The sequence below is a fragment of the Mustela lutreola genome, chromosome 5 (assembly GCF_030435805.1).
Source record: "Mustela lutreola isolate mMusLut2 chromosome 5, mMusLut2.pri, whole genome shotgun sequence".
In the NCBI taxonomy this organism is placed as follows: Eukaryota; Metazoa; Chordata; class Mammalia; order Carnivora; family Mustelidae; genus Mustela; species Mustela lutreola.
Window position 1 is genome coordinate 156,761,930 of NC_081294.1, and position 139,415 is coordinate 156,901,344.

The window sequence follows — 139,415 nt, forward strand, 5'->3', positions numbered from 1 at the left end:
GGTAAGCAGGATAGCCTGCCGTGGCGCGAACAGCAGGCCGGTGGCAAGACAAGTGTCACCCGCTCCCTGTACGGAGAGAGGGAAGCTTGGTGCAAAGGAGACGAGGGGATAAGAAGGGCAGGGGCGCGTGCTCCACTCTAAGGAAGGGGTCTGGGCAGAGGCAGGCAGAAGGAGACAGCATCTCCTTGACCACCTGTCCCAAGGACAGCCTTGTGCTTGCCACCAGGTGCCGTACTTGGAACTCACAGAAACAACCCAATGGAGAAAGGGGCAGTCAGATGCTGTCTTCCACCAAAATGTGGCAGCGTTGTCGGTGGCAGGGGTGTGCCAGGGAAGGAGTGGAGACAGTCCCCCACAGTACGCCATCCCAGTGCACGGACCGTGTACAGGGATCCTGTGGCCTCCTCTCTCCTGTGGTGAAGACACTGGCCTAGGCCCAGAGTCTGCCTGAGCGCGGGAGCAAAAGGAAAAGCCTTACCTACGCCAGGAGATGGTAAAAGGCATAGAGTGCCATGCTAGGCCACGCAGGCTGCTGCAGGGTGGTGACTGTGTCTGCTTAGTTAGGCTTAGCAAGGTGAACCTCGGGCGTGAATTTGGAGCCCGGGAACGCAAGGCCCAAGAGGCACCAGCTCTCCCGCGGCTGTACCACTCTGCCGCGACAGAACGAAAGAAAAGGCCTTGCTGAGAAAGCAGTAGCGAAGTGCGGTTCGCGCCGAGCTGAAAACATCTGCGACAGCACAGCTGTCGCTGGGAAATCAGAGTCGGTTCTGTGGGCTGCTCTCGTTGCTTGCCTTAGCCTAGTATTCGCAGCACGATGGGAGAAACCCGCATAGAGCGAAAGACACTTTGCCGGGGCCTCCCCTATGGGAAAGCACAGCATTCTTTGGGAAATCAGAGTCGGGTCTGTGGGATGCTGCCTGCTGCTTGCCGGAGCCAGTCTCCACCGCGCGGTGTAATAAACCCGCATGGAGCGAAATCCTCTTGGCCTGGGCATCCCCTCTGCCTGAGAGAGAAGCGCAGTGGCGCCTGTGGAAAGATTTTTAAGGAAAGGGACATGTCTGTCACTGCAGAGCGACGGAAGCCTGGCTGCTAAAGAGACCAGAGGGCACGATTAGGGCAGGGGAAAGGGCTCCACTCTGAGGAAGGAGTCTGGGCAGAAAGCATGCCTGTCCTGAGCCTTTGGGCCCAAGGAGACAGCAGCTCCTTGGTCACCTGTCCGTGGTGGAGACACGGGCTTGCCACCAGGCGCCTACCCTGAACTCAAGAAACAACGCCCAGAAAGAACTCGCCATCAGATGCCGTCTTCCTCAAGGATGTGGAAGCTTGGAGCAGGCACGGGGTTTAAGGGGAAGGAGTGGGGACAGTCCCCCCCCCCAAAGCTCCCTATTCAGTGCACGGGCGGTGTGCAGGGATCCTGTCACCTCTCCTTTCCTGTGGGGAAAGCACTGGCCTAGTCCGTGAATCTGCCTGAGCGCCAGAGTAAAAGGCCAAGCGATGCCTACACCGGGAGATGGTAGTGTGCCTAGAGTGCAATCCTTGGCTACGCACGCTACTGCAGGGTTGTGGCTATGTCTGCTTAGTTCGGCCTGGCAGGGTGAACCCAGGATGCTAACATGGAGCCCAGGAAAGCAAGGCCCAAGAGGCACCAGCTCTCCAGCAGCTCTTCTTCCCTGACGCGACTGAAGCCTTGCTGAGGAAGCAGCGGCGAAGTGCTGTTCACTCCAAGCCAAAGCCTCTGCGAAAGCACAGCATGCGCTGAGAAATGTTCTGCGGGCTGCTGATGCTTGCCTGAGGCCAGTCTCACGGTGGGAGAACCCCGGCATACAGCGAAAGCCTCTTTGCCTGGGCATCTCCCCTGGGAAAATGTGGCATTCGTTGGGAAATCAGAGTTGGGTTTGGGGATGCTGCTTCTGCTTGCCTGAGCTAATCTCCGCAGCACGATGGAAGATAACCGCATGGAGCGTAATACTCTTTGCCCTAGCATCCCCTCTGCCTGAGAGAGAAGCATGGTTGCACACGTCTGTCACCGTGCTCCCCAGGATCAAGTGTGGGAAGACGCAGCACGCCGGCCCCGGGGAAGAGAAGGAGCCTTTGGCCTTGGGGTCGGGTAACGCTCGGGAAGCAGGATGGCCTGCCGTGGAATGAACAGCAGGCCGGTGGCAAGACAAGTGTCACCCGCTCCCTGTGCGGAGAGATGGTAACCTGGCTGCTAAGGAGACTTGAGGGGACGACTAGGGCAGGGGCGCATGCACCACTCTGAGGAAGGAGTCTGGGCAGAAAGCAGGCCTGTCCTGTGCCTCTGCTCACAAGGGGACAGCATCTCCTTGCCACCTGTCCCAAGGGCAGGCTTGGGCTTGCCACCAGGTGCCAAACCCGGAATTCGCAGAAACAACCCCATGGAGAAACGGGCAGTCAGATGCCGTCTTCCACAAAGATGTGGCAGGGGGTGTGCCGTGGAAAGAGTGGAGACACTCCCCTACAGTTCCCCATCCCAGTTCACGGGCCGTGTGCAGGGATCCTGTCGCCTCCTATCTCCTGAGGTGAAGGCACTGGCCTAGGCCCAGAGTCTGCCTGAGAAAAGGCAAAGCCTTACCTATGCCAAGAGATGGTAATAGGCATAGAGTGCCATGCTAGGACACGCACGCTGATTCAGGGTTGTGACTGTGTCTGCTTAGTTCGGCTTAACAAGATGAAACCCAGGCGCGAACTTGGAGCAGGGGAAAGCAAGGCCCAAGAGGAACCAGCTCTCCTCCTACCGCGACAGAGCGAACGACCAAAGCCTTGCTGAGGAAGCAGCAGCGACGTGCGGATTGTGCCAAGCTGAAAACCTCTGCGAAAGCATAGAAGTCGCTGGGAAATCAGAGTCGGTTCTGTGGGCTGCTTTTGTTGCTTGCCTTAGCCTAGTATACGCAGCACGATGGGAGAAACCCGCATAGAGGGAAAGCCTCTTTGCCGGGGCATCGCCGCTGGCAAAGCACAGCATTCTTTGGGAAATCAGAGGCGGGGAAGAGAAGGAGCCGTTGGCCTTGGGGTCGGGAAAGGCGAAAAGCCTCTTTGCCTGGGCTTCTCCCCTAGGAAAGCACACATTCGTTGGGAAATCAGAGTTCGTTTGGGAACGCTGCTGCTGCTTGCCTAAGATAGTCTCCGCAGCACGGTGGAATATACCCGCATGGAGCGAAATTCTCTTTGCCCTAGAATCCCCTCTACCTGAGAGAGAAGCATGGTTGCACACGTCTGTCACCACGCTCCCCAGGAGCAAGTGTGGGGTAGGCGCAGCACGCCGCCCCCAGGGAAGAGAAGGAGCCGTTGGCTTTGGGGTCGGGAATCGCTCGGTAAGCAGGATAGCCTGCCGTGGCGCGAACAGCAGGCCGGTGGCAAGTGTCACCCGCTCCCTGTACGGAGAGATGGAAGCTTGGTGCAAAGGAGACGAGGGGATAAGAAGGGCAGGGGCGCGTGCTCCACTCTAAGGAAGGAGTCTGGGCAGAGGCAGGCAGAAGGAGACAGCATCTCCTTGACCACCTGTCCCAAGGACAGCCTTGTGCTTGCCACCAGGTGCCGTACTCGGAACTCACAGAAACAACCCAATGGAGAAAGGGGCAGTCAGATGCTGTCTTCCACCAAAATGTGGCAGCGTTGTCGGTGGCAGGGGTGTGCCAGGGAAGGAGTGGAGACAGTCCCCCACAGTACCCCATCCCAGTGCACGGACCGTGTACAGGGATCCTGTGGCCTCCTCTCTCCTGTGGTGAAGACACTGGCCTAGGCCCAGAGTCTGCCTGAGCGCGGGAGCAAAAGGAAAAGCCTTACCTACGCCAGGAGATGGTAAAAGGCATAGAGTGCCATGCTAGGCCACGCAGGCTGCTGCAGGGTGGTGACTGTGTCTGCTTAGTTAGGCTTAGCAAGGTGAACCTCGGGCGTGAATTTGGAGCCCGGGAACGCAAGGCCCAAGAGGCACCAGCTCTCCCGCGGCTGTACCACTCTGCCGCGACAGAACGAAAGAAAAGGCCTTGCTGAGAAAGCAGTAGCGAAGTGCGGTTCGCGCCGAGCTGAAAACATCTGCGACAGCACAGCTGTCGCTGGGAAATCAGAGACGGTTCTGTGGGCTGCTCTCGTTGCTTGCCTTAGCCTAGCATTCGCAGCACGATGGGAGAAACCCGCATAGAGCGAAAGACTCTTTGCCGGGCGCTCCCCTATGGGAAAGCACAGCATTCTTTGGGAAATCAGAGTCGGGTCTGTGGGATGCTGCCTGCTGCTTGCCGGAGCCAGTCTCCACCGCGCGGTGTAATAAACCCGCATGGAGCGAAATCCTCTTGGCCTGGGCATCCCCTCTGCCTGAGAGAGAAGCGCAGTGGCGCCTGTGGAAAGATTTTTAAGGAAAGGGACATGTCTGTCACTGCAGAGCGACGGAAGCCTGGCTGCTAAAGAGACCAGAGGGCACGATTAGGGCAGGGGAAAGGGCTCCACTCTGAGGAAGGAGTCTGGGCAGAAAGCATGCCTGTCCTGAGCCTTTGGGCCCAAGGAGACAGCAGCTCCTTGGTCACCTGTCCGTGGTGGAGACACGGGCTTGCCACCAGGCGCCTACCCTGAACTCGAGAAACAACGCCCAGAAAGAACTCGCCATCAGATGCCGTCTTCCTCCAGGATGTGGAAGCTTGGAGGAGGCACGGGGTTTAAGGGGAAAGAGTGGGGACAGTCCCCCCCCCCAAAAGCTCCCTATTCAGTGCACGGGCGGTGTGCAGGGATCCTGTCACCTCTCCTTTCCTGTGGGGAAAGCACTGGCCTAGTCCGTGAATCTGCCTGAGCGCCAGAGTAAAAGGCCAAGCGATGCCTTCACCGGGAGATGGTAGTGTGCCTAGAGTGCAATCCATGGCTACGCACGCTACTGCTGGGTTGTGGCTATGTCTGCTTAGTTCGGCCTGGCAGGGTGAACCCAGGACGCTAACATGGAGCCCAGGAAAGCAAGGCCCAAGAGGCACCAGCTCTCCAGCAGCTCTTCTTGCCTGACGCGACTGAAGTCTTGCTGAGGAAGCAGCGGCGAAGTGCTGTTCACTCCAAGCCAAAGCCTCTGCGAAAGCACAGCATGCGCTGAGAAATGTTCTGCGGGCTGCTGATGCTTGCCTGAGGCCAGTCTCACGGTGGGAGAAACCCGGCATACAGCGAAAGCCTCTTTGCCTGGGCATCTCCCCTGGGAAAGTGTGGCATTCGTTGGGAAATCAGAGTTGGGTTTGGGGATGCTGCTTCTGCTTGCCTGAGCTAGTCTCCGCAGCACGGTGGAAGATAACCGCATGGAGCGAAATACTCTTTGCCCTAGCATCCCCTCTGCCTGAGAGAGAAGCATGGTTGCACACGTCTGTCACCGTGCTCCCCAGGATCAAGTGTGGGAAGACGCAGCACGCCGGCCCCGGGGAAGAGAAGGAGCCTTTGGCCTTGGGGTCGGGAAACGCTCGGGAAGCAGGATAGCCTGCCGTGGAATGAACAGCAGGCCGGTGGCAAGACAAGTGTCACCCGCTCCCTGTGCGGAGAGATGGTAACCTGGCTGCTAAGGAGACTTGAGGGGACGACTAGGGCAGGGGCGCATGCACCACTCTGAGGAAGGAGTCTGGGCAGAAAGCAGGCCTGTCCTGTGCCTCTGCTCACAAGGGGACAGCATCTCCTTGCCACCTGTCCCAAGGGCAGGCTTGGTCTTGCCACCAGGTGCCAAACCCGGAATTCGCAGAAACAACCCCATGGAGAAACGGGCAGTCAGATGCCGTCTTCCACAAAGATGTGGCCGGGGGTGTGCCGGGGAAAGAGTGGAGACACTCCCCTACAGTTCCCCATCCCAGTTCACGGGCCATGTGCAGGGATCCTGTCGCCTCCTATCTCCTGAGGTGAAGGCACTGGCCTAGGCCCAGAGTCTGCCTGAGAAAAGGCAAAGCCTTACCTATGCCAAGAGATGGTAATAGGCATAGAGTGCCATGCTAGGACACGCACGCTGCTTCAGGGTTGTGACTGTGTCTGCTTAGTTCGGCTTAACAAGATGAACCCCAGGCGCGAACTTGGAGCAGGGGAAAGCAAGGCCCAAGAGGAACCAGCTCTCCTCCTACCGCGACAGAGCGAACGACCAAAGCCTTGCTGAGGAAGCAGCAGCGACGTGCGGTTTGTGCCAAGCTGAAAACCTCTGCAAAAGCATAGAAGTCGCTGGGAAATCAGAGTCGGTTCTGTGGGCTGCTTTTGTTGCTTGCCTTAGCCTAGTATTCGCAGCACGATGGGAGAAACCCGCATAGAGGGAAAGCCTCTTTGCCGGGGCATCGCCGCTGGCAAAGCACAGCATTCTTTGGGAAATCAGAGGCGGGGAAGAGAAGGAGCCGTTGGCCTTGGGGTCGGGAAAGGCGAAAAGCCTCTTTGCCTGGGCTTCTCCCCTAGGAAAGCACAGCATTCGTTGGGAAATCAGAGTTCGTTTGGGAACGCTGCTGCTGCTTGCCTAAGATAGTCTCCGCAGCACGGTGGAATATACCCGCATGGAGCGAAATTCTCTTTGCCCTAGAATCCCCTCTGCCTGAGAGAGAAGCATGGTTGCACACGTCTGTCACCGTGCTCCCCAGGAGCAAGTGTGGGGTAGGCGCAGCACGCCGCCCCCAGGGAAGAGAAGGAGCCGTTGGCTTTGGGGTCGGGAATCGCTCGGTAAGCAGGATAGCCTGCCGTGGCGCGAACAGCAGGCCGGTGGCAAGACAAGTGTCACCCGCTCCCTGTACGGAGAGAGGGAAGCTTGGTGCAAAGGAGACGAGGGGATAAGAAGGGCAGGGGCGCGTGCTCCACTCTAAGGAAGGGGTCTGGGCAGAGGCAGGCAGAAGGAGACAGCATCTCCTTGACCACCTGTCCCAAGGACAGCCTTGTGCTTGCCACCAGGTGCCGTACTTGGAACTCACAGAAACAACCCAATGGAGAAAGGGGCAGTCAGATGCTGTCTTCCACCAAAATGTGGCAGCGTTGTCGGTGGCAGGGGTGTGCCAGGGAAGGAGTGGAGACAGTCCCCCACAGTACGCCATCCCAGTGCACGGACCGTGTACAGGGATCCTGTGGCCTCCTCTCTCCTGTGGTGAAGACACTGGCCTAGGCCCAGAGTCTGCCTGAGCGCGGGAGCAAAAGGAAAAGCCTTACCTACGCCAGGAGATGGTAAAAGGCATAGAGTGCCATGCTAGGCCACGCAGGCTGCTGCAGGGTGGTGACTGTGTCTGCTTAGTTAGGCTTAGCAAGGTGAACCTCGGGCGTGAATTTGGAGCCCGGGAACGCAAGGCCCAAGAGGCACCAGCTCTCCCGCGGCTGTACCACTCTGCCGCGACAGAACGAAAGAAAAGGCCTTGCTGAGAAAGCAGTAGCGAAGTGCGGTTCGCGCCGAGCTGAAAACATCTGCGACAGCACAGCTGTCGCTGGGAAATCAGAGTCGGTTCTGTGGGCTGCTCTCGTTGCTTGCCTTAGCCTAGTATTCGCAGCACGATGGGAGAAACCCGCATAGAGCGAAAGACACTTTGCCGGGGCCTCCCCTATGGGAAAGCACAGCATTCTTTGGGAAATCAGAGTCGGGTCTGTGGGATGCTGCCTGCTGCTTGCCGGAGCCAGTCTTCACCGCGCGGTGTAATAAACCCGCATGGAGCGAAATCCTCTTGGCCTGGGCATCCCCTCTGCCTGAGAGAGAAGCGCAGTGGCGCCTGTGGAAAGATTTTTAAGGAAAGGGACATGTCTGTCACTGCAGAGCGACGGAAGCCTGGCTGCTAAAGAGACCAGAGGGCACGATTAGGGCAGGGGAAAGGGCTCCACTCTGAGGAAGGAGTCTGGGCAGAAAGCATGCCTGTCCTGAGCCTTTGGGCCCAAGGAGACAGCAGCTCCTTGGTCACCTGTCCGTGGTGGAGACACGGGCTTGCCACCAGGCGCCTACCCTGAACTCGAGAAACAACGCCCAGAAAGAACTCGCCATCAGATGCCGTCTTCCTCAAGGATGTGGAAGCTTGGAGCAGGCACGGGGTTTAAGGGGAAGGAGTGGGGACAGTCCCCCCCCCCAAAGCTCCCTATTCAGTGCACGGGCGGTGTGCAGGGATCCTGTCACCTCTCCTTTCCTGTGGGGAAAGCACTGGCCTAGTCCGTGAATCTGCCTGAGCGCCAGAGTAAAAGGCCAAGCGATGCCTACACCGGGAGATGGTAGTGTGCCTAGAGTGCAATCCTTGGCTACGCACGCTACTGCAGGGTTGTGGCTATGTCTGCTTAGTTCGGCCTGGCAGGGTGAACCCAGGATGCTAACATGGAGCCCAGGAAAGCAAGGCCCAAGAGGCACCAGCTCTCCAGCAGCTCTTCTTCCCTGACGCGACTGAAGCCTTGCTGAGGAAGCAGCGGCGAAGTGCTGTTCACTCCAAGCCAAAGCCTCTGCGAAAGCACAGCATGCGCTGAGAAATGTTCTGCGGGCTGCTGATGCTTGCCTGAGGCCAGTCTCACGGTGGGAGAACCCCGGCATACAGCGAAAGCCTCTTTGCCTGGGCATCTCCCCTGGGAAAATGTGGCATTCGTTGGGAAATCAGAGTTGGGTTTGGGGATGCTGCTTCTGCTTGCCTGAGCTAATCTCCGCAGCACGATGGAAGATAACCGCATGGAGCGTAATACTCTTTGCCCTAGCATCCCCTCTGCCTGAGAGAGAAGCATGGTTGCACACGTCTGTCACCGTGCTCCCCAGGATCAAGTGTGGGAAGACGCAGCACGCCGGCCCCGGGGAAGAGAAGGAGCCTTTGGCCTTGGGGTCGGGTAACGCTCGGGAAGCAGGATGGCCTGCCGTGGAATGAACAGCAGGCCGGTGGCAAGACAAGTGTCACCCGCTCCCTGTGCGGAGAGATGGTAACCTGGCTGCTAAGGAGACTTGAGGGGACGACTAGGGCAGGGGCGCATGCACCACTCTGAGGAAGGAGTCTGGGCAGAAAGCAGGCCTGTCCTGTGCCTCTGCTCACAAGGGGACAGCATCTCCTTGCCACCTGTCCCAAGGGCAGGCTTGGGCTTGCCACCAGGTGCCAAACCCGGAATTCGCAGAAACAACCCCATGGAGAAACGGGCAGTCAGATGCCGTCTTCCACAAAGATGTGGCAGGGGGTGTGCCGTGGAAAGAGTGGAGACACTCCCCTACAGTTCCCCATCCCAGTTCACGGGCCGTGTACAGGGATCCTGTCGCCTCCTATCTCCTGAGGTGAAGGCACTGGCCTAGGCCCAGAGTCTGCCTGAGAAAAGGCAAAGCCTTACCTATGCCAAGAGATGGTAATAGGCATAGAGTGCCATGCTAGGACACGCACGCTGATTCAGGGTTGTGACTGTGTCTGCTTAGTTCGGCTTAACAAGATGAAACCCAGGCGCGAACTTGGAGCAGGGGAAAGCAAGGCCCAAGAGGAACCAGCTCTCCTCCTACCGCGACAGAGCGAACGACCAAAGCCTTGCTGAGGAAGCAGCAGCGACGTGCGGATTGTGCCAAGCTGAAAACCTCTGCGAAAGCATAGAAGTCGCTGGGAAATCAGAGTCGGTTCTGTGGGCTGCTTTTGTTGCTTGCCTTAGCCTAGTATACGCAGCACGATGGGAGAAACCCGCATAGAGGGAAAGCCTCTTTGCCGGGGCATCGCCGCTGGCAAAGCACAGCATTCTTTGGGAAATCAGAGGCGGGGAAGAGAAGGAGCCGTTGGCCTTGGGGTCGGGAAAGGCGAAAAGCCTCTTTGCCTGGGCTTCTCCCCTAGGAAAGCACAGCATTCGTTGGGAAATCAGAGTTCGTTTGGGAACGCTGCTGCTGCTTGCCTAAGATAGTCTCCGCAGCACGGTGGAATATACCCGCATGGAGCGAAATTCTCTTTGCCCTAGAATCCCCTCTACCTGAGAGAGAAGCATGGTTGCACACGTCTGTCACCACGCTCCCCAGGAGCAAGTGTGGGGTAGGCGCAGCACGCCGCCCCCAGGGAAGAGAAGGAGCCGTTGGCTTTGGGGTCGGGAATCGCTCGGTAAGCAGGATAGCCTGCCGTGGCGCGAACAGCAGGCCGGTGGCAAGTGTCACCCGCTCCCTGTACGGAGAGATGGAAGCTTGGTGCAAAGGAGACGAGGGGATAAGAAGGGCAGGGGCGCGTGCTCCACTCTAAGGAAGGAGTCTGGGCAGAGGCAGGCAGAAGGAGACAGCATCTCCTTGACCACCTGTCCCAAGGACAGCCTTGTGCTTGCCACCAGGTGCCGTACTCGGAACTCACAGAAACAACCCAATGGAGAAAGGGGCAGTCAGATGCTGTCTTCCACCAAAATGTGGCAGCGTTGTCGGTGGCAGGGGTGTGCCAGGGAAGGAGTGGAGACAGTCCCCCACAGTACCCCATCCCAGTGCACGGACCGTGTACAGGGATCCTGTGGCCTCCTCTCTCCTGTGGTGAAGACACTGGCCTAGGCCCAGAGTCTGCCTGAGCGCGGGAGCAAAAGGAAAAGCCTTACCTACGCCAGGAGATGGTAAAAGGCATAGAGTGCCATGCTAGGCCACGCAGGCTGCTGCAGGGTGGTGACTGTGTCTGCTTAGTTAGGCTTAGCAAGGTGAACCTCGGGCGTGAATTTGGAGCCCGGGAACGCAAGGCCCAAGAGGCACCAGCTCTCCCGCGGCTGTACCACTCTGCCGCGACAGAACGAAAGAAAAGGCCTTGCTGAGAAAGCAGTAGCGAAGTGCGGTTCGCGCCGAGCTGAAAACATCTGCGACAGCACAGCTGTCGCTGGGAAATCAGAGACGGTTCTGTGGGCTGCTCTCGTTGCTTGCCTTAGCCTAGCATTCGCAGCACGATGGGAGAAACCCGCATAGAGCGAAAGACTCTTTGCCGGGCGCTCCCCTATGGGAAAGCACAGCATTCTTTGGGAAATCAGAGTCGGGTCTGTGGGATGCTGCCTGCTGCTTGCCGGAGCCAGTCTCCACCGCGCGGTGTAATAAACCCGCATGGAGCGAAATCCTCTTGGCCTGGGCATCCCCTCTGCCTGAGAGAGAAGCGCAGTGGCGCCTGTGGAAAGATTTTTAAGGAAAGGGACATGTCTGTCACTGCAGAGCGACGGAAGCCTGGCTGCTAAAGAGACCAGAGGGCACGATTAGGGCAGGGGAAAGGGCTCCACTCTGAGGAAGGAGTCTGGGCAGAAAGCATGCCTGTCCTGAGCCTTTGGGCCCAAGGAGACAGCAGCTCCTTGGTCACCTGTCCGTGGTGGAGACACGGGCTTGCCACCAGGCGCCTACCCTGAACTCGAGAAACAACGCCCAGAAAGAACTCGCCATCAGATGCCGTCTTCCTCCAGGATGTGGAAGCTTGGAGGAGGCACGGGGTTTAAGGGGAAAGAGTGGGGACAGTCCCCCCCCCCAAAAGCTCCCTATTCAGTGCACGGGCGGTGTGCAGGGATCCTGTCACCTCTCCTTTCCTGTGGGGAAAGCACTGGCCTAGTCCGTGAATCTGCCTGAGCGCCAGAGTAAAAGGCCAAGCGATGCCTTCACCGGGAGATGGTAGTGTGCCTAGAGTGCAATCCATGGCTACGCACGCTACTGCTGGGTTGTGGCTATGTCTGCTTAGTTCGGCCTGGCAGGGTGAACCCAGGACGCTAACATGGAGCCCAGGAAAGCAAGGCCCAAGAGGCACCAGCTCTCCAGCAGCTCTTCTTGCCTGACGCGACTGAAGTCTTGCTGAGGAAGCAGCGGCGAAGTGCTGTTCACTCCAAGCCAAAGCCTCTGCGAAAGCACAGCATGCGCTGAGAAATGTTCTGCGGGCTGCTGATGCTTGCCTGAGGCCAGTCTCACGGTGGGAGAAACCCGGCATACAGCGAAAGCCTCTTTGCCTGGGCATCTCCCCTGGGAAAGTGTGGCATTCGTTGGGAAATCAGAGTTGGGTTTGGGGATGCTGCTTCTGCTTGCCTGAGCTAGTCTCCGCAGCACGGTGGAAGATAACCGCATGGAGCGAAATACTCTTTGCCCTAGCATCCCCTCTGCCTGAGAGAGAAGCATGGTTGCACACGTCTGTCACCGTGCTCCCCAGGATCAAGTGTGGGAAGACGCAGCACGCCGGCCCCGGGGAAGAGAAGGAGCCTTTGGCCTTGGGGTCGGGAAACGCTCGGGAAGCAGGATAGCCTGCCGTGGAATGAACAGCAGGCCGGTGGCAAGACAAGTGTCACCCGCTCCCTGTGCGGAGAGATGGTAACCTGGCTGCTAAGGAGACTTGAGGGGACGACTAGGGCAGGGGCGCATGCACCACTCTGAGGAAGGAGTCTGGGCAGAAAGCAGGCCTGTCCTGTGCCTCTGCTCACAAGGGGACAGCATCTCCTTGCCACCTGTCCCAAGGGCAGGCTTGGTCTTGCCACCAGGTGCCAAACCCGGAATTCGCAGAAACAACCCCATGGAGAAACGGGCAGTCAGATGCCGTCTTCCACAAAGATGTGGCCGGGGGTGTGCCGGGGAAAGAGTGGAGACACTCCCCTACAGTTCCCCATCCCAGTTCACGGGCCATGTGCAGGGATCCTGTCGCCTCCTATCTCCTGAGGTGAAGGCACTGGCCTAGGCCCAGAGTCTGCCTGAGAAAAGGCAAAGCCTTACCTATGCCAAGAGATGGTAATAGGCATAGAGTGCCATGCTAGGACACGCACGCTGCTTCAGGGTTGTGACTGTGTCTGCTTAGTTCGGCTTAACAAGATGAACCCCAGGCGCGAACTTGGAGCAGGGGAAAGCAAGGCCCAAGAGGAACCAGCTCTCCTCCTACCGCGACAGAGCGAACGACCAAAGCCTTGCTGAGGAAGCAGCAGCGACGTGCGGTTTGTGCCAAGCTGAAAACCTCTGCAAAAGCATAGAAGTCGCTGGGAAATCAGAGTCGGTTCTGTGGGCTGCTTTTGTTGCTTGCCTTAGCCTAGTATTCGCAGCACGATGGGAGAAACCCGCATAGAGGGAAAGCCTCTTTGCCGGGGCATCGCCGCTGGCAAAGCACAGCATTCTTTGGGAAATCAGAGGCGAGGAAGAGAAGGAGCCGTTGGCCTTGGGGTCGGGAAAGGCGAAAAGCCTCTTTGCCTGGGCTTCTCCCCTAGGAAAGCACAGCATTCGTTGAGAAATCAGAGTTCGTTTGGGAACGCTGCTGCTGCTTGCCTAAGATAGTCTCCGCAGCACGGTGGAATATACCCGCATGGAGCGAAATTCTCTTTGCCCTAGAATCCCCTCTGCCTGAGAGAGAAGCATGGTTGCACACGTCTGTCACCGTGCTCCCCAGGAGCAAGTGTGGGGTAGGCGCAGCACGCCGCCCCCAGGGAAGAGAAGGAGCCGTTGGCTTTGGGGTCGGGAATCGCTCGGTAAGCAGGATAGCCTGCCGTGGCGCGAACAGCAGGCCGGTGGCAAGACAAGTGTCACCCGCTCCCTGTACGGAGAGAGGGAAGCTTGGTGCAAAGGAGACGAGGGGATAAGAAGGGCAGGGGCGCGTGCTCCACTCTAAGGAAGGGGTCTGGGCAGAGGCAGGCAGAAGGAGACAGCATCTCCTTGACCACCTGTCCCAAGGACAGCCTTGTGCTTGCCACCAGGTGCCGTACTTGGAACTCACAGAAACAACCCAATGGAGAAAGGGGCAGTCAGATGCTGTCTTCCACCAAAATGTGGCAGCGTTGTCGGTGGCAGGGGTGTGCCAGGGAAGGAGTGGAGACAGTCCCCCACAGTACGCCATCCCAGTGCACGGACCGTGTACAGGGATCCTGTGGCCTCCTCTCTCCTGTGGTGAAGACACTGGCCTAGGCCCAGAGTCTGCCTGAGCGCGGGAGCAAAAGGAAAAGCCTTACCTACGCCAGGAGATGGTAAAAGGCATAGAGTGCCATGCTAGGCCACGCAGGCTGCTGCAGGGTGGTGACTGTGTCTGCTTAGTTAGGCTTAGCAAGGTGAACCTCGGGCGTGAATTTGGAGCCCGGGAACGCAAGGCCCAAGAGGCACCAGCTCTCCCGCGGCTGTACCACTCTGCCGCGACAGAACGAAAGAAAAGGCCTTGCTGAGAAAGCAGTAGCGAAGTGCGGTTCGCGCCGAGCTGAAAACATCTGCGACAGCACAGCTGTCGCTGGGAAATCAGAGTCGGTTCTGTGGGCTGCTCTCGTTGCTTGCCTTAGCCTAGTATTCGCAGCACGATGGGAGAAACCCGCATAGAGCGAAAGACACTTTGCCGGGGCCTCCCCTATGGGAAAGCACAGCATTCTTTGGGAAATCAGAGTCGGGTCTGTGGGATGCTGCCTGCTGCTTGCCGGAGCCAGTCTCCACCGCGCGGTGTAATAAACCCGCATGGAGCGAAATCCTCTTGGCCTGGGCATCCCCTCTGCCTGAGAGAGAAGCGCAGTGGCGCCTGTGGAAAGATTTTTAAGGAAAGGGACATGTCTGTCACTGCAGAGCGACGGAAGCCTGGCTGCTAAAGAGACCAGAGGGCACGATTAGGGCAGGGGAAAGGGCTCCACTCTGAGGAAGGAGTCTGGGCAGAAAGCATGCCTGTCCTGAGCCTTTGGGCCCAAGGAGACAGCAGCTCCTTGGTCACCTGTCCGTGGTGGAGACACGGGCTTGCCACCAGGCGCCTACCCTGAACTCGAGAAACAACGCCCAGAAAGAACTCGCCATCAGATGCCGTCTTCCTCAAGGATGTGGAAGCTTGGAGCAGGCACGGGGTTTAAGGGGAAGGAGTGGGGACAGTCCCCCCCCCCAAAGCTCCCTATTCAGTGCACGGGCGGTGTGCAGGGATCCTGTCACCTCTCCTTTCCTGTGGGGAAAGCACTGGCCTAGTCCGTGAATCTGCCTGAGCGCCAGAGTAAAAGGCCAAGCGATGCCTACACCGGGAGATGGTAGTGTGCCTAGAGTGCAATCCTTGGCTACGCACGCTACTGCAGGGTTGTGGCTATGTCTGCTTAGTTCGGCCTGGCAGGGTGAACCCAGGATGCTAACATGGAGCCCAGGAAAGCAAGGCCCAAGAGGCACCAGCTCTCCAGCAGCTCTTCTTCCCTGACGCGACTGAAGCCTTGCTGAGGAAGCAGCGGCGAAGTGCTGTTCACTCCAAGCCAAAGCCTCTGCGAAAGCACAGCATGCGCTGAGAAATGTTCTGCGGGCTGCTGATGCTTGCCTGAGGCCAGTCTCACGGTGGGAGAACCCCGGCATACAGCGAAAGCCTCTTTGCCTGGGCATCTCCCCTGGGAAAATGTGGCATTCGTTGGGAAATCAGAGTTGGGTTTGGGGATGCTGCTTCTGCTTGCCTGAGCTAATCTCCGCAGCACGATGGAAGATAACCGCATGGAGCGTAATACTCTTTGCCCTAGCATCCCCTCTGCCTGAGAGAGAAGCATGGTTGCACACGTCTGTCACCGTGCTCCCCAGGATCAAGTGTGGGAAGACGCAGCACGCCGGCCCCGGGGAAGAGAAGGAGCCTTTGGCCTTGGGGTCGGGTAACGCTCGGGAAGCAGGATGGCCTGCCGTGGAATGAACAGCAGGCCGGTGGCAAGACAAGTGTCACCCGCTCCCTGTGCGGAGAGATGGTAACCTGGCTGCTAAGGAGACTTGAGGGGACGACTAGGGCAGGGGCGCATGCACCACTCTGAGGAAGGAGTCTGGGCAGAAAGCAGGCCTGTCCTGTGCCTCTGCTCACAAGGGGACAGCATCTCCTTGCCACCTGTCCCAAGGGCAGGCTTGGGCTTGCCACCAGGTGCCAAACCCGGAATTCGCAGAAACAACCCCATGGAGAAACGGGCAGTCAGATGCCGTCTTCCACAAAGATGTGGCAGGGGGTGTGCCGTGGAAAGAGTGGAGACACTCCCCTACAGTTCCCCATCCCAGTTCACGGGCCGTGTGCAGGGATCCTGTCGCCTCCTATCTCCTGAGGTGAAGGCACTGGCCTAGGCCCAGAGTCTGCCTGAGAAAAGGCAAAGCCTTACCTATGCCAAGAGATGGTAATAGGCATAGAGTGCCATGCTAGGACACGCACGCTGATTCAGGGTTGTGACTGTGTCTGCTTAGTTCGGCTTAACAAGATGAAACCCAGGCGCGAACTTGGAGCAGGGGAAAGCAAGGCCCAAGAGGAACCAGCTCTCCTCCTACCGCGACAGAGCGAACGACCAAAGCCTTGCTGAGGAAGCAGCAGCGACGTGCGGATTGTGCCAAGCTGAAAACCTCTGCGAAAGCATAGAAGTCGCTGGGAAATCAGAGTCGGTTCTGTGGGCTGCTTTTGTTGCTTGCCTTAGCCTAGTATACGCAGCACGATGGGAGAAACCCGCATAGAGGGAAAGCCTCTTTGCCGGGGCATCGCCGCTGGCAAAGCACAGCATTCTTTGGGAAATCAGAGGCGGGGAAGAGAAGGAGCCGTTGGCCTTGGGGTCGGGAAAGGCGAAAAGCCTCTTTGCCTGGGCTTCTCCCCTAGGAAAGCACAGCATTCGTTGGGAAATCAGAGTTCGTTTGGGAACGCTGCTGCTGCTTGCCTAAGATAGTCTCCGCAGCACGGTGGAATATACCGGCATAGAGCGAAATTCTCTTTGCCCTAGAATCCCCTCTGCTTGAGAGAGAAGCATGGTTGCACACGTCTGTCACCACGCTCCCCAGGAGCAAGTGTGGGGTAGGCGCAGCACGCCGCCCCCAGGGAAGAGAAGGAGCCGTTGGCTTTGGGGTCGGGAATCGCTCGGTAAGCAGGATAGCCTGCCGTGGCGCGAACAGCAGGCCGGTGGCAAGACAAGTGTCACCCGCTCCCTGTACGGAGAGATGGAAGCTTGGTGCAAAGGAGACGAGGGGATAAGAAGGGCAGGGGCGCGTGCTCCACTCTAAGGAAGGAGTCTGGGCAGAGGCAGGCAGAAGGAGACAGCATCTCCTTGACCACCTGTCCCAAGGACAGCCTTGTGCTTGCCACCAGGTGCCGTACTCGGAACTCACAGAAACAACCCAATGGAGAAAGGGGCAGTCAGATGCTGTCTTCCACCAAAATGTGGCAGCGTTGTCGGTGGCAGGGGTGTGCCAGGGAAGGAGTGGAGACAGTCCCCCACAGTACCCCATCCCAGTGCACGGACCGTGTACGGGGATCCTGTGGCCTCCTCTCTCCTGTGGTGAAGACACTGGCCTAGGCCCAGAGTCTGCCTGAGCGCGGGAGCAAAAGGAAAAGCCTTACCTACGCCAGGAGATGGTAAAAGGCATAGAGTGCCATGCTAGGTCACGCAGGCTGCTGCAGGGTGGTGACTGTGTCTGCTTAGTTAGGCTTAGCAAGGTGAACCTCGGGCGTGAATTTGGAGCCCGGGAACGCAAGGCCCAAGAGGCACCAGCTCTCCCGCGGCTGTACCACTCTGCCGCGACAGAACGAAAGAAAAGGCCTTGCTGAGAAAGCAGTAGCGAAGTGCGGTTCGCGCCGAGCTGAAAACATCTGCGACAGCACAGCTGTCGCTGGGAAACCAGAGTCGGTTCTGTGGGCTGCTCTCGTTGCTTGCCTTAGCCTAGTATTCGCAGCACGATGGGAGAAACCCGCATAGAGCGAAAGACTCTTTGCCGGGGCCTCCCCTATGGGAAAGCACAGCATTCTTTGGGAAATCAGAGTCGGGTCTGTGGGATGCTGCCTGCTGCTTGCCGGAGCCAGTCTCCACCGCGCGGTGTAATAAACCCGCATGGAGCGAAATCCTCTTGGACTGGGCATCCCCTCTGCCTGAGAGAGAAGCGCAGTGGCGCCTGTGGAAAGATTTTTAAGGAAAGGGACATGTCTGTCACTGCAGAGCGACGGAAGCCTGGCTGCTAAAGAGATCAGAGGGCACGATTAGGGCAGGGGAAAGGGCTCCACTCTGAGGAAGGAGTCTGGGCAGAAAGCATGCCTGTCCTGAGCCTTTGGGCCCAAGGAGACAGCAGCTCCTTGGTCACCTGTCCGTGGTGGAGACACGGGCTTGCCACCAGGCGCCTACCCTGAACTCGAGAAACAACGCCCAGAAAGAACTCGCCATCAGATGCCGTCTTCCTCCAGGATGTGGAAGCTTGGAGCAGGCACGGGGTTTAAGGGGAAGGAGTGGGGACAGTCCCCCCCCCCCAAAGCTCCATATTCAGTGCACGGGCGGTGTGCAGGGATCCTGTCACCTCTCCTTTCCTGTGGGGAAAGCACTGGCCTAGTCCGTGAATCTGCCTGAGCGCCAGAGTAAAAGGCCAAGCGATGTCTACACCGGGAGATGGTAGTGTGCCTAGAGTGCAATCCTTGGCTACGCACGCTACTGCAGGGTTGTGGCTACGTCTGCTTAGTTCGGCCTGGCAGGGTGAACCCAGGACGCTAACATGGAGCCCAGGAAAGCAAGGCCCAAGAGGCACCAGCTCTCCAGCAGCTCTTCTTGCGTGACGCAACTGAAGCCTTGCTGAGGAAGCAGCGGCGAAGTGCTGTTCACTCCAAGCCAAAGCCTCTGCGAAAGCACAGCATGCGCTGAGAAATGTTCTGCGGGCTGCTGATGCTTGCCTGAGGCCAGTCTCACGGTGGGAGAAACCCGGCATACAGCGAAAGCCTCTTTGACTGGGCATCTCCCCTGGGAAAGTGTGGCATTCGTTGGGAAATCAGAGTTGGGTTTGGGGATGCTGCTTCTGCTTGCCTGAGCTAGTCTCCGCAGCACGGTGGAAGACAACCGCATGGAGCGTAATACTCTTTGCCCTAGCATCCCCTCTGCCTGAGAGAGAAGCATGGTTGCACACGTCTGTCACCGTGCTCCCCAGGATCAAGTGTGGGAAGACGCAGCACGCCGGCCCCGGGGAAGAGAAGGAGCCTTTGGCCTTGGGGTCGGGAAACGCTCGGGAAGCAGGATAGCCTGCCGTGGAATGAACAGCAGGCCGGTGGCAAGACAAGTGTCACCCGCTCCCTGTGCGGAGAGATGGTAACCTGGCTGCTAAGGAGACTTGAGGGGACGACTAGGGCAGGGGCGCATGCACCACTCTGAGGAAGGAGTCTGGGCAGAAAGCAGGCCTGTCCTGTGCCTCTGCTCACAAGGGGACAGCATCTCCTTGCCACCTGTCCCAAGGGCAGGCTTGGGCTTGCCACCAGGTGCCAAACCCGGAATTCGCAGAAACAACCCCATGGAGAAACGGGCAGTCAGATGCCGTCTTCCACAAAGATGTGGCAGGGGGTGTGCCGGGGAAAGAGTGGAGACACTCCCCTACAGTTCCCCATCCCAGTTCACGGGCCGTGTGCAGGGATCCTGTCGCCTCCTATCTCCTGAGGTGAAGGCACTGGCCTAGGCCCAGAGTCTGCCTGAGAAAAGGCAAAGCCTTACCTATGCCAAGAGATGGTAATAGGCATAGAGTGCCATGCTAGGACACGCACGCTGCTTCAGGGTTGTGACTGTGTCTGCTTAGTTCGGCTTAACAAGATGAACCCCAGGCGCGAACTTGGAGCAGGGGAAAGCAAGGCCCAAGAGGAACCAGCTCTCCTCCTACCGCGACAGAGCGAACGACCAAAGCCTTGCTGAGGAAGCAGCAGCGACGTGCCGTTTGTGCCAAGCTGAAAACCTCTGCGAAAGCATAGAAGTCGCTGGGAAATCAGAGTCGGTTCTGTGGGCTGCTTTTGTTGCTTGCCTTAGCCTAGTATTCGCAGCACGATGGGAGAAACCCGCATAGAGGGAAAGCCTCTTTGCCGGGGCATCGCCGCTGGCAAAGCACAGCATTCTTTGGGAAATCAGAGGCGGGGAAGAGAAGGAGCCGTTGGCCTTGGGGTCGGGAAAGGCGAAAAGCCTCTTTGCCTGGGCTTCTCCCCTAGGAAAGCACAGCATTCGTTGGGAAATCAGAGTTCGTTTGGGAACGCTGCTGCTGCTTGCCTAAGATAGTCTCCGCAGCACGGTGGAATATACCCGCATGGAGCGAAATTCTCTTTGCCCTAGAATCCCCTCTGCCTGAGAGAGAAGCATGGTTGCACACGTCTGTCACCACGCTCCCCAGGAGCAAGTGTGGGGTAGGCGCAGCACTCCGCCCCCAGGGAAGAGAAGGAGCCGTTGGCTTTGGGGTCGGGAATCGCTCGGTAAGCAGGATAGCCTGCCGTGGCGCGAACAGCAGGCCGGTGGCAAGACAAGTGTCACCCGCTCCCTGTACGGAGAGATGGAAGCTTGGTGCAAAGGAGACGAGGGGATAAGAAGGGCAGGGGCGCGTGCTCCACTCTAAGGAAGGAGTCTGGGCAGAGGCAGGCAGAAGGAGACAGCATCTCCTTGACCACCTGTCCCAAGGACAGCCTTGTGCTTGCCACCAGGTGCCGTACTCGGAACTCACAGAAACAACCCAATGGAGAAAGGGGCAGTCAGATGCTGTCTTCCACCAAAATGTGGCAGCGTTGTCGGTGGCAGGGGTGTGCCAGGGAAGGAGTGGAGACAGTCCCCCACAGTACCCCATCCCAGTGCACGGACCGTGTACAGGGATCCTGTGGCCTCCTCTCTCCTGTGGTGAAGACACTGGCCTAGGCCCAGAGTCTGCCTGAGCGCGGGAGCAAAAGGAAAAGCCTTACCTACGCCAGGAGATGGTAAAAGGCATAGAGTGCCATGCTAGGCCACGCAGGCTGCTGCAGGGTGGTGACTGTGTCTGCTTAGTTAGGCTTAGCAAGGTGAACCTCGGGCGTGAATTTGGAGCCCGGGAACGCAAGGCCCAAGAGGCACCAGCTCTCCCGCGGCTGTACCACTCTGCCGCGACAGAACGAAAGAAAAGGCCTTGCTGAGAAAGCAGTAGCGAAGTGCGGTTCGCGCCGAGCTGAAAACATCTGCGACAGCACAGCTGTCGCTGGGAAATCAGAGTCGGTTCTGTGGGCTGCTCTCGTTGCTTGCCTTAGCCTAGTATTCGCAGCACGATGGGAGAAACCCGCATAGAGCGAAAGACTCTTTGCCGGGGCCTCCCCTATGGGAAAGCACAGCATTCTTTGGGAAATCAGAGTCGGGTCTGTGGGATGCTGCCTGCTGCTTGCCGGAGCCAGTCTCCACCGCGCGGTGTAATAAACCCGCATGGAGCGAAATCCTCTTGGCCTGGGCATCCCCTCTGCCTGAGAGAGAAGCGCAGTGGCGCCTGTGGAAAGATTTTTAAGGAAAGGGACATGTCTGTCACTGCAGAGCGACGGAAGCCTGGCTGCTAAAGAGACCAGAGGGCATGATTAGGGCAGGGGAAAGGGCTCCACTCTGAGGAAGGAGTCTGGGCAGAAAGCATGCCTGTCCTGAGCCTTTGGGCCCAAGGAGACAGCAGCTCCTTGGTCACCTGTCCGTGGTGGAGACACGGGCTTGCCACCAGGCGCCTACCCTGAACTCGAGAAACAACGCCCAGAAAGAACTCGCCATCAGATGCCGTCTTCCTCCAGGATGTGGAAGCTTGGAGCAGGCACGGGGTTTAAGGGGAAGGAGTGGGGACAGTCCCCCCCCCCAAAGCTCCCTATTCAGTGCACGGGCGGTGTGCAGGGATCCTGTCACCTCTCCTTTCCTGTGGGGAAAGCACTGGCCTAGTCCGTGAATCTGCCTGAGCGCCAGAGTAAAAGGCCAAGCGATGCCTACACCGGGAGATGGTAGTGTGCCTAGAGTGCAATCCTTGGCTACGCACGCTACTGCAGGGTTGTGGCTATGTCTGCTTAGTTCGACCTGGCAGGGTGAACCCAGGACGCTAACATGGAGCCCAGGAAAGCAAGGCCCAAGAGGCACCAGCTCTCCAGCAGCTCTTCTTGCCTGACGCGACTGAAGCCTTGCTGAGGAAGCAGCGGCGAAGTGCTGTTCACTTCAAGCCAAAGCCTCTGCGAAAGCACAGCATGCGCTGAGAAATGTTCTGCGGGCTGCTGATGCTTGCCTGAGGCCAGTCTCACGGTGGGAGAAACCCGGCATACAGCGAAAGCCTCTTTGCCTGGGCATCTCCCCTGGGAAAATGTGGCATTCGTTGGGAAATCAGTGTTGGGTTTGGGGATGCTGCTTCTGCTTGCCTGAGCTAATCTCCGCAGCACGGTGGAAGATAACCGCATGGAGCGTAATACTCTTTGCCCTAGCATCCCCTCTGCCTGAGAGAGAAGCATGGTTGCACACGTCTGTCACCGTGCTCCCCAGGAGCATGTGTGGGAAGACGCAGCACGCCGGCCCCGGGGAAGAGAAGGAGCCTTTGGCCTTGTGGTCGGGAAACGCTCGGGAAGCAGGATAGCCTGCCGTGGAATGAACAGCAGGCCGGTGGCAAGACAAGTGTCACCCGCTCCCTGTGCGGAGAGATGGTAACCTGGCTGATAAGGAGACTTGAGGGGATGACCAGGGCAGGGGCGCATGCACCACTCTGAGGAAGGAGTCTGGGCAGAAAGCAGGCCTGTCCTGTGCCTCTGCTCACAAGGGGACAGCATCTCCTTGCCACCTGTCCCAAGGGCAGGCTTGGGCTTGCCACCAGGTGCCAAACCCGGAATTCGCAGAAACAACCCCATGGAGAAACGGGCAGTCAGATGCCGTCTTCCACAAAGATGTGGCAGGGGGTGTGCCGGGGAAAGAGTGGAGACACTCCCCTACAGTTCCCCATCCCAGTTCACGGGCCGTGTGCAGGGATCCTGTCGCCTCCTATCTCCTGAGGTGAAGGCACTGGCCTAGGCCCAGAGTCTGCCTGAGAAAAGGCAAAGCCTTACCTATGCCAAGAGATGGTAATAGGCATAGAGTGCCATGCTAGGACACGCACGCTGCTTCAGGGTTGTGACTGTGTCTGCTTAGTTCGGCTTAACAAGATGAACCCCAGGCGCGAACTTGGAGCAGGGGAAAGCAAGGCCCAAGAGGAACCAGCTCTCCTCCTACCGCGACAGAGCGAACGACCAAAGCCTTGCTGAGGAAGCAGCAGCGACGTGCCGTTTGTGCCAAGCTGAAAACCTCTGCGAAAGCATAGAAGTCGCTGGGAAATCAGAGTCGGTTCTGTGGGCTGCTTTTGTTGCTTGCCTTAGCCTAGTATTCGCAGCACGATGGGAGAAACCCGCATAGAGGGAAAGCCTCTTTGCCGGGGCATCGCCGCTGGCAAAGCACAGCATTCTTTGGGAAATCAGAGGCGGGGAAGAGAAGGAGCCGTTGGCCTTGGGGTCGGGAAAGGCGAAAAGCCTCTTTGCCTGGGCTTCTCCCCTAGGAAAGCACAGCATTCGTTGGGAAATCAGAGTTCGTTTGGGAACGCTGCTGCTGCTTGCCTAAGATAGTCTCCGCAGCACGGTGGAATATACCCGCATGGAGCGAAATTCTCTTTGCCCTAGAATCCCCTCTGCCTGAGAGAGAAGCATGGTTGCACACGTCTGTCACCACGCTCCCCAGGAGCAAGTGTGGGGTAGGCGCAGCACTCCGCCCCCAGGGAAGAGAAGGAGCCGTTGGCTTTGGGGTCGGGAATCGCTCGGTAAGCAGGATAGCCTGCCGTGGCGCGAACAGCAGGCCGGTGGCAAGACAAGTGTCACCCGCTCCCTGTACGGAGAGATGGAAGCTTGGTGCAAAGGAGACGAGGGGATAAGAAGGGCAGGGGCGCGTGCTCCACTCTAAGGAAGGAGTCTGGGCAGAGGCAGGCAGAAGGAGACAGCATCTCCTTGACCACCTGTCCCAAGGACAGCCTTGTGCTTGCCACCAGGTGCCGTACTCGGAACTCACAGAAACAACCCAATGGAGAAAGGGGCAGTCAGATGCTGTCTTCCACCAAAATGTGGCAGCGTTGTCGGTGGCAGGGGTGTGCCAGGGAAGGAGTGGAGACAGTCCCCCACAGTACCCCATCCCAGTGCACGGACCGTGTACAGGGATCCTGTGGCCTCCTCTCTCCTGTGGTGAAGACACTGGCCTAGGCCCAGAGTCTGCCTGAGCGCGGGAGCAAAAGGAAAAGCCTTACCTACGCCAGGAGATGGTAAAAGGCATAGAGTGCCATGCTAGGCCACGCAGGCTGCTGCAGGGTGGTGACTGTGTCTGCTTAGTTAGGCTTAGCAAGGTGAACCTCGGGCGTGAATTTGGAGCCCGGGAACGCAAGGCCCAAGAGGCACCAGCTCTCCCGCGGCTGTACCACTCTGCCGCGACAGAACGAAAGAAAAGGCCTTGCTGAGAAAGCAGTAGCGAAGTGCGGTTCGCGCCGAGCTGAAAACATCTGCGACAGCACAGCTGTCGCTGGGAAATCAGAGTCGGTTCTGTGGGCTGCTCTCGTTGCTTGCCTTAGCCTAGTATTCGCAGCACGATGGGAGAAACCCGCATAGAGCGAAAGACTCTTTGCCGGGGCCTCCCCTATGGGAAAGCACAGCATTCTTTGGGAAATCAGAGTCGGGTCTGTGGGATGCTGCCTGCTGCTTGCCGGAGCCAGTCTCCACCGCGCGGTGTAATAAACCCGCATGGAGCGAAATCCTCTTGGCCTGGGCATCCCCTCTGCCTGAGAGAGAAGCGCAGTGGCGCCTGTGGAAAGATTTTTAAGGAAAGGGACATGTCTGTCACTGCAGAGCGACGGAAGCCTGGCTGCTAAAGAGACCAGAGGGCACGATTAGGGCAGGGGAAAGGGCTCCACTCTGAGGAAGGAGTCTGGGCAGAAAGCATGCCTGTCCTGAGCCTTTGGGCCCAAGGAGACAGCAGCTCCTTGGTCACCTGTCCGTGGTGGAGACACGGGCTTGCCACCAGGCGCCTACCCTGAACTCGAGAAACAACGCCCAGAAAGAACTCGCCATCAGATGCCGTCTTCCTCCGGGATGTGGAAGCTTGGAGCAGGCACGGGGTTTAAGGGGAAGGAGTGGGGACAGTCCCCCCCCCCAAAACTCCCTATTCTGTGCACGGGCGGTGTGCAGGGATCCTGTCACCTCTCCTTTCCTGTGGGGAAAGCACTGGCCTAGTCCGTGAATCTGCCTGAGCGCCAGAGTAAAAGGCCAAGCGATGCCTACACCGGGAGATGGTAGTGTGCCTAGAGTGCAATCCTTGGCTACGCACGCTACTGCAGGGTTGTGGCTATGTCTGCTTAGTTCGGCCTGGCAGGGTGAACCCAGGACGCTAACATGGAGCCCAGGAAAGCAAGGCCCAAGAGGCACCAGCTCTCCAGCAGCTCTTCTTGCCTGACGCGACTGAAGCCTTGCTGAGGAAGCAGCGGCGAAGTGCTGTTCACTCCAAGCCAAAGCTTCTGCGAAAGCACAGCATGCGCTGAGAAATGTTCTGCGGGCTGCTGATGCTTGCCTGAGGCCAGTCTCACGGTGGGAGAAACCCGGCATACAGCGAAAGCCTCTTTGACTGGGCATCTCCCCTGGGAATGTGTGGCATTCGTTGGGAAATCAGAGTTGGGTTTGGGGATGCTGCTTCTGCTTGCCTGAGCTAGTCTCCGTAGCACGGTGGAAGATAACCGCATGGAGCGTAATACTCTTTGCCCTAGCATCCCCTCTGCCTGAGAGAGAAGCATGGTTTCACACGTCTGTCACCGTGCTCCCCAGGAGCAAGTGTGGGAAGACGCAGCACGCCGGCCCCGGGGAAGAGAAGGAGCCTTTGGCCTTGGGGTCGGGAAACGCTCGGGAAGCAGGATAGCCTGCCGTGGAATGAACAGCAGGCCGGTGGCAAGACAAGTGTCACCCGCTCCCTGTGCGGAGAGATGGTAACCTGGCTGCTAAGGAGACTTGAGGGGACGACTAGGGCAGGGGCGCATGCACCACTCTGAGGAAGGAGTCTGGGCAGAAAGCAGGCCTGTCCTGTGCCTCTGCTCACAAGGGGACAGCATCTCCTTGCCACCTGTCCCAAGGGCAGGCTTGGGCTTGCCACCAGGTGCCAAACCCGGAATTCGCAGAAACAACCCCATGGAGAAACGGGCAGTCAGATGCCGTCTTCCACAAATATGTGGCAGGGGGTGTGCCGGGGAAAGAGTGGAGACACTCCCCTACAGTTCCCCATCCCAGTTCACGGGCCGTGTGCAGGGATCCTGTCGCCTCCTATCTCCTGAGGTGAAGGCACTGGCCTAGGCCCAGAGTCTGCCTGAGAAAAGGCAAAGCCTTACCTATGCCAAGAGATGGTAATAGGCATAGAGTGCCATGCTAGGACACGCACGCTGCTTCAGGGTTGTGACTGTGTCTGCTTAGTTCGGCTTAACAAGATGAACCCCAGGCGCGAACTTGGAGCAGGGGAAAGCAAGGCCCAAGAGGAACCAGCTCTCCTCCTACCGCGACAGAGCGAACGACCAAAGCCTTGCTGAGGAAGCAGCAGCGACGTGCGGTTTGTGCCAAGCTGAAAACCTCTGCGAAAGCATAGAAGTCGCTGGGAAATCAGAGTCGGTTCTGTGGGCTGCTTTTGTTGCTTGCCTTAGCCTAGTGTTCGCAGCACGATGGGAGAAACCCGCATAGAGGGAAAGCCTCTTTGCCGGGGCATCGCCGCTGGCAAAGCACAGCATTCTTTGGGAAATCAGAGGCGGGGAAGAGAAGGAGCCGTTGGCCTTGGGGTCGGGAAAGGCGAAAAGCCTCTTTGCCTGGGCTTCTCCCCTAGGAAAGCACAGCATTCGTTGGGAAATCAGAGTTCGTTTGGGAACGCTGCTGCTGCTTGCCTAAGATAGTCTCCGCAGCACGGTGGAATATACCCGCATGGAGCGAAATTCTCTTTGCCCTAGAATCCCCTCTGCCTGAGAGAGAAGCATGGTTGCACACGTCTGTCACCACGCTCCCCAGGAGCAAGTGTGGGGTAGGCGCAGCACGCCGCCCCCAGGGAAGAGAAGGAGCCGTTGGCTTTGGGGTCGGGAATCGCTCGGTAAGCAGGATAGCCTGCCGTGGCGCGAACAGCAGGCCGGTGGCAAGACAAGTGTCACCCGCTCCCTGTACGGATAGATGGAAGCTTGGTGCAAAGGAGACGAGGGGATAAGAAGGGCAGGGGCGCGTGCTCCACTCTAAGGAAGGAGTCTGGGCAGAGGCAGGCAGAAGGAGACAGCATCTCCTTGACCACCTGTCCCAAGGACAGCCTTGTGCTTGCCACCATGTGCCGTACTCGGAACTCACAGAAACAACCCAATGGAGAAAGGGGCAGTCAGATGCTGTCTTCCACCAAAATGTGGCAGCGTTGTCGGTGGCAGGGGTGTGCCAGGGAAGGAGTGGAGACAGTCCCCCACAGTACCCCATCCCAGTGCACGGACCGTGTACAGGGATCCTGTGGCCTCCTCTCTCCTGTGGTGAAGACACTGGCCTAGGCCCAGAGTCTGCCTGAGCGCGGGAGCAAAAGGAAAAGCCTTACCTACGCCAGGAGATGGTAAAAGGCATAGAGTGCCATGCTAGGCCACGCAGGCTGCTGCAGGGTGGTGACTGTGTCTGCTTAGTTAGGCTTAGCAAGGTGAACCTCGGGCGTGAATTTGGAGCCCGGGAACGCAAGGCCCAAGAGGCACCAGCTCTCCCGCGGCTGTACCACTCTGCCGCGACAGAACGAAAGAAAAGGCCTTGCTGAGAAAGCAGTAGCGAAGTGCGGTTCGCGCCGAGCTGAAAACATCTGCGACAGCACAGCTGTCGCTGGGAAATCAGAGTCGGTTCTGTGGGCTGCTCTCGTTGCTTGCCTTAGCCTAGTATTCGCAGCACGATGGGAGAAACCCGCATAGAGCGAAAGACTCTTTGCCGGGGCCTCCCCTATGGGAAAGCACAGCATTCTTTGGGAAATCAGAGTCGGGTCTGTGGGATGCTGCCTGCTGCTTGCCGGAGCCAGTCTCCACCGCGCGGTGTAATAAACCCGCATGGAGCGAAATCCTCTTGGCCTGGGCATCCCCTCTGCCTGAGAGAGAAGCGCAGTGGCGCCTGTGGAAAGATTTTTAAGGAAAGGGACATGTCTGTCACTGCAGAGCGACGGAAGCCTGGCTGCTAAAGAGACCAGAGGGCACGATTAGGGCAGGGGAAAGGGCTCCACTCTGAGGAAGGAGTCTGGGCAGAAAGCATGCCTGTCCTGAGCCTTTGGGCCCAAGGAGACAGCAGCTCCTTGGTCACCTGTCCGTGGTGGAGACACGGGCTTGCCACCAGGCGCCTACCCTGAACTCGAGAAACAACGCCCAGAAAGAACTCGCCATCAGATGCCGTCTTCCTCTGGGATGTGGAAGCTTGGAGCAGGCACGGGGTTTAAGGGGAAGGAGTGGGGACAGTCCCCCCCCCCCAAAACTCCCTATTCTGTGCACGGGCGGTGTGCAGGGATCCTGTCACCTCTCCTTTCCTGTGGGGAAAGCACTGGCCTAGTCCGTGAATCTGCCTGAGCGCCAGAGTAAAAGGCCAAGCGATGCCTACACCGGGAGATGGTAGTATGCCTAGAGTGCAATCCTTGGCTACGCACGCTACTGCAGGGTTGTGGCTATGTCTGCTTAGTTCGACCTGGCAGGGTGAACCCAGGATGCTAACATGGAGCCCAGGAAAGCAAGGCCCAAGAGGCACCAGCTCTCCAGCAGCTCTTCTTGCCTGACGCGACTGAAGCCTTGCTGAGGAAGCAGCGGCGAAGTGCTCTTCACTTCAAGCCAAAGCCTCTGCGAAAGCACAGCATGCGCTGAGAAATGTTCTGCGGGCTGCTGATGCTTGCCTGAGGCCAGTCTCACGGTGGGAGAAACCCGGCATACAGCGAAAGCCTCTTTGACTGGGCATCTCCCCTGGGAAAGTGTGGCATTCGTTGGGAAATCAGAGTTGGGTTTGGGGATGCTGCTTCTGCTTGCCTGAGCTAGTCTCCGTAGCACGGTGGAAGATAACCGCATGGAGCGTAATACTCTTTGCCCTAGCATCCCCTCTGCCTGAGAGAGAAGCATGGTTTCACACGTCTGTCACCGTGCTCCCCAGGAGCAAGTGTGGGAAGACGCAGCACGCCGGCCCCGGGGAAGAGAAGGAGCCTTTGGCCTTGTGGTCGGGAAACGCTCGGGAAGCAGGATAGCCTTCCGTGGAATGAACAGCAGGCCGGTGGCAAGACAAGTGTCACCCGCTCCCTGTGCGGAGAGATGGTAACCTGGCTGATAAGGAGACTTGAGGGGACGACCAGGGCAGGGGCGCATGCACCACTCTGAGGAAGGAGTCTGGGCAGAAAGCAGGCCTGTCCTGTGCCTCTGCTCACAAGGGGACAGCATCTCCATGCCACCTGTCCCAAGGGCAGGCTTGGGCTTGCCACCAGGTGCCAAACCCGGAATTCGCAGAAACAACCCCATGGAGAAACGGGCAGTCAGATGCCGTCTTCCACAAAGATGTGGCAGGGGGTGTGCCGGGGAAAGAGTGGAGACACTCCCCTACAGTTCCCCATCCCAGTTCACGGGCCGTGTGCAGGGATCCTGTCGCCTCCTATCTCCTGAGGTGAAGGCACTGGCCTAGGCCCAGAGACTGCCTGAGAAAAGGCAAAGCCTTACCTATGCCAAGAGATGGTAATAGGCATAGAGTGCCATGCTAGGACACGCACGCTGCTTCAGGGTTGTGACTGTGTCTGCTTAGTTCGGCTTAACAAGATGAACCCCAGGCGCGAACTTGGAGCAGGGGAAAGCAAGGCCCAAGAGGAACCAGCTCTCCTCCTACCGCGACAGAGCGAACGACCAAAGCCTTGCTGAGGAAGCAGCAGCGACGTGCGGTTTGTGCCAAGCTGAAAACCTCTGCGAAAGCATAGAAGTCGCTGGGAAATCAGAGTCGGTTCTGTGGGCTGCTTTTGTTGCTTGCCTTAGCCTAGTGTTCGCAGCACGATGGGAGAAACCCGCATAGAGGGAAAGCCTCTTTGCCGGGGCATCGCCGCTGGCAAAGCACAGCATTCTTTGGGAAATCAGAGGCGGGGAAGAGAAGGAGCCGTTGGCCTTGGGGTCGGGAAAGGTGAAAAGCCTCTTTGCCTGGGCTTCTCCCCTAGGAAAGCACAGCATTCGTTGGGAAATCAGAGTTCGTTTGGGAACGCTGCTGCTGCTTGCCTAAGATAGTCTCCGCAGCACGGTGGAATATACCCGCATGGAGCGAAATTCTCTTTGCCCTAGAATCCCCTCTGCCTGAGAGAGAAGCATGGTTGCACACGTCTGTCACCACGCTCCCCAGGAGCAAGTGTGGGGTAGGCGCAGCACTCCGCCCCCAGGGAAGAGAAGGAGCCGTTGGCTTTGGGGTCGGGAATCGCTCGGTAAGCAGGATAGCCTGCCGTGGCGCGAAAAGCAGGCCGGTGGCAAGACAAGTGTCACCCGCTCCCTGTACGGAGAGATGGAAGCTTGGTGCAAAGGAGACGAGGGGATAAGAAGGGCAGGGGCGCGTGCTCCACTCTAAGGAAGGAGTCTGGGCAGAGGTAGGCAGAAGGAGACAGCATCTCCTTGACCACCTGTCCCAAGGACAGCCTTGTGCTTGCCACCAGGTGCCGTACTCGGAACTCACAGAAACAACCCAATGGAGAAAGGGGCAGTCAGATGCTGTCTTCCACCAAAATGTGGCAGCGTTGTCGGTGGCAGGGGTGTGCCAGGGAAGGAGTGGAGACAGTCCCCCACAGTACCCCATCCCAGTGCACGGACCGTGTACAGGGATCCTGTGGCCTCCTCTCTCCTGTGGTGAAGACACTGGCCTAGGCCCAGAGTCTGCCTGAGCGCGGGAGCAAAAGGAAAAGCCTTACCTACGCCAGGAGATGGTAAAAGGCATAGAGTGCCATGCTAGGCCACGCAGGCTGCTGCAGGGTGGTGACTGTGTCTGCTTAGTTAGGCTTAGCAAGGTGAACCTCGGGCGTGAATTTGGAGCCCGGGAACGCAAGGCCCAAGAGGCACCAGCTCTCCCGCGGCTGTCCCACTCTGCCGCGACAGAACGAAAGAAAAGGCCTTGCTGAGAAAGCAGTAGCGAAGTGCGGTTCGCGCCGAGCTGAAAACATCTGCGACAGCACAGCTGTCGCTGGGAAATCAGAGTCGGTTCTGTGGGCTGCTCTCGTTGCTTGCCTTAGCCTAGTATTCGCAGCACGATGGGAGAAACCCGCATAGAGCGAAAGACTCTTTGCCGGGGCCTCCCCTATGGGAAAGCACAGCATTCTTTGGGAAATCAGAGTCGGGTCTGTGGGATGCTGCCTGCTGCTTGCCGGAGCCAGTCTCCACCGCGCGGTGTAATAAACCCGCATGGAGCGAAATCCTCTTGGCCTGGGCATCCCCTCTGCCTGAGAGAGAAGCGCAGTGGCGCCTGTGGAAAGATTTTTAAGGAAAGGGACATGTCTGTCACTGCAGAGCGACGGAAGCCTGGCTGCTAAAGAGACCAGAGGGCACGATTAGGGCAGGGGAAAGGGCTCCACTCTGAGGAAGGAGTCTGGGCAGAAAGCATGCCTGTCCTGAGCCTTTGGGCCCAAGGAGACAGCAGCTCCTTGGTCACCTGTCCGTGGTGGAGACACGGGCTTGCCACCAGGCGCCTACCCTGAACTCGAGAAACAACGCCCAGAAAGAACTCGCCATCAGATGCCGTCTTCCTCTGGGATGTGGAAGCTTGGAGCAGGCACGGGGTTTAAGGGGAAGGAGTGGGGACAGTCCCCCCCCCCAAAACTCCCTATTCTGTGCACGGGCGGTGTGCAGGGATCCTGTCACCTCTCCTTTCCTGTGGGGAAAGCACTGGCCTAGTCCGTGAATCTGCCGAACGCCAGAGTAAAAGGCCAAGCGATGCCTACACCGGGAGATGGTAGTGTGCCTAGAGTGCAATCCTTGGCTACGCACGCTACTGCAGGGTTGTGGCTATGTCTGCTTAGTTCGGCCTGGCAGGGTGAACCCAGGACGCTAACATGGAGCCCAGGAAAGCAAGGCCCAAGAGGCACCAGCTCTCCAGCAGCTCTTCTTGCCTGACGCGACTGAAGCCTTGCTGAGGAAGCAGCGGCGAAGTGCTGTTCACTCCAAGCCAAAGCTTCTGCGAAAGCACAGCATGCGCTGAGAAATGTTCTGCGGGCTGCTGATGCTTGCCTGAGGCCAGTCTCACGGTGGGAGACACCCGGCATACGGCGAAAGCCTCTTTGACTGGGCATCTCCCCTGGGAAAGTGTGGCATTCGTTGGGAAATCAGAGTTGGGTTTGGGGATGCTGCTTCTGCTTGCCTGAGCTAGTCTCCGTAGCACGGTGGAAGATAACCGCATGGAGCGTAATACTCTTTGCCCTAGCATCCCCTCTGCCTGAGAGAGAAGCATGGTTTCACACGTCTGTCACCGTGCTCCCCAGGAGCAAGTGTGGGAAGACGCAGCACGCCGGCCCCGGGGAAGAGAAGGAGCCTTTGGCCTTGGGGTCGGGAAACGCTCGGGAAGCAGGATAGCCTGCCGTGGAATGAACAGCAGGCCGGTGGCAAGACAAGTGTCACCCGCTCCCTGTGCGGAGAGATGGTAACATGGCTGCTAAGGAGACTTGAGGGGACGACTAGGGCAGGGGCGCATGCACCACTCTGAGGAAGGAGTCTGGGCAGAAAGCAGGCCTGTCCTGTGCCTCTGCTCACAAGGGGACAGCATCTCCTTGCCACCTGTCCCAAGGGCAGGCTTGGGCTTGCCACCAGGTGCCAAACCCGGAATTCGCAGAAACAACCCCATGGAGAAACGGGCAGTCAGATGCCGTCTTCCACAAAGATGTGGCAGGGGGTGTGCCGGGGAAAGAGTGGAGACACTCCCCTACAGTTCCCCATCCCAGTTCACAGGCCGTGTGCAGGGATCCTGTCGCCTCCTATCTCCTGAGGTGAAGGCACTGGCCTAGGCCCAGAGTCTGCCTGAGAAAAGGCAAAGCCTTACCTATGCCAAGAGATGGTAATAGGCATAGAGTGCCATGCTAGGACACGCACGCTGCTTCAGGGTTGTGACTGTGTCTGCTTAGTTCGGCTTAACAAGATGAACCCCAGGCGCGAACTTGGAGCAGGGGAAAGCAAGGCCCAAGAGGAACCAGCTCTCCTCCTACCGCGACAGAGCGAACGACCAAAGCCTTGCTGAGGAAGCAGCAGCGACGTGCGGTTTGTGCCAAGCTGAAAACCTCTGCGAAAGCATAGAAGTCGCTGGGAAATCAGAGTCGGTTCTGTGGGCTGCTTTTGTTGCTTGCCTTAGCCTAGTGTTCGCAGCACGATGGGAGAAACCCGCATAGAGGGAAAGCCTCTTTGCCGGGGCATCGCCGCTGGCAAAGCACAGCATTCTTTGGGAAATCAGAGGCGGGGAAGAGAAGGAGCCGTTGGCCTTGGGGTCGGGAAAGGCGAAAAGCCTCTTTGCCTGGGCTTCTCCCCTAGGAAAGCACAGCATTCGTTGGGAAATCAGAGTTCGTTTGGGAACGCTGCTGCTGCTTGCCTAAGATAGTCTCCGCAGCACGGTGGAATATACCCGCATGGAGCGAAATTCTCTTTGCCCTAGAATCCCCTCTGCCTGAGAGAGAAGCATGGTTGCACACGTCTGTCACCACGCTCCCCAGGAGCAAGTGTGGGGTAGGCGCAGCACGCCGCCCCCAGGGAAGAGAAGGAGCCGTTGGCTTTGGGGTCGGGAATCGCTCGGTAAGCAGGATAGCCTGTCGTGGCGCGAACAGCAGGCCGGTGGCAAGACAAGTGTCACCCGCTCCCTGTACGGAGAGATGGAAGCTTGGTGCAAAGGAGACGAGGGGATAAGAAGGGCAGGGGCGCGTGCTCCACTCTAAGGAAGGGGTCTGGGCAGAGGCAGGCAGAAGGAGACAGCATCTCCTTGACCACCTGTCCCAAGGACAGCCTTGTGCTTGCCACCAGGTGCCGTACTCGGAACTCACAGAAACAACCCAATGGAGAAAGGGGCAGTCAGATGCTGTCTTCCACCAAAATGTGGCAGCGTTGTCGGTGGCAGGGGTGTGCCAGGGAAGGAGTGGAGACAGTCCCCCACAGTACCCCATCCCAGTGCACGGACCGTGTACAGGGATCCTGTGGCCTCCTCTCTCCTGTGGTGAAGACACTGGCCTAGGCCCAGAGTCTGCCTGAGCGCGGGAGCAAAAGGAAAAGCCTTACCTACGCCAGGAGATGGTAAAAGGCATAGAGTGCCATGCTAGGCCACGCAGGCTGCTGCAGGGTGGTGACTGTGTCTGCTTAGTTAGGCTTAGCAAGGTGAACCTCGGGCGTGAATTTGGAGCCCGGGAACGCAAGGCCCAAGAGGCACCAGCTCTCCCGCGGCTGTACCACTCTGCCGCGACAGAACGAAAGAAAAAGCCTTGCTGAGAAAGCAGTAGCGAAGTGCGGTTCGCGCCGAGCTGAAAACATCTGCGACAGCACAGCTGTCGCTGGGAAATCAGAGTCGGTTCTGTGGGCTGCTCTCGTTGCTTGCCTTAGCCTAGTATTCGCAGCACGATGGGAGAAACCCGCATAGAGCGAAAGACTCTTTGCCGGGGCCTCCCCTATGGGAAAGCACAGCATTCTTTGGGAAATCAGAGTCGGGTCTGTGGGATGCTGCCTGCTGCTTGCCGGAGCCAGTCTCCACCTCGCGGTGTAATAAACCCGCATGGAGCGAAATCCTCTTGGCCTGGGCATCCCCTCTGCCTGAGAGAGAAGCGCAGTGGCGCCTGTGGAAAGATTTTTAAGGAAAGGGACATGTCTGTCACTGCAGAGCGACGGAAGCCTGGCTGCTAAAGAGACCAGAGGGCACGATTAGGGCAGGAGAAAGGGCTCCACTCTGAGGAAGGAGTCTGGGCAGAAAGCATGCCTGTCCTGAGCCTTTGGGCCAAAGGAGACAGCAGCCCCTTGGTCACCTGTCCGTGGTGGAGACACGGGCTTGCCACCAGGCGCCTACCCTGAACTCGAGAAACAACGCCCAGAAAGAACTCGTCATCAGATGCCGTCTTCCTCCAGGATGTGGAAGCTTGGAGCAGGCACGGGGTTTAAGGGGAAGGAGTGGGGACAGTCCCCCCCCCAAAACTCCCTATTCTGTGCACGGGCGGTGTGCAGGGATCCTGTCACCTCTCCTTTCCTGTGGGGAAAGCACTGGCCTAGTCCGTGAATCTGCCTGAGCGCCAGAGTAAAAGGCCAAGCGATGCCTACACCGGGAGATGGTAGTGTGCCTAGAGTGCAATCCTTGGCTCCGCACGCTACTGCAGGGTTGTGGCTATGTCTGCTTAGTTCGGCCTGGCAGGGTGAACCCAGGACGCTAACATGGAGCCCAGGAAAGCAAGGCCCAAGAGGCACCAGCTCTCCAGCAGCTCTTCTTGCCTGACGCGACTGAAGCCTTGCTGAGGAAGCAGCGGCGAAGTGCTGTTCACTCCAAGCCAAAGCCTCTGCGAAAGCACAGCATGCGCTGAGAAATGTTCTGCGGGCTGCTGATGCTTGCCTGAGGCCAGTCTCACGGTGGGAGAAACCCGGCATACAGCGAAAGCCTCTTTGCCTGGGCATCTCCCCTGGGAAAGTGTGGCATTCGTTGGGAAATCAGAGTTGGGTTTGGGGATGCTGCTTCTGCTTGCCTGAGCTAGTCTCCGCAGCACGGTGGAAGATAACCGCATGGAGCGTAATACTCTTTGCCCTAGCATCCCCTCTGCCTGAGAGAGAAGCATGGTTTCACACGTCTGTCACCGTGCTCCCCAGGAGCAAGTGTGGGAAGACGCAGCACGCCGGCCCCGGGGAAGAGAAGGAGCCTTTGGCCTTGGGGTCGGGAAACGCTCGGGAAGCAGGATAGCCTGCCGTGGAATGAACAGCAGGCCGGTGGCAAGACAAGTGTCACCTGCTACCTGTGCGGAGAGATGGTAACCTGGCTGCTAAGGAGATTGAGGGGACGACTAGGGCAGGGGCGCATGCACCACTCTGAGGAAGGAGTCTGGGCAGAAAGCAGGCCTGTCCTGTGCCTCTGCTCACAAGGGGACAGCATCTCCTTACCACCTGTCCCAAGGGCAGGCTTGGGCTTGCCACCAGGTGCCAAACCCGGAATTCGCAGAAACAACCCCATGGAGAAACGGGCAGTCAGATGCCGTCTTCCACAAAGATGTGGCAGGGGGTGTGCCGGGGAAAGAGTGGAGACACTCCCCTACAGTTCCCCATCCCAGTTCACAGGCCGTGTGCAGGGATCCTGTCGCCTCCTATCTCCTGAGGTGAAGGCACTGGCCTAGGCCCAGAGTCTGCCTGAGAAAAGGCAAAGCCTTACCTATGCCAAGAGATGGTAATAGGCATAGAGTGCCATGCTAGGACACGCACGCTGCTTCAGGGTTGTGACTGTGTCTGCTTAGTTCGGCTTAACAAGATGAACCCCAGGCGCGAACTTGGAGCAGGGGAAAGCAAGGCCCAAGAGGAACCAGCTCTCCTCCTACGGCGACAGAGCGAACGACCAAAGCCTTGCTGAGGAAGCAGCAGCGACGTGCGGTTTGTGCCAAGCTGAAAACCTCTGCGAAAGCATAGAAGTCGCTGGGAAATCAGAGTCGGTTCTGTGGGCTGCTTTTGTTGCTTGACTTAGCCTAGTGTTCGCAGCACGATGGGAGAAACCCGCATAGAGGGAAAGCCTCTTTGCCGGGGCATCGCCGCTGGCAAAGCACAGCATTCTTTGGGAAATCAGAGGCGGGGAAGAGAAGGAGCCGTTGGCCTTGGGGTCGGGAAAGGCGAAAAGCCTCTTTGCCTGGGCTTCTCCCCTAGGAAAGCACAGCATTCGTTGGGAAATCAGAGTTCGTTTGGGAACGCTGCTGCTGCTTGCCTAAGATAGTCTCCGCAGCACGGTGGAATATACCCGCATGGAGCGAAATTCTCTTTGCCCTAGAATCCCCTCTACCTGAGAGAGAAGCATGGTTGCACACGTCGGTCACCACGCTCCCCAGGAGCAAGTGTGGGGTAGGCGCAGCACGCCGCCCCCAGGGAAGAGAAGGAGCCGTTGGCTTTGGGGTCGGGAATCGCTCGGTAAGCAGGATAGCCTGCCGTGGCGCGAACAGCAGGCCGGTGGCAAGTGTCACCCGCTCCCTGTACGGAGAGATGGAAGCTTGGTGCAAAGGAGACGAGGGGATAAGAAGGGCAGGGGCGCGTGCTCCACTCTAAGGAAGGAGTCTGGGCAGAGGCAGGCAGAAGGAGACAGCATCTCCTTGACCACCTGTCCCAAGGACAGCCTTGTGCTTGCCACCAGGTGCCGTACTCGGAACTCACAGAAACAACCCAATGGAGAAAGGGGCAGTCAGATGCTGTCTTCCACCAAAATGTGGCAGCGTTGTCGGTGGCAGGGGTGTGCCAGGGAAGGAGTGGAGACAGTCCCCCACAGTACCCCATCCCAGTGCACGGACCGTGTACAGGGATCCTGTGGCCTCCTCTCTCCTGTGGTGAAGACACTGGCCTAGGCCCAGAGTCTGCCTGAGCGCGGGAGCAAAAGGAAAAGCCTTACCTACGCCAGGAGATGGTAAAAGGCATAGAGTGCCATGCTAGGCCACGCAGGCTGCTGCAGGGTGGTGACTGTGTCTGCTTAGTTAGGCTTAGCAAGGTGAACCTCGGGCGTGAATTTGGAGCCCGGGAACGCAAGGCCCAAGAGGCACCAGCTCTCCCGCGGCTGTACCACTCTGCCGCGACAGAACGAAAGAAAAGGCCTTGCTGAGAAAGCAGTAGCGAAGTGCGGTTCGCGCCGAGCTGAAAACATCTGCGACAGCACAGCTGTCGCTGGGAAATCAGAGACGGTTCTGTGGGCTGCTCTCGTTGCTTGCCTTAGCCTAGCATTCGCAGCACGATGGGAGAAACCCGCATAGAGCGAAAGACTCTTTGCCGGGCGCTCCCCTATGGGAAAGCACAGCATTCTTTGGGAAATCAGAGTCGGGTCTGTGGGATGCTGCCTGCTGCTTGCCGGAGCCAGTCTCCACCGCACGGTGTAATAAACCCGCATGGAGCGAAATCCTCTTGGCCTGGGCATCCCCTCTGCCTGAGAGAGAAGCGCAGTGGCGCCTGTGGAAAGATTTTTAAGGAAAGGGACATGTCTGTCACTGCAGAGCGACGGAAGCCTGGCTGCTAAAGAGACCAGAGGGCACGATTAGGGCAGGGGAAAGGGCTCCACTCTGAGGAAGGAGTCTGGGCAGAAAGCATGCCTGTCCTGAGCCTTTGGGCCCAAGGAGACAGCAGCTCCTTGGTCACCTGTCCGTGGTGGAGACACGGGCTTGCCACCAGGCGCCTACCCTGAACTCGAGAAACAACGCCCAGAAAGAACTCGCCATCAGATGCCGTCTTCCTCCAGGATGTGGAAGCTTGGAGGAGGCACGGGGTTTAAGGGGAAGGAGTGGGGACAGTCCCCCCCCCCCAAAACTCCCTATTCTGTGCACGGGCGGTGTGCAGGGATCCTGTCACCTCTCCTTTCCTGTGGGGAAAGCACTGGCCTAGTCCGTGAATCTGCCTGAGCGCCAGAGTAAAAGGCCAAGCGATGCCTACACCGGGAGATGGTAGTGTGCCTAGAGTGCAATCCTTGGCTACGCACGCTACTGCAGGGTTGTGGCTATGTCTGCTTAGTTCGGCCTGGCAGGGTGAACCCAGGACGCTAACATGGAGCCCAGGAAAGCAAGGCCCAAGAGGCACCAGCTCTCTAGCTGCTCTTCTTGCCTGACGCGACTGAAGCCTTGCTGAGGAAGCAGCGGCGAAGTGCTGTTCACTCCAAGCCAAAGCCTCTGCGAAAGCACAGCATGCGCTGAGAAATGTTCTGCGGGCTGCTGATGCTTGCCTGAGGCCAGTCTCACGGTGGGAGAAACCAGGCATACAGCGAAAGCCTCTTTGCCTGGGCATCTCCCCTGGGAAAGTGTGGCATTCGTTGGGAAATCAGAGTTGGGTTTGGGGATGCTGCTTCTGCTTGCCTGAGCTAGTCTCCGCAGCACGGTGGAAGATAACCGCATGGAGCGTAATACTCTTTGCCCTAGCATCCCCTCTGCCTGAGAGAGAAGCATGGTTTCACACGTCTGTCACCGTGCTCCCCAGGAGCAAGTGTGGGAAGACGCAGCACGCCGGCCCCGGGGAAGAGAAGGAGCCTTTGGCCTTGGGGTCGGGAAACGCTCGGGAAGCAGGATAGCCTGCCGTGGAATGAACAGCAGGCCGGTGGCAAGACAAGTGTCACCCGCTCCCTGTGCGGAGAGATGGTAACCTGGCTGCTAAGGAGACTTGAGGGGACGACTAGGGCAGGGGCGCATGCACCACTCTGAGGAAGGAGTCTGGGCAGAAAGCAGGCCTGTCCTGTGCCTCTGCTCACAAGGGGACAGCATCTCCTTGCCACCTGTCCCAAGGGCAGGCTTGGGCTTGCCACCAGGTGCCAAACCCGGAATTCGCAGAAACAACCCCATGGAGAAACGGGCAGTCAGATGCCGTCTTCCACAAAGATGTGGCAGGGGGTGTGCCGGGGAAAGAGTGGAGACACTCCCCTACAGTTCCCCATCCCAGTTCACGGGCCGTGTGCAGGGATCCTGTCGCCTCCTATCTCCTGAGGTGAAGGCACTGGCCTAGGCCCAGAGTCTGCCTGAGAAAAGGCAAAGCCTTACCTATGCCAAGAGATGGTAATAGGCATAGAGTGCCATGCTAGGACACGCACGCTGCTTCAGGGTTGTGACTGTGTCTGCTTAGTTCGGCTTAACAAGATGAACCCCAGGCGCGAACTTGGAGCAGGGGAAAGCAAGGCCCAAGAGGAACCAGCTCTCCTCCTACCGCGACAGAGCGAACGACCAAAGCCTTGCTGAGGAAGCAGCAGCGACGTGCGGTTTGTGCCAAGCTGAAAACCTCTGCGAAAGCATAGAAGTCGCTGGGAAATCAGAGTCGGTTCTGTGGGCTGCTTTTGTTGCTTGCCTTAGCCTAGTATTCACAGCACGATGGGAGAAACCCGCATAGAGGGAAAGCCTCTTTGCAGGGGCATCGCCGCTGGCAAAGCACAGCATTCTTTGGGAAATCAGAGGCGGGGAAGAGAAGGAGCCGTTGGCCTTGGGGTCGGGAAAGGCGAAAAGCCTCTTTGCCTGGGCTTCTCCCCTAGGAAAGCACAGCATTCGTTGGGAAATCAGAGTTCGTTTGGGAACGCTGCTGCTGCTTGCCTAAGATAGTCTCCGCAGCACGGTGGAATATACCCGCATGGAGCGAAATTCTCTTTGCCCTAGAATCCCCTCTGCCTGAGAGAGAAGCATGGTTGCACACGTCTGTCACCACGCTCCCCAGGAGCAAGTGTGGGGTAGGCGCAGCACGCCGCCCCCAGGGAAGAGAAGGAGCCGTTGGCTTTGGGGTCGGGAATCGCTCGGTAAGCAGGATAGCCTGCCGTGGCGCGAACAGCAGGCCGGTGGCAAGACAAGTGTCACCCGCTCCCTGTACGGAGAGATGGAAGCTTGGTGCAAAGGAGACGAGGGGATAAGAAGGGCAGGGGCGCGTGCTCCACTCTAAGGAAGGAGTCTGGGCAGAGGCAGGCAGAAGGAGACAGCATCTCCTTGACCACCTGTCCCAAGGACAGCCTTGTGCTTGCCACCAGGTGCCGTACTCGGAACTCACAGAAACAACCCAATGGAGAAAGGGGCAGTCAGATGCTGTCTTCCACCAAAATGTGGCAGCGTTGTCGGTGGCAGGGGTGTGCCAGGGAAGGAGTGGAGACAGTCCCCCACAGTACCCCATCCCAGTGCACGGACCGTGTACAGGGATCCTGTGGCCTCCTCTCTCCTGTGGTGAAGACACTGGCCTAGGCCCAGAGTCTGCCTGAGCGCGGGAGCAAAAGGAAAAGCCTTACCTACGCCAGGAGATTGTAAAAGGCATAGAGTGCCATGCTAGGCCACGCAGCCTGCTGCAGGGTGGTGACTGTGTCTGCTTAGTTAGGCTTAGCAAGGTGAACCTCGGGCGTGAATTTGGAGCCCGGGAACGCAAGGCCCAAGAGGCACCAGCTCTCCCGCGGCTGTACCACTCTGCCGCGACAGAACGAAAGAAAAGGCCTTGCTGAGAAAGCAGTAGCGAAGTGCGGTTCGCGCCGAGCTGAAAATATCTGCGACAGCACAGCTGTCGCTGGGAAATCAGAGACGGTTCTGTGGGCTGCTCTCGTTGCTTGCCTTAGCCTAGTATTCGCAGCACGATGGGAGAAACCCGCATAGAGCGAAAGACTCTTTGCCGGGGCCTCCCCTATGGGAAAGCACAGCATTCTTTGGGAAATCAGAGTCGGGTCTGTGGGATGCTGCCTGCTGCTTGCCGGAGCCAGTCTCCACCGCACGGTGTAATAAACCCGCATGGAGCGAAATCCTCTTGGCCTGGGCATCCCCTCTGCCTGAGAGAGAAGCGCAGTGGCGCCTGTGGAAAGATTTTTAAGGAAAGGGACATGTCTGTCACTGCAGAGCGACGGAAGCCTGGCTGCTAAAGAGACCAGAGGGCACGATTAGGGCAGGGGAAAGGGCTCCACTCTGAGGAAGGAGTCTGGGCAGAAAGCATGCCTGTCCTGAGCCTTTGGGCCCAAGGAGACAGCAGCTCCTTGGTCACCTGTCCGTGGTGGAGACACGGGCTTGCCACCAGGCGCCTACCCTGAACTCGAGAAACAACGCCCAGAAAGAACTCGCCATCAGATGCCGTCTTCCTCCAGGATGTGGAAGCTTGGAGGAGGCACGGGGTTTAAGGGGAAGGAGTGGGGACAGTCCCCCCCCCCAAAACTCCCTATTCTGTGCACGGGCGGTGTGCAGGGATCCTGTCACCTCTCCTGTCACCGCGCTCCCCAGGAACAAGTGTGGGGAAGTAGCAACACGCCGCCCCCGGGGAAGAGAAGGAGTCCTTGGCCCTGGGGTCAGGAAACGCTCAGGAATTAGGAGAGCCTGCCGTGGCACGAACAGCAGGTCGGAGGCAATACAAGTGTCCCCCGCTCCCTGTGCCTAGAGATGGAAGCCTGGATGGGAAGGAGACATGAGGGGACGACTAGGGAAGGGGGGTGTGCTCCACTCTGAGGATGGAATCTGGGCAGAAAGCAGGCAGAAGGGGACAGCATCTCTTTGGCCACACGTCGCAAGGGAAGCCTTGGCATTGCCACCAGGTGCCGTACTCGGAACTCGCAGAAACAACCCCATGGAGAAACGGGCAGTCAGATGCTGTCTTCCACCAAGATGTGGCAGCGTTGTCGGTGGAAGGGGGTGTGCCAGGGAAGGAGTGGAGAGAGTCCCCCACAGTACCCGATCCCAGTGCACGGGCAGTGTGCAGGGATCCTTTCGCCTCCTCTCTCTTGTGGTGAAGGCACTGGCCTAGGCCCAGAGTCTGCGGGAGCGCCGGAGCAAAAGGAAATGCCTTACCTACGCCAGGAGATGGTAATAGGCATAGAGTGCCATGCTAGGCCCCACACGCTGCTGCAGCGTGGTGTCTGTGTCTGCTTAGTTCGGCTTAGCAAGGTGAACCTCGGGCGCGAACTTGGAGCTCGGGAACTCAAAGCCCAAGATGAAACAGCTCTCCCGTGGCTCTTCTTCCCTGCCGCGAAGAACGAACGACCAAAGCCTTACTGAGAAAGCAGTAGCGAAGTGTGGGTCACGCCAAGCTGAAAGCCTCTGCGAAAGCATAGCTGTCGCTGGGAAATCGAGTCGGTTCTGTGGGCTGCTTTCGTTGCTTGCCTTAGCTTAGTATTCACAGCACGATGGGAGAAACCCGCATAGAGGGAAAGCCTCTTTGCTGGGGCATCCGCTCTGGGAAAGCACAGCATTCTTTGGGAAATCAGAGTCGGGTCTGTGGGATGCTGCCTGCTGCTTGCCGGAGCTAGTCTCCACAGCACGATGTAATAAACCCGCATGCAGCGAAATGCTCTTTGCCTGGGCATCCCCTCTGTCGGAGAGAAGCGCGGTGGCGCCTGTGGAAAGAGCCTTAAGGAAAGGGACACGTCTGTCACTGCAAAGCGACGGAAGCCTGGCTGCTAAGGAGACACGAGGACAAGATGAGGGCAGTGGAAAGGGCTCCACTCTGAGGAAGGAGTCTGGGCAGAAAGCATGCCTGTCCTGAGCCTTTGGGTCTAAGGAGAAAGCGATCCTTGGCCACCTGTCCGTGGTGGAGACATGGGTTTACCACCAGGTGCCGACGCTGAACTCGAGAAACAACGCCCAGAAAGAACTGGCCATCAGATGCCATCTTCGTCCACAATGTGGAAGCTTGGAGGAGTCAAGGGGTTTAGGGAAAGGAGTGGGGACAGTTCCCCCAAGGCTCCCTATTCAATGCACGGGCGGTGTGCTGGGATCCTGTCACCTCTCCTTTCCTGTGGGTTAAGCACTGGCCTAGTCCGTGAATCTGCCTGAGCGCCAGAGTAAAAGGCCAAGTGATGCCTTCACGGGGAGTTGGTAGTGTGCCTAGAGTGCAATCCTTGTCTACGCACGCTACTGCAGGGTTGTGGCTATGTCTTCTTAGTTCGGCCTGGCAGGGTGAACCCAGGACGCTAACATGGAGCCCAGGAAAGCAAGGCCCAAGAGGCACCAGCTCTCCAGCATCTCTTCTTGCCTGACGCGACTGAAGCCTTGCTGAGGAAGCAGCGGCGAAGTGCTGTTCACTCCAAGCCAAAGCCTCTGCGAAAGCACAGCATGCGCTGAGAAATGTTCTGCGGGCTGCTGATGCTTGCCTGAGGCCAGTCTCACGGTGGGAGGAACCCTTAATACAGAGAAAGCCTCTTGGCCTGGGCATCTCCCCTGGGAAAGTGTAGCATTCGTTGGGAAATCAGAGTTGGGTTTGGGGATGCTGCTGCTACTTGCCTGAGCTAGTCTCCGCAGCAGGGTGGAAGATAACCGCATGGAGCGAAATACTCTTTGCCCTATCTTCCCCTCTGCCTGAGAGAGAAGCATGGTTGCACACGTCTGTCACCGCGCTCCCCAGGAACAAGTGTGGCGAAGGCGCAACAAGCCGCCCCCGGGGAAGAGAAGGAGTCCTTGGCCCTGGGGTCAGGAAACGCTCAGGAATCAGGATAGCCTGCCGTGGCAAGAACAGCAGGTCGGAGGCAATACAAGTGTCACCCGCTCCCTGTGCCTAGAGATGGAAGCCTGGATGGGAAGGAGACATGAGGGGACGACTAGGGCAGGGGCGTGTGCTCCACTCTGAGGATGGAATCTGGGCAGAAAGCAGGCAGAAGGGGACAGCATTTCTTTGGCCACACGTCGCAAGCGAAGCCTTGGCATTGCCACCAGGTGCCGTACTCGGAACTCGCAGAAACAACCCCATGGAGAAACCGGCAGTCAGATGCTGTCTTCCACCAAGAAGTGGCAGCGTTGTTGGTGGAAGGGGGTGTGCCAGGGAAGGAGTGGAGAGAGTCCCCCACAGTACCCGATCCCAGTGCATGGGCAGGGTGCAGGGATCCTTTCGCCTCCTCTCTCTTGTGGTGAAGGCACTGGCCTAGGCCCAGAGTCTGCCGGAGCGCGGGAGCAAAAGGAAAAGCCTTACCTACGCCAGGAGATGGTAATAGACATAGAGTTACATGCTAGGCCCCACACGCTGCTGCAGCGTGGTGTCTGTGTCTGCTTAGTTCGGATTAGCAAGGTGAACCCCGGGCGCGAACTTGGAGCTCGGGAACTCAAAGCCCAAGATGAAACAGCTCTCCCGCGGCTCTTCTTCCCTGCCGCGAAGGACGAACGACCAAAGCCTTACTGAGAAAGCAGTAGTGAAGTGCGGGTCACGCCAAGCTGAAAACCTCTGCGAAAGCTTAGAAGTCGCTGAGAAATCGAGTCGGTTCTGTGGGCTGTTTTCGTTGCTTGCCTTAGCTTAGTATTCACAGCACGATGGGAGAAACCCGCATAGAGGGAAAGCCTCTTTGCTGGGTCATCCCCTCTGGGAAAGCACAGCATTCTTTGGGAAATCAGAGTCGGGTCTGTGGGATGCTGCCTGCTGCTTGCCGGAGCTAGTCTCCACAGCACGATGTAATAAACCCGCATGCAGCGAAATGCTCTTTGCCTGGGCATCCCCTCTGTCGGAGAGAAGCGCGGTGGCGCCTGTGGAAAGAGCCTTAAGGAAAGGGACACGTCTGTCACTGCAGAGCGACGGAAGCCTGGCTGCTAAGGAGACACGAGGACAAGATGAGGGCAGTGGAAAGGGCTCCACTCTGAGGAAGGAGTCTGGGCAGAAAGCATGCCTGTCCTGAGCCTTTGGGTGTAAGGAGAAAGCGATCCTTGGCCACCTGTCCGTGGTGGAGACATGGGTTTACCACCAGGAGCCGACGCTGAACTCGAGAAACAACGCCCAGAAAGAAATGGCCATCAGATGCCATCTTCGTCCACAATGTGGAAGCTTGGAGGAGTCAAGGGGTTTAGGGAAAGGAGTGGGGACAGTCCCCCCAAGGCTCCCTATTCAGTGCACGGGCGGTGTGCTGGGATCCTGTCACCTCTACTTTCCTGTGGGGAAAGCAATGGCCTAGTCCGTGAATCTGCCTGAGCGCCAGAATAAAAGGGCAAGCGATGCCTTTCACCGGGAGATGGTAGTGTGCCTAGAGTGCAATCCTTGGCTACGCACGCTACTGCAGGGTTGTGGCTATGTCTGCTTAGTTCGGCCTGGCAGAGTGAACCCAGGACGCTAACATGGAGCCCAGGAAAGCAAGGCCCAAGAGGCACCAGCTCTCCAGCAGCTCTTCTTGCCGGACGAGACTGAAGCCTTGCTGAGGAAGCAGCGGCAAAGTGCTGTTCACTCCAAGCCAAAGCCTCTGCGAAAGCACAGCATGTGCTGAGAAATGTTCTGCGGGCTTCTGATGCTTGCCTGAGGCCAGTCTCACGGTGGGAGGAACCCCGCATACAGAGAGAGCCTCTTTGCCTGGGCATCTCCCCTGGGAAAGTGTAGCATTCGTTGGGAAATCAGAGTTGGGTTTGGGGATGCTGCTGATACTTACCTGAGCTAATCTCCGCAGCACGGTGGAAGATAACCGCAAGGAGCGAAATACTCTTTGCCCTAGCATCCCCTCTGCGTGAGAGAGAAGCATGGTTGCACACGTCTGTCACCGCGCTCCCGAGGAACAAGTGTGGGGAAGGCGCAACAAGACGCCCCCGGGGAAGAGAAGGAGTCCTTGACCCTGGGGTCAGGAAACGCTCAGGAATCAGGATAGCCTGCCGTGGCACGAACAGCAGGTTGGAGGCAATACAAGTGTCACCCGCTCCCAGTGCCTAGAGATGGAAGCCTGGATGGGAAGGAGACATGAGGGGACGACTAGGGCAGGGGCGTGTGGTCCACTCTGGGGATGGAATCTGGGCAGAAAACAGGCAGAAGGGGACAGCATCTCTTTGGCCACACGTCGCAAGGGAAGCCTTGGCATTGCCATCAGGTGCCGTACTCGGAACTCGCCGAAACAACCCCATGGAGAAACGGGCAGTCAGATGCTGTCTTCCACCAAGATGTGGCAGCGTTGTCGGTGGAAGGGGGTGTGCCAGGGAAGGAGTGGAGAGAGTCCCCCACAGTACCCCATCCCAGTGCACTGGCAGTGTGCAGGGATCCTTTCGCCTCCTCTCTCTTGTGGTGAAGACACTGGCCTAGGCCCAGAGTCTGCCTGAGCGAGGGAGCAAAAGGAAAAGCCTTACCTACGCCAGGAGATGGTAATAGGCATAGAGTGCCATGCTAGGCCCCACACGCTGCTGCAGCTTGGTGTCTGTGTCTGCTTAGTTCGGCTTAGCAAGGTGAACCCCGGGCGCGAACTTGGAGCTCGGGAACTCAAAGCCCAAGATAAAACAGCTCTCCCGCGGCTCTTCTTCCCTGCCGCGAAGGACGAACGACCAAAGCCTTACTGAGAAAGCAGTAGCGAAGTGCGGGTCACGCCAAGCTGAAAACCTCTGCGAAAGCTTAGAAGTCGCTGAGAAATCGAGTCGGTTCTGTGGGCTGCTTTCGTTGCTTGCCTTAGCTTAGTATTCACAGCACGATGGGAGAAACCCGCATAGAGGGAAAGCCTCTTTGCTGGGGCATCCCCTCTGGGAAAGCACAGCATTCTTTGGGAAATCAGAGTCGGGTCTGTGGGATGCTGCCTGCTGCTTGCCGGAGCTAGTCTCCACAGCACGGTGTAATAAACCCGCATGCAGCGAAATGTTCTTTGCCTGGGCATCCCCTCTGTCGGAGAGAAGCGCGGTGGCGCCTGTGGAAAGAGCCTTAAGGAAAGGGACACGTCTGTCACGGCAGAGCGACGGAAGCCTGGCTGCTAAGGAGACACGAGGACAAGATGAGGGCAGTGGAAAGGGCTCCACTCTGAGGAAGGAGTCTGGGCAGAAAGCATGCCTGTCCTGAGCCTTTGGGTCAAAGGAGAAAGCGATCCTTGGCCACCTGTCCGTGGTGGAGACATGGGTTAACCACCAGGTGCCTACGCTGAACTCGAGAAACAACGCCCAGAAAGAACTGGCCATCAGATGCCATCTTCGTCCACGATGTGGAAGCTTGGAGGAGTCAAGTGGTTTAGGGAAAGGAGTGGGGACAGTCCCCCCAAAGCTCCCTATTCAGTGCACGGGCGGTGTGCAGGGATCCTGTCACCTCTCCTTTCCTGTGGGGAAAGCACTGGCCTAGTCCGTGAATCTGCCTGAGCGCCAGAGTAAAAGGCCAAGCGATGCCTACACCGGGAGATGGTAGTGTGCCTAGAGTGCAATCCTTGGCTACGCACGCTACTGCAGGGTTGTGGCTATGTCTGCTTAGTTCGGCCTGGCAGGGTGAACTCAGGACGCTAACATGGAGCCCAGGAAAGCAAGGCCCAAGAGGCACCAGCTCTCCAGCAGCTCTTCTTGCCTGACGCGACTGAAGCCTTGCTGAGGAAGCAGCGGCGAAGTGCTGTTCACTCCAAGCCAAAGCCTCTGCGAAAGCACAGCATGCGCTGAGAAATGTTCTGCGGGCTGCTGATGCTTGCCTGAGGCCAGTCTCACGGTGGGAGAAACCCGGCATACAGCGAAAGCCTCTTTGCCTGGGCATCTCCCCTGGGAAAGTGTGGCATTCATTGGGAAATCAGAGTTGGGTTTGGGGATGCTGCTTCTGCTTGCCTGAGCTAGTCTCCGCAGCACGGTGGAAGATAACCACATGGAGCGAAATACTCTTTGCCCTAGCATCCCCTCTGCCTGAGACAGAAGTATGGTTGCACACGTCTGTCACCGTGCTCCCCAGGAGCAAGTATGGGAAGACGCAGCACGCCGGCCCCGGGTAAGAGAAGGAGCCTTTGGCCTTGGGGTCGGGAAAGGCTCGGGAAGCAGGATAGCCTGCCGTGGAATGAACAGCAGGCCGGTGGCAAGACAAGTGTCACCCGCTCCCTGTGCGGAGAGATGGTAACCTGGCTGCTAAGGAGACTTGAGGGGACGACTAGGGCAGGGGCGCATGCACCACTCTGAGGAAGGAGTCTGGGCAGAAAGCAGGCCTGTCCTGTGCCTCTGCTCACAAGGGGACAGCATCTCCTTGCCACCTGTCCCAAGGGCAGGCTTGGGCTTGCCACCAGGTGCCAAACCCGGAATTCGCAGAAACAACCCCATGGAGAAACGGGCAGTCAGATGCCGTCTTCCACAAAGATGTGGCAGGGGGTGTGCCGGGGAAAGAGTGGAGACACTCACCTACAGTTCCCCATCCCAGTTCACGGGCCGTGTGCAGGGATCCTGTCGCCTCCTATCTCCTGAGGTGAAGGCACTGGCCTAGGCCAAGAGTCTGCCTGAGAAAAGGCAAAGCCTTACCTATGCTAAGAGATGGTAATAGGCATAGAGTGCCATTTAGGACACGCACGCTGCTTCAGGGTTGTGACTGTGTCTGCTTAGTTCGGCTTAACAAGATGAACCCCAGGCGCGAACTTGGAGCAGGGGAAAGCAAGGCCCAAGAGGAACCAGCTCTCCTCCTACTGCGACAGAGCTAACGACCAAAGCCTTGCTGAGGAAGCAGCAGCGACGTGCGGTTTGTGCCAAGCTGAAAACCTCTGCGAAAGCATAGAAGTCGCTGGGAAATCAGAGTCGGTTCTGTGGGCTGCTTTTGTTGCTTGCCTTAGCCTAGTGTTCGCAGCACGATGGGAGAAACCCGCATAGAGGGAAAGACTCTTTGCCGGGGCCTCCCCTATGGGAAAGCACAGCATTCTTTGGGAAATCAGAGTCGGGTCTGTGGGATGCTGCCTGCTGCTTGCCGGAGATAGTCTCCACAGCACGATGTAATAAACCCGCATGCAGCGAAATGCTCTTTGCCTGGGCATCCCCTCTGTCGGACAAAAGCGCGGTGGCGCCTGTGGAAAGAGCCTTAAGGAAAGGGACTCCTCTGTCATTGCAGAGCGAAGGAAGCCTGGCTGCTAAGGAGACACGAGGACAAGATGAGGGCAGTGGAAAGGGCTCCACTCTGAGGAAGGAGTCTGGGCAGAAAGCATGCCTGTCCTGAGCCTTTGGGTCTAAGGAGAAAGCGATCCTTGGCCACCTGTCCGTGGTGGAGACATGGGTTTACCAGCAGGTGCCGACGCTGAACTCGAGAAATAACGCCCAGAAAGAACTGGCCATCAGATGCCATCTTCGTCCACAATGTGGAAGCTTGGAGGAGTCAAGGGGTTTAGGGAAAGGAGTGGGGACAGTCCCCCCAAGGCTCCCTTTTCAGTGCACGGGCGGTGTGCTGGGATCCTGTCACCTCTCCTTTCCTGTGCGGAAAGCACTGGCCTAGTCCGTGAATCTGCCTGAGCGCCAGAGTAAAAGGCCAAGCGATGCCTTCACCGGGAGATGGTAGTGTGCCTAGAGTGCAATCCTTGGCTACGCACGCTACTGCAGGGTTGTGGCTATGTCTGCTTAGTTCGGCCTGGCAGGGTGAACCCAGGACGCTAACATGGAGCCCAGGAAAGCAAGGCCCAAGAGGCACCAGCTCTCCAGCAGCTCTTCTTGCCTGACCCGACTGAAGCCTTGCTGAGGAAGCAGCGGCGAAGTGCTGTTCACTCCAAGCCAAAGCCTCTGCGAAAGCACAGCATGCGCTGAGAAATGTTCTGCGGGCTGCTGATGCTTGCCTGAGGCCAGTCTCACGGTGAGAGAAACCCCGCATACAGCAAAAGCCTCTTTGCCTGGGCATCTCCCCTGGGAAAGTGTAGCATTCGTTGGGAAATCAGAGTTGGGTTTGGGGATGCTGCTGCTACTTGCCTGAGCTAGTCTCCGAAGCACGGTGGAAGATAACCGCATGGAGCGAAATACTCTTTGCCCTAGCATCCCCTCTGCGTGAGAGAGAAGCATGGTTGCACACGTCTGTCACCGCGCTCCCCAGGAACAAGTGTGTGGAAGGCGCAACAAGCCGCCCCCGGGGAAGAGAAGGAGTCCATGGCCCTGGGGTCAGGAAACACTCAGGAATCAGGATAGCCTGCCGTGGCACGAACAGCAGGTCGGAGGCAATACAAGTGTCACCCGCTCCCAGTGCCTAGAGATGGAAGCCTGGATGGGAAGGAGACAAGAGGGGACGACTAGGGCAGGGGTGTGTGCTCCACTCTGAGGATGGAATCTGGGCAGAAAGCAGGCAGAAGGGGACAGCATCTCTTTGGCCACACGTCGCAAGGGAAGCCTTGGCATTGCCACCAGGTGCCGTACTCGGAACTCACAGAAACAACCCCATGGAGAAACGGGCAGTCAGATGCTGTCTTCCACCAAGATGTGGCAGCGTTGTCGGTGGAAGGGGGTGTGCCAGGGAAGGAGTGGAGAGAGTCCCCCACAGTACCCCATCCCAGTGCACTGGCAGTGTGCAGGGATTCTTTCGCCTCCTCTCTCTTGTGGTGAAGGCACTGGCCTAGGCCCAGAGTCTGCCGGAACGCCGGTGCAAAAGAAAAAGCGTTACCTACATCAGGAGATGGTAATAGGCATAGAGTGCCATGCTAGGCCCCACACGTTGCTGCATCGTGGTGTCTGTGTCTGCTGAGTTCGGCTTAGCAAGGTGAACCCCGGGCGCGAACTTGGAGCTCGGGAACTCAAAGCCCAAGATGAAACAGCTCTCCTGCGGCTCTTCTTCCCTGCCGCGAAGAACGAATGACCAAAGCCTTACTGAGAAAGCAGTAGCGAAGTGCGGGTCACGCCAAGCTGAAAACCTCTGCGAAAGCTTAGAAGTCGCTGAGAAATCGAGTCGGTTCTGTGGGCTGCTTTCGTTGCTTGCCTTAGCTTAGTATTCACAGCACGATGGGAGAATCCCGCATAGAGGGAAAGCCTCTTGGCTGGGGCATCCCCTCTGGGAAAGCACAGCATTCTTTGGGAAATCAGAGTCGGGTCTGTGGGATGCTGCCTGCTGCTTGCCGGAGCTAGTCTCCACAGCACGATGTAATAAACCCGCATGCAGCGAAATGCTCTTTGCCTGGGCATCCCCTCTGTCGGAGAGAAGCGCGGTGGCGCCCGCGGAAAGAGCCTTAAGAAAAGGGACACGTCTGTCACTGCAGAGCGACGGAAGCCTGGCTGCTAAGGAGACACGAGGACAAGATGAGGGCAGTGGAAAGGGCTCCACTCTGAGGAAGGAGTCTGGGCAGAAAGCATGCCTGTCCTGAGCCTATGGGTCTAAGGAGAAAGCGATCCTTGGCCACCTGTCCGTGGTGGAGACATGGGTGTATCACCAGGTGCCGACGCTGAACTCGAGAAAAAACGCCCAGAAAGAACTGGCCATCAGATGCCATCTTCGTCCACAATGTGGAAGCTTGGAGGAGTCAAGGGGTTTAGGGAAAGGAGTGGGGACAGTCCCCCCAAGGCTCCCTATTCAGTGCACGGGCGGTGTGCTGGGATCCTGTCGCCTCTCCTTTCCTGTGGGGAAAGCACTGGCCTAGTCCGTGAATCTGCCTGAGCGCCAGAGTAAAAGGCCAAGCGATGCCTTCACCGGGAGATGGTAGTGTGCCTAGAGTGCAATCCTTGGCTACGCACGCTACTGCAGGGTTGTGGCTATGTCTGCTTAGTTCGGTCTGGCAGGGTGAACCCAGGACGCTAACATGGAGCCCAGGAAAGCAAGGCCCAAGAGGCACCAGGTCTCCAGCAGCTCTTCTTGCCTGACGCGACTGAAGCCTTGCTGAGGAAGCAGCGGCGAAGTGCTGTTCACTCCAAGCCAAAGCCTCTGCGAAAGCACAGCATGCGCTGAGAAATGTTCTGCAGGCTGCTGATGCTTGCCTGAGGCCAGTCTCACGGTGGGAGAAACCCGGCATACAGCGAAAGCCTCTTTGCCTGGGCATCTCCCCTGGGAAAGTGTAGCATTCGTTGGGAAATCAGAGTTGGGTTTGGGGATGCTGCTGCTACTTGCCTGAGCTAGTCTCCGCAGCACGGTGGAAGATAACCGCAAGGAGCGACATACTCTTTGCCCTAGCATCCCCTCTGCGTGAGAGAGAAGCATGGTTGCACACGTCTGTCACCGCGCTCCCCAGGAACAAGTGTGGGGAAGGCGCAACAAGCCGCCCCCGGGGAAGAGAAGGAGTCTTTGGCCCTGGGGTCAGTAAACGCTCAGGAATCAGGATAGCCTGCCGTGGCACGAACAGCAGGTCGGAGGCAATACAAGTGTCACCCGCTCCCTGTGCCTAGAGATGGAAGCCTGGATGGGAAGGAGACATGAGGGGACGACTAGGGCAGGGGCGTGTGCTCCACTCTGAGGATGGAATCTGGGCAGAAAGCAGGCAGAAGGGGACAGCATCTCTTTGGCCACACGTCGCAAGGGAAGCCTTGGCATTGCCACCAGGTGCCGTACTCGGAACTCGCAGAAACAACCCCATGGAGAAACCGGCAGTCAGATGCTGTCTTCCACCAAGATGTGGCAGCGTTGTCGGTGGAAGGGGGTGTGCCAGGGAAGGAGTGGAGAGAGTCCCCCACAGTACCCGATCCCAGTGCACTGGCAGTGTGCAGAGATCCTTTCGCCTCCTCTCTCTTGTGGTGAAGGCACTGGCCTAGGCCCAGAGTCTGCTGGGACGCCGGAGCAAAAGGAAAAGCCTTACCTACGCCAGGAGATGGTAATAGGCATAGAGTGCCATGCTAGGCCCCACACGTTGCTGCATCGTGGTGTCTGTGTCTGCTGAGTTCGGCTTAGCAAGGTGAACCCCGGGCGCGAACTTTGAGCTCGGGAACTCAAAGCCCAAGATGAAACAGCTGTACCGCGGCTCTTCTTCCCTGCCGCGAAGAACAAACGACCAAAGCCTTACTGAGAAAGCAGTAGCACGATGGGAGAAACCCGCATAGAGGGAAAGCCTCTTTGCTGGGGCATCCCCTCTGGGAAAGCACAGCATTCTTTGGGAAATCAGAGTCGGGTCTGTGGGATGCTGTCTGCTGCTTGCCGGAGCTAGTCTCCACAGCACGATGTAATAAACCGGCATGCAGCGAAATGCTCTTTGCCTGGGCATCCCCTCTGTCGGAGAGAAGCGCGGTGGCGCCTGCGGAAAGAGCCTTAAGAAAAGGGACACGTCTGTCACTGCAGAGCGACCGAAGCCTGGCTTCTAAGGAGACACGAGGACAAGATGAGGGCAGTGGAAAGGGCTCCACTCTGAGGAAGGAGTCTGGGCAGAAAGCATGCCTGTCCTGAGCCTATGGGTCTAAGGAGAAAGCGATCCTTGGCCACCTGTCCGTGGTGGAGACATGGGTGTATCACCAGGTGCCGACGCTGAACTCGAGAAAAAACGCCCAGAAAGAACTGGCCATCAGATGCCATCTTCGTCCACAATGTGGAAGCTTGGAGGAGTCAAGGGGTTTAGGGAAAGGAGTGGGGACAGTCCCCCCAAGGCTCCCTATTCAGTGCACGGGCGGTGTGCTGGGATCCTGTCACCTCTCCTTTCCTGTGGGGAAAGCACTGGCCTAGTCCGTGAATCTGCCTGAGCGCCAGAATAAAAGGCCAAGCGATGCCTTCACCGGGAGATGGTAGTGTGCCTAGAGTGCAATCCATGGCTACGCACGCTACTGCAGGGTTGTGGCTATGTCTGCTTAGTTCGGCCTGGCAGGGTGAACCCAGGACGCTAACATGGAGCCCAGGAAAGCAAGGCCCAAGAGGCACCAGCTCTCCAGCAGCTCTTCTTGCCTGACGCGACTGAAGCCTTGCTGAGGAAGCAGCGGCGAAGTGCTGTTCACTCCAAGCCAAAGCCTCTGCGAAAGCACAGCATGCGCTGAGAAATGTTCTGCAGGCTGCTGATGCTTGCCTGAGGCCAGTCTCACGGTGGGAGAAACCCGGCATACAGCGAAAGCCTCTTTGCCTGGGCATCTCCCCTGGGAAAGTGTAGCATTCGTTGGGAAATCAGAGTTGGGTTTGGGGATGCTGCTGCTACTTGCCTGAGCTAGTCTCCGCAGCACGGTGGAAGATAACCGCAAGGAGCGAAATACTCTTTGCCCTAGCATCCCCTCTGCGTGAGAGAGAAGCATGGTTGCACACGTCTGTCACCGCGCTCCCCAGGAACAAGTGTGGGGAAGGCGCAACAAGCCGCCCCCTGGGAAGAAAAGGAGTCCTTGGCCCTGGGGTCAGGAAACGCTCAGGAATCAGGATAGCCTGCCGTGGCACGAACAGCAGGTCGGAGGCAATACAAGTGTCACCCGATCCCTGTGCCTAGAGATGGAAGCCTGGATGGGAAGGAGACATGAGGGGACGACTAGGGCAGGGGCGTGTGCTCCACTCTGAGGATGGAATCTGGGCAGAAAGCAGGCAGAAGGGGACAGCATCTCTTTGGCCACACGTCGCAAGGGAAGCCTTGGTATTGCCACCAGGTGCTGTACTCGGAACTCGCAGAAACAACCCCATGGAGAAACGGGAAGTCAGTTGCTGTCTTCCACCAAGATGTGGCAGCGTTGTCGGTGGAAGGGGCTGTGCCAGGGAAGGAGTGGAGACAGTCCCCCACAGTACCCTATCCCAGTGCACTGGAAGTGTGCAGGGATCCTTTCGCCTCCTCTCTCTTGTGGTGAAGGCACTGGCCTAGGCCCAGAGGCTGCCGGAGCGCCGGAGCAAAAGGAAAAGCCTTACCTACGCCAGGAGATGGTAATAGGCATAGAGTGCCATGCTAGGCCCCATACGCTGCTGCAGCGTGGTGTCTGTGTCTGCTGAGTTCGGCTTTGCAAGGTGAACCCCGGGCGCGAACTTGGAGCTCGGGAACTCAAAGCCCAAGATGAAACAGCTCTCCCGCGGCTCTTCTTCCCTGCCGCGAAGAAGGAACGACCAAAGCCTTACTGAGAAAGCAGTAGCACGATGGGAGAAACCCGCATAGAGGGAAAGCCTCTTTGCTGGGGCATCCCCTCTGGGAAAGCACAGCATTCTTTGGGAAATCAGAGTCGGGTCTGTGGGATGCTGCCTGCTGCTTGCCGGAGCTAGACTCCACAGCACGATGTAATAAACCCGCATGCAGCGAAATGCTCTTTGCCTGGGCATCCCCTCTGTCGGAGAGAAGCGCGGTGGCGCCCGCGGAAAGAGCCTTAAGAAAAGGGACACGTCTGTCACTGCAGAGCGACGGAAGCCTGGCTTCTAAGGAGACACGAGGACAAGATGAGGGCAGTGGAAAGGGCTCCACTCTGAGGAAGGAGTCTGGGCAGAAAGCATGCCTTTCCTGAGCCTATGGGTCTAAGGAGAAAGCGATCCTTGGCCACCTGTCCGTGGTGGAGACATGGGTGTATCACCAGGTGCCGACGCTGAACTCGAGAAAAAACGCCCAGAAAGAACTGGCCTCAGATGCCATCTTCGTCCACAATGTGGAAGCTTGGAGGAGTCAAGGGGTTTAGGGAAAGGAGTGGGGACAGTCCCCCCAAGGCTCCCTACTCAGTGCACGGGCGGTGTGCTGGGATCCTGTCACCTCTCCTTTCCTGTGGGGAAAGCACTGCCCTAGTCCGTGAATCTGCCTGAGCGCCAGTGTAAAAGGCCAAGCGATGCCTTCACTGGGAGATGGTAGTGTGCCTAGAGTGCAATCCTTGGCTACGCACGCTACTGCAGGGTTGTGGCTATGTCTGCTTAGTTCGGCCTGGCAGGGTGAACCCAGGACGCTAACATGGAGCCCAGGAAAGCAAGGCCCAAGAGGCACCAGGTCTCCAGCAGCTCTTCTTGCCTGACGCGACTGAAGCCTTGCTGAGGAAGCAGCGGCGAAGTGCTGTTCACTCCAAGCCAAAGCCTCTACGAAAGCACAGCATGCGCTGAGAAATGTTCTGCAGGCTGCTGATGCTTGCCTGAGGCCAGTCTCACGGTGGGAGAAACCCGGCATACAGCGAAAGCCTCTTTGCCTGGGCATCTCCCCTGGGAAAGTGTAGCATTCGTTGGGAAATCAGAGTTGGGTTTGGGGATGCTGCTGCTACTTGCCTGAGCTAGTCTCCGCAGCACGGTGGAAGATAACCGCAAGGAGCGAAATACTCTTTGCCCTAGCATCCCCTCTGCGTGAGAGAGAAGCATGGTTGCACACGTCTGTCACCGCGCTCCCCAGGAACAAGTGTGGGGAAGGCGCAACAAGCCGCCCCCGGGGAAGAGAAGGAGTCCTTGGCCCTGGGGTCAGGAAACGCTCAGGAACCAGGATAGCCTGCCGTGGCACGAACAGCAGGTCGGAGGCAATACAAGTGTCACCCGCTCCCAGTGCCTAGAGATGGAAGCCTGGATGGGAAGGAGACATGAGGGGACGACTAAGGCAGGGGCGTGTGCTCCACTCTGAGGATGGAATCGGGGCAGAAAGCAGGCAGAAGGGGACAGCATCTCTTTGGCCACACGTCGCAAGGGAAGCCTTGGCATTGCCACCAGGTGCCGTACTCGGAACTCGCAGAAACAACCCCATGGAGAAACCGGAAGTCAGATGCTGTCTTCCACCAAGATGTGTCAGCGTTGTCGGTGGAAGGGGGTGTGCCAGGGAAAGAGTGGAGAGAGTCCCCCACAGTACCCGATCCCAGTGCACTGGCAGTGTGCAGGGATCCTTTCGCCTCCTCTCTCTTGTGGTGAGGGCACTGGCCTAGGCCCAGAGTCTGCCGGAACGCCGGTGCAAAAGAAAAAGCGTTACCTACATCAGGAGATGGTAATAGGCATAGAGTGCCATGCTAGGCCCCACACGTTGCTGCATCGTGGTGTCTGTGTCTGCTGAGTTCGGCTTAGCAAGGTGAACCCCGGGCGCGAACTTGGAGCTCGGGAACTCAAAGCCCAAGATGAAACAGCTCTCCTGCGGCTCTTCTTCCCTGCCGCGAAGAACGAATGACCAAAGCCTTACTGAGAAAGCAGTAGCGAAGTGCGGGTCACGCCAAGCTGAAAACCTCTGCGAAAGCTTAGAAGTCGCTGAGAAATCGAGTCGGTTCTGTGGGCTGCTTTCGTTGCTTGCCTTAGCTTAGTATTCACAGCACGATGGGAGAATCCGGCATAGAGGGAAAGCCTCTTTGCTGGGGCATCCCCTCTGGGAAAGCACAGCATTCTTTGGGAAATCAGAGTCGGGTCTGTGGGATGCTGCCTGCTGCTTGCCGGAGCTAGTCTCCACAGCACGATGTAATAAACCCGCATGCAGCGAAATGCTCTTTGCCTGGGCATCCCCTCTGTCGGAGAGAAGCGCGGTGGCGCCCGCGGAAAGAGCCTTAAGAAAAGGGACACGTCTGTCACTGCAGAGCGACGGAAGCCTGGCTGCTAAGGAGACACGAGGACAAGATGAGGGCAGTGGAAAGGGCTCCACTCTGAGGAAGGAGTCTGGGCAGAAAGCATGCCTGTCCTGAGCCTATGGGTCTAAGGAGAAAGCGATCCTTGGCCACCTGTCCGTGGTGGAGACATGGGTGTATCACCAGGTGCCGACGCTGAACTCGAGAAAAAACGCCCAGAAAGAACTGGCCATCAGATGCCATCTTCGTCCACAATGTGGAAGCTTGGAGGAGTCAAGGGGTTTAGGGAAAGGAGTGGGGACAGTCCCCCCAAGGCTCCCTATTCAGTGCACGGGCGGTGTGCTGGGATCCTGTCGCCTCTCCTTTCCTGTGGGGAAAGCACTGGCCTAGTCCGTGAATCTGCCTGAGCGCCAGAGTAAAAGGCCAAGCGATGCCTTCACCGGGAGATGGTAGTGTGCCTAGAGTGCAATCCTTGGCTACGCACGCTACTGCAGGGTTGTGGCTATGTCTGCTTAGTTCGGCCTGGCAGGGTGAACCCAGGACGCTAACATGGAGCCGAGGAAAGCAAGGCCCAAGAGGCACCAGCTCTCCAGCAGCTCTTCTTGCCTGACGCGACTGAAGCCTTGCTGAGGAAGCAGCGGCGAAGTGCTGTTCACTCCAAGCCAAAGCCTCTGCGAAAGCACAGCATGCGCTGAGAAATGTTCTGCAGGCTGCTGATGCTTGCCTGAGGCCAGTCTCACGGTGGGAGAAACCCGGCATACAGCGAAAGCCTCTTTGAATGGGCATCTCCCCTGGGAAAGTGTAGCATTCGTTGGGAAATCAGAGTTGGGTTTGGGGATGCTGCTGCTACTTGCCTGAGCTAGTCTCCGCAGCACGGTGGAAGATAACCGCAAGGAGCGAAATACTCTTTGCCCTAGCTTCCCCTCTGCGTGAGAGAGAAGCATGGTTGCACACGTCTGTCACCGCGCTCCCCAGGAACAAGTGTGGGGAAGGCGCAACAAGCCGCCCCCGGGGAAGAGAAGGAGTCTTTGGCCCTGGGGTCAGTAAATGCTCAGGAATCAGGATAGCCTGCCGTGGCACGAATAGCAGGTCGGAGGCAATACAAGTGTCACCCGCTCCCTGTGCCTAGAGATGGAAGCCTGGATGGGAAGGAGACATGAAGGGACGACTAGGGCAGGGGCGTGTGCTCCACTCTGAGGATGGAATCTGGGCAGAAAGCAGGCAGAAGGGGACAGCATCTCTTTGGCCACACGTCGCAAGGGAAGCCTTGGCATTGCCACCAGGTACCGTACTCGGAACTCGCAGAAACAACCCCATGGAGAAACCGGCAGTCAGATGCTGTCTTCCACCAAGATGTGGCAGCGTTGTCGGTGGAAGGGGGTGTGCCAGGGAAGGAGTGGAGAGAGTCCCCCACAGTACCCGATCCCAGGGCACTGGCAGTGTGCAGGGATCCTTTCGCCTCCTCTCTCTTGTGGTGAAGGCACTGGCCTAGGCCCAGAGTCTGCCGGAACGCCGGAGCAAAAGGAAAAGCGTTACCTACGCCAGGAGATGGTAATAGGCATAGAGTGCCATGCTAGGCCCCACACGTTGCTGCATCGTGGTGTCTGTGTCTGCTGAGTTCGGCTTAGCAAGGTGAACCCAGGGCGCGAACTTGGAGCTCGGGAACTCAAAGCCCAAGATGAAACAGCTCTCCTGCGGCTCTTCTTCCCTGCCGCGAAGAACGAATGACCAAAGCCTTACTGAGAAAGCAGTAGCGAAGTGCGGGTCACGCCAAGCTGAAAACCTCTGCGAAAGCTTAGAAGTCGCTGAGAAATCGAGTCGGTTCTGTGGGCTGCTTTCGTTGCTTGCCTTAGCTTAGTATTCACAGCACGATGGGAGAATCCCGCATAGAGGGAAAGCCTCTTGGCTGGGGCATCCCCTCTGGGAAAGCACAGCATTCTTTGGGAAATCAGAGTCGGGTCTGTGGGATGCTGCCTGCTGCTTGCCGGAGCTAGTCTCCACAGCACGATGTAATAAACCCGCATGCAGCGAAATGCTCTTTGCCTGGGCATCCCCTCTGTCGGAGAGAAGCGCGGTGGCGCCCGCGGAAAGAGCCTTAAGAAAAGGGACACGTCTGTCACTGCAGAGCGACGGAAGCCTGGCTGCTAAGGAGACACGAGGACAAGATGAGGGCAGTGGAAAGGGCTCCACTCTGAGGAAGGAGTCTGGGCAGAAAGCATGCCTGTCCTGAGCCTATGGGTCTAAGGAGAAAGCGATCCTTGGCCACCTGTCCGTGGTGGAGACATGGGTGTATCACCAGGTGCCGACGCTGAACTCGAGAAAAAACGCCCAGAAAGAACTGGCCATCAGATGCCATCTTCGTCCACAATGTGGAAGCTTGGAGGAGTCAAGGGGTTTAGGGAAAGGAGTGGGGACAGTCCCCCCAAGGCTCCCTATTCAGTGCACGGGCGGTGTGCTGGGATCCTGTCGCCTCTCCTTTCCTGTGGGGAAAGCACTGGCCTAGTCCGTGAATCTGCCTGAGCGCCAGAGTAAAAGGCCAAGCGATGCCTTCACCGGGAGATGGTAGTGTGCCTAGAGTGCAATCCTTGGCTACGCACGCTACTGCAGGGTTGTGGCTATGTCTGCTTAGTTCGGCCTGGCAGGGTGAACCCAGGACGCTAACATGGAGCCCAGGAAAGCAAGGCCCAAGAGGCACCAGGTCTCCAGCAGCTCTTCTTGCCTGACGCGACTGAAGCCTTGCTGAGGAAGCAGCGGCGAAGTGCTGTTCACTCCAAGCCAAAGCCTCTGCGAAAGCACAGCATGCGCTGAGAAATGTTCTGCAGGCTGCTGATGCTTGCCTGAGGCCAATCTCACGGTGGGAGAAACCCGGCATACAGCGAAAGCCTCTTTGCCTGGGCATCTCCCCTGGGAAAGTGTAGCATTCGTTGGGAAATCAGAGTTGGGTTTGGGGATGCTGCTGCTACTTGCCTGAGCTAGTCTCCGCAGCACGGTGGAAGATAACCGCAAGGAGCGAAATACTCTTTGCCCTAGCTTCCCCTCTGCGTGAGAGAGAAGCATGGTTGCACACGTCTGTCACCGCGCTCCCCAGGAACAAGTGTGGGGAAGGCGCAACAAGCCGCCCCCTGGGAAGAAAAGGAGTCCTTGGCCCTGGGGTCAGGAAACGCTCAGGAATCAGGATAGCCTGCCGTGGCACGAACAGCAGGTCGGAGGCAATACAAGTGTCACCCGATCCCTGTGCCTAGAGATGGAAGCCTGGATGGGAAGGAGACATGAGGGGACGACTAGGGCAGGGGCGTGTGCTCCACTCTGAGGATGGAATCTGGGCAGAAAGCAGGCAGAAGGGGACAGCATCTCTTTGGCCACACGTCGCAAGGGAAGCCTTGGCATTGCCACCAGGTGCCGTACTCGGAACTCGCAGAAACAACCCCATGGAGAAACGGGCAGTCAGATGCTGTCTTCCACCAAGATGTGGCAGCGTTGTCGGTGGAAGGGGCTGTGCCAGGGAAGGAGTGGAGACAGTCCCCCACAGTACCCTATCCCAGTGCACTGGAAGTGTGCAGGGATCCTTTCGCCTCCTCTCTCTTGTGGTGAAGGCACTGGCCTAGGCCCAGAGTCTGCCGGAGCGCCGGAGCAAAAGGAAAAGCCTTACCTACGCCAGGAGATGGTAATAGGCATAGAGTGCCATGCTAGGCCCCATACGCTGCTGCAGCGTGGTGTCTGTGTCTGCTGAGTTCGGCTTAGCAAGGTGAACCCCGGGCGCGAACTTGGAGCTCGGGAACTCAAAGCCCAAGATGAAACAGCTCTCCCGCGGCTCTTCTTCCCTGCCGCGAAGAAGGAACGACCAAAGCCTTACTGAGAAAGCAGTAGCACGATGGGAGAAACCCGCATAGAGGGAAAGCCTCTTTGCTGGGGCATCCCCTCTGGGAAAGCACAGCATTCTTTGGGAAATCAGAGTCGGGTCTGTGGGATGCTGCCTGCTGCTTGCCGGAGCTAGACTCCACAGCACGATGTAATAAACCCGCATGCAGCGAAATGCTCTTTGCCTGGGCATCCCCTCTGTCGGAGAGAAGCGCGGTGGCGCCCGCGGAAAGAGCCTTAAGAAAAGGGACACGTCTGTCACTGCAGAGCGACGGAAGCCTGGCTTCTAAGGAGACACGAGGACAAGATGAGGGCAGTGGAAAGGGCTCCACTCTGAGGAAGGAGTCTGGGCAGAAAGCATGCCTTTCCTGAGCCTATGGGTCTAAGGAGAAAGCGATCCTTGGCCACCTGTCCGTGGTGGAGACATGGGTGTATCACCAGGTGCCGACGCTGAACTCGAGAAAAAACGCCCAGAAAGAACTGGCCTCAGATGCCATCTTCGTCCACAATGTGGAAGCTTGGAGGAGTCAAGGGGTTTAGGGAAAGGAGTGGGGACAGTCCCCCCAAGGCTCCCTACTCAGTGCACGGGCGGTGTGCTGGGATCCTGTCACCTCTCCTTTCCTGTGGGGAAAGCACTGGCCTAGTCCGTGAATCTGCCTGAGCGCCAGTGTAAAAGGCCAAGCGATGCCTTCACCGGGAGATGGTAGTGTGCCTAGAGTGCAATCCTTGGCTACGCACGCTACTGCAGGGTTGTGGCTATGTCTGCTTAGTTCGGCCTGGCAGGGTGAACCCAGGACGCTAACATGGAGCCCAGGAAAGCAAGGCCCAAGAGGCACCAGGTCTCCAGCAGCTCTTCTTGCCTGACGCGACTGAAGCCTTGCTGAGGAAGCAGCGGCGAAGTGCTGTTCACTCCAAGCCAAAGCCTCTACGAAAGCACAGCATGCGCTGAGAAATGTTCTGCAGGCTGCTGATGCTTGCCTGAGGCCAGTCTCACGGTGGGAGAAACCCGGCATACAGCGAAAGCCTCTTTGCCTGGGCATCTCCCCTGGGAAAGTGTAGCATTCGTTGGGAAATCAGAGTTGGGTTTGGGGATGCTGCTGCTACTTGCCTGAGCTAGTCTCCGCAGCACGGTGGAAGATAACCGCAAGGAGCGAAATACTCTTTGCCCTAGCATCCCCTCTGCGTGAGAGAGAAGCATGGTTGCACACGTCTGTCACCGCGCTCCCCAGGAACAAGTGTGGGGAAGGCGCAACAAGCCGCCCCCGGGGAAGAGAAGGAGTCCTTGGCCCTGGGGTCAGGAAACGCTCAGGAACCAGGATAGCCTGCCGTGGCACGAACAGCAGGTCGGAGGCAATACAAGTGTCACCCGCTCCCAGTGCCTAGAGATGGAAGCCTGGATGGGAAGGAGACATGAGGGGACGACTAAGGCAGGGGCGTGTGCTCCACTCTGAGGATGGAATCGGGGCAGAAAGCAGGCAGAAGGGGACAGCATCTCTTTGGCCACACGTCGCAAGGGAAGCCTTGGCATTGCCACCAGGTGCCGTACTCGGAACTCGCAGAAACAACCCCATGGAGAAACCGGAAGTCAGATGCTGTCTTCCACCAAGATGTGTCAGCGTTGTCGGTGGAAGGGGGTGTGCCAGGGAAAGAGTGGAGAGAGTCCCCCACAGTACCCGATCCCAGTGCACTGGCAGTGTGCAGGGATCCTTTCGCCTCCTCTCTCTTGTGGTGAGGGCACTGGCCTAGGCCCAGAGTCTGCCGGAACGCCGGAGCAAAAGGAAAAGCGTTACCTACGCCAGGAGATGGTAATAGGCATAGAGTGCCATGCTAGGCCCCACACGTTGCTGCATCGTGGTGTCTGTGTCTGCTGAGTTCGGCTTAGCAAGGTGAACCCCGGGCGCGAACTTGGAGCTCGGGAACTCAAAGCCCAAGATGAAACAGCTCTCCTGCGGCTCTTCTTCCCTGCCGCGAAGAACGAATGACCAAAGCCTTACTGAGAAAGCAGTAGCGAAGTGCGGGTCACGCCAAGCTGAAAACCTCTGCGAAAGCTTAGAAGTCGCTGAGAAATCGAGTCGGTTCTGTGGGCTGCTTTCGTTGCTTGCCTTAGCTTAGTATTCACAGCACGATGGGAGAATCCGGCATAGAGGGAAAGCCTCTTTGCTGGGGCATCCCCTCTGGGAAAGCACAGCATTCTTTGGGAAATCAGAGTCGGGTCTGTGGGATGCTGCCTGCTGCTTGCCGGAGCTAGTCTCCACAGCACGATGTAATAAACCCGCATGCAGCGAAATGCTCTTTGCCTGGGCATCCCCTCTGTCGGAGAGAAGCGCGGTGGCGCCCGCGGAAAGAGCCTTAAGAAAAGGGACACGTCTGTCACTGCAGAGCGACGGAAGCCTGGCTGCTAAGGAGACACGAGGACAAGATGAGGGCAGTGGAAAGGGCTCCACTCTGAGGAAGGAGTCTGGGCAGAAAGCATGCCTGTCCTGAGCCTATGGGTCTAAGGAGAAAGCGATCCTTGGCCACCTGTCCGTGGTGGAGACATGGGTGTATCACCAGGTGCCGACGCTGAACTCGAGAAAAAACGCCCAGAAAGAACTGGCCATCAGATGCCATCTTCGTCCACAATGTGGAAGCTTGGAGGAGTCAAGGGGTTTAGGGAAAGGAGTGGGGACAGTCCCCCCAAGGCTCCCTATTCAGTGCACGGGCGGTGTGCTGGGATCCTGTCGCCTCTCCTTTCCTGTGGGGAAAGCACTGGCCTAGTCCGTGAATCTGCCTGAGCGCCAGAGTAAAAGGCCAAGCGATGCCTTCACCGGGAGATGGTAGTGTGCCTAGAGTGCAATCCTTGGCTACGCACGCTACTGCAGGGTTGTGGCTATGTCTGCTTAGTTCGGCCTGGCAGGGTGAACCCAGGACGCTAACATGGAGCCGAGGAAAGCAAGGCCCAAGAGGCACCAGCTCTCCAGCAGCTCTTCTTGCCTGACGCGACTGAAGCCTTGCTGAGGAAGCAGCGGCGAAGTGCTGTTCACTCCAAGCCAAAGCCTCTGCGAAAGCACAGCATGCGCTGAGAAATGTTCTGCAGGCTGCTGATGCTTGCCTGAGGCCAGTCTCACGGTGGGAGAAACCCGGCATACAGCGAAAGCCTCTTTGCCTGGGCATCTCCCCTGGGAAAGTGTAGCATTCGTTGGGAAATCAGAGTTGGGTTTGGGGATGCTGCTGCTACTTGCCTGAGCTAGTCTCCGCAGCACGGTGGAAGATAACCGCAAGGAGCGAAATACTCTTTGCCCTAGCTTCCCCTCTGCGTGAGAGAGAAGCATGGTTGCACACGTCTGTCACCGCGCTCCCCAGGAACAAGTGTGGGGAAGGCGCAACAAGCCGCCCCCGGGGAAGAGAAGGAGTCTTTGGCCCTGGGGTCAGTAAATGCTCAGGAATCAGGATAGCCTGCCGTGGCACGAATAGCAGGTCGGAGGCAATACAAGTGTCACCCGCTCCCTGTGCCTAGAGATGGAAGCCTGGATGGGAAGGAGACATGAAGGGACGACTAGGGCAGGGGCGTGTGCTCCACTCTGAGGATGGAATCTGGGCAGAAAGCAGGCAGAAGGGGACAGCATCTCTTTGGCCACACGTCGCAAGGGAAGCCTTGGCATTGCCACCAGGTACCGTACTCGGAACTCGCAGAAACAACCCCATGGAGAAACCGGCAGTCAGATGCTGTCTTCCACCAAGATGTGGCAGCGTTGTCGGTGGAAGGGGGTGTGCCAGGGAAGGAGTGGAGAGAGTCCCCCACAGTACCCGATCCCAGGGCACTGGCAGTGTGCAGGGATCCTTTCGCCTCCTCTCTCTTGTGGTGAAGGCACTGGCCTAGGCCCAGAGTCTGCCGGAACGCCGGAGCAAAAGGAAAAGCGTTACCTACGCCAGGAGATGGTAATAGGCATAGAGTGCCATGCTAGGCCCCACACGTTGCTGCATCGTGGTGTCTGTGTCTGCTGAGTTCGGCTTAGCAAGGTGAACCCAGGGCGCGAACTTGGAGCTCGGGAACTCAAAGCCCAAGATGAAACAGCTCTCCTGCGGCTCTTCTTCCCTGCCGCGAAGAACGAATGACCAAAGCCTTACTGAGAAAGCAGTAGCGAAGTGCGGGTCACGCCAAGCTGAAAACCTCTGCGAAAGCTTAGAAGTCGCTGAGAAATCGAGTCGGTTCTGTGGGCTGCTTTCGTTGCTTGCCTTAGCTTAGTATTCACAGCACGATGGGAGAATCCCGCATAGAGGGAAAGCCTCTTGGCTGGGGCATCCCCTCTGGGAAAGCACAGCATTCTTTGGGAAATCAGAGTCGGGTCTGTGGGATGCTGCCTGCTGCTTGCCGGAGCTAGTCTCCACAGCACGATGTAATAAACCCGCATGCAGCGAAATGCTCTTTGCCTGGGCATCCCCTCTGTCGGAGAGAAGCGCGGTGGCGCCCGCGGAAAGAGCCTTAAGAAAAGGGACACGTCTGTCACTGCAGAGCGACGGAAGCCTGGCTGCTAAGGAGACACGAGGACAAGATGAGGGCAGTGGAAAGGGCTCCACTCTGAGGAAGGAGTCTGGGCAGAAAGCATGCCTGTCCTGAGCCTATGGGTCTAAGGAGAAAGCGATCCTTGGCCACCTGTCCGTGGTGGAGACATGGGTGTATCACCAGGTGCCGACGCTGAACTCGAGAAAAAACGCCCAGAAAGAACTGGCCATCAGATGCCATCTTCGTCCACAATGTGGAAGCTTGGAGGAGTCAAGGGGTTTAGGGAAAGGAGTGGGGACAGTCCCCCCAAGGCTCCCTATTCAGTGCACGGGCGGTGTGCTGGGATCCTGTCACCTCTACTTTCCTGTGGGGAAAGCACTGGCCTAGTCCGTGAATCTGCCTGAGCGCCAGAGTAAAAGGCCAAGCGATGCCTTCACCGGGAGATGGTAGTGTGCCTAGAGTGCAATCCTTGGCTACGCACGCTACTGCAGGGTTGTGGCTATGTCTGCTTAGTTCGGCCTGGCAGGGTGAACCCAGGACGCTAACATGGAGCCGAGGAAAGCAAGGCCCAAGAGGCACCAGCTCTCCAGCAGCTCTTCTTGCCTGACGCGACTGAAGCCTTGCTGAGGAAGCAGCGGCGAAGTGCTGTTCACTCCAAGCCAAAGCCTCTGCGAAAGCACAGCATGCGCTGAGAAATGTTCTGCAGGCTGCTGATGCTTGCCTGAGGCCAGTCTCACGGTGGGAGAAACCCGGCATACAGCGAAAGCCTCTTTGCCTGGGCATCTCCCCTGGGAAAGTGTAGCATTCGTTGGGAAATCAGAGTTGGGTTTGGGGATGCTGCTGCTACTTGCCTGAGCTAGTCTCCGCAGCACGGTGGAAGATAACCGCAAGGAGCGAAATACTCTTTGCCCTAGCTTCCCCTCTGCGTGAGAGAGAAGCATGGTTGCACACGTCTGTCACCGCGCTCCCCAGGAACAAGTGTGGGGAAGGCGCAACAAGCCGCCCCCGGGGAAGAGAAGGAGTCTTTGGCCCTGGGGTCAGTAAATGCTCAGGAATCAGGATAGCCTGCCGTGGCACGAATAGCAGGTCGGAGGCAATACAAGTGTCACCCGCTCCCTGTGCCTAGAGATGGAAGCCTGGATGGGAAGGAGACATGAAGGGACGACTAGGGCAGGGGCGTGTGCTCCACTCTGAGGATGGAATCTGGGCAGAAAGCAGGCAGAAGGGGACAGCATCTCTTTGGCCACACGTCGCAAGGGAAGCCTTGGCATTGCCACCAGGTACCGTACTCGGAACTCGCAGAAACAACCCCATGGAGAAACCGGCAGTCAGATGCTGTCTTCCACCAAGATGTGGCAGCGTTGTCGGTGGAAGGGGGTGTGCCAGGGAAGGAGTGGAGAGAGTCCCCCACAGTACCCGATCCCAGGGCACTGGCAGTGTGCAGGGATCCTTTCGCCTCCTCTCTCTTGTGGTGAAGGCACTGGCCTAGGCCCAGAGTCTGCCGGAACGCCGGAGCAAAAGGAAAAGCGTTACCTACGCCAGGAGATGGTAATAGGCATAGAGTGCCATGCTAGGCCCCACACGTTGCTGCATCGTGGTGTCTGTGTCTGCTGAGTTCGGCTTAGCAAGGTGAACCCAGGGCGCGAACTTGGAGCTCGGGAACTCAAAGCCCAAGATGAAACAGCTCTCCTGCGGCTCTTCTTCCCTGCCGCGAAGAACGAATGACCAAAGCCTTACTGAGAAAGCAGTAGCGAAGTGCGGGTCACGCCAAGCTGAAAACCTCTGCGAAAGCTTAGAAGTCGCTGAGAAATCGAGTCGGTTCTGTGGGCTGCTTTCGTTGCTTGCCTTAGCTTAGTATTCACAGCACGATGGGAGAATCCCGCATAGAGGGAAAGCCTCTTGGCTGGGGCATCCCCTCTGGGAAAGCACAGCATTCTTTGGGAAATCAGAGTCGGGTCTGTGGGATGCTGCCTGCTGCTTGCCGGAGCTAGTCTCCACAGCACGATGTAATAAACCCGCATGCAGCGAAATGCTCTTTGCCTGGGCATCCCCTCTGTCGGAGAGAAGCGCGGTGGCGCCCGCGGAAAGAGCCTTAAGAAAAGGGACACGTCTGTCACTGCAGAGCGACGGAAGCCTGGCTGCTAAGGAGACACGAGGACAAGATGAGGGCAGTGGAAAGGGCTCCACTCTGAGGAAGGAGTCTGGGCAGAAAGCATGCCTGTCCTGAGCCTATGGGTCTAAGGAGAAAGCGATCCTTGGCCACCTGTCCGTGGTGGAGACATGGGTGTATCACCAGGTGCCGACGCTGAACTCGAGAAAAAACGCCCAGAAAGAACTGGCCATCAGATGCCATCTTCGTCCACAATGTGGAAGCTTGGAGGAGTCAAGGGGTTTAGGGAAAGGAGTGGGGACAGTCCCCCCAAGGCTCCCTATTCAGTGCACGGGCGGTGTGCTGGGATCCTGTCGCCTCTCCTTTCCTGTGGGGAAAGCACTGGCCTAGTCCGTGAATCTGCCTGAGCGCCAGAGTAAAAGGCCAAGCGATGCCTTCACCGGGAGATGGTAGTGTGCCTAGAGTGCAATCCTTGGCTACGCACGCTACTGCAGGGTTGTGGCTATGTCTGCTTAGTTCGGCCTGGCAGGGTGAACCCAGGACGCTAACATGGAGCCCAGGAAAGCAAGGCCCAAGAGGCACCAGCTCTCCAGCAGCTCTTCTTGCCTGACGCGACTGAAGCCTTGCTGAGGAAGCAGCGGCGAAGTGCTGTTCACTCCAAGCCAAAGCCTCTGCGAAAGCACAGCATGCGCTGAGAAATGTTCTGCAGGCTGCTGATGCTTGCCTGAGGCCAATCTCACGGTGGGAGAAACCCGGCATACAGCGAAAGCCTCTTTGCCTGGGCATCTCCCCTGGGAAAGTGTAGCATTCGTTGGGAAATCAGAGTTGGGTTTGGGGATGCTGCTGCTACTTGCCTGAGCTAGTCTCCGCAGCACGGTGGAAGATAACCGCAAGGAGCGAAATACTCTTTGCCCTAGCTTCCCCTCTGCGTGAGAGAGAAGCATGGTTGCACACGTCTGTCACCGCGCTCCCCAGGAACAAGTGTGGGGAAGGCGCAACAAGCCGCCCCCTGGGAAGAAAAGGAGTCCTTGGCCCTGGGGTCAGGAAACGCTCAGGAATCAGGATAGCCTGCCGTGGCACGAACAGCAGGTCGGAGGCAATACAAGTGTCACCCGATCCCTGTGCCTAGAGATGGAAGCCTGGATGGGAAGGAGACATGAGGGGACGACTAGGGCAGGGGCGTGTGCTCCACTCTGAGGATGGAATCTGGGCAGAAAGCAGGCAGAAGGGGACAGCATCTCTTTGGCCACACGTCGCAAGGGAAGCCTTGGCATTGCCACCAGGTGCCGTACTCGGAACTCGCAGAAACAACCCCATGGAGAAACGGGCAGTCAGATGCTGTCTTCCACCAAGATGTGGCAGCGTTGTCGGTGGAAGGGGCTGTGCCAGGGAAGGAGTGGAGACAGTCCCCCACAGTACCCTATCCCAGTGCACTGGAAGTGTGCAGGGATCCTTTCGCCTCCTCTCTCTTGTGGTGAAGGCACTGGCCTAGGCCCAGAGTCTGCCGGAGCGCCGGAGCAAAAGGAAAAGCCTTACCTACGCCAGGAGATGGTAATAGGCATAGAGTGCCATGCTAGGCCCCATACGCTGCTGCAGCGTGGTGTCTGTGTCTGCTGAGTTCGGCTTAGCAAGGTGAACCCCGGGCGCGAACTTGGAGCTCGGGAACTCAAAGCCCAAGATGAAACAGCTCTCCCGCGGCTCTTCTTCCCTGCCGCGAAGAAGGAACGACCAAAGCCTTACTGAGAAAGCAGTAGCACGATGGGAGAAACCCGCATAGAGGGAAAGCCTCTTTGCTGGGGCATCCCCTCTGGGAAAGCACAGCATTCTTTGGGAAATCAGAGTCGGGTCTGTGGGATGCTGCCTGCTGCTTGCCGGAGCTAGACTCCACAGCACGATGTAATAAACCCGCATGCAGCGAAATGCTCTTTGCCTGGGCATCCCCTCTGTCGGAGAGAAGCGCGGTGGCGCCCGCGGAAAGAGCCTTAAGAAAAGGGACACGTCTGTCACTGCAGAGCGACGGAAGCCTGGCTTCTAAGGAGACACGAGGACAAGATGAGGGCAGTGGAAAGGGCTCCACTCTGAGGAAGGAGTCTGGGCAGAAAGCATGCCTTTCCTGAGCCTATGGGTCTAAGGAGAAAGCGATCCTTGGCCACCTGTCCGTGGTGGAGACATGGGTGTATCACCAGGTGCCGACGCTGAACTCGAGAAAAAACGCCCAGAAAGAACTGGCCTCAGATGCCATCTTCGTCCACAATGTGGAAGCTTGGAGGAGTCAAGGGGTTTAGGGAAAGGAGTGGGGACAGTCCCCCCAAGGCTCCCTACTAGTGCACGGGCGGTGTGCTGGGATCCTGTCACCTCTCCTTTCCTGTGGGGAAAGCACTGGCCTAGTCCGTGAATCTGCCTGAGCGCCAGTGTAAAAGGCCAAGCGATGCCTTCACCGGGAGATGGTAGTGTGCCTAGAGTGCAATCCTTGGCTACGCACGCTACTGCAGGGTTGTGGCTATGTCTGCTTAGTTCGGCCTGGCAGGGTGAACCCAGGACGCTAACATGGAGCCCAGGAAAGCAAGGCCCAAGAGGCACCAGGTCTCCAGCAGCTCTTCTTGCCTGACGCGACTGAAGCCTTGCTGAGGAAGCAGCGGCGAAGTGCTGTTCACTCCAAGCCAAAGCCTCTACGAAAGCACAGCATGCGCTGAGAAATGTTCTGCAGGCTGCTGATGCTTGCCTGAGGCCAGTCTCACGGTGGGAGAAACCCGGCATACAGCGAAAGCCTCTTTGCCTGGGCATCTCCCCTGGGAAAGTGTAGCATTCGTTGGGAAATCAGAGTTGGGTTTGGGGATGCTGCTGCTACTTGCCTGAGCTAGTCTCCGCAGCACGGTGGAAGATAACCGCAAGGAGCGAAATACTCTTTGCCCTAGCATCCCCTCTGCGTGAGAGAGAAGCATGGTTGCACACGTCTGTCACCGCGCTCCCCAGGAACAAGTGTGGGGAAGGCGCAACAAGCCGCCCCCGGGGAAGAGAAGGAGTCCTTGGCCCTGGGGTCAGGAAACGCTCAGGAACCAGGATAGCCTGCCGTGGCACGAACAGCAGGTCGGAGGCAATACAAGTGTCACCCGCTCCCAGTGCCTAGAGATGGAAGCCTGGATGGGAAGGAGACATGAGGGGACGACTAAGGCAGGGGCGTGTGCTCCACTCTGAGGATGGAATCGGGGCAGAAAGCAGGCAGAAGGGGACAGCATCTCTTTGGCCACACGTCGCAAGGGAAGCCTTGGCATTGCCACCAGGTGCCGTACTCGGAACTCGCAGAAACAACCCCATGGAGAAACCGGAAGTCAGATGCTGTCTTCCACCAAGATGTGTCAGCGTTGTCGGTGGAAGGGGGTGTGCCAGGGAAAGAGTGGAGAGAGTCCCCCACAGTACCCGATCCCAGTGCACTGGCAGTGTGCAGGGATCCTTTCGCCTCCTCTCTCTTGTGGTGAGGGCACTGGCCTAGGCCCAGAGTCTGCCGGAACGCCGGAGCAAAAGGAAAAGCGTTACCTACGCCAGGAGATGGTAATAGGCATAGAGTGCCATGCTAGGCCCCACACGTTGCTGCATCGTGGTGTCTGTGTCTGCTGAGTTCGGCTTAGCAAGGTGAACCCCGGGCGCGAACTTGGAGCTCGGGAACTCAAAGCCCAAGATGAAACAGCTCTCCTGCGGCTCTTCTTCCCTGCCGCGAAGAACGAATGACCAAAGCCTTACTGAGAAAGCAGTAGCGAAGTGCGGGTCACGCCAAGCTGAAAACCTCTGCGAAAGCTTAGAAGTCGCTGAGAAATCGAGTCGGTTCTGTGGGCTGCTTTCGTTGCTTGCCTTAGCTTAGTATTCACAGCACGATGGGAGAATCCGGCATAGAGGGAAAGCCTCTTTGCTGGGGCATCCCCTCTGGGAAAGCACAGCATTCTTTGGGAAATCAGAGTCGGGTCTGTGGGATGCTGCCTGCTGCTTGCCGGAGCTAGTCTCCACAGCACGATGTAATAAACCCGCATGCAGCGAAATGCTCTTTGCCTGGGCATCCCCTCTGTCGGAGAGAAGCGCGGTGGCGCCCGCGGAAAGAGCCTTAAGAAAAGGGACACGTCTGTCACTGCAGAGCGACGGAAGCCTGGCTGCTAAGGAGACACGAGGACAAGATGAGGGCAGTGGAAAGGGCTCCACTCTGAGGAAGGAGTCTGGGCAGAAAGCATGCCTGTCCTGAGCCTATGGGTCTAAGGAGAAAGCGATCCTTGGCCACCTGTCCGTGGTGGAGACATGGGTGTATCACCAGGTGCCGACGCTGAACTCGAGAAAAAACGCCCAGAAAGAACTGGCCATCAGATGCCATCTTCGTCCACAATGTGGAAGCTTGGAGGAGTCAAGGGGTTTAGGGAAAGGAGTGGGGACAGTCCCCCCAAGGCTCCCTATTCAGTGCACGGGCGGTGTGCTGGGATCCTGTCGCCTCTCCTTTCCTGTGGGGAAAGCACTGGCCTAGTCCGTGAATCTGCCTGAGCGCCAGAGTAAAAGGCCAAGCGATGCCTTCACCGGGAGATGGTAGTGTGCCTAGAGTGCAATCCTTGGCTACGCACGCTACTGCAGGGTTGTGGCTATGTCTGCTTAGTTCGGCCTGGCAGGGTGAACCCAGGACGCTAACATGGAGCCGAGGAAAGCAAGGCCCAAGAGGCACCAGCTCTCCAGCAGCTCTTCTTGCCTGACGCGACTGAAGCCTTGCTGAGGAAGCAGCGGCGAAGTGCTGTTCACTCCAAGCCAAAGCCTCTGCGAAAGCACAGCATGCGCTGAGAAATGTTCTGCAGGCTGCTGATGCTTGCCTGAGGCCAGTCTCACGGTGGGAGAAACCCGGCATACAGCGAAAGCCTCTTTGCCTGGGCATCTCCCCTGGGAAAGTGTAGCATTCGTTGGGAAATCAGAGTTGGGTTTGGGGATGCTGCTGCTACTTGCCTGAGCTAGTCTCCGCAGCACGGTGGAAGATAACCGCAAGGAGCGAAATACTCTTTGCCCTAGCTTCCCCTCTGCGTGAGAGAGAAGCATGGTTGCACACGTCTGTCACCGCGCTCCCCAGGAACAAGTGTGGGGAAGGCGCAACAAGCCGCCCCCGGGGAAGAGAAGGAGTCTTTGGCCCTGGGGTCAGTAAATGCTCAGGAATCAGGATAGCCTGCCGTGGCACGAATAGCAGGTCGGAGGCAATACAAGTGTCACCCGCTCCCTGTGCCTAGAGATGGAAGCCTGGATGGGAAGGAGACATGAAGGGACGACTAGGGCAGGGGCGTGTGCTCCACTCTGAGGATGGAATCTGGGCAGAAAGCAGGCAGAAGGGGACAGCATCTCTTTGGCCACACGTCGCAAGGGAAGCCTTGGCATTGCCACCAGGTACCGTACTCGGAACTCGCAGAAACAACCCCATGGAGAAACCGGCAGTCAGATGCTGTCTTCCACCAAGATGTGGCAGTGTTGTCGGTGGAAGGGGGTGTGCCAGGGAAGGAGTGGAGAGAGTCCCCCACAGTACCCGATCCCAGGGCACTGGCAGTGTGCAGGGATCCTTTCGCCTCCTCTCTCTTGTGGTGAAGGCACTGGCCTAGGCCCAGAGTCTGCCGGAACGCCGGAGCAAAAGGAAAAGCGTTACCTACGCCAGGAGATGGTAATAGGCATAGAGTGCCATGCTAGGCCCCACACGTTGCTGCATCGTGGTGTCTGTGTCTGCTGAGTTCGGCTTAGCAAGGTGAACCCAGGGCGCGAACTTGGAGCTCGGGAACTCAAAGCCCAAGATGAAACAGCTCTCCTGCGGCTCTTCTTCCCTGCCGCGAAGAACGAATGACCAAAGCCTTACTGAGAAAGCAGTAGCGAAGTGCGGGTCACGCCAAGCTGAAAACCTCTGCGAAAGCTTAGAAGTCGCTGAGAAATCGAGTCGGTTCTGTGGGCTGCTTTCGTTGCTTGCCTTAGCTTAGTATTCACAGCACGATGGGAGAATCCCGCATAGAGGGAAAGCCTCTTGGCTGGGGCATCCCCTCTGGGAAAGCACAGCATTCTTTGGGAAATCAGAGTCGGGTCTGTGGGATGCTGCCTGCTGCTTGCCGGAGCTAGTCTCCACAGCACGATGTAATAAACCCGCATGCAGCGAAATGCTCTTTGCCTGGGCATCCCCTCTGTCGGAGAGAAGCGCGGTGGCGCCCGCGGAAAGAGCCTTAAGAAAAGGGACACGTCTGTCACTGCAGAGCGACGGAAGCCTGGCTGCTAAGGAGACACGAGGACAAGATGAGGGCAGTGGAAAGGGCTCCACTCTGAGGAAGGAGTCTGGGCAGAAAGCATGCCTGTCCTGAGCCTATGGGTCTAAGGAGAAAGCGATCCTTGGCCACCTGTCCGTGGTGGAGACATGGGTGTATCACCAGGTGCCGACGCTGAACTCGAGAAAAAACGCCCAGAAAGAACTGGCCATCAGATGCCATCTTCGTCCACAATGTGGAAGCTTGGAGGAGTCAAGGGGTTTAGGGAAAGGAGTGGGGACAGTCCCCCCAAGGCTCCCTATTCAGTGCACGGGCGGTGTGCTGGGATCCTGTCGCCTCTCCTTTCCTGTGGGGAAAGCACTGGCCTAGTCCGTGAATCTGCCTGAGCGCCAGAGTAAAAGGCCAAGCGATGCCTTCACCGGGAGATGGTAGTGTGCCTAGAGTGCAATCCTTGGCTACGCACGCTACTGCAGGGTTGTGGCTATGTCTGCTTAGTTCGGCCTGGCAGGGTGAACCCAGGACGCTAACATGGAGCCCAGGAAAGCAAGGCCCAAGAGGCACCAGGTCTCCAGCAGCTCTTCTTGCCTGACGCGACTGAAGCCTTGCTGAGGAAGCAGCGGCGAAGTGCTGTTCACTCCAAGCCAAAGCCTCTGCGAAAGCACAGCATGCGCTGAGAAATGTTCTGCAGGCTGCTGATGCTTGCCTGAGGCCAGTCTCACGGTGGGAGAAACCCGGCATACAGCGAAAGCCTCTTTGCCTGGGCATCTCCCTTGGGAAAGTGTAGCATTCGTTGGGAAATCAGAGTTGGGTTTGGGGATGCTGCTGCTACTTGCCTGAGCTAGTCTCCGCAGCACGGTGGAAGATAACCGCAAGGAGCGAAATACTCTTTGCCCTAGCTTCCCCTCTGCGTGAGAGAGAAGCATGGTTGCACACGTCTGTCACCGCGCTCCCCAGGAACAAGTGTGGGGAAGGCGCAACAAGCCGCCCCCTGGGAAGAAAAGGAGTCCTTGGCCCTGGGGTCAGGAAACGCTCAGGAATCAGGATAGCCTGCCGTGGCACGAACAGCAGGTCGGAGGCAATACAAGTGTCACCCGATCCCTGTGCCTAGAGATGGAAGCCTGGATGGGAAGGAGACATGAGGGGACGACTAGGGCAGGGGCGTGTGCTCCACTCTGAGGATGGAATCTGGGCAGAAAGCAGGCAGAAGGGGACAGCATCTCTTTGGCCACACGTCGCAAGGGAAGCCTTGGCATTGCCACCAGGTGCCGTACTCGGAACTCGCAGAAACAACCCCATGGAGAAACGGGCAGTCAGATGCTGTCTTCCACCAAGATGTGGCAGCGTTGTCGGTGGAAGGGGCTGTGCCAGGGAAGGAGTGGAGACAGTCCCCCACAGTACCCTATCCCAGTGCACTGGAAGTGTGCAGGGATCCTTTCGCCTCCTCTCTCTTGTGGTGAAGGCACTGGCCTAGGCCCAGAGTCTGCCGGAGCGCCGGAGCAAAAGGAAAAGCCTTACCTACGCCAGGAGATGGTAATAGGCATAGAGTGCCATGCTAGGCCCCATACGCTGCTGCAGCGTGGTGTCTGTGTCTGCTGAGTTCGGCTTAGCAAGGTGAACCCCGGGCGCGAACTTGGAGCTCGGGAACTCAAAGCCCAAGATGAAACAGCTCTCCCGCGGCTCTTCTTCCCTGCCGCGAAGAAGGAACGACCAAAGCCTTACTGAGAAAGCAGTAGCACGATGGGAGAAACCCGCATAGAGGGAAAGCCTCTTTGCTGGGGCATCCCCTCTGGGAAAGCACAGCATTCTTTGGGAAATCAGAGTCGGGTCTGTGGGATGCTGCCTGCTGCTTGCCGGAGCTAGACTCCACAGCACGATGTAATAAACCCGCATGCAGCGAAATGCTCTTTGCCTGGGCATCCCCTCTGTCGGAGAGAAGCGCGGTGGCGCCCGCGGAAAGAGCCTTAAGAAAAGGGACACGTCTGTCACTGCAGAGCGACGGAAGCCTGGCTTCTAAGGAGACACGAGGACAAGATGAGGGCAGTGGAAAGGGCTCCACTCTGAGGAAGGAGTCTGGGCAGAAAGCATGCCTTTCCTGAGCCTATGGGTCTAAGGAGAAAGCGATCCTTGGCCACCTGTCCGTGGTGGAGACATGGGTGTATCACCAGGTGCCGACGCTGAACTCGAGAAAAAACGCCCAGAAAGAACTGGCCTCAGATGCCATCTTCGTCCACAATGTGGAAGCTTGGAGGAGTCAAGGGGTTTAGGGAAAGGAGTGGGGACAGTCCCCCCAAGGCTCCCTACTCAGTGCACGGGCGGTGTGCTGGGATCCTGTCACCTCTCCTTTCCTGTGGGGAAAGCACTGCCCTAGTCCGTGAATCTGCCTGAGCGCCAGTGTAAAAGGCCAAGCGATGCCTTCACCGGGAGATGGTAGTGTGCCTAGAGTGCAATCCTTGGCTACGCACGCTACTGCAGGGTTGTGGCTATGTCTGCTTAGTTCGGCCTGGCAGGGTGAACCCAGGACGCTAACATGGAGCCCAGGAAAGCAAGGCCCAAGAGGCACCAGGTCTCCAGCAGCTCTTCTTGCCTGACGCGACTGAAGCCTTGCTGAGGAAGCAGCGGCGAAGTGCTGTTCACTCCAAGCCAAAGCCTCTACGAAAGCACAGCATGCGCTGAGAAATGTTCTGCAGGCTGCTGATGCTTGCCTGAGGCCAGTCTCACGGTGGGAGAAACCCGGCATACAGCGAAAGCCTCTTTGCCTGGGCATCTCCCCTGGGAAAGTGTAGCATTCGTTGGGAAATCAGAGTTGGGTTTCGGGATGCTGCTGCTACTTGCCTGAGCTAGTCTCCGCAGCACGGTGGAAGATAACCGCAAGGAGCGAAATACTCTTTGCCCTAGCATCCCCTCTGCGTGAGAGAGAAGCATGGTTGCACACGTCTGTCACCGCGCTCCCCAGGAACAAGTGTGGGGAAGGCGCAACAAGCCGCCCCCGGGGAAGAGAAGGAGTCCTTGGCCCTGGGGTCAGGAAACGCTCAGGAACAAGGATAGCCTGCCGTGGCACGAACAGCAGGTCGGAGGCAATACAAGTGTCACCCGCTCCCAGTGCCTAGAGATGGAAGCCTGGATGGGAAGGAGACATGAGGGGACGACTAAGGCAGGGGCGTGTGCTCCACTCTGAGGATGGAATCGGGGCAGAAAGCAGGCAGAAGGGGACAGCATCTCTTTGGCCACACGTCGCAAGGGAAGCCTTGGCATTGCCACCAGGTGCCGTACTCGGAACTCGCAGAAACAACCCCATGGAGAAACCGGAAGTCAGATGCTGTCTTCCACAAAGATGTGTCAGCGTTGTCGGTGGAAGGGGGTGTGCCAGGGAAAGAGTGGAGAGAGTCCCCCACAGTACCCGATCCCAGTGCACTGGCAGTGTGCAGGGATCCTTTCGCCTCCTCTCTCTTGTGGTGAGGGCACTGGCCTAGGCCCAGAGTCTGCCGGAACGCCGGAGCAAAAGGAAAAGCGTTACCTACGCCAGGAGATGGTAATAGGCATAGAGTGCCATGCTAGGCCCCACACGTTGCTGCATCGTGGTGTCTGTGTCTGCTGAGTTCAGCTTAGCAAGGTGAACCCCGGGCGCGAACTTGGAGCTCGGGAACTCAAAGCCCAAGATGAAACAGCTCTCCTGCGGCTCTTCTTCCCTGCCGCGAAGAACGAATGACCAAAGCCTTACTGAGAAAGCAGTAGCGAAGTGCGGGTCACGCCAAGCTGAAAACCTCTGCGAAAGCTTAGAAGTCGCTGAGAAATCGAGTCGGTTCTGTGGGCTGCTTTCGTTGCTTGCCTTAGCTTAGTATTCACAGCACGATGGGAGAATCCCGCATAGAGGGAAAGCCTCTTTGCTGGGGCATCCCCTCTGGGAAAGCACAGCATTCTTTGGGAAATCAGAGTCGGGTCTGTGGGATGCTGCCTGCTGCTTGCCGGAGCTAGTCTCCACAGCACGATGTAATAAACCCGCATGCAGCGAAATGCTCTTTGCCTGGGCATCCCCTCTGTCGGAGAGAAGCGCGGTGGCGCCCTCGGAAAGAGCCTTAAGAAAAGGGACACGTCTGTCACTGCAGAGCGACGGAAGCCTGGCTGCTAAGGAGACACGAGGACAAGATGAGGGCAGTGGAAAGGGCTCCACTCTGAGGAAGGAGTCTGGGCAGAAAGCATGCCTGTCCTGAGCCTATGGGTCTAAGGAGAAAGCGATCCTTGGCCACCTGTCCGTGGTGGAGACATGGGTGTATCACCAGGTGCCGACGCTGAACTCGAGAAAAAACGCCCAGAAAGAACTGGCCATCAGATGCCATCTTCGTCCACAATGTGGAAGCTTGGAGGAGTCAAGGGGTTTAGGGAAAGGAGTGGGGACAGTCCCCCCAAGGCTCCCTATTCAGTGCACGGGCGGTGTGCTGGGATCCTGTCGCCTCTCCTTTCCTGTGGGGAAAGCACTGGCCTAGTCCGTGAATCTGCCTGAGCGCCAGAGTAAAAGGCCAAGCGATGCCTTCACCGGGAGATGGTAGTGTGCCTAGAGTGCAATCCTTGGCTACGCACGCTACTGCAGGGTTGTGGCTATGTCTGCTTAGTTCGGCCTGGCAGGGTGAACCCAGGACGCTAACATGGAGCCGAGGAAAGCAAGGCCCAAGAGGCACCAGCTCTCCAGCAGCTCTTCTTGCCTGACGCGACTGAAGCCTTGCTGAGGAAGCAGCGGCGAAGTGCTGTTCACTCCAAGCCAAAGCCTCTGCGAAAGCACAGCATGCGCTGAGAAATGTTCTGCAGGCTGCTGATGCTTGCCTGAGGCCAGTCTCACGGTGGGAGAAACCCGGCATACAGCGAAAGCCTCTTTGCCTGGGCATCTCCCCTGGGAAAGTGTAGCATTCGTTGGGAAATCAGAGTTGGGTTTGGGGATGCTGCTGCTACTTGCCTGAGCTAGTCTCCGCAGCACGGTGGAAGATAACCGCAAGGAGCGAAATACTCTTTGCCCTAGCTTCCCCTCTGCGTGAGAGAGAAGCATGGTTGCACACGTCTGTCACCGCGCTCCCCAGGAACAAGTGTGGGGAAGGCGCAACAAGCCGCCCCCGGGGAAGAGAAGGAGTCTTTGGCCCTGGGGTCAGTAAACGCTCAGGAATCAGGATAGCCTGCCGTGGCACGAACAGCAGGTCGGAGGCCATACAAGTGTCACCCGCTCCCTGTGCCTAGAGATGGAAGCCTGGATGGGAAGGAGACATGAAGGGACGACTAGGGCAGGGGCGTGTGCTCCACTCTGAGGATGGAATCTGGGCAGAAAGCAGGCAGAAGGGGACAGCATCTCTTTGGCCACACGTCGCAAGGGAAGCCTTGGCATTGCCACCAGGTACCGTACTCGGAACTCGCAGAAACAACCCCATGGAGAAACCGGCAGTCAGATGCTGTCTTCCACCAAGATGTGGCAGCGTTGTCGGTGGAAGGGGGTGTGCCAGGGAAGGAGTGGAGAGAGTCCCCCACAGTACCCGATCCCAGGGCACTGGCAGTGTGCAGGGATCCTTTCGCCTCCTCTCTCTTGTGGTGAAGGCACTGGCCTAGGCCCAGAGTCTGCCGGAACGCCGGAGCAAAAGGAAAAGCGTTACCTACGCCAGGAGATGGTAATAGGCATAGAGTGCCATGCTAGGCCCCACACGTTGCTGCATCGTGGTGTCTGTGTCTGCTGAGTTCGGCTTAGCAAGGTGAACCCCGGGCGCGAACTTGGAGCTCGGGAACTCAAAGCCCAAGATGAAACAGCTCTCCTGCGGCTCTTCTTCCCTGCCGCGAAGAACGAATGACCAAAGCCTTACTGAGAAAGCAGTAGCGAAGTGCGGGTCACGCCAAGCTGAAAACCTCTGCGAAAGCTTAGAAGTCGCTGAGAAATCGAGTCGGTTCTGTGGGCTGCTTTCGTTGCTTGCCTTAGCTTAGTATTCACAGCACGATGGGAGAATCCGGCATAGAGGGAAAGCCTCTTTGCTGGGGCATCCCCTCTGGGAAAGCACAGCATTCTTTGGGAAATCAGAGTCGGGTCTGTGGGATGCTGCCTGCTGCTTGCCGGAGCTAGTCTCCACAGCACGATGTAATAAACCCGCATGCAGCGAAATGCTCTTTGCCTGGGCATCCCATCTGTCGGAGAGAAGCGCGGTGGCGCCCGCGGAAAGAGCCTTAAGAAAAGGGACACGTCTGTCACTGCAGAGCGACGGAAGCCTGCTGCTAAGGAGACACGAGGACAAGATGAGGGCAGTGGAAAGGGCTCCACTCTGAGGAAGGAGTCTGGGCAGAAAGCATGCCTGTCCTGAGCCTATGGGTCTAAGGAGAAAGCGATCCTTGGCCACCTGTCCGTGGTGGAGACATGGGTGTATCACCAGGTGCCGACGCTGAACTCGAGAAAAAACGCCCAGAAAGAACTGGCCATCAGATGCCATCTTCGTCCACAATGTGGAAGCTTGGAGGAGTCAAGGGGTTTAGGGAAAGGAGTGGGGACAGTCCCCCCAAGGCTCCCTATTCAGTGCACGGGCGGTGTGCTGGGATCCTGTCGCCTCTCCTTTCCTGTGGGGAAAGCACTGGCCTAGTCCTTGAATCTGCCTGAGCGCCAGAGTAAAAGGCCAAGCGATGCCTTCACCGGGAGATGGTAGTGTGCCTAGAGTGCAATCCTTGGCTACGCACGCTACTGCAGGGTTGTGGCTATGTCTGCTTAGTTCGGCCTGGCAGGGTGAACCCAGGACGCTAACATGGAGCCCAGGAAAGCAAGGCCCAAGAGGCACCAGGTCTCCAGCAGCTCTTCTTGCCTGACGCGACTGAAGCCTTGCTGAGGAAGCAGCGGCGAAGTGCTGTTCACTCCAAGCCAAAGCCTCTGCGAAAGCACAGCATGCGCTGAGAAATGTTCTGCAGGCTGCTGATGCTTGCCTGAGGCCAGTCTCACGGTGGGAGAAACCCGGCATACAGCGAAAGCCTCTTTGCCTGGGCATCTCCCCTGGGAAAGTGTAGCATTCGTTGGGAAATCAGAGTTGGGTTTGGGGATGCTGCTGCTACTTGCCTGAGCTAGTCTCCGCAGCACGGTGGAAGATAACCGCAAGGAGCTAAATACTCTTTGCCCTAGCTTCCCCTCTGCGTGAGAGAGAAGCATGGTTGCACACGTCTGTCACCGCGCTCCCCAGGAACAAGTGTGGGGAAGGCGCAACAAGCCGCCCCCGGGGAAGAGAAGGAGTCTTTGGCCCTGGGGTCAGTAAACGCTCAGGAATCAGGATAGCCTGCCGTGGCACGAATAGCAGGTCGGAGGCAATACAAGTGTCACCCGCTCCCTGTGCCTAGAGATGGAAGCCTGGATGGGAAGGAGACATGAGGGGACGACTAGGGCAGGGGCGTGTGCTCCACTCTGAGGATGGAATCTGGGCAGAAAGCAGGCAGAAGGGGACAGCATCTCTTTGGCCACACGTCGCAAGGGAAGCCTTGGCATTGCCACCAGGTGCCGTACTCGGAACTCGCAGAAACAACCCCATGGAGAAACCGGCAGTCAGATGCTGTCTTCCACCAAGATGTGGCAGCGTTGTCGGTGGAAGGGGGTGTGCCAGGGAAGGAGTGGAGAGAGTCCCCCACAGTACCCGATCCCAGTGCACTGGCAGTGTGCAGGGATCCTTTCGCCTCCTCTCTCTTGTGGTGAGGGCACTGGCCTAGGCCCAGAGTCTGCCGGAACGCCGGAGTAAAAGGAAAAGCGTTACCTACGCCAGGAGATGGTAATAGGCATAGAGTGCCATGCTAGGCCCCACACGTTGCTGCATCGTGGTGTCTGTGTCTGCTGAGTTCGGCTTAGCAAGGTGAACCCCGGGCGCGAACTTGGAGCTCGGGAACTCAAAGCCCAAGATGAAACAGCTCTCCTGCGGCTCTTCTTCCCTGCCGCGAAGAACGAATGACCAAAGCCTTACTGAGAAAGCAGTAGCGAAGTGCGGGTCACGCCAAGCTGAAAACCTCTGCGAAAGCTTAGAAGTCGCTGAGAAATCGAGTCGGTTCTGTGGGCTGCTTTCGTTGCTTGCCTTAGCTTAGTATTCACAGCACGATGGGAGAATCCCGCATAGAGGGAAAGCCTCTTTGCTGGGGCATCCCCTCTGGGAAAGCACAGCATTCTTTGGGAAATCAGAGTCGGGTCTGTGGGATGCTGCCTGCTGCTTGCCGGAGCTAGTCTCCACAGCACGATGTAATAAACCCGCATGCAGCGAAATGCTCTTTGCCTGGGCAACCCCTCTGTCGGAGAGAAGCGCGGTGGCGCCCTCGGAAAGAGCCTTAAGAAAAGGGACACGTCTGTCACTGCAGAGCGACGGAAGCCTGGCTGCTAAGGAGACACGAGGACAAGATGAGGGCAGTGGAAAGGGCTCCACTCTGAGGAAGGAGTCTGGGCAGAAAGCATGCCTGTCCTGAGCCTATGGGTCTAAGGAGAAAGCGATCCTTGGCCACCTGTCCGTGGTGGAGACATGGGTGTATCACCAGGTGCCGACGCTGAACTCGAGAAAAAACGCCCAGAAAGAACTGGCCATCAGATGCCATCTTCGTCCACAATGTGGAAGCTTGGAGGAGTCAAGGGGTTTAGGGAAAGGAGTGGGGACAGTCCCCCCAAGGCTCCCTATTCAGTGCACGGGCGGTGTGCTGGGATCCTGTCGCCTCTCCTTTCCTGTGGGGAAAGCACTGGCCTAGTCCTTGAATCTGCCTGAGCGCCAGAGTAAAAGGCCAAGCGATGCCTTCACCGGGAGATGGTAGTGTGCCTAGAGTGCAATCCTTGGCTACGCACGCTACTGCAGGGTTGTGGCTATGTCTGCTTAGTTCGGCCTGGCAGGGTGAACCCAGGACGCTAACATGGAGCCGAGGAAAGCAAGGCCCAAGAGGCACCAGCTCTCCAGCAGCTCTTCTTGCCTGACGCGACTGAAGCCTTGCTGAGGAAGCAGCGGCGAAGTGCTGTTCACTCCAAGCCAAAGCCTCTGCGAAAGCACAGCATGCGCTGAGAAATGTTCTGCAGGCTGCTGATGCTTGCCTGAGGCCAGTCTCACGGTGGGAGAAACCCGGCATACAGCGAAAGCCTCTTTGCCTGGGCATCTCCCCTGGGAAAGTGTAGCATTCGTTGGGAAATCAGAGTTGGGTTTGGGGATGCTGCTGCTACTTGCCTGAGCTAGTCTCCGCAGCACGGTGGAAGATAACCGCAAGGAGCGAAATACTCTTTGCCCTAGCTTCCCCTCTGCGTGAGAGAGAAGCATGGTTGCACACGTCTGTCACCGCGCTCCCCAGGAACAAGTGTGGGGAAGGCGCAACAAGCCGCCCCCGGGGAAGAGAAGGAGTCTTTGGCCCTGGGGTCAGTAAACGCTCAGGAATCAGGATAGCCTGCCGTGGCACGAACAGCAGGTCGGAGGCAATACAAGTGTCACCCGCTCCCTGTGCCTAGAGATGGAAGCCTGGATGGGAAGGAGACATGAAGGGACGACTAGGGCAGGGGCGTGTGCTCCACTCTGAGGATGGAATCTGGGCAGAAAGCAGGCAGAAGGGGACAGCATCTCTTTGGCCACACGTCGCAAGGGAAGCCTTGGCATTGCCACCAGGTACCGTACTCGGAACTCGCAGAAACAACCCCATGGAGAAACCGGCAGTCAGATGCTGTCTTCCACCAAGATGTGGCAGCGTTGTCGGTGGAAGGGGGTGTGCCAGGGAAGGAGTGGAGAGAGTCCCCCACAGTACCCGATCCCAGGGCACTGGCAGTGTGCAGGGATCCTTTCGCCTCCTCTCTCTTGTGGTGAAGGCACTGGCCTAGGCTCAGAGTCTGCCGGAACGCCGGAGCAAAAGGAAAAGCGTTACCTACGCCAGGAGATGGTAATAGGCATAGAGTGCCATGCTAGGCCCCACACGTTGCTGCATCGTGGTGTCTGTGTCTGCTGAGTTCGGCTTAGCAAGGTGAACCCCGGGCGCGAACTTGGAGCTCGGGAACTCAAAGCCCAAGATGAAACAGCTCTCCTGCGGCTCTTCTTCCCTGCCGCGAAGAACGAATGACCAAAGCCTTACTGAGAAAGCAGTAGCGAAGTGCGGGTCACGCCAAGCTGAAAACCTCTGCGAAAGCTTAGAAGTCGCTGAGAAATCGAGTCGGTTCTGTGGGCTGCTTTCGTTGCTTGCCTTAGCTTAGTATTCACAGCACGATGGGAGAATCCGGCATAGAGGGAAAGCCTCTTTGCTGGGGCATCCCCTCTGGGAAAGCACAGCATTCTTTGGGAAATCAGAGTCGGGTCTGTGGGATGCTGCCTGCTGCTTGCCGGAGCTAGTCTCCACAGCACGATGTAATAAACCCGCATGCAGCGAAATGCTCTTTGCCTGGGCATCCCCTCTGTCGGAGAGAAGTGCGGTGGCGCCCGCGGAAAGAGCCTTAAGAAAAGGGACACGTCTGTCACTGCAGAGCGACGGAAGCCTGCTGCTAAGGAGACACGAGGACAAGATGAGGGCAGTGGAAAGGGCTCCACTCTGAGGAAGGAGTCTGGGCAGAAAGCATGCCTGTCCTGAGCCTATGGGTCTAAGGAGAAAGCGATCCTTGGCCACCTGTCCGTGGTGGAGACATGGGTGTATCACCAGGTGCCGACGCTGAACTCGAGAAAAAACGCCCAGAAAGAACTGGCCATCAGATGCCATCTTCGTCCACAATGTGGAAGCTTGGAGGAGTCAAGGGGTTTAGGGAAAGGAGTGGGGACAGTCCCCCCAAGGCTCCCTATTCAGTGCACGGGCGGTGTGCTGGGATCCTGTCGCCTCTCCTTTCCTGTGGGGAAAGCACTGGCCTAGTCCTTGAATCTGCCTGAGCGCCAGAGTAAAAGGCCAAGCGATGCCTTCACCGGGAGATGGTAGTGTGCCTAGAGTGCAATCCTTGGCTACGCACGCTACTGCAGGGTTGTGGCTATGTCTGCTTAGTTCGGCCTGGCAGGGTGAACCCAGGACGCTAACATGGAGCCCAGGAAAGCAAGGCCCAAGAGGCACCAGGTCTCCAGCAGCTCTTCTTGCCTGACGCGACTGAAGCCTTGCTGAGGAAGCAGCGGCGAAGTGCTGTTCACTCCAAGCCAAAGCCTCTGCGAAAGCACAGCATGCGCTGAGAAATGTTCTGCAGGCTGCTGATGCTTGCCTGAGGCCAGTCTCACGGTGGGAGAAACCCGGCATACAGCGAAAGCCTCTTTGCCTGGGCATCTCCCCTGGGAAAGTGTAGCATTCGTTGGGAAATCAGAGTTGGGTTTGGGGATGCTGCTGCTACTTGCCTGAGCTAGTCTCCGCAGCACGGTGGAAGATAACCGCAAGGAGCGAAATACTCTTTGCCCTAGCTTCCCCTCTGCGTGAGAGAGAAGCATGGTTGCACACGTCTGTCACCGCGCTCCCCAGGAACAAGTGTGGGGAAGGCGCAACAAGCCGCCCCCGGGGAAGAGAAGGAGTCTTTGGCCCTGGGGTCAGTAAACGCTCAGGAATCAGGATAGCCTGCCGTGGCACGAACAGCAGGTCGGAGGCAATACAAGTGTCACCCGCTCCCTGTGCCTAGAGATGGAAGCCTGGATGGGAAGGAGACATGAGGGGACGACTAGGGCAGGGGCGTGTGCTCCACTCTGAGGATGGAATCTGGGCAGAAAGCAGGCAGAAGGGGACAGCATCTCTTTGGCCACACGTCGCAAGGGAAGCCTTGGCATTGCCACCAGGTGCCGTACTCGGAACTCGCAGAAACAACCCCATGGAGAAACCGGCAGTCAGATGCTGTCTTCCACCAAGATGTGGCAGCGTTGTCGGTGGAAGGGGGTGTGCCAGGGAAGGAGTGGAGAGAGTCCCCCACAGTACCCGATCCCAGGGCACTGGCAGTGTGCAGGGATCCTTTCGCCTCCTCTCTCTTGTGGTGAAGGCACTGGCCTAGGCCCAGAGTCTGCCGGAACGCCGGAGCAAAAGGAAAAGCGTTACCTACGCCAGGAGATGGTAATAGGCATAGAGTGCCATGCTAGGCCCCACACGTTGCTGCATCGTGGTGTCTGTGTCTGCTGAGTTCGGCTTAGCAAGGTGAACCCAGGGCGCGAACTTGGAGCTCGGGAACTCAAAGCCCAAGATGAAACAGCTCTCCTGCGGCTCTTCTTCCCTGCCGCGAAGAACGAATGACCAAAGCCTTACTGAGAAAGCAGTAGCGAAGTGCGGGTCACGCCAAGCTGAAAACCTCTGCGAAAGCTTAGAAGTCGCTGAGAAATCGAGTCGGTTCTGTGGGCTGCTTTCGTTGCTTGCCTTAGCTTAGTATTCACAGCACGATGGGAGAATCCCGCATAGAGGGAAAGCCTCTTGGCTGGGGCATCCCCTCTGGGAAAGCACAGCATTCTTTGGGAAATCAGAGTCGGGTCTGTGGGATGCTGCCTGCTGCTTGCCGGAGCTAGTCTCCACAGCACGATGTAATAAACCCGCATGCAGCGAAATGCTCTTTGCCTGGGCATCCCCTCTGTCGGAGAGAAGCGCGGTGGCGCCCGCGGAAAGAGCCTTAAGAAAAGGGACACGTCTGTCACTGCAGAGCGACGGAAGCCTGCTGCTAAGGAGACACGAGGACAAGATGAGGGCAGTGGAAAGGGCTCCACTCTGAGGAAGGAGTCTGGGCAGAAAGCATGCCTGTCCTGAGCCTATGGGTCTAAGGAGAAAGCGATCCTTGGCCACCTGTCCGTGGTGGAGACATGGGTGTATCACCAGGTGCCGACGCTGAACTCGAGAAAAAACGCCCAGAAAGAACTGGCCATCAGATGCCATCTTCGTCCACAATGTGGAAGCTTGGAGGAGTCAAGGGGTTTAGGGAAAGGAGTGGGGACAGTCCCCCCAAGGCTCCCTATTCAGTGCACGGGCGGTGTGCTGGGATCCTGTCGCCTCTCCTTTCCTGTGGGGAAAGCACTGGCCTAGTCCGTGAATCTGCCTGAGCGCCAGAGTAAAAGGCCAAGCGATGCCTTCACCGGGAGATGGTAGTGTGCCTAGAGTGCAATCCTTGGCTACGCACGCTACTGCAGGGTTGTGGCTATGTCTGCTTAGTTCGGCCTGGCAGGGTGAACCCAGGACGCTAACATGGAGCCCAGGAAAGCAAGGCCCAAGAGGCACCAGGTCTCCAGCAGCTCTTCTTGCCTGACGCGACTGAAGCCTTGCTGAGGAAGCAGCGGCGAAGTGCTGTTCACTCCAAGCCAAAGCCTCTGCGAAAGCACAGCATGCGCTGAGAAATGTTCTGCAGGCTGCTGATGCTTGCCTGAGGCCAGTCTCACGGTGGGAGAAACCCGGCATACAGCGAAAGCCTCTTTGCCTGGGCATCTCCCCTGGGAAAGTGTAGCATTCGTTGGGAAATCAGAGTTGGGTTTGGGGATGCTGCTGCTACTTGCCTGAGCTAGACTCCGCAGCACGGTGGAAGATAACCGCAAGGAGCGAAATACTCTTTGCCCTAGCTTCCCCTCTGCGTGAGAGAGAAGCATGGTTGCACACGTCTGTCACCGCGCTCCCCAGGAACAAGTGTGGGGAAGGCGCAACAAGCCGCCCCCTGGGAAGAAAAGGAGTCCTTGGTCCTGGGGTCAGGAAACGCTCAGGAATCAGGATAGCCTGCCGTGGCACGAACAGCAGGTCGGAGGCAATACAAGTGTCACCCGCTCCCTGTGCCTAGAGATGGAAGCCTGGATGGGAAGGAGACATGAGGGGACGACTAGGGCAGGGGCGTGTGCTCCACTCTGAGGATGGAATCTGGGCAGAAAGCAGGCAGAAGGGGACAGCATCTCTTTGGCCACACGTCGCAAGGGAAGCCTTGGCATTGCCACCAGGTGCCGTACTCGGAACTCGCAGAAACAACCCCATGGAGAAACGGGCAGTCAGATGCTGTCTTCCACCAAGATGTGGCAGCGTTGTCGGTGGAAGGGGCTGTGCCAGGGAAGGAGTGGAGACAGTCCCCCACAGTACCCTATCCCAGTGCACTGGAAGTGTGCAGGGATCCTTTCGCCTCCTCTCTCTTGTGGTGAAGGCACTGGCCTAGGCCCAGAGTCTGCCGGAGCGCCGGAGCAAAAGGAAAAGCCTTACCTACGCCAGGAGATGGTAATAGGCATAGAGTGCCATGCTAGGCCCCATACGCTGCTGCAGCGTGGTGTCTGTGTCTGCTGAGTTCGGCTTAGCAAGGTGAACCCCGGGCGCGAACTTGGAGCTCGGGAACTCAAAGCCCAAGATGAAACAGCTCTCCCGCGGCTCTTCTTCCCTGCCGCGAAGAAGGAACGACCAAAGCCTTACTGAGAAAGCAGTAGCACGATGGGAGAAACCCGCATAGAGGGAAAGCCTCTTTGCTGGGGCATCCCCTCTGGGAAAGCACAGCATTCTTTGGGAAATCAGAGTCGGGTCTGTGGGATGCTGCCTGCTGCTTGCCGGAGCTAGACTCCACAGCACGATGTAATAAACCCGCATGCAGCGAAATGCTCTTTGCCTGGGCATCCCCTCTGTCGGAGAGAAGCGCGGTGGCGCCCGCGGAAAGAGCCTTAAGAAAAGGGACACGTCTGTCACTGCAGAGCGACGGAAGCCTGGCTTCTAAGGAGACACGAGGACAAGATGAGGGCAGTGGAAAGGGCTCCACTCTGAGGAAGGAGTCTGGGCAGAAAGCATGCCTTTCCTGAGCCTATGGGTCTAAGGAGAAAGCGATCCTTGGCCACCTGTCCGTGGTGGAGACATGGGTGTATCACCAGGTGCCGACGCTGAACTCGAGAAAAAACGCCCAGAAAGAACTGGCCTCAGATGCCATCTTCGTCCACAATGTGGAAGCTTGGAGGAGTCAAGGGGTTTAGGGAAAGGAGTGGGGACAGTCCCCCCAAGGCTCCCTACTCAGTGCACGGGCGGTGTGCTGGGATCCTGTCACCTCTCCTTTCCTGTGGGGAAAGCACTGGCCTAGTCCGTGAATCTGCCTGAGCGCCAGTGTAAAAGGCCAAGCGATGCCTTCACCGGGAGATGGTAGTGTGCCTAGAGTGCAATCCTTGGCTACGCACGCTACTGCAGGGTTGTGGCTATGTCTGCTTAGTTCGGCCTGGCAGGGTGAACCCAGGACGCTAACATGGAGCCCAGGAAAGCAAGGCCCAAGAGGCACCAGGTCTCCAGAAGCTCTTCTTGCCTGACGCGACTGAAGCCTTGCTGAGGAAGCAGCGGCGAAGTTCTGTTCACCCCAAGCCAAAGCCTCTACGAAAGCACAGCATGCGCTGAGAAATGTTCTGCAGGCTGCTGATGCTTGCCTGAGGCCAGTCTCACGGTGGGAGAAACCCGGCATACAGCGAAAGCCTCTTTGCCTGGGCATCTCCCCTGGGAAAGTGTAGCATTCGTTGGGAAATCAGAGTTGGGTTTGGGGATGCTGCTGCTACTTGCCTGAGCTAGTCTCCGCAGCACGGTGGAAGATAACCGCAAGGAGCGAAATACTCTTTGCCCTAGCATCCCCTCTGCGTGAGAGAGAAGCATGGTTGCACACGTCTGTCACCGCGCTCCCCAGGAACAAGTGTGGGGAAGGCGCAACAAGCCGCCCCCGGGGAAGAGAAGGAGTCCTTGGCCCTGGGGTCAGGAAACGCTCAGGAACCAGGATAGCCTGCCGTGGCACGAACAGCAGGTCGGAGGCAATACAAGTGTCACCCGCTCCCAGTGCCTAGAGATGGAAGCCTGGATGGGAAGGAGACATGAGGGGACGACTAAGGCAGGGGCGTGTGCTCCACTCTGAGGATGGAATCGGGGCAGAAAGCAGGCAGAAGGGGACAGCATCTCTTTGGCCACACGTCGCAAGGGAAGCCTTGGCATTGCCACCAGGTGCCGTACTCGGAACTCGCAGAAACAACCCCATGGAGAAACCGGAAGTCAGATGCTGTCTTCCACCAAGATGTGTCAGCGTTGTCGGTGGAAGGGGGTGTGCCAGGGAAAGAGTGGAGAGAGTCCCCCACAGTACCCGATCCCAGTGCACTGGCAGTGTGCAGGGATCCTTTCGCCTCCTCTCTCTTGTGGTGAGGGCACTGGCCTAGGCCCAGAGTCTGCCGGAACGCCGGAGCAAAAGGAAAAGCGTTACCTACGCCAGGAGATGGTAATAGGCATAGAGTGCCATGCTAGGCCCCACACGTTGCTGCATCGTGGTGTCTGTGTCTGCTGAGTTCGGCTTAGCAAGGTGAACCCCGGGCGCGAACTTGGAGCTCGGGAACTCAAAGCCCAAGATGAAACAGCTCTCCTGCGGCTCTTCTTCCCTGCCGCGAAGAACGAATGACCAAAGCCTTACTGAGAAAGCAGTAGCGAAGTGCGGGTCACGCCAAGCTGAAAACCTCTGCGAAAGCTTAGAAGTCGCTGAGAAATCGAGTCGGTTCTGTGGGCTGCTTTCGTTGCTTGCCTTAGCTTAGTATTCACAGCACGATGGGAGAATCCGGCATAGAGGGAAAGCCTCTTTGCTGGGGCATCCCCTCTGGGAAAGCACAGCATTCTTTGGGAAATCAGAGTCGGGTCTGTGGGATGCTGCCTGCTGCTTGCCGGAGCTAGTCTCCACAGCACGATGTAATAAACCCGCATGCAGCGAAATGCTCTTTGCCTGGGCATCCCCTCTGTCGGAGAGAAGCGCGGTGGCGCCCGCGGAAAGAGCCTTAAGAAAAGGGACACGTCTGTCACTGCAGAGCGACGGAAGCCTGGCTGCTAAGGAGACACGAGGACAAGATGAGGGCAGTGGAAAGGGCTCCACTCTGAGGAAGGAGTCTGGGCAGAAAGCATGCCTGTCCTGAGCCTATGGGTCTAAGGAGAAAGCGATCCTTGGCCACCTGTCCGTGGTGGAGACATGGGTGTATCACCAGGTGCCGACGCTGAACTCGAGAAAAAACGCCCAGAAAGAACTGGCCATCAGATGCCATCTTCGTCCACAATGTGGAAGCTTGGAGGAGTCAAGGGGTTTAGGGAAAGGAGTGGGGACAGTCCGCCCAAGGCTCCCTATTCAGTGCACGGGCGGTGTGCTGGGATCCTGTCGCCTCTCCTTTCCTGTGGGGAAAGCACTGGCCTAGTCCGTGAATCTGCCTGAGCGCCAGAGTAAAAGGCCAAGCGATGCCTTCACCGGGAGATGGTAGTGTGCCTAGAGTGCAATCCTTGGCTACGCACGCTACTGCAGGGTTGTGGCTATGTCTGCTTAGTTCGGCCTGGCAGGGTGAACCCAGGACGCTAACATGGAGCCCAGGAAAGCAAGGCCCAAGAGGCACCAGGTCTCCAGCAGCTCTTCTTGCCTGACGCGACTGAAGCCTTGCTGAGGAAGCAGCGGCGAAGTGCTGTTCACTCCAAGCCAAAGCCTCTGCGAAAGCACAGCATGCGCTGAGAAATGTTCTGCAGGCTGCTGATGCTTGCCTGAGGCCAGTCTCACGGTGGGAGAAACCCGGCATACAGCGAAAGCCTCTTTGCCTGGGCATCTCCCCTGGGAAAGTGTAGCATTCGTTGGGAAATCAGAGTTGGGTTTGGGGATGCTGCTGCTACTTGCCTGAGCTAGTCTCCGCAGCACGGTGGAAGATAACCGCAAGGAGCGAAATACTCTTTGCCCTAGCATCCCCTCTGCGTGAGAGAGAAGCATGGTTGCACACGTCTGTCACCGCGCTCCCCAGGAACAAGTGTGGGGAAGGCGCAACAAGCCGCCCCAGGGGAAGAGAAGGAGTCTTTGGCCCTGGGGTCAGTAAACGCTCAGGAATCAGGATAGCCTGCCGTGGCACGAACAGCAGGTCGGAGGCAATACAAGTGTCACCCGCTCCCTGTGCCTAGAGATGGAAGCCTGGATGGGAAGGAGACATGAGGGGACGACTAGGGCAGGGGCGTGTGCTCCACTCTGAGGATGGAATCTGGGCAGAAAGCAGGCAGAAGGGGACAGCATCTCTTTGGCCACACGTCGCAAGGGAAGCCTTGGCATTGCCACCAGGTGCCGTACTCGGAACTCGCAGAAACAACCCCATGGAGAAACCGGCAGTCAGATGCTGTCTTCCACCAAGATGTGGCAGCGTTGTCGGTGGAAGGGGGTGTGCCAGGGAAGGAGTGGAGAGAGTCCCCCACAGTACCCGATCCGAGTGCACTGGCAGTGTGCAGGGATCCTTTCGCCTCCTCTCTCTTGTGGTGAAGGCACTGGCCTAGGCCCAGAGTCTGCCGGAGCGCCGGAGCAAAAGGAAAAGCCTTACCTACGCCAGGAAATGGTAATAGGCATAGAGTGCCATGCTAGGCCCCACACGCTGCTGCAGCGTGGTGTCTGTGTCTGCTTAGTTTGGCTTAGCAAGGTGAACCCCGGCCGCGAACTTGGAGCTCGGGAACTCAAAGCCCAAGATGAAACAGCTCTCCCGAGGCTCTTCTTCCCTGCCGCGAAGAACGAACGACCAAAGCCTTACTGAGAAAGCAGTAGCGAAGTGCGGGTCACGCCAAGCTGAAAACCTATGCGAAAGCTTAGAAGTCGCTGAGATATCGAGTCGCTTCTGTGGGCTGCTTTCGTTGCTTGCCTTAGCTTAGTATTCACAGCACGATGGGAGAAACCCGCATAGAGGGAAAGCCTCTTTGCAGGGGCATTCCCTCTGGGAAAGCACAGCATTCTTTGGGAAATCAGAGTCGGGTCTGTGGGATGCTGCCTGCTGCTTGCCGGAGCTAGTCCCCACAGCACGATGTAATAAACCCACATGGAGCGAAATGCTCTTTGCCTGGGCATCCCCTCTGTCGGAGAGAAGCGCGGTGGCGCCTGTGGAAAGAGCCTTAAGGAAAGGGACACGTCTGTCACTGCAGAGCGACGGAAGCCTGGCTGCTAAGGAGACACGAGGACAAGATGAGGGCAGTGGAAAGGGCTCCACTCTGAGGAAGGAGTCTGGGCAGAAAGCATGCCTGTCCTGAGCCTTTGGGTCTAAGGAGAAAGCGATCCTTGGCCACCTGTCCGTGGTGGAGACATGGGTTTACCACCAGGTGCCGACGCTGAACTCGAGAAACAACGCCCAGAAAGAACTGGCCATCAGATGCCATCTTCGTCCACAATGTGGAAGCTTGGAGGAGTCAAGGGGTTTAGGGAAAGGAGTGGGGACAGTCCGCCCAAGGCTCCCTATTCAGTGCACGGGCGGTGTGCTGGGATCCTGTCACCTCTCCTTTCCTGTGGGGAAAGCAATGACCTAGTCCGTGAATCTGCCTGAGCGCCAGATTAAAAGGCCAAGCGATGCCTTCACCGGGAGATGGTAGTGTGCCTAGAGTGCAATCCTTGGCTACGCACGCTACTGCAGGGTTGTGGCTATGTCTGCTTAGTTCGGCCTGGCAGGGTGAACCCAGGACGCTAACATAGAGCCCAGGAAAGCAAGGCCCAAGAGGCACCAGCTCTCCAGCAGCTCTTCTTGCCTGACGCGACTGAAGCCTTGCTGAGGAAGCAGCGGCGAAGTGCTGTTCACTCCAAGCCAAAGCCTCTGCGAAAGCACAGCATGCGCTGAGAAATGTTCTGCAGGCTGCTGATGCTTGCCTGAGGCCAGTCTCACGGTGGGAGAAACCCGGCATACAGCGAAAGCCTCTTTGCCTGGCCATCTCCTCTGGGAAAGTGTAGCATTCGTTGGGAAATCAGAGTTGGGTTTGGGGATGCTGCTGCTACTTGCCTGAGCTAGTCTCCGCAGCACGGTGGAAGATAACCGCAAGGAGCGAAATACTCTTTGCCCTAGCATCCCCTCTGCGTGAGAGAGAAGCATGGTTGCACACGTCTGTCACCGCGCTCCCCAGGAACAAGTGTGAGGAAGGCGCAACAAGCCGCCCCCGGGGAAGAGAAGCAGTCCTTGGCACTGGGGTCACGGAACGCTCAGGAATCAGGATAGCCTGCCGTGGCACGAACAGCAGGTCGGAGGCAATACAAGTGTCACCCGCTCCCTGTGCCTAGAGATGGAAGCCTGGATGGGAAGGAGACATGAGGGGACGACTAGGGCAGGGGCGTGTGCTCCACTCTGAGGATGGAATCGGGGCAGAAAGCAGGCAGAAGGGGTCAGCATCTCTTTGGCCACACGTCGCAAGGGAAGCCTTGGCATTGCCACCAGGTGCCGTACTCGGAACTCGCAGAAACAACCGCATGGAGAAACGGGTAGTCAGATGCTGTCTTCCACCAAGATGTGGCAGCGTTGTCGGTGGAAGGGGGTGTGCCAGGGAAGGAGTGGAGAGAGTCCCCCACAGTACCCGATCCCAGTGCACTGGCAGTGTGCAGGGATCCTTTCGCCTCCTCTCTCTTGTGGTGAAGGCACTGGCCTAGGCCCAGAGTCTGCCGGAGCGCCGGAGCAAAAGGAATAGCCTTACCTACGCCAGGAGATGGTAATAGGCATAGAGTGCCATGCTAGGCCCCACACGCTGCTGCAGCGTGGTGTCTGTGTCTGCTTAGTTCGGCTTAGCAAGGTGAACCCCGGGCGCGAACTTGGAGCTCGGGAACTCAAAGCCCAAGATGAAACAGCTCTCCCGCGGCTCTTCTTCCCTGCCGCGAAGAAAGAACGACCAAAGCCTTACTGAGAAAGCAGTAGCACGATGGGAGAAACCCGCATAGAGGGAAAGCCACTTTGCTGGGGCATCCCGTCTGGGAAAGCACAGCATTCTTTGGGAAATCAGAGTCGGGTCTGTGGGATGCTGCCTGCTGCTTGCCGGAGCTAGTCTCCACAGCACGATGTAATAAACCCGCATGCAGCGAAATGCTCTTTGCCTGGGCATCCTCTCTGTCGGAGAGAAGCGCGGTGGCACCTGTGGAAAGAGCCTTAAGGAAAGGGACACGTCTGTCACTGCAGAGCGACGGAAGCCTGGCTGCTAAGGAGACACGAGGACAAGATGAGGGCAGTGGAAAGGGCTCCACTCTGAGGAAGGAGTCTGGGCAGAAAGCATGCCTATCCTGAGCCTTTGGGTCTAAGGAGAAAGCGATCCTTCGCCACCTGTCCGTGGTGGAGACATGGGTTTACCACCAGGTGCCGACGCTGAACTCGAGAAACAACGCCCAGAAAGAACTGGCCATCAGATGCCATCTTGGTCCACAATGGGGAAGCTTGGAGGAGTCAAGGGGTTTAGGGAAAGGAGTGGGGAGAGTCCCCCCAAGGCTCCCTATTCAGTGAACGGGCGGTGTGCTGGGATCCTGTCACCTCTCCTTTCCTGTGGGGAAAGCAATGGCCTAGTCCGTGAATCTGCCTGAGCGCCAGAATAAAAGGCCAAGCGATGCCTTTCACCGGGAGATGTTAGTGTGCCTAGAGTGCAATCCTTGGTTACGCACGCTATTGCAGGGTTGTGGCTATGTCTGCTTAGTTCGGCCTGCCAGGGTGAACCCAGGACGCTAACATGGAGCCCAGGAAAGCAAGGCCCAAGAGGCACCAGCTCTCCAGCAGCTCTTCTTGCCTGACGCGACTGAAGCCTTGCTGAGGAAGCAGCGGCGAAGTGCTATTCACTCCAAGCCAAAGCCTCTGCGAAGGCACAGCATGCGCTGAGAAATGTTCTGCAGGCTGCTGATGCTTGCCTGAGGCCAGTCTCACGGTGGGAGAAACCCGGCATACAGCGAAAGCCTCTTTGCCTGGGCATCTCCCCTGGGAAAGTGTAGCATTCGTTGGGAAATCAGAGTTGGGTTTGGGGATGCTGCTGCTACTTGCCTGAGCTAGTCTCCGCAGCACGGTGGAAGATAACCGCAAGGAGCGAAATACTCTTTGCCCTAGCATCCCCTCTGCGTGAGAGAGAAGCATGGTTGCACACGTCTGTCACCGCGCTCCCCAGGAACAAGTGTGGGGAAGGCGCAACAAGCCGCCCCCGGGGAAGAGAAGGAGTCCTTGGCCCTGGGGTCAGGAAACGCTCAGGAACAAGGATAGCCTGCCGTGGCACGAACAGCAGGTCGGAGGCAATACAAGTGTCACCCGATCCCAGTGCCTAGAGATGGAAGCCTGGATGGGAAGGAGACATGAGGGGACGACTAGGGCAGGGGCGTGTGCTCCACTCTGAGGATGGAATCGGGGCAGAAAGCAGGCAGAAGGGGACAGCATCTCTTTGGCCACACGTCGCAAGGGAAGCCTTGGCATTGCCACCAGGTGCCGTACTCGGAACTCGCAGAAACAACCCCATGGAGAAACCGGAAGTCAGATGCTGTCTTCCACCAAGATGTGTCAGCGTTGTCGGTGGAAGGGGGTGTGCCAGGGAAAGAGTGGAGAGAGTCCCCCACAGTACCCGATCCCAGTGCACTGGCAGTGTGCAGGGATCCTTTCGCCTCCTCTCTCTTGTGGTGAAGGCACTGGCCTAGGCCCAGAGTCTGCCGGAACGCCGGAGCAAAAGGAAAAGCGTTACCTGCGCCAGGAGATGGTAATAGGCATAGAGTGCCATGCTAGGCCCCACACGTTGCTGCATCGTGGTGTCTGTGTCTGCTGAGTTCGGCTTAGCAAGGTGAACCCCGGGCGCGAACTTGGAGCTCGGGAACTCAAAGCCCAAGATGAAACAGCTCTCCTGCGGCTCTTCTTCCCTGCCGCGAAGAACGAATGACCAAAGCCTTACTGAGAAAGCAGTAGCGAAGTGCGGGTCACGCCAAGCTGAAAACCTCTGCGAAAGCTTAGAAGTCGCTGAGAAATCGAGTCGGTTCTGTGGGCTGCTTTCGTTGCTTGCCTTAGCTTAGTATTCACAGCACGATGGGAGAATCCGGCATAGAGGGAAAGCCTCTTTGCTGGGGCATCCCCTCTGGGAAAGCACAGCATTCTTTGGGAAATCAGAGTCGAGTCTGTGGGATGCTGCCTGCTGCTTGCCGGAGCTAGTCTCCACAGCACGATGTAATAAACCCGCATGCAGCGAAATGCTCTTTGCCTGGGCATCCCCTCTGTCGGAGAGAAGCGCGGTGGCGCCCGCGGAAAGAGCCTTAAGAAAAGGGACACGTCTGTCACTGCAGAGCGACGGAAGCCTGGCTGCTAAGGAGACACGAGGACAAGATGAGGGCAGTGGAAAGGGCTCCACTCTGAGGAAGGAGTCTGGGCAGAAAGCATGCCTGTCCTGAGCCTATGGGTCTAAGGAGAAAGAGATCCTTGGCCACCTGTCCGTGGTGGAGACATGGGTGTATCACCAGGTGCCGACGCTGAACTCGAGAAAAAACGCCCAGAAAGAACTGGCCATCAGATGCCATCTTCGTCCACAATGTGGAAGCTTGGAGGAGTCAAGGGGTTTAGGGAAAGGAGTGGGGACAGTCCCCCCAAGGCTCCCTATTCAGTGCACGGGCGGTGTGCTGGGATCCTGTCGCCTCTCCTTTCCTGTGGGGAAAGCACTGGCCTAGTCCGTGAATCTGCCTGAGCGCCAGAGTAAAAGGCCAAGCGATGCCTTCACCGGGAGATGGTAGTGTGCCTAGAGTGCAATCCTTGGCTACGCACGCTACTGCAGGGTTGTGGCTATGTCTGCTTAGTTCGGCCTGGCAGGGTGAACCCAGGACGCTAACATGGAGCCCAGGAAAGCAAGGCCCAAGAGGCACCAGGTCTCCAGCAGCTCTTCTTGCCTGACGCGACTGAAGCCTTGCTGAGGAAGCAGCGGCGAAGTGCTGTTCACTCAAAGCCAAAGCCTCTGCGAAAGCACAGCATGCGCTGAGAAATGTTCTGCAGGCTGCTGATGCTTGCCTGAGGCCAGTCTCACGGTGGGAGAAACCCGGCATACAGCGAAAGCCTCTTTGCCTGGGCATCTCCCCTGGGAAAGTGTAGCATTCGTTGGGAAATCAGAGTTGGGTTTGGGGATGCTGCTGCTACTTGCCTGAGCTAGTCTCCGCAGCACGGTGGAAGATAACCGCAAGGAGCGAAATACTCTTTGCCCTAGCTTCCCCTCTGCGTGAGAGAGAAGCATGGTTGCACACGTCTGTCACCGCGCTCCCCAGGAACAAGTGTGGGTAAGGCGCAACAAGCCGCCCCCGGGGAAGAGAAGGAGTCTTTGGCCCTGGGGTCAGTAAACGCTCAGGAATCAGGATAGCCTGCCGTGGCACGAACAGCAGGTCGGAGGCAATACAAGTGTCACCCGCTCCCTGTGCCTAGAGATGGAAGCCTGGATGGGAAGGAGACATGAGGGGACGACTAGGGCAGGGGCGTGTGCTCCACTCTGAGGATGGAATCTGGGCAGAAAGCAGGCAGAAGGGGACAGCATCTCTTTGGCCACACGTCGCAAGGGAAGCCTTGGCATTGCCACCAGGTGCCGTACTCGGAACTCGCAGAAACAACCCCATGGAGAAACCGGCAGTCAGATGCTGTCTTCCACCAAGATGTGGCAGCGTTGTCGGTGGAAGGGGGTGTGCCAGGGAAGGAGTGGAGAGAGTCCCCCACAGTACCCGATCCCAGTGCACTGGCAGTGTGCAGGGATCCTTTCGCCTCCTCTCTCTTGTGGTGAAGGCACTGGCCTAGGCCCAGAGTCTGCTGGGACGCCGGAGCAAAAGGAAAAGCCTTACCTACGCCAGGAGATGGTAATAGGCATAGAGTGCCATGCTAGGCCCCACACGTTGCTGCATCGTGGTGTCTGTGTCTGCTGAGTTCGGCTTAGCAAGGTGAACCCCGGGCGCGAACTTGGAGCTCGGGAACTCAAAGCCCAAGATGAAACAGCTCTCCCGCGGCTCTTCTTCCCTGCCGCGAAGAAGGAACGACCAATGCCTTACTGAGAAAGCAGTAGCACGATGGGAGAAACCCGCATAGAGCGAAAGCCTCTTTGCTGGGGCATCCCCTCTGGGAAAGCACAGCATTCTTTGGGAAATCAGAGTCGGGTCTGTGGGATGCTGCCTGCTGCTTGCCGGAGCTAGACTCCACAGCACGATGTAATAAACCCGCATGCAGCGAAATGCTCTTTGCCTGGGCATCCCCTCTGTCGGAGAGAAGCGCGGTGGCGCCCGCGGAAAGAGCCTTAAGAAAAGGGACACGTCTGTCACTGCAGAGCGACGGAAGCCTGGCTGCTAAGGAGACACGAGGACAAGATGAGGGCAGTGGAAAGGGCTCCACTCTGAGGAAGGAGTCTGGGCAGAAAGCATGCCTGTCCTGAGCCTATGGGTCTAAGGAGAAAGCGATCCTTGGCCACCTGTCCGTGGTGGAGACATGGGTGTATCACCAGGTGCCGACGCTGAACTCGAGAAAAAACGCCCAGAAAGAACTGGCCATCAGATGCCATCTTCGTCCACAATGTGGAAGCTTGGAGGAGTCAAGGGGTTTAGGGAAAGGAGTGGGGACAGTCCGCCCAAGGCTCCCTATTCAGTGCACGGGCGGTGTGCTGGGATCCTGTCACCTCTCCTTTCCTGTGGGGAAAGCAATGACCTAGTCCGTGAATCTGCCTGAGCGCCAGAGTAAAAGGCCAAGCGATGCCTTCACCGGGAGATGGTAGTGTGCCTAGAGTGCAATCCTTGGCTACGCACGCTACTGCAGGGTTGTGGCTATGTCTGCTTAGTTCGGCCTGGCAGGGTGAACCCAGGACGCTAACATAGAGCCCAGGAAAGCAAGGCCCAAGAGGCACCAGCTCTCCAGCAGCTCTTCTTGCCTGACGCGACTGAAGCCTTGCTGAGGAAGCAGCGGCGAAGTGCTGTTCACTCCAAGCCAAAGCCTCTGCGAAAGCACAGCATGCGCTAAGAAATGTTCTGCAGGCTGCTGATGCTTGCCTGAGGCCAGTCTCACGGTGGGAGAAACCCGGCATACAGCGAAAGCCTCTTTGCCTGGCCATCTCCTCTGGGAAAGTGTAGCATTCGTTGGGAAATCAGAGTTGGGTTTGGGGATGCTGCTGCTACTTGCCTGAGCTAGTCTCCGCAGCACGGTGGAAGATAACCGCAAGGAGCGAAATACTCTTTGCCCTAGCATCCCCTCTGCGTGAGAGAGAAGCATGGTTGCACACGTCTTCACCGCGCTCCCCAGGAACAAGTGTGAGGAAGGCGCAACAAGCCGCCCCCGGGGAAGAGAAGCAGTCCTTGGCACTGGGGTCACGGAACGCTCAGGAATCAGGATAGCCTGCCGTGGCACGAACAGCAGGTCGGAGGCAATACAAGTGTCACCCGCTCCCTGTGCCTAGAGATGGAAGCCTGGATGGGAAGGAGACATGAGGGGACGACTAGGGCAGGGGCGTGTGCTCCACTCTGAGGATGGAATCGGGGCAGAAAGCAGGCAGAAGGGGTCAGCATCTCTTTGGCCACACGTCGCAAGGGAAGCCTTGGCATTGCCACCAGGTGCCGTACTCGGAACTCGCAGAAACAACCGCATGGAGAAACGGGTAGTCAGATGCTGTCTTCCACCAAGATGTGGCAGCGTTGTCGGTGGAAGGGGGTGTGCCACGGAAGGAGTGGAGAGAGTCCCCCACAGTACCCGATCCCAGTGCACTGGCAGTGTGCAGGGATCCTTTCGCCTCCTCTCTCTTGTGGTGAAGGCACTGGCCTAGGCCCAGAGTCTGCCGGAGCGCCGGAGCAAAAGGAATAGCCTTACCTACGCCAGGAGATGGTAATAGGCATAGAGTGCCATGCTAGGCCCCACACGCTGCTGCAGCGTGGTGTCTGTGTCTGCTTAGTTCGGCTTAGCAAGGTGAACCCCGGGCGCGAACTTGGAGCTCGGGAACTCAAAGCCCAAGATGAAACAGCTCTCCCGCGGCTCTTCTTCCCTGCCGCGAAGAAAGAACGACCAAAGCCTTACTGAGAAAGCAGTAGCACGATGGGAGAAACCCGCATAGAGGGAAAGCCACTTTGCTGGGGCATCCCGTCTGGGAAAGCACAGCATTCTTTGGGAAATCAGAGTCGGGTCTGTGGGATGCTGCCTGCTGCTTGCCGGAGCTAGTCTCCACAGCACGATGTAATAAACCCGCATGCAGCGAAATGCTCTTTGCCTGGGCATCCTCTCTGTCGGAGAGAAGCGCGGTGGCACCTGTGGAAAGAGCCTTAAGGAAAGGGACACGTCTGTCACTGCAGAGCAACGGAAGCCTGGCTACTAAGGAGACACGAGGACAAGATGAGGGCAGTGGAAAGGGCTCCACTCTGAGGAAGGAGTCTGGGCAGAAAGCATGCCTATCCTGAGCCTTTGGGTCTAAGGAGAAAGCGATCCTTCGCCACCTGTCCGTGGTGGAGACATGGGTTTACCACCAGGTGCCGACACTGAACTCGAGAAACAACGCCCAGAAAGAACTGGCCATCAGATGCCATCTTGGTCCACAATGGGGAAGCTTGGAGGAGTCAAGGGGTTTAGGGAAAGGAGTGGGGAGAGTCCCCCCAAGGCTCCCTATTCAGTGCACGGGCGGTGTGCTGGGATCCTGTCACCTCTCCTTTCCTGTGGGGAAAGCAATGGCCTAGTCCGTGAATCTGCCTGAGCGCCAGAATAAAAGGCCAAGCGATGCCTTTCACCGGGAGATGTTAGTGTGCCTAGAGTGCAATCCTTGGTTACGCACGCTATTGCAGGGTTGTGGCTATGTCTGCTTAGTTCGGCCTGCCAGGGTGAACCCAGGACGCTAACATGGAGCCCAGGAAAGCAAGGCCCAAGAGGCACCAGCTCTCCAGCAGCTCTTCTTGCCTGACGCGACTGAAGCCTTGCTGAGGAAGCAGCGGCGAAGTGCTATTCACTCCAAGCCAAAGCCTCTGCGAAGGCACAGCATGCGCTGAGAAATGTTCTGCAGGCTGCTGATGCTTGCCTGAGGCCAGTCTCACGGTGGGAGAAACCCGGCATACAGCGAAAGCCTCTTTGCCTGGGCATCTCCCCTGGGAAAGTGTAGCATTCGTTGGGAAATCAGAGTTGGGTTTGGGGATGCTGCTGCTACTTGCCTGAGCTAGTCTCCGCAGCACGGTGGAAGATAACCGCAAGGAGCGAAATACTCTTTGCCCTAGCATCCCCTCTGCGTGAGAGAGAAGCATGGTTGCACACGTCTGTCACCGCGCTCCCCAGGAACAAGTGTGGGGAAGGCGCAACAAGCCGCCCCCGGGGAAGAGAAGGAGTCCTTGGCCCTGGGGTCAGGAAACGCTCAGGAACAAGGATAGCCTGCCGTGGCACGAACAGCAGGTCGGAGGCAATACAAGTGTCACCCGCTCCCAGTGCCTAGAGATGGAAGCCTGGATGGGAAGGAGACATGAGGGGACGACTAGGGCAGGGGCGTGTGCTCCACTCTGAGGATGGAATCGGGGCAGAAAGCAGGCAGAAGGGGACAGCATCTCTTTGGCCACACGTCGCAAGGGAAGCCTTGGCATTGCCACCAGGTGCCGTACTCGGAACTCGCAGAAACAACCCCATGGAGAAACCGGAAGTCAGATGCTGTCTTCCACCAAGATGTGGCAGCGTTGTCGGTGGAAGGGGGTGTGCCAGGGAAAGAGTGGAGAGAGTCCCCCACAGTACCCGATCCCAGTGCACTGGCAGTGTGCAGGGATCCTTTCGCCTCCTCTCTCTTGTGGTGAAGGCACTGGCCTAGGCCCAGAGTCTGCCGGAACGCCGGAGCAAAAGGAAAAGCGTTACCTGCGCCAGGAGATGGTAATAGGCATAGAGTGCCATGCTAGGCCCCACACGTTGCTGCATCGTGGTGTCTGTGTCTGCTGAGTTCGGCTTAGCAAGGTGAACCCCGGGCGCGAACTTGGAGCTCGGGAACTCAAAGCCCAAGATGAAACAGCTCTCCTGCGGCTCTTCTTCCCTGCCGCGAAGAACGAATGACCAAAGCCTTACTGAGAAAGCAGTAGCGAAGTGCGGGTCACGCCAAGCTGAAAACCTCTGCGAAAGCTTAGAAGTCGCTGAGAAATCGAGTCGGTTCTGTGGGCTGCTTTCGTTGCTTGCCTTAGCTTAGTATTCACAGCACGATGGGAGAATCCGGCATAGAGGGAAAGCCTCTTTGCTGGGGCATCCCCTCTGGGAAAGCACAGCATTCTTTGGGAAATCAGAGACGGGTCTGTGGGATGCTGCCTGCTGCTTGCCGGAGCTAGTCTCCACAGCACGATGTAATAAACCCGCATGCAGCGAAATGCTCTTTGCCTGGGCATCCCCTCTGTCGGAGAGAAGCGCGGTGGCGCCCGCGGAAAGAGCCTTAAGAAAAGGGACACGTCTGTCACTGCAGAGCGACGGAAGCCTGGCTGCTAAGGAGACACGAGGACAAGATGAGGGCAGTGGAAAGGGCTCCACTCTGAGGAAGGAGTCTGGGCAGAAAGCATGCCTGTCCTGAGCCTATGGGTCTAAGGAGAAAGCGATCCTTGGCCACCTGTCCGTGGTGGAGACATGGGTGTATCACCAGGTGCCGACGCTGAACTCGAGAAAAAACGCCCAGAAAGAACTGGCCATCAGATGCCATCTTCGTCCACAATGTGGAAGCTTGGAGGAGTCAAGGGGTTTAGGGAAAGGAGTGGGGACAGTCCCCCCAAGGCTCCCTATTCAGTGCATGGGCGGTGTGCTGGGATCCTGTCGCCTCTCCTTTCCTGTGGGGAAAGCACTGGCCTAGTCCGTGAATCTGCCTGAGCGCCAGAGTAAAAGGCCAAGCGATGCCTTCACCGGGAGATGGTAGTGTGCCTAGAGTGCAATCCTTGGCTACGCACGCTACTGCAGGGTTGTGGCTATGTCTGCTTAGTTCGGCCTGGCAGGGTGAACCCAGGACGCTAACATGGAGCCGAGGAAAGCAAGGCCCAAGATGCACCAGCTCTCCAGCAGCTCTTCTTGCCTGACGCGACTGAAGCCTTGCTGAGGAAGCAGCGGCGAAGTGCTGTTCACTCCAAGCCAAAGCCTCTGCGAAAGCACAGCATGCGCTGAGAAATGTTCTGCAGGCTGCTGATGCTTGCCTGAGGCCACTCTCACGGTGGGAGAAACCCGGCATACAGCGAAAGCCTCTTTGCCTGGGCATCTCCCCTGGGAAAGTGTAGCATTCGTTGGGAAATCAGAGTTGGGTTTGGGGATGCTGCTGCTACTTGCCTGAGCTAGTCTCCGCAGCACGGTGGAAGATAACCGCAAGGAGCGAAATACTCTTTGCCCTAGCTTCCCCTCTGCGTGAGAGAGAAGCATGGTTGCACACGTCTGTCACCGCGCTCCCCAGGAACAAGTGTGGGGAAGGCGCAACAAGCCGCCCCCGGGGAAGAGAAGGAGTCTTTGGCCCTGGGGTCAGTAAACGCTCAGGAATCAGGATAGCCTGCCGTGGCACGAACAGCAGGTCGGAGGCAATACAAGTGTCACCCGCTCCCTGTGCCTAGAGATGGAAGCCTGGATGGGAAGGAGACATGAAGGGACGACTAGGGCAGGGGCGTGTGCTCCACTCTGAGGATGGAATCTGGGCAGAAAGCAGGCAGAAGGGGACAGCATCTCTTTGGCCACACGTCGCAAGGGAAGCCTTGGCATTGCCACCAGGTACCGTACTCGGAACTCGCAGAAACAACCCCATGGAGAAACCGGCAGTCAGATGCTGTCTTCCACCAAGATGTGGCAGCGTTGTCGGTGGAAGGGGGTGTGCCAGGGAAGGAGTGGAGAGAGTCCCCCACAGTACCCGATCCCAGGGCACTGGCAGTGTGCAGGGATCCTTTCGCCTCCTCTCTCTTGTGGTGAAGGCACTGGCCTAGGCCCAGAGTCTGCCGGAACGCCGGAGCAAAAGGAAAAGCGTTACCTACGCCAGGAGATGGTAATCGGCATAGAGTGCCATGCTAGGCCCCACACGTTGCTGCATCGTGGTGTCTGTGTCTGCTGAGTTCGGCTTAGCAAGGTGAACCCCGGGCGCGAACTTGGAGCTCGGGAACTCAAAGCCCAAGATGAAACAGCTCTCCTGCGGCTCTTCTTCCCTGTCGCGAAGAACGAACGACCAAAGCCTTACTGAGAAAGCAGTAGCGAAGTGCGGGTCACGCCAAGCTGAAAACCTCTGCGAAAGCTTAGAAGTCGCTGAGAAATCGAGTCGGTTCTGTGGGCTGCTTTCGTTGCTTGCCTTAGCTTAGTATTCACAGCACGATGGGAGAAACCCGCATAGAGGGAAATCCTCTTTGCTGGGGCATGCCCTCTGGGAAAGCACAGCATTCTTTGGGAAATTAGATTCTTGTCTGTGGGATGCTGCCTGCTGCTTGCCGGAGCTAGTCCACAGCACGATGTAATAAAACCGCATGCAGCGAAATGCTCTTTGCCTGGGCATCCCCTCTGTCGGATAGAAGCGCGGTGGCGCCTGTGGAAAGAGCCTTAAGGAAAGGGACACGTCTGTCACTGCAGAGCGACGGAAGCCTGGCTGCTAAGGAGACGCTAGGACAAGATGAGGGCAGTGGAAAGGGCTCCACTCTGAGGAAGGAGTCTGGGCAGATAGCATGCCTGTCCTGAGCCTTTGGGTCTAAGGAGAAAGCGATCCTTGGCCACCTGTCTGTGGTGGAGACATGGGTTTACCACCAGGTGCCGACGCTGAACTCGAGAAACAACGCCCAGAAAGAACTGGCCATCAGATGCCATCTTCGTCCACAATGTGGAAGCTTGGAGGAGTCAAGGGGTTTAGGGAAAGGAGTGGGGACAGTCCCCCCAAGGCTCCCTATTCAGTGCACGGGCGGTGTGCTGGGATCCTGTCACCTCTCCTTTCCTGTGGGGAAAGCACTGGCCTAGTCCGTGAATCTGCCTGAGTGCCAGAGTAAAAGGCCAAGCGATGCCTTCACCGGGAGATGGTAGTGTGCCTAGAGTGCAATCCTTGGCTACGCACGCTACTGCAGGGTTGTGGCTATGTCTGCTTAGTTCGGCCTGGCAGGGTGAACCCAGGACGCTAACATGGAGCCCAGGAGAGCAAGGCCCAAGAGGCACCAGCTCTCCAGCAGCTCTTCTTGCCTGACGCGACTGAAGCCTTGCTGAGGAAGCAGCGGCGAAGTGCTGTTCACTCCAAGCCAAAGCCTCTGCGAAAGCACAGCATGCGGTGAGAAATGTTCTGCAGGCTGCTGATGCTTGCCTGAGGCCAGTCTCACGGTGGGAGAAACCCGGCATACAGCGAAAGCCTCTTTGCCTGGGCATCTCCCCTGGGAAAGTGTAGCATTCGTTGGGAAATCAGAGTTGGGTTTGGGGATGCTGCTGCTACTTGCCTGAGCTGGTCTCCGCAGCACGGTGGAAGATAACCGCAAGGAGCGAAATACTCTTTGCCCTAGCATCCCCTCTGCGTGAGAGAGAAGCATGGTTGCACACGTCTGTCACCGCGCTCCCCAGGAACAAGTGTGGGGAAGGCGCAACAAGCCGCCCCCGGGGAAGAGAAGGAGTCCTTGGCCCTGGGGTCAGGAAACGCTCAGGAATCAGGATAGCCTGCCGTGGCACGAACAGCAGGTCGGAGGCAATACAAGTGTCACCCGCTCCCTGTGCCTAGAGATGGAAGCCTGGATGGGAAGGAGACATGAGGGGACGACTAGGGCAGGGGCGTGTGCTCCACTCTGAGGATGGAATCTGGGCAGAAAGCAGGCAGAAGGGGACAGCATCTCTTTGGCCACACGTCGCAAGGGAAGCCTTGGCATTGCCACCAGGTGCCGTACTTGGAACTCGCAGAAACAACCCCATGGAGAAACGGGCAGTCAGATGCTGTCTTCCACCAAGATGTGGCAGCGTTGTCGGTGGAAGGGGGTGTGCCAGGGAAGGAGTGGAGAGAGTCCCCCACAGTACCCGATCCCAGTGCACTGGCAGTGTGCAGGGATCCTTTCGCCTCCTCTCTCTTGTGGTGAAGGCACTGGCCTAGGCCCAGAGTCTGCCGGAGCGCCGGAGCAAAAGGAAAAGCGTTACCTACGCCAGGAGATGGTAATAGGCATAGAGTGCCATGCTATGCCCTACACGTTGCTGCAGCGTGGTGTCTGTGTCTGCTTAGTTCGGCTTAGCAAGGTGAAACCCGGGCGCGAACTTGGAGCTCGGGAACTCAAAGCCCAAGATGAAACAGCTCCCCCGCGGCTCTTCTTCCCTGCCGCGAAGAACGAAAGACCAAAGCCTTACTGAGAAAGCGGTAGCACGATGGGAGAAACCCGCATAGAGGGAAAGCCTCTTTGCTGGGGCATCCCCTCTGGGAAAGCACAGCATTCTTTGGGAAATCAGAGTCGGGTCTGTGGGATGCTGCCTGCTGCTTGCCGGAGCTAGTCTCCACAGCACGATGTAATAAACCCGCATGCAGCGAAATGCTCTTTGCCTGGGCATCCTCTCTGTCGGAGAGAAGCGCGGTGGCGCCTGTGGAAAGAGCCTTAAGGAAAGGGACACGTCTGTCACTGCAGAGCGACGGAAGCCTGGCTGCTAAGGAGACACGAGGACAAGATGAGGGCAGTGGAAAGGGCTCCACTCTGAGGAAGGATTCTGGGCAGAAAGCATGCCTATCCTGAGCCTTTGGGTCTAAGGAGAAAGCGATCCTTGGCCACCTGTCCGTGGTGGAGACATGGGTTTACGACCAGGTGCCGACGCTGAACTCGAGAAACAACGCCCAGAAAGAACTGGCCATCAGATGCCATCTTGGTCCATAATGTGGAAGCTTGGAGGAGTCAAGGGGTTTAGGGAAAGGAGTGGGGAGAGTCCCCCCAAGGCTCCCTATTCAGTGCACGGGCGGTGTGCTGGGATCCTGTCACCTCTCCTTTCCTGTGGGGAAAGCAATGGGCTAGTCCGTGAATCTGCCTGAGCGCCAGAATAAAAGGCCAAGCGATGCCTTTCACCGGGAGATGTTAGTGTGCCTAGAGTGCAATCCTTGGTTACGCACGCTATTGCAGGGTTGTGGCTATGTCTGCTTAGTTCGGCCTGTCAGGGTGAACCCAGGACGCTAACATGGAGCCCAGGAAAGCAAGGCCCAAGAGGCACCAGCTCTCCAGCAGCTCTTCTTGCCTGATGCGACTGAAGCCTTGCTGAGGAAGCAGCGGCGAAGTGCTATTCACTCCAAGCAAAAGCCTCTGCGAAAGCACAGCATGCGCTGAGAAATGTTTGAAGGCTGCTGATGCTTGCCTGAGGCCAGTCTCACGGTGGGAGAAACCCGGCATACAGCGAAAGCCTCTTTGCCTGGGCATCTCCCCTGGGAAAGTGTAGCATTCGTTGGGAAATCAGAGTTGGGTTTGGGGATGCTGCTGCTACTTGCCTGAGCTGGTCTCCGCAGCACGGTGGAAGATAACTGCAAGGAGCGAAATACTCTCTGCCCTAGCATCCCCTCTGCGTGAGAGAGAAGCATGGTTGCACACGTCTGTCACCGCGCTCCCCAGGAACAAGTGTGGGGAAGGCGCAACAAGCCGCCCCCGGGGAAGAGAAGCAGTCCTTGGCCCTGGGGTCAGGAAACGCTCAGGAACCAGGATAGCCTGCCGTGGCACGAACAGCAGGTCGGAGGCAATACAAGTGTCACCGCTCCCTGTGCCTAGAGATGGAAGCCTGGATGGGAAGGAGACATGAGTGGACGACTAGGGCAGGGGCGTGTGCTCCACTCTGAGGATGGAATCTGGGCAGAAAGCAGGCAGAAGGGGACAGCATCTCTTTGGCCACACGTCGCAAGGGAAGCCTTGGCATTGCCACCAGGTGCCGTACTCGGAACTCGCAGAAACAACCCCATGGAGAAACGGGCAGTCAGATGCTGTCTTCCACCAAGATGTGGCAGCGTTGTCGGTGGAAGGGGGTGTGCCAGGGAAGGAGTGGAGAGAGTCCCCCACAGTACCCGATCCCAGTGCACTGGCAGTGTGCAGAGATCCTTTCGCCTCCTCCCTCTTGTGGTGAAGGCACTGGCATAGGCCCAGAGTCTGCCGAAGCGCCGGAGCAAAAGGAAAAGCCTTACCTACGCCAGGAGATGGTAATAGGCATAGAGTGCCATGCTAGGCCCCACACGCTGCTGCAGCGTGGTGTCTGTGTCTCCTTAGTTCGGCTTAGCAAGGTGAACCCCGGGCGCGAACTTGGAGCTGGGGAACTCAAAGCCCAAGATGAAACAGCACTCCCGCGGCTCTTCTTCCCTGCCGCGAAGATCGAACGACCAAAGCCTTACTGAGAAAGCAGTAGCACGATGGGAGAAACCCGCATAGAGGGAAAGCCTCTTTGCTGGGGCATCCCCTCTGGGAAAGCACAGCATTCTTTGGGAAATCAGAGTCGGGTCTGTGGGATGCTGCCTGCTGCTTGCCGGAGCTAGTCTCCACAGCACGATGTAATAAACCCGCATGCAGCGATATGCTCTTTGCCTGGGCATCCTCTCTGTCGGAGAGAAGCGCGGTGGCGCCTGTGGAAAGAGCCTTAAGGAAAGGGACATGTCTGTCACTGCAGAGCGACGGAAACCTGGCTGCTAAGGCGACACTAGGACAAGATGAGGGCAGTGGAAAGGGCTCCACTCTGACGAAGGAGTCTGGGCAGAAAGCATGCCTGTCCTGAGCCTTTGGGTCTAAGGAGAAAGCGATCCTTGGCCACCTGTCCGTGGTGGAGACATGGGTTTACCACCAGGTGCCGACGCTGAACTCGAGAAACAACGCCCAGAAAGAACTGGCCATCAGATGCCATCTTCGTCCACAATGTGAAAGCTTGGAGGAGTCAAGGGGTTTAGGGAAAGGAGTGGGGACAGTCCCCCCAAGGCTCCCTATTCAGTGCACGGGCGGTGTGCTGGGATCCTGTCACCTCTCCTTTCCTGTGGGGAAAGCACTGGCCTAGTCAGTGAATCCGCCTGAGCGACCGAGTAAAAGGCCAAGCGATGCCTTCACCGGGAGATGGTAGTGTGCCTAGAGTGCAATCCTTGGCTACGCACGCTACTGCAGGGTTGTGGCTATGTCTGCTTAGTTCGGCCTGGCAGGGTGAACCCAGGACGCTAACATGGAGCCCAGGAAAGCAAGGCCCAAGAGGCACCAGCTCTCCAGCAGCTCTTCTTGCCTGACGCGACTGAAGCATTGCTGAGGAAGCAGCGGCGAAGTGCTGTTCACTCCAAGCCAAAGCCTCTGCGAGAGCACAGCATGCGCTGAGAAATGTTCTGCAGGCTGCTGATGCTTGCCTGAGGCCAGTCTCACGGTGGGAGAAACCCGGCATACAGCGAAAGCCTCTTTGCCTGGGCATCTCCTCTGGGAAAGTGTAGCATTCGTTGGGAAATCAGAGTTGGGTTTGGGGATGCTGCTGCTACTTGCCTGATCTAGTCTCCGCAGCACGGTGGAAGATAACCGCAAGGAGCGAAATACTCTTTGCCCTACCATCCCCTCTGCCTGAGAGAGATGCATGGTTGCACACGTCTGTCACCGCGCTCCCCAGGAACAAGTGTGGGGAAGGCGCAACAAGCCGCCCCCGGGGAAGAGAAGCAGTCCTTGGCCCTGGGGTCAGGAAACGCTCAGGAACCAGGATAGCCTGCCGTGGCACGAACAGCAGGTCGGAGGCAATACAAGTGTCACCGCTCCCTGTGCCTAGAGATGGAAGCCTGGATGGGAAGAAGACATGAGGGGACGACTAGGGCAGGGGCGTGTGCTCCACTCTGAGGATGGAATCTGGGCAGAAAGCAGGCAGAAGGGGACAGCATCTCTTTGGCCACACGTCGCAAGGGAAGCCTTGGCATTGCCACCACGTGCCGTACTCGGAACTCGCAGAAACAACCCCATGGAGAAAGGGGCAGGCAGATGCTGTCTTCCACCAAGATGTGGCAGCGTTGTCGGTGGAAGGGGGTGTGCCAGGGAAGGAGTGGAGAGAGTCCCCCACAGTACCCGATCCCAGTGCACTGGCAGTGTGCAGAGATCCTTTCGCCTCCTCTCTCTTGTGGTGAAGGCACTGGCCTAGGCCCAGAGTCTGCCGGAGCGCCAGAGCAAAAGGAAAAGCCTTACATACGCCAGGAGATGGTAATAGGCATAGAGTGCCATGCTAGGCCCCACACGCTGCTGCAGCGTGGTGTCTGTGTCTGCTTAGTTCGGCTTAGCAAGGTGAACCCCGGGCGCGAACTTGGAGCTCGGGAACTCAAAGCCCAAGATGAAACAGCTCTCCCGCGGTTCTTCTTCCCTGCCACGAAGAACGAAAGACCAAAGCCTTACTGAGAAAGCGGTAGCACGATGGGAGAAACCCGCAAAGAGGGAAAGCCTCTTTGCTGGGGCATCCCCTCTGGGAAAGCACAGCATTCTTTGGGAAATCAGAGTCGGGTCTGTGGGATGCTGCCTGCTGCTTGCCGGAGCTAGTCTCCACAGCACGATGTAATAAACCCGCATGCAGCGATATGCTCTTTGCCTGGGCATCCTCTCTGTCGGAGAGAAGCGCGGTGGCGCCTGTGGAAAGAGCCTTAAGGAAAGGGACACGTCTGTCACTGCAGAGCGACGGAAGCCTGGCTGCTAAGGAGACACGAGGACAAGATGAGGGCAGTGGAAAGGGCTCCACTCTGAGGAAGGAGTCTGGGCAGAAAGCATGCCTATCCTGAGCCTTTGGGTCTAAGGAGAAAGCGATCCTTGGCCACCTGTCCGTGGTGGAGACATGGGTTTACCACCAGGTGCCGACGCTGAACTCGAGAAACAACGCCCAGAAAGAACTGGCCATCAGATGCCATCTTGGTCCACAATGTGGAAGCTTGGAGGAGTCAAGGGGTTTAGGGAAAGGAGTGGGGACAGTCCCCCCAAGGCTCCCTATTCAGTGCACGGGCGGTGTGCTGGGATCCTGTCACCTCTCCTTTCCTGTGGGGAAAGCAATGGCCTAGTCCGTGAATCTGCCTGAGCGCCAGAATAAAAGGCCAAGCGATGCCTTTCACCGGGAGATGTTAGTGTGCCTAGAGTGCAATCCTTGGTTACGCACGCTATTGCAGGGTTGTGGCTATGTCTGCTTAGTTCGGCCTGTCAGGGTGAACCCAGGACGCTAACATGGAGCACAGGAAAGCAAGGCCCAAGAGGCACCAGCTCTCCAGCAGCTCTTCTTGCCTGACGCGAGTGAAGCCTTGCTGAGGAAGCAGCGGCGAAGTGCTGTTCACTCCAAGCCAAAGCCTCTGCGAAAGCACAGCATGCGCTGAGAAATGTTCTGCAGGCTGCTGATGCTTGCCTGAGGCCAGTCTCATGGTGGGAGAAACCCGGCATACAGCGAAAGCCTCTTTGCCTGGGCATCTCCCCTGGGAAAGTGTAGCATTCGTTGGGAAATCAGAGTTGGGTTTGGGGATGCTGCTGCTACTTGCCTGAGCTGGTCTCCGCAGCACGGTGGAAGATAACCGCAAGGAGCGAAATACTCTCTGCCCTAGCATCCCCTCTGCGTGAGAGAGAAGCATGGTTGCACACGTCTGTCACCGCGATCCCCAGGAACAAGTGTGGGGAAGGCGCAACAAGCCGCCCCCGGGGAAGAGAAGGAGTCCTTGGCCCTGGGGTCAGGAAACGCTCAGGAATCAGGATAGCCTGCCGTGGCACGAACAGCAGGTCGGAGGCAATACAAGTGTCACCCGCTCCCTGTGCCTAGAGATGGAAGCCTGGATGGGAAGGAGACATGAGGGGACGACTAGGGCAGGGGCGTGTGCTCCACTCTGAGGATGGAATCTGGGCAGAAAGCAGGCAGAAGGGGACAGCATCTCTTTGGCCACACGTCGCAAGGGAAGCCTTGGCATTGCCACCAGGTGCCGTACTCGGAACTCGCAGAAACAACCCCATGGAGAAACGGGCAGGCAGATGCTGTCTTCCACCAAGATGTGGCAGCGTTGTCGGTGGAAGGGGGTGTGCCAGGGAAGGAGTGGAGAGAGTCCCCCACAGTACCCGATCCCAGTGCACTGGCAGTGTGCAGGGAGCCTTTCGCCTCCTCTCTCTTGTGGTGAAGGCACTGGCCTAGGCCCAGAGTCTGCCGAAGCGCCGGAGCAAAAGGAAAAGCCTTACCTACGCCAGGAGATGGTAATAGGCATAGAGTGCCATGCTAGGCCCCACACGCTGCTGCAGCGTGGTGTCTGTGTCTGCTTAGTTCGGCTTAGCAAGGTGAACCCCGGGCGCGAACTTGGAGCTCGGGAACTCAAAGCCCAAGATGAAACAGCTCTCCCGCGGCTCTTCTTCCCTGCCGCGAAGAACGAAAGACCAAAGCCTTTGAGAAAGCAGTAGCACGATGGGAGAAACCCGCATAGAGGGAAAGCCTCATTGCTGGGGAATCCCCTCTGGGAAAGCACAGCATTCTTTGGGAAATCAGATTCGGGTCTGTGGGATGCTGCCTGCTGCTTGCCGGAGCTAGTCTCCACAGCACGATGTAATAAACCCGCATGCAGCGAAATGCTCTTTGCCTGGGCATCCACTCTGTCGGAGAGAAGCGCGGTGGCGCCTGTGGAAAGAGCCTTAAGGAAAGGGACACGTCTGTCACTGCAGAGCGACGGAAGCCTGGCTGCTAGGGAGACACGAGGACAAGATGAGGGCAGTGGAAAGGGCTCCACTCTGAGGAAGGTGTCTGGGCAGAAAGCATGCCTATCCTGAGCCTTTGGGTCTAAGGAGAAAGCGATCCTTGGCCACCTGTCCGTGGTGGAGACATGGGTTTACCACCAGGTGCCGACGCTGAACTCGAGAAACAACGCCCAGAAAGATCTGGCCATCAGATGCCATCTTCGTCCACAATGTGGAAGCTTGGAGGAGTCAAGGGGTTTAGGGAAGGGAGTGGGGACAGTCCCCCCAAGGCTCCCTATTCAGTGCACGGGCGGTGTGCTGGGATCCTGTCATCTCTTCTTTCCTGTGGGGAAAGCACTGGCCTAGTCCGTGAATCTGCCTGAGCGACAGAGTAAAAGGCCAAGCGATGCCTTCACCGGGAGATGGTAGTGTGCCTAGAGTGCAATCGTTGGCTACGCACGCTACTGCAGGGTTGTGGCTATGTCTGCTTACTTCGGCCTGGCAGGGTGAACCCAGGACGCTAACATGGAGCCCAGAAAAGCAAGGCCCAAGAAGCACCAGCTCTCCAGCAGCTCTTCTTGCCTGACGCGACTGAAGCCTTGCTGAGGAAGCAGCGGCGAAGTGCTGTTCACTCCAAGCCAAAGGCTCTGCGAAAGCACAGCATGCGCTGAGAAATGCTCTGCAGGCTGCTGATGCTTGCCTGAGGCCAGTCTCACGGTGGGAGAAACCCGGCATACAGCGGAAGCCTCTTTGCCTGGGCATCTCCCCTGGGAATGTGTAGCATTCGTTGGGAAATCAGAGTTGGGTTTGGGGATGCTGCTGCTACTTGCCTGAGCTAGTCTCCGCAGCACGGTGGAAGATAACCGCAAGGAGCGAAATACTCTTTGCCCTAGCATCCCCTCTGCGTGAGAGAGAAGCATGGTTGCACACGTCTGTCACCGCGCTCCCCAGGAACAAGTGTGGGGAAGGCGCAACAAGCCGCCCCCGGGGAAGAGAAGGAGTCCTTGGCCCTGGGGTCAGGAAACGCTCAGGAACCAGGATAGCCTGCCGTGGCACGAACAGCAGGTCGGAGGCAATACAAGTGTCACCCGCTCCCTGTGCCTAGAGATGGAAGCCTGGATGGGAAGGAGACATGAGGGGACGACTAGGGCAGGGGCGTGTGCTCCACTCTGAGGATGGAATCTGGGCAGAAAGCAGGCAGAAGGGGACAGCATCTCTTTGGCCACACGTCGCAAGGGAAGCCTTGGCATTGCCACCAGGTGCCGTACTCGGAACTCGCAGAAACAACCGCATGGAAAAACGGGCAATCAGATGCTGTCTTCCACCAAGATGTGGCAGCGTTGTCGGTGGAAGGGGGTGTGCCAGGGAAGGAGTGGAGAGAGTCCCCCACAGTACCCGATCCCAGTGCACGGGCAGTGTGCAGGGATCCTTTCGCCTCCTCTCTCTTGTGGTGAAGGCACTGGCCTAGGCCCAGAGTCTGCCGAAGCGCCGGAGCAAAAGGAAAAGCCTTACCTACGCCAGGAGATGGTAATAGGCATAGAGTGCCATGCTAGGCCCCACACGCTGCTGCAGCGTGGTGTCTGTATCTGCTTAGTTCGGCTTAGCAAGGTGAACCCCGGGCGCGAACTTGGAGCTCGGGAACTCAAAGCCCAAGATGAAACAGCTCTCCCGCGGCTCTTCTTCCCTGCCGCGAAGAACGAACGACCAAAGCCTTACTGAGAAAGCAGTAGCACGATGGGAGAAACCCGCATAGAGGGAAAGCCTCTTGGCTGGGGCATCCCCTCTGGGAAAGCACAGCATTCTTTGGGAAATCAGAGTCGGGTGTGGGATGCTGCCTGCTGCTTGCCGGAGCTAGTCTCCACAGCACGATGTAATAAACCCGCATGCAGCGAAATGCTCTTTGCCTGGGCATCCTCTCTGTCGGAGAGAAGCGCGGTGGCGCCTGTGGAAAGAGCCTTAAGGAAAGGGACACGTCTGTCACTGCAGAGCGACGGAAGCCTGGCTGCTAAGGAGACACGAGCACAAGATGAGGGCAGTGGAAAGGGCTCCACTCTGAGGAAGGAGTCTGGGCAGAAAGCATGCCTATCCTGAGCCTTTGGGTCTAAGGAGAAAGCGATCCTTGGCCACCTGTCCGTGGTGGAGACATGGGTTTACCACCAGGTGCCGACGCTGAACTCGAGAAACAACGCCCAGAAAGAACTGGCCATCAGATGCCATCTTGGTCCACAATGTGGAAGCTTGGAGGAGTCAAGGGGTTTAGGGAAAGGAGTGGGGAGAGTCCCCCCAAGGCTCCCTATTCAGTGCACGGGCGGTGTGCAGGGATCCTGTCACCTCTCCTTTCCTGTGGGGAAAGCAATGGGCTAGTCCGTGAATCTGCCTGAGCGCCAGAATAAGAGGCCAAGCGATGCCTTTCACCGGGAGATGTTAGTGTGCCTAGAGTGCAATCCTTGGTTACGCACGCTATTGCAGGGTTGTGGCTATGTCTGCTTAGTTCGGCCTGTCAGGGTGAACCCAGGACGCTAACATGGAGCCCAGGAAAGCAAGGCCCAAGAGGCACCAGCTCTCCAGCAGCTCTTCTTGCCTGACGCGACTGAAGCCTTGCTGAGGAAGCAGCGGCGAAGTGCTATTCACTCCAAGCCAAAGCCTCTGCGAAAGCACAGCATGCGCTGAGAAATGTTTGCAGGCTGCTGATGCTTGCCTGAGGCCAGTCTCACGTTGGGAGAAACCCGGCATACAGCGAAAGCCTCTTTGCCTGGGCATCTCCCCTGGGAAAGTGTAGCATTCGTTGGGAAATCAGAGTTGGGTTTGGGGATGCTGCTGCTACTTGCCTGAGCTGGTCTCCGCAGCACGGTGGAAGATAACCGCAAGGAGCGAAATACTCTCTGCCCTAGCATCCCCTCTGCGTGGGAGAGAAGCATGGTTGCACACGTCTGTCACCGCGCTCCCCAAGAACAAGTGTGGGGAAGGCGCAACAAGCCGCCCCCGGGGAAGAGAAGCAGTCCTTGGCCCTGGGGTCAGGAAACGCTCAGGAACCAGGATAGCCTGCCGTGGCAAGAACAGCAGGTCGGAGGCAATACAAGTGTCACCGCTCCCTGTGCCTAGAGATGGAAGCCTGGATGGGAAGGAGACATGAGTGGACGATTAGGGCAGGGGCGTGTGCTCCACTCTGAGGATGGAATCTGGGCAGAAAGCAGGCAGAAGGGGACAGCATCTCTTTGGCCACACGTCGCAAGGGAAGCCTTGGCATTGCCACCAGGTGCCGTACTCGGAACTCGCAGAAACAACCCCATGGAGAAACGGGCAGGCAGATGCTGTCTTCCACCAAGATGTGGCAGCGTTGTCGGTGGAAGGGGGTGTGCCAGGGAAGGAGTGGAGAGAGTCCACCACAGTACCCGATCCCAGTGCACTGGCAGTGTGCAGGGATCCTTTCGCCTCCTCTCTCTTGTGGTGAAGGCACTGGCCTAGGCCCAGAGTCTGCCGGAGCGCCGGAACAAAAGGAAAAGCGTTACCTACGCCAGGAGATGGTAATAGGCATAGAGTGCCATGCTAGGCCCCACACGTTGCTGCAGCGTGGTGTCTGTGTCTGCTTAGTTCGGCTTAGCAAGGTGAAACCCGGGCGCGAACTTGGAGCTCGGGAACTCAAAGCCCAAGATGAAACAGCTCCCCCGCGGCTCTTCTTCCCTGCCGCGAAGAACGAAAGACCAAAGCCTTACTGAGAAAGCGGTAGCACGATGGGAGAAACCCGCATAGAGGGAAAGCCTCTTTGCTGGGGCATCCCCTCTGGGAAAGCACAGCATTCTTTGGGAAATCAGAGTCGGGTCTGTGGGATGCTGCCTGCTGCTTGCGGGAGCTAGTCTCCACAGCACGATGTAATAAACCCGCATGCAGCGAAATGCTCTTTGCCTGGGCATCCTCTCTGTCGGAGAGAAGCGCGGTGGCGCCTGTGGAAAGAGCCTTAAGGAAAGGGACATGTCTGTCACTGCAGAGCGACGGAAACCTGGCTGCTAAGGCGACACTAGGACAAGATGAGGGCAGTGGAAAGGGCTCCACTCTGACGAAGGAGTCTGGGCAGAAAGCATGCCTGTCCTGAGCCTTTGGGTCTAAGGAGAAAGCGATCCTTGGCCACCTGTCCGTGGTGGAGACATGGGTTTACCACCAGGTGCCGACGCTGAACTCGAGAAACAACGCCCAGAAAGAACTGGCCATCAGATGCCATCTTCGTCCACAATGTGAAAGCTTGGAGGAGTCAAGGGGTTTAGGGAAAGGAGTGGGGACAGTCCCCCCAAGGCTCCCTATTCAGTGCACGGGCGGTGTGCTGGGATCCTGTCACCTCTCCTTTCCTGTGGGGAAAGCACTGGCCTAGTCAGTGAATCCGCCTGAGCGACCGAGTAAAAGGCCAAGCGATGCCTTCACCGGGAGATGGTAGTGTGCCTAGAGTGCAATCCTTGGCTACGCACGCTACTGCAGGGTTGTGGCTATGTCTGCTTAGTTCGGCCTGGCAGGGTGAACCCAGGACGCTAACATGGAGCCCAGGAAAGCAAGGCCCAAGAGGCACCAGCTCTCCAGCAGCTCTTCTTGCCTGACGCGACTGAAGCATTGCTGAGGAAGCAGCGGCGAAGTCCTATTCACTCCAAGCCAAAGCCTCTGCGAGAGCACAGCATGCGCTGAGAAATGTTCTGCAGGCTGCTGATGCTTGCCTGAGGCCAGTCTCACGGTGGGAGAAACCCGGCATACAGCGAAAGCCTCTTTGCCTGGGCATCTCCCCTGGGAAAGTGTAGCATTCGTTGGGAAATCAGAGTTGGGTTTGGGGATGCTGCTGCTACTTGCCTGATCTAGTCTCCGCAGCACGGTGGAAGATAACCGCAAGGAGCGAAATACTCTTTACCCTAGCATCCCCTCTGCGTGAGAGAGAAGCATGGTTGCACACGTCTGTCACCGCGCTCCCCAGGAACAAGTGTGGGGAAGGCGCAACAAGCCGCCCCCGGGGAAGAGAAGCAGTCCTTGGCCCTGGGGTCAGGAAACGCTCAGGAACCAGGATAGCCTGCCGTGGCACGATCAGCAGGTCGGAGGCAATACAAGTGTCACCCGCTCCCTGTGCCTAGAGATGGAAGCCTGGATGGGAAGAAGACATGAGGGGACGACTAGGGCAGCGGCGTGTGCTCCACTCTGAGGATGGAATCTGGGCAGAAAGCAGGCAGAAGGGGACAGCATCTCTTTGGCCACACGTCGCAAGGGAAGCCTTGGCATTGCCACCACGTGCCGTACTCGGAACTCGCAGAAACAACCCCATGGAGAAAGGGGCAGGCAGATGCTGTCTTCCACCAAGATGTGGCAGCGTTGTCGGTGGAAGGGGGTGTGCCAGGGAAGGAGTGGAGAGAGTCCCCCACAGTACCCGATCCCAGTGCACTGGCAGTGTGCAGAGATCCTTTCGCCTCCTCTCTCTTGTGGTGAAGGCACTGGCCTAGGCCCAGAGTCTGCCGGAGCGCCAGAGCAAAAGGAAAAGCCTTACATACGCCAGGAGATGGTAATAGGCATAGAGTGCCATGCTAGGCCCCACACGCTGCTGCAGCGTGGTGTCTGTGTCTGCTTAGTTCGGCTTAGCAAGGTGAACCCCGGGCGCGAACTTGGAGCTCGGGAACTCAAAGCCCAAGATGAAACAGCTCTCCCGCGGTTCTTCTTCCCTGCCACGAAGAACGAAAGACCAAAGCCTTACTGAGAAAGCGGTAGCACGATGGGAGAAACCCGCATAGAGGGAAAGCCTCTTTGCTGGGGCATCCCCTCTGGGAAAGCACAGCATTCTTTGGGAAATCAGAGTCGGGTCTGTGGGATGCTGCCTGCTGCTTGCCGGAGCTAGTCTCCACAGCACGATGTAATAAACCCGCATGCAGCGATATGCTCTTTGCCTGGGCATCCTCTCTGTCGGAGAGAAGCGCGGTGGCGCCTGTGGAAAGAGCCTTAAGGAAAGGGACACGTCTGTCACTGCAGAGCGACGGAAGCCTGGCTGCTAAGGAGACACGAGGACAAGATGAGGGCAGTGGAAAGGGCTCCACTCTGAGGAAGGAGTCTGGGCAGAAAGCATGCCTATCCTGAGCCTTTGGGTCTAAGGAGAAAGCGATCCTTGGCCACCTGTCCGTGGTGGAGACATGGGTTTACCACCAGGTGCCGACGCTGAACTCGAGAAACAACGCCCAGAAAGAACTGGCCATCAGATGCCATCTTGGTCCACAATGTGGAAGCTTGGAGGAGTCAAGGGGTTTAGGGAAAGGAGTGGGGACAGTCCCCCCAAGGCTCCCTATTCAGTGCACGGGCGGTGTGCTGGGATCCTGTCACCTCTCCTTTCCTGTGGGGAAAGCAATGGCCTAGTCCGTGAATCTGCCTGAGCGCCAGAATAAAAGGCCAAGCGATGCCTTTCACCGGGAGATGTTAGTGTGCCTAGAGTGCAATCCTTGGTTACGCACCCTATTGCAGGGTTGTGGCTATGTCTGCTTAGTTCGGCCTGTCAGGGTGAACCCAGGACGCTAACATGGAGCACAGGAAAGCAAGGCCCAAGAGGCACCAGCTCTCCAGCAGCTCTTCTTGCCTGACGCGAGTGAAGCCTTGCTGAGGAAGCAGCGGCGAAGTGCTATTCACTCCAAGCCAAAGCCTCTGCGAAAGCACAGCATGCGCTGAGAAATGTTCTGCAGGCTGCTGATGCTTGCCTGAGGCCAGTCTCATGGTGGGAGAAACCCGGCATACAGCGAAAGCCTCTTTGCCTGGGCATCTCCCCTGGGAAAGTGTAGCATTCGTTGGGAAATCAGAGTTGGGTTTGGGGATGCTGCTGCTACTTGCCTAAGCTGGTCTCCGCAGCACGGTGGAAGATAACCGCAAGGAGCGAAATACTCTCTGCCCTAGCATCCCCTCTGCGTGAGAGAGAAGCATGGTTGCACACGTCTGTCACCGCGATCCCCAGGAACAAGTGTGGGGAAGGCGCAACAAGCCGCCCCCGGGGAAGAGAAGGAGTCCTTGGCCCTGGGGTCAGGAAACGCTCAGGAATCAGGATAGCCTGCCGTGGCACGAACAGCAGGTCGGAGGCAATACAAGTGTCACCCGCTCCCTGTGCCTAGAGATGGAAGCCTTGATGGGAAGGAGACATGAGGGGACGACTAGGGCAGGGGCGTGTGCTCCACTCTGAGGATGGAATCTGGGCAGAAAGCAGGCAGAAGGGGACAGCATCTCTTTGGCCACACGTCGCAAGGGAAGCCTTGGCATTGCCACCAGGTGCCGTACTCGGAACTCGCAGAAACAACCCCATGGAGAAACGGGCAGGCAGATGCTGTCTTCCACCAAGATGTGGCAGCGTTGTCGGTGGAAGGGGGTGTGCCAGGGAAGGAGTGGAGAGAGTCCCCCACAGTACCCGATCCCAGTGCACTGGCAGTGTGCAGGGAGCCTTTCGCCTCCTCTCTCTTGTGGTGAAGGCACTGGCCTAGGCCCAGAGTCTGCCGAAGCGCCGGAGCAAAAGGAAAAGCCTTACCTACGCCAGGAGATGGTAATAGGCATAGAGTGCCATGCTAGGCCCCACACGCTGCTGCAGCGTGGTGTCTGTGTCTGCTTAGTTCGGCTTAGCAAGGTGAACCCCGGGCGCGAACTTGGAGCTCGGGAACTCAAAGCCCAAGATGAAACAGCTCTCCCGCGGCTCGTCTTCCCTGCCGCGAAGAACGAAAGACCAAAGCCTTACTGAGAAAGCAGTAGCACGATGGGAGAAACCCGCATAGAGGGAAAGCCTCATTGCTGGGGAATCCCCTCTGGGAAAGCACAGCATTCTTTGGGAAATCAGATTCGGGTCTGTGGGATGCTGCCTGCTGCTTGCCGGAGCTAGTCTCCACAGCACGATGTAATAAACCCGCATGCAGCGAAATGCTCTTTGCCTGGGCATCCACTCTGTCGGAGAGAAGCGCGGTGGCGCCTGTGGAAAGAGCCTTAAGGAAAGGGACACGTCTGTCACTGCAGAGCGACGGAAGCCTGGCTGCTAGGGAGACACGAGGACAAGATGAGGGCAGTGGAAAGGGCTCCACTCTGAGGAAGGTGTCTGGGCAGAAAGCATGCCTATCCTGAGCCTTTGGGTCTAAGGAGAAAGCGATCCTTGGCCACCTGTCCGTGGTGGAGACATGGGTTTACCACCAGGTGCCGACGCTGAACTCGAGAAACAACGCCCAGAAAGATCTGGCCATCAGATGCCATCTTCGTCCACAATGTGGAAGCTTGGAGGAGTCAAGGGGTTTAGGGAAGGGAGTGGGGACAGTCCCCCCAAGGCTCCATATTCAGTGCACGGGCGGTGTGCTGGGATCCTGTCATCTCTTCTTTCCTGTTGGGAAAGCACTGGCCTAGTCCGTGAATCTGCCTGAGCGACAGAGTAAAAGGCCAAGCGATGCCTTCACCGGGAGATGGTAGTGTGCCTAGAGTGCAATCCTTGGCTACGCACGCTACTGCAGGGTTGTGGCTATGTCTGCTTACTTCGGCCTGGCAGGGTGAACCCAGGACGCTAACATGGAGCCCAGAAAAGCAAGGCCCAAGAGGCACCAGCTCTCCAGCAGCTCTTCTTGCCTGACGCGACTGAAGCCTTGCTGAGGAAGCAGCGGCGAAGTGCTGTTCACTCCAAGCCAAAGCCTCTGCGAAAGCACAGCATGCGCTGAGAAATGCTCTGCAGGCTGCTGATGCTTGCCTGAGGCCAGTCTCACGGTGGGAGAAACCCGGCATACAGCGAAAGCCTCTTTGCCTGGGCATCTCCCCTGGGAATGTGTAGCATTCGTTGGGAAATCAGAGTTGGGTTTGGGGATGCTGCTGCTACTTGCCTGAGCTAGTCTCCGCAGCACGGTGGAAGATAACCGCAAGGAGCGAAATACTCTTTGCCCTAGCATCCCCTCTGCGTGAGAGAGAAGCATGGTTGCACACGTCTGTCACCGCGCTCCCCAGGAACAAGTGTGGGGAAGGCGCAACAAGCCGCCCCCGGGGAAGAGAAGGAGTCCTTGGCCCTGGGGTCAGGAAACGCTCAGGAACCAGGATAGCCTGCCGTGGCACGAACAGCAGGTCGGAGGCAATACAAGTGTCACCCGCTCCCTGTGCCTAGAGATGGAAGCCTGGATGGGAAGGAGACATGAGGGGACGACTAGGGCAGGGGCGTGTGCTCCACTCTGAGGATGGAATCTGGGCAGAAAGCAGTCAGAAGGGGACAGCATCTCTTTGGCCACACGTCGCAAGGGAAGCCTTGGCATTGCCACCAGGTGCCGTACTCGGAACTCGCAGAAACAACCGCATGGAAAAACGGGCAATCAGATGCTGTCTTCCACCAAGATGTGGCAGCGTTGTCGGTGGAAGGGGGTGTGCCAGGAAGGAGTGGAGAGAGTCCCCCACAGTACCCGATCCCAGTGCACGGGCAGTGTGCAGGGATCCTTTCGCCTCCTCTCTCTTGTGGTGAAGGCACTGGCCTAGGCCCAGAGTCTGCCGAAGCGCCGGAGCAAAAGGAAAAGCCTTACCTACGCCAGGAGATGGTAATAGGCATAGAGTGCCATGCTAGGCCCCACACGCTGCTGCAGCGTGGTGTCTGTATCTGCTTAGTTCGGCTTAGCAAGGTGAACCCCGGGCGCGAACTTGGAGCTCGGGAACTCAAAGCCCAAGATGAAACAGCTCTCCCGCGGCTCTTCTTCCCTGCCGCGAAGAACGAACGACCAAAGCCTTACTGAGAAAGCAGTAGCACGATGGGAGAAACCCGCATAGAGGGAAAGCCTCTTGGCTGGGGCATCCCCTCTGGGAAAGCACAGCATTCTTTGGGAAATCAGAGTCGGGTGTGGGATGCTGCCTGCTGCTTGCCGGAGCTAGTCTCCACAGCACGATGTAATAAACCCGCATGCAGCGAAATGCTCTTTGCCTGGGCATCCTCTCTGTCGGAGAGAAGCGCGGTGGCGCCTGTGGAAAGAGCCTTAAGGAAAGGGACACGTCTGTCACTGCAGAGCGACGGAAGCCTGGCTGCTAAGGAGACACGAGGACAAGATGAGGGCAGTGGAAAGGGCTCCACTCTGAGGAAGGAGTCTGGGCAGAAAGCATGCCTATCCTGAGCCTTTGGGTCTAAGGAGAAAGCGATCCTTGGCCACCTGTCCGTGGTGGAGACATGGGTTTACCACCAGGTGCCGACGCTGAACTCGAGAAACAACGCCCAGAAAGAACTGGCCATCAGATGCCATCTTGGTCCACAATGTGGAAGCTTGGAGGAGTCAAGGGGTTTAGGGAAAGGAGTGGGGAGAGTCCCCCCAAGGCTCCCTATTCAGTGCACGGGCGGTGTGCAGGGATCCTGTCACCTCTCCTTTCCTGTGGGGAAAGCAATGGGCTAGTCCGTGAATCTGCCTGAGCGCCAGAATAAGAGGCCAAGCGATGCCTTTCACCGGGAGATGTTAGTGTGCCTAGAGTGCAATCCTTGGTTACGCACGCTATTGCAGGGTTGTGGCTATGTCTGCTTAGTTCGGCCTGTCAGGGTGAACCCAGGACGCTAACATGGAGCCCAGGAAAGCAAGGCCCAAGAGGCACCAGCTCTCCAGCAGCTCTTCTTGCCTGACGCGACTGAAGCCTTGCTGAGGAAGCAGCGGCGAAGTGCTATTCACTCCAAGCCAAAGCCTCTGCGAAAGCACAGCATGCGCTGAGAAATGTTTGCAGGCTGCTGATGCTTGCCTGAGGCCAGTCTCACGTTGGGAGAAACCCGGCATACAGCGAAAGCCTCTTTGCCTGGGCATCTCCCCTGGGAAAGTGTAGCATTCGTTGGGAAATCAGAGTTGGGTTTGGGGATGCTGCTGCTACTTGCCTGAGCTGGTCTCCGCAGCACGGTGGAAGATAACCGCAAGGAGCGAAATACTCTCTGCCCTAGCATCCCCTCTGCGTGGGAGAGAAGCATGGTTGCACACGTCTGTCACCGCGCTCCCCAGGAACAAGTGTGGGGAAGGCGCAACAAGCCGCCCCCGGGGAAGAGAAGCAGTCCTTGGCCCTGGGGTCAGGAAACGCTCAGGAACCAGGATAGCTTGCCGTGGCAAGAACAGCAGGTCGGAGGCAATACAAGTGTCACCGCTCCCTGTGCCTAGAGATGGAAGCCTGGATGGGAAGGAGACATGAGTGGACGATTAGGGCAGCGGCGTGTGCTCCACTCTGAGGATGGAATCTGGGCAGAAAGCAGGCAGAAGGGGACAGCATCTCTTTGGCCACACGTCGCAAGGGAAGCCTTGGCATTGCCACCAGGTGCCGTACTCGGAACTCGCAGAAACAACCCCATGGAGAAACGGGCAGGCAGATGCTGTCTTCCACCAAGATGTGGCAGCGTTGTCGGTGGAAGGGGGTGTGCCAGGGAAGGAGTGGAGAGAGTCCACCACAGTACCCGATCCCAGTGCACTGGCAGTGTGCAGGGATCCTTTCGCCTCCTCTCTCTTGTGGTGAAGGCACTGGCATAGGCCCAGAGTCTGCCGAAGCGCCGGAGCAAAAGGAAAAGCCTTACCTACGCCAGGAGATGGTAATAGGCATAGAGTGCCATGCTAGGCCCCACACGCTGCTGCAGCGTGGTGTCTGTGTCTGCTTAGTTCGGCTTAGCAAGGTGAACCCCGGGCGCGAACGTGGAGCTCGGGAACTCAAAGCCCAAGATGAAACAGCTCTCCCGCGGTTCTTCTTCCCTGCCACGAAGAACGAAAGACCAAAGCCTTACTGAGAAAGCGGTAGCACGATGGGAGAAACCCGCATAGAGGGAAAGCCTCTTGGCTGGGGCATCCCCTCTGGGAAAGCACAGCATTCTTTGGGAAATCAGAGTCGGGTCTGTGGGATGCTGCCTGCTGCTTGCCGGAGCTATTCTCCGCAGCACGATGTAATAAACCCGCATGCAGCGAAATGCTCTTTGCCTGGGCATCCCCTCTGTCGGAGAGAAGCGCGGTGGCGCCTGTGGAAAGAGCCTTAAGGAAAGGGACACGTCTGTCACTGCAGAGCGTCGGAAACCTGGCTGCTAAGGAGACACTAGGACAAGATGAGGGCAGTGGAAAGGGCTCCACTCTGAGGAAGGAGTCTGGGCAGAAAGCATGCCTGTCCTCAGCCTTTGGGTCTAAGGAGAAAGCGATCCTTGGCCACCTGTCCGTGGTGGAGACATGGGTTTACCACCAGGTGCCGACGCTGAACTCGAGAAACAACGCCCAGAAAGAACTGGCCATCAGATGCCATCTTGGTCCACAATGTGGAAGCTTGGAGGAGTCAAGGGGTTTAGGGAAAGGAGTGGGGACAGTCCCCCCAAGGCTCCCTATTCAGTGCACGGGCGGTGTGCTGGGATCCTGTCACCTCTCCTTTCCTGTGGGGAAAGCACTGGCCTAGTCCGTGAATCTGCCTGAGCGCCAGAGTAAAAGGCCAAGCGATGCCTTCACCGAGAGATGATAGTGTGCCTAGAGTGCAATCCTTGGCTACGCACGCTACTGCAGGGTTGTGGCTATGTCTGCTTAGTTCGGCCTGGCAGGGTGAACCCAGGACGCTAACATGGAGCCCAGGAAAGCAAGGCCCAAGAGGCACCAGCTCTCCAGCAGCACTTCTTGCCTGACGCGACTGAAGCCTTGCTGAGGAAGCAGCGGCGAAGTGCTGTTCACTCCAAGCCAAAGCCTCTGGAAACACAGCATGCGCTGAGAAATGTTCTGCAGGCTGCTGATGCTTCCCTGAGTCCAGTCTCACGGTGGGAGAAACCCGGCATACAGCGAAAGCCTCTTTGCCTGGGCATCTCCCCTGGGAAAGTGTAGCATTCGTTGGGAAATCAGAGTTGGGTTTGGGGATGCTGCTGCTACTTGCCTGAGCTAGTCTCCGCAGCACGGTGGAAGATAACCTCAAGGAGCGAAATACTCTTTGCCCTAGCATCCCCTCTGCCTGAGAGAGAAGCATGGTTGCACACGTCTGTCACCGCGCTCCCCAGGTACAAGTGTGGGGAAGGCGCTACAAGCCGCCCCCGGGGAAGAGAAGGAGTCCTTGGCCCTGGGGTCAGGAAACGCTCAGGAACCAGGATAGCCTGCCGTGGCACGAACAGCAGGTCGGAGGCAATACAAGTGTCACCCGCTCCCTGTGCCTAGAGATGGAAGCCTGGATGGGAAGGAGACATGAGGGGACGACTAGGGCTGTGGCGTGTGCTCCACTCTGAGGATGGAATCTGGGCAGAAAGCAGGCAGAAGGGGACAGCATCTCTTTGGCCACACGTCGCAAGGGAAGCCTTGGCATTGCCACCAGGTGCCGTACTCGGAACTCGCAAAAACAACCCCATGGAGAAACGGGCAGTCAGATGCTGTCTTCCACCAAGATGTGGCAGCGTTGTCGGTGGAAGGGGGTGTGCCAGGGAAGGAGTGGAGAGAGTCCCCCACAGTACCCGATCCCAGTGCACTGGCAGTGTGCAGGGATCCTTTCGCCTCCTCTCTCTTGTGGTGAAGGCACTGGCCTAGGCCCAGAGTCTGCCGGAGCGCCGGAGCAAAAGGAAAAGCCTTACCTACGCCAGGAGATGGTAATAGGCATAGAGTGCCATGCTAGGCCCCACACGCTGCTGCATCGGGGTGTCTGTGTCTGCTTAGTTCGGCTTAGCAAGGTGAACCCCGGGCGCGAACTTGGAGCTCGGGAACTCAAAGCACAAGATGAAACAGCTCTCCAGCGGCTCTTCTTCCCTGCCGCGAAGAACGAAAGACCAAAGCCTTACTGAGAAAGCAGTAGCACGATGGGAGAAACCCGCATAGAGGGAAAGCCTCTTTGCTGGGGCATCCCGTCTGGGAAAGCACAGCATTCTTTGGGAAATCAGAGTCGGGTCTGTGGGATGCTGCCTGCTGCTTGCCGGAGCTAGTCTCCACAGCACGATGTAATAAACCCGCATGCAGCGAAATGCTCTTTGCCTGGGCATCCTCTCTGTCGGAGAGAAGCGCGTTGGCGCCTGTGGAAAGAGCCTTAAGGAAAGGGACACGTCTGTCACTGCAGAGCGACAGAAGCCTGGCTGCTAAGGAGACACGAGGACAAGATGAGGGCAGTGGAAAGGGCTCCACTCTGAGGAAGGAGTCTGGGCAGAAAGCCTGCCTATCCTGAGCCTTTGGGTCTAAGGAGAAAGCGATCCTTGGCCACCTGTCCGTGGTGGAGACATGGGTTTACCACCAGGTGCCGACGCTGAACTCGAGAAACAACGCCCAGAAAGAACTGGCCATCAGATGCCATCTTCGTCCACAATGTGGAAGCTTGGAGGAGTCAAGGGGTTTAGGGAAAGGAGTGGGGACAGTCCCCCCAAGGCTCCCTATTCAGTGCACGGGCGGTGTGCTGTGATCCTGTCACCTCTCCTTTCCTGTGGGGAAAGCACTGGCCTAGTCCGTGAATCTGCCTGAGCGACAGAGTAAAAGGTCAAGCGATGCCTTAACCGGAACATGGTAGTATGCCTAGGGTGCAATCCTTGGCTACGCACGCTACTGCAGGGTTGTGGCTATGTCTGCTTAGTTCGGCCTGGCAGGGTGAACCCAGGACGCTAACATGGAGCCCAGGAAAGCAAGGCCCAAGAGGCACCAGCTCTCCAGCAGCTCTTCTTGCCTGACGCGTCTGAAGCCTTGCTGAGGATGCAGCGGCGAAGTGCTGTTCACTCCAAGCCAAAGCCTCTGCGAAAGCACAGCATGCGCTGAGAAATGTTCTGCAGGCTGCTGATGCTTGCCTGAGGCCAGTCACACGGTGGGAGAAACCCGGCATACAGCGAAAGCCTCTTTGCCTGGGCATCTCCCCTGGGAAAGTGTAGCATTCGTTGGGAAATCAGAGTTGGGTTTGGGGATGCTGCTGCTACTTGCCTGATCTAGTCTACGCAGCACGGTGGAAGATAACCGCAAGGAGCGAAATACTCTTTACCCTAGCATCCCCTCTGCCTGAGAGAGATGCATGGTTGCACACGTCTGTCACCGCGCTCCCCAGGAACAACTGTGGGGAAGGCGCAACAAGCCGCCCCCGGGGAAGAGAAGGAGTCCTTGGCCCTGGGGTCAGGAAACGCTCAGGAACCAGGATAGCCTGCCGTGGCACGAACAGCAGGTCGGAGGCAATACAAGTGTCACCCGCTCCCTGTGCCTAGAGATGGAAGCCTGGATGGGAAGGAGACATGAGGGGACGACTAGGGAAGGGGCGTGTGCTCCACTCTGAGGATGGAATCTGGGCAGAAAGCAGGCAGAAGGGGACAGCATCTCTTTGGCCACACGTCGCAAGGGAAGCCTTGGCATTGCCACCAGGTGCCGTACTCGGAACTCGCAGAAACAACCCCATGGAGAAACGGGCAGTCAGATGCTGTCTTCCACCAAGATGTGGCAGCGTTGTCGGTGGAAGGGTGTGTGCCAGGGAAGGAGTGGAGAGAGTCCCCCACAGTACCCGATCCCAGTGCACTGGCAGTGTGCAGGGATCCTTTCGCCTCCACTCTCTTGTGGTGAAGGCACTGGCCTAGGCCCAGAGTCTGCCGGAGCGCCGGAGCAAAAGGAAAAGCCTTACCTACGCCAGGAGAAGGTAATCGGCATAGAGTGCCATGCTAGGCCCCACACGTTGCTGCAGCGTGGTGTCTGTGTCTGCTTAGATCGGCTTAGCAAGGTGAACCCCGGGCGCGAACTTGGAGCTCGGGAACTCAAAGCCCAAGATGAAACAGCTCTCCCGCGGCTCTTCTTCCCTGCCGCGAAGAACGAACGACCAAAGCCTTACTGAGAAAGCAGTAGCACGATGGGAGAAACCCGCATAGAGGGAAAGCCTCTTTGCTGGGGCATCCCCTCTGGGAAAGCACAGCATTCTTTGGGAAATCAGAGTCGGGTCTGTGGGATGCTGCCTGCTGCTTGCCGGAGCTAGTCTCCACAGCACGATGTAATAAACCCGCATGCAGCGAAATGCTCTTTGCCTGGGCATCCACTCTGTCAGAGAGAAGCGCGGTGGCGCCTGTGGAAAGAGCCTTAACCAAATGGACACGTCTGTCACTGCAGAGCGACGGAAGCCTGGCTGCTAAGGTGACACTAGGACAAGATGAGGGCAGTGGAAAGGGCTCCACTCTGAGGAAGGAGTCTGGGCAGAAAGCATGCCTGTCCTGAGCCTTTGGGTCTAAGGAGAAAGCGATCCTTGGCCACCTGTCCGTGGTGGAGACATGGGTTTACCACCAGGTGCCGACGCTGAACTCGAGAAACAACGCCCAGAAAGAACTGGCCATCAGATGCCATCTTCGTCCACAATGTGGAAGCTTGGAGGAGTCAAGGGGTTTAGGGAAAGGAGTGGGGACAGTCCCCCCAAGGCTCCCTATTCAGTGCACGGGCGGTGTGCTGGGATCCTGTCACCTCTCCTTTCCTGTGGGGAAAGCACTGGCCTAGTCCGTGAATCTGCCTGAGCGCCAGAGTAAAAGGCCAAGCGATGCCTTCACCGGGAGATGATAGTGTGCCTAGAGTGCAATCCTTGGCTACGCACGCTACTGCAGGGTTGTGAATATGTCTGCTTAGTTCGGTCTGGCAGGGTGAACCCAGGACGCTAACATGGAGCCCAGGAAAGCAAGGCCCAAGAGGCACCAGGTCTCCAGCAGCTCTTCTTGCCTGACGCGACTGAAGCCTTGCTGAGGAGGCAGCGGCGAAGTGCTGTTCACTCCAAGCCAAAGCCTCTGCGAAAGCACAGCATGCGCTGAGAAATGCTCTGCAGGCTGCTGATGCTTGCCTGAGGCCAGTCTCACGGTGGGAGAAACCCGGCATACAGCGAAAGCCTCTTTGCCTGGGCATCTCCCCTGGGAATGTGTAGCATTCGTTGGGAAATCAGAGTTGGGTTTGGGGATGCTGCTGCTACTTGCCTGAGCTAGTCTCCGCAGCACGGTGGAAGATAACCGCAAGGAGCGAAATACTCTTTGCCCTAGCATCCCCTCTGCGTGAGAGAGAAGCATGGTTGCACACGTCTGTCACCGCGCTCCCCAGGAACAAGTGTGGGGAAGGCGCAACAAGCCGCCCCCGGGGAAGAGAAGGAGTCCTTGGCCCTGGGGTCAGGAAACGCTCAGGAACCAGGATAGCCTGCCGTGGCACGAACAGCAGGTCGGAGGCAATACAAGTGTCACCCGCTCCCTGTGCCTAGAGATGGAAGCCTGGATGGGAAGGAGACATGAGGGGACGACTAGGGCAGGGGCGTGTGCTCCACTCTGAGGATGGAATCTGGGCAGAAAGCAGGCAGAAGGGGACAGCATCTCTTTGGCCACACGTCGCAAGGGAAGCCTTGGCATTGCCACCAGGTGCCGTACTCGGAACTCGCAGAAACAACCGCATGGAAAAACGGGCAATCAGATGCTGTCTTCCACCAAGATGTGGCAGCGTTGTCGGTGGAAGGGGGTGTGCCAGGAAGGAGTGGAGAGAGTCCCCCACAGTACCCGATCCCAGTGCACGGGCAGTGTGCAGGGATCCTTTCGCCTCCTCTCTCTTGTGGTGAAGGCACTGGCCTAGGCCCAGAGTCTGCCGAAGCGCCGGAGCAAAAGGAAAAGCCTTACCTACGCCAGGAGATGGTAATAGGCATAGAGTGCCATGCTAGGCCCCACACGCTGCTGCAGCGTGGTGTCTGTATCTGCTTAGTTCGGCTTAGCAAGGTGAACCCCGGGCGCGAACTTGGAGCTCGGGAACTCAAAGCCCAAGATGAAACAGCTCTCCCGCGGCTCTTCTTCCCTGCCGCGAAGAACGAACGACCAAAGCCTTACTGAGAAAGCAGTAGCACGATGGGAGAAACCCGCATAGAGGGAAAGCCTCTTGGCTGGGGCATCCCCTCTGGGAAAGCACAGCATTCTTTGGGAAATCAGAGTCGGGTGTGGGATGCTGCCTGCTGCTTGCCGGAGCTAGTCTCCACAGCACGATGTAATAAACCCGCATGCAGCGAAATGCTCTTTGCCTGGGCATCCTCTCTGTCGGAGAGAAGCGCGGTGGCGCCTGTGGAAAGAGCCTTAAGGAAAGGGACACGTCTGTCACTGCAGAGCGACGGAAGCCTGGCTGCTAAGGAGACACGAGGACAAGATGAGGGCAGTGGAAAGGGCTCCACTCTGAGGAAGGAGTCTGGGCAGAAAGCATGCCTATCCTGAGCCTTTGGGTCTAAGGAGAAAGCGATCCTTGGCCACCTGTCCGTGGTGGAGACATGGGTTTACCACCAGGTGCCGACGCTGAACTCGAGAAACAACGCCCAGAAAGAACTGGCCATCAGATGCCATCTTGGTCCACAATGTGGAAGCTTGGAGGAGTCAAGGGGTTTAGGGAAAGGAGTGGGGAGAGTCCCCCCAAGGCTCCCTATTCAGTGCACGGGCGGTGTGCAGGGATCCTGTCACCTCTCCTTTCCTGTGGGGAAAGCAATGGGCTAGTCCGTGAATCTGCCTGAGCGCCAGAATAAGAGGCCAAGCGATGCCTTTCACCGGGAGATGTTAGTGTGCCTAGAGTGCAATCCTTGGTTACGCACGCTATTGCAGGGTTGTGGCTATGTCTGCTTAGTTCGGCCTGTCAGGGTGAACCCAGGACGCTAACATGGAGCCCAGGAAAGCAAGGCCCAAGAGGCACCAGCTCTCCAGCAGCTCTTCTTGCCTGACGCGACTGAAGCCTTGCTGAGGAAGCAGCGGCGAAGTGCTATTCACTCCAAGCCAAAGCCTCTGCGAAAGCACAGCATGCGCTGAGAAATGTTTGCAGGCTGCTGATGCTTGCCTGAGGCCAGTCTCACGTTGGGAGAAACCCGGCATACAGCGAAAGCCTCTTTGCCTGGGCATCTCCCCTGGGAAAGTGTAGCATTCGTTGGGAAATCAGAGTTGGGTTTGGGGATGCTGCTGCTACTTGCCTGAGCTGGTCTCCGCAGCACGGTGGAAGATAACCGCAAGGAGCGAAATACTCTCTGCCCTAGCATCCCCTCTGCGTGGGAGAGAAGCATGGTTGCACACGTCTGTCACCGCGCTCCCCAGGAACAAGTGTGGGGAAGGCGCAACAAGCCGCCCCCGGGGAAGAGAAGCAGTCCTTGGCCCTGGGGTCAGGAAACGCTCAGGAACCAGGATAGCTTGCCGTGGCAAGAACAGCAGGTCGGAGGCAATACAAGTGTCACCGCTCCCTGTGCCTAGAGATGGAAGCCTGGATGGGAAGGAGACATGAGTGGACGATTAGGGCAGCGGCGTGTGCTCCACTCTGAGGATGGAATCTGGGCAGAAAGCAGGCAGAAGGGGACAGCATCTCTTTGGCCACACGTCGCAAGGGAAGCCTTGGCATTGCCACCAGGTGCCGTACTCGGAACTCGCAGAAACAACCCCATGGAGAAACGGGCAGGCAGATGCTGTCTTCCACCAAGATGTGGCAGCGTTGTCGGTGGAAGGGGGTGTGCCAGGGAAGGAGTGGAGAGAGTCCACCACAGTACCCGATCCCAGTGCACTGGCAGTGTGCAGGGATCCTTTCGCCTCCTCTCTCTTGTGGTGAAGGCACTGGCATAGGCCCAGAGTCTGCCGAAGCGCCGGAGCAAAAGGAAAAGCCTTACCTACGCCAGGAGATGGTAATAGGCATAGAGTGCCATGCTAGGCCCCACACGCTGCTGCAGCGTGGTGTCTGTGTCTGCTTAGTTCGGCTTAGCAAGGTGAACCCCGGGCGCGAACGTGGAGCTCGGGAACTCAAAGCCCAAGATGAAACAGCTCTCCCGCGGTTCTTCTTCCCTGCCACGAAGAACGAAAGACCAAAGCCTTACTGAGAAAGCGGTAGCACGATGGGAGAAACCCGCATAGAGGGAAAGCCTCTTGGCTGGGGCATCCCCTCTGGGAAAGCACAGCATTCTTTGGGAAATCAGAGTCGGGTCTGTGGGATGCTGCCTGCTGCTTGCCGGAGCTATTCTCCGCAGCACGATGTAATAAACCCGCATGCAGCGAAATGCTCTTTGCCTGGGCATCCCCTCTGTCGGAGAGAAGCGCGGTGGCGCCTGTGGAAAGAGCCTTAAGGAAAGGGACACGTCTGTCACTGCAGAGCGTCGGAAACCTGGCTGCTAAGGAGACACTAGGACAAGATGAGGGCAGTGGAAAGGGCTCCACTCTGAGGAAGGAGTCTGGGCAGAAAGCATGCCTGTCCTCAGCCTTTGGGTCTAAGGAGAAAGCGATCCTTGGCCACCTGTCCGTGGTGGAGACATGGGTTTACCACCAGGTGCCGACGCTGAACTCGAGAAACAACGCCCAGAAAGAACTGGCCATCAGATGCCATCTTGGTCCACAATGTGGAAGCTTGGAGGAGTCAAGGGGTTTAGGGAAAGGAGTGGGGACAGTCCCCCCAAGGCTCCCTATTCAGTGAACGGGCGGTGTGCTGGGATCCTGTCACCTCTCCTTTCCTGTGGGGAAAGCACTGGCCTAGTCCGTGAATCTGCCTGAGCGCCAGAGTAAAAGGCCAAGCGATGCCTTCACCGAGAGATGATAGTGTGCCTAGAGTGCAATCCTTGGCTACGCACGCTACTGCAGGGTTGTGGCTATGTCTGCTTAGTTCGGCCTGGCAGGGTGAACCCAGGACGCTAACATGGAGCCCAGGAAAGCAAGGCCCAAGAGGCACCAGCTCTCCAGCAGCACTTCTTGCCTGACGCGACTGAAGCCTTGCTGAGGAAGCAGCGGCGAAGTGCTGTTCACTCCAAGCCAAAGCCTCTGGAAACACAGCATGCGCTGAGAAATGTTCTGCAGGCTGCTGATGCTTCCCTGAGTCCAGTCTCACGGTGGGAGAAACCCGGCATACAGCGAAAGCCTCTTTGCCTGGGCATCTCCCCTGGGAAAGTGTAGCATTCGTTGGGAAATCAGAGTTGGGTTTGGGGATGCTGCTGCTACTTGCCTGAGCTAGTCTCCGCAGCACGGTGGAAGATAACCTCAAGGAGCGAAATACTCTTTGCCCTAGCATCCCCTCTGCCTGAGAGAGAAGCATGGTTGCACACGTCTGTCACCGCGCTCCCCAGGTACAAGTGTGGGGAAGGCGCTACAAGCCGCCCCCGGGGAAGAGAAGGAGTCCTTGGCCCTGGGGTCAGGAAACGCTCAGGAACCAGGATAGCCTGCCGTGGCACGAACAGCAGGTCGGAGGCAATACAAGTGTCACCCGCTCCCTGTGCCTAGAGATGGAAGCCTGGATGGGAAGGAGACATGAGGGGACGACTAGGGCTGTGGCGTGTGCTCCACTCTGAGGATGGAATCTGGGCAGAAAGCAGGCAGAAGGGGACAGCATCTCTTTGGCCACACGTCGCAAGGGAAGCCTTGGCATTGCCACCAGGTGCCGTACTCGGAACTCGCAAAAACAACCCCATGGAGAAACGGGCAGTCAGATGCTGTCTTCCACCAAGATGTGGCAGCGTTGTCGGTGGAAGGGGGTGTGCCAGGGAAAGAGTGGAGAGAGTCCCCCACAGTACCCGATCCCAGTGCACTGGCAGTGTGCAGGGATCCTTTCGCCTCCTCTCTCTTGTGGTGAAGGCACTGGCCTAGGCCCAGAGTCTGCCGGAGCGCCGGAGCAAAAGGAAAAGCCTTACCTACGCCAGGAGATGGTAATAGGCATAGAGTGCCATGCTAGGCCCCACACGCTGCTGCATCGGGGTGTCTGTGTCTGCTTAGTTCGGCTTAGCAAGGTGAACCCCGGGCGCGAACTTGGAGCTCGGGAACTCAAAGCACAAGATGAAACAGCTCTCCAGCGGCTCTTCTTCCCTGCCGCGAAGAACGAAAGACCAAAGCCTTACTGAGAAAGCAGTAGCACGATGGGAGAAACCCGCATAGAGGGAAAGCCTCTTTGCTGGGGCATCCCGTCTGGGAAAGCACAGCATTCTTTGGGAAATCAGAGTCGGGTCTGTGGGATGCTGCCTGCTGCTTGCCGGAGCTAGTCTCCACAGCACGATGTAATAAACCCGCATGCAGCGAAATGCTCTTTGCCTGGGCATCCTCTCTGTCGGAGAGAAGCGCGTTGGCGCCTGTGGAAAGAGCCTTAAGGAAAGGGACACGTCTGTCACTGCAGAGCGACAGAAGCCTGGCTGCTAAGGAGACACGAGGACAAGATGAGGGCAGTGGAAAGGGCTCCACTCTGAGGAAGGAGTCTGGGCAGAAAGCCTGCCTATCCTGAGCCTTTGGGTCTAAGGAGAAAGCGATCCTTGGCCACCTGTCCGTGGTGGAGACATGGGTTTACCACCAGGTGCCGACGCTGAACTCGAGAAACAACGCCCAGAAAGAACTGGCCATCAGATGCCATCTTCGTCCACAATGTGGAAGCTTGGAGGAGTCAAGGGGTTTAGGGAAAGGAGTGGGGACAGTCCCCCCAAGGCTCCCTATTCAGTGCACGGGCGGTGTGCTGTGATCCTGTCACCTCTCCTTTCCTGTGGGGAAAGCACTGGCCTAGTCCGTGAATCTGCCTGAGCGACAGAGTAAAAGGTCAAGCGATGCCTTAACCGGAACATGGTAGTATGCCTAGGGTGCAATCCTTGGCTACGCACGCTACTGCAGGGTTGTGGCTATGTCTGCTTAGTTCGGCCTGGCAGGGTGAACCCAGGACGCTAACATGGAGCCCAGGAAAGCAAGGCCCAAGAGGCACCAGCTCTCCAGCAGCTCTTCTTGCCTGACGCGTCTGAAGCCTTGCTGAGGATGCAGCGGCGAAGTGCTGTTCACTCCAAGCCAAAGCCTCTGCGAAAGCACAGCATGCGCTGAGAAATGTTCTGCAGGCTGCTGATGCTTGCCTGAGGCCAGTCACACGGTGGGAGAAACCCGGCATACAGCGAAAGCCTCTTTGCCTGGGCATCTCCCCTGGGAAAGTGTAGCATTCGTTGGGAAATCAGAGTTGGGTTTGGGGATGCTGCTGCTACTTGCCTGATCTAGTCTACGCAGCACGGTGGAAGATAACCGCAAGGAGCGAAATACTCTTTACCCTAGCATCCCCTCTGCCTGAGAGAGATGCATGGTTGCACACGTCTGTCACCGCGCTCCCCAGGAACAACTGTGGGGAAGGCGCAACAAGCCGCCCCCGGGGAAGAGAAGGAGTCCTTGGCCCTGGGGTCAGGAAACGCTCAGGAACCAGGATAGCCTGCCGTGGCACGAACAGCAGGTCGGAGGCAATACAAGTGTCACCCGCTCCCTGTGCCTAGAGATGGAAGCCTGGATGGGAAGGAGACATGAGGGGACGACTAGGGAAGGGGCGTGTGCTCCACTCTGAGGATGGAATCTGGGCAGAAAGCAGGCAGAAGGGGACAGCATCTCTTTGGCCACACGTCGCAAGGGAAGCCTTGGCATTGCCACCAGGTGCCGTACTCGGAACTCGCAGAAACAACCCCATGGAGAAACGGGCAGTCAGATGCTGTCTTCCACCAAGATGTGGCAGCGTTGTCGGTGGAAGGGTGTGTGCCAGGGAAGGAGTGGAGAGAGTCCCCCACAGTACCCGATCCCAGTGCACTGGCAGTGTGCAGGGATCCTTTCGCCTCCACTCTCTTGTGGTGAAGGCACTGGCCTAGGCCCAGAGTCTGCCGGAGCGCCGGAGCAAAAGGAAAAGCCTTACCTACGCCAGGAGAAGGTAATCGGCATAGAGTGCCATGCTAGGCCCCACACGTTGCTGCAGCGTGGTGTCTGTGTCTGCTTAGATCGGCTTAGCAAGGTGAACCCCGGGCGCGAACTTGGAGCTCGGGAACTCAAAGCCCAAGATGAAACAGCTCTCCCGCGGCTCTTCTTCCCTGCCGCGAAGAACGAACGACCAAAGCCTTACTGAGAAAGCAGTAGCACGATGGGAGAAACCCGCATAGAGGTAAAGCCTCTTTGCTGGGGCATCCCCTCTGGGAAAGCACAGCATTCTTTGGGAAATCAGAGTCGGGTCTGTGGGATGCTGCCTGCTGCTTGCCGGAGCTAGTCTCCACAGCACGATGTAATAAACCCGCATGCAGCGAAATGCTCTTTGCCTGGGCATCCACTCTGTCAGAGAGAAGCGCGGTGGCGCCTGTGGAAAGAGCCTTAACCAAATGGACACGTCTGTCACTGCAGAGCGACGGAAGCCTGGCTGCTAAGGTGACACTAGGACAAGATGAGGGCAGTGGAAAGGGCTCCACTCTGAGGAAGGAGTCTGGGCAGAAAGCATGCCTGTCCTGAGCCTTTGGGTCTAAGGAGAAAGCGATCCTTGGCCACCTGTCCGTGGTGGAGACATGGGTTTACCACCAGGTGCCGACGCTGAACTCGAGAAACAACGCCCAGAAAGAACTGGCCATCAGATGCCATCTTCGTCCACAATGTGGAAGCTTGGAGGAGTCAAGGGGTTTAGGGAAAGGAGTGGGGACAGTCCCCCCAAGGCTCCCTATTCAGTGCACGGGCGGTGTGCTGGGATCCTGTCACCTCTCCTTTCCTGTGGGGAAAGCACTGGCCTAGTCCGTGAATCTGCCTGAGCGCCAGAGTAAAAGGCCAAGCGATGCCTTCACCGGGAGATGATAGTGTGCCTAGAGTGCAATCCTTGGCTACGCACGCTACTGCAGGGTTGTGAATATGTCTGCTTAGTTCGGTCTGGCAGGGTGAACCCAGGACGCTAACATGGAGCCCAGGAAAGCAAGGCCCAAGAGGCACCAGGTCTCCAGCAGCTCTTCTTGCCTGACGCGACTGAAGCCTTGCTGAGGAGGCAGCGGCGAAGTGCTGTTCACTCCAAGCCAAAGCCTCTGCGAAAGCACAGCATGCGCTGAGAAATGTTCTGCAGGCTGCTGATGCTTGCCTGAGGCCAGTCTCACGGTGGGAGAAACCCGGCATACAGCGAAAGCCTCTTTGCCTGGGCATCTCCCCTGGGAAAGTGTAGCATTCGTTGGGAAATCAGAGTTGGGTTTGGGGATGCTGCTGCTACTTGCCTGAGCTAGTCTCCGCAGCACGGTGGAAGATAACCGCAAGGAGCGAAATACTCTTTGCCCTAGCATCCCCTCTGCGTGAGAGAGAAGCATGGTTGCACACGTCTGTCACCGCGCTCCCCAGGAACAAGTGTGGGGAAGGCGCAAAAAGCTGCCCCCGGGGAAGAGAAGGAGTCCTTGGCCCTGGGGTCAGGAAACGCTCAGGAACCAGGATAGCCTGCCGTGGCACGAACAGCAGGTCGGAGGCAATACAAGTGTCACCCGCTCCCTGTGCCTAGAGATGGAAGCCTGGATGGGAAGGAGACATGAGGGGACGACTAGGGCAGTGGCATTTTCTCCACTCTGAGGATGGAATCTGGGCAGAAAGCAGGCAGAAGGGGACAGCATCTCTTTGGCCACACGTCGCAAGGGAAGCCTTGGCATTCCCACCAGGCGCCGTACTCGGAACTCGCAGAAACAACCCCATGGAGAAACGGGCAGTCAGATGCTGTCTTCCACCAAGATGTGGCAGCGTTGTCGGTGGAAGGGGGTGTGCCAGGGAAGGAGTGGAGAGAGTTCCCCACAGTACCCGATCCCAGTACACGGGCAGTGTGCAGGGATCCTTTCGCCTCCTCTCTCCTGTGGTGAAGGCACTGGCCTAGGCCCAGAGTCTGCCGGAGCGCCGGAGCAAAAGGAAAAGCCTTACCTACGCCAGGAGATGGTAATAGGCATAGAGTGCCATGCTAGGCCCCACACGCTGCTGCAGCGTGGTGTCTGTGTCTGCTTAGTACGGCTTAGCAAGGTGAACCCCGGGCGCGAACTTGGAGCTCGGGAACTCAAAGCCCAAGATGAAACAGCTCTCCCGCGGCTCTTCTTCCCTGCCGCGAAGAACGAACGACCAAAGCCTTACTGAGAAAGCAGTAGCACGATGGGAGAAACCCGCATAGAGGGAAAGCCTCTTTGCTGGGGCATCCCCTCTGGGAAAGCACAGCATTCTTTGGGAAATCAGAGTCGGGTCTGTGGGATGCTGCCTGCTGCTTACCGGAGCTAGTCTCCACAGCACGATGTAATAAACCCACATGCAGCAAAATGCTCTTTGCCTGGGCATCCCCTCTGTCGGAGAGAAGCGCGGTGGCGCCTGTGGAAAGAGCCTTAAGGAAAGGGACACGTCTGTCACTGCAGAGCGTCGGAAGCCTGGCTGCTAAGGAGACACGAGGACAAGATGAGGGCAGTGGAAAGGGCTCCACTCTGAGGAAGGAGTCTGGGCAGAAAGCATGCCTGTCCTGAGCCTTTGGGTCCAAAGAGAAAGCGATCCTTGGCCACCTGTCCGTGGTGGAGACATGGGTTTACCACCAGGTGCCGACGCTGAACTCGAGAAACAACGCCCAGAAAGAATTGGCCATCAGATGCCATCTTCGTCTACAATGTGGAAGCTTGGAGGAATCAAGCGGTTTAGGGAAAGGAGTGGGGAGAGTCCCCCCAAGGCTCCCTATTCAGTGCACGGGCGGTGTGCTGGGATCCTGTCACCTCTCCTTTCCTGTGGGGAAAGCACTGGCCTAGTCCGTGAATCTGCCTGAGCGCCAGAGTAAAAGGCCAAGCGATGCCTTCACCGGGAGATGGTAGTGTGCCTAGAGTGCAATCCTTGGCTACGCACGCTACTGCAGGGTTGTGGCTATGTCTGCTTAGTTCGGCCTGGCAGGGTGA